At 42.1% G+C, this 144,179-nt stretch overlaps 1 non-coding gene across 1 annotated transcript; it reads left to right on the top strand.

The window, feature by feature from the left end:
* The first annotated feature begins 105,509 nt into the window (after nucleotides 1-105,509).
* On the top strand, nucleotides 105,510-105,584 carry Trnat-ugu. The gene has a single exon. It is a non-coding gene; the product is annotated as a tRNA-Thr (tRNA).
* The last annotated feature ends 38,595 nt before the right edge of the window (nucleotides 105,585-144,179 follow it).

Here is a 144,179-nt window from a genome sequence, read left to right as displayed (position 1 = left end):
CGTCCACAGCAGGAAACTAAACATCAAACACTACAAGAAACAACACGCCAGGCAACAACACAGGAACAGCTGAGTGCAGTCACATCAACCGTCAGTCGGCTATGTAAATGGGAAAGTAAAGTAGAAGACTGTGCGGAAATAGCTTTCAGTAACGTCACACGGTCTGCAAAGCACACATTTAAGGCGAAGAGTGAAGTATTATCAGCCAGAAGGCTGTAAAAACTCAAGAAACGAAATCTTGATACGCGGCACGTCGGAAAAGTACGAACGCTGCTGAAAGAGAATACCAAGACGAAGAGATAGGAGAAATGGAAAGTACACCTCCTGGAAACGAATCCGGACAAGAAAATTAAGTAGAGTAATATGGATGGATATGAAAACTGAAATAGCTTGCAATGGACAATAGAAGGGTGATTACTCAAGATAAATATCTGCGCCATAACATGGGAAAAGATATGAAGATTCTGTGGAATTTCTTAAAAACTAGTGACGTGCTCATTGCCTTCCTTCAGGACGTAGCTTCCGAAGAGATGAACCTGCAGAAACAATACAATGTGTACAACAATGTCGGCACTAGCGGTAGGCGTTGCTGCATTTTAACTAAATTGAGACTGGAAGTAGAGAACTTAGCAAAGCTATCGATGGATTCATTATCAAAGCCAAACTAAATGAAATAACAATATTAAACGTTAACGCCTCATCAGGAACAAATAACAGAACTTATAAAGTTTTTTTAGTGAAACTGTCCTGTGCTTCGTGAGGTACGCAAAGGGTGACATAATAATGGCGTGGAAGGGGGAGACATTTGTGTTGTAAGATCGGCAGTCGCAATAGCATGAACCGTTAAATGCGACCCCTTAAATAACATGATAGGAGGAGGCAACATAGATTGTCTAGTCATCATCTGATCCTACTACACATACGTATCTCCACTGTCGGCTTCGAGACTGCACAGATCCTATACCACAACAGGAATAGATGTACGGGACTATAAAGTACACCTCTTTAGCTTTTCGCGTCACCATGCCCGACCTAACGTAATGGGAAGGAAATTATGGAAGTTAAACTGCAACCTGCTCAATGATGAGTGGGCGAAAACAAAATTCTGCGAATGCTATAGAATATGGTTTCATCGGAAGCGGTTGTTAAGTAGAGTTCTTGATTAGCGCGAAAAACTGATGAAACGTGGAATTTGTAAACTGTTCAGAAACGTAGCGCATAGGATCAGTGGCACTGGAAAGAAAGACATCGAATTCTATTATGTGATTGTTCGAGAACTCCATGAAAAAGTGAATAACGGAGAAGACAGATTTCGCGTATTGAAGAAATTCAAAAAGAAGATCCTAGGGCTACAGGAAAAAGAACTCGAAAGCAAAATAATCACTTGCAATAATAAAGGATACATTCCAGACGAACAATGGAGAACAAAAAGCGGTGCAGACACATTTATCGGAAATTTAACGTCTTCCGACGGGAATGACACCGCTAAAGTGGAAGATAGTACGGACAATTTCCGGGGCTTATCGGAGAATAACCATCAGATCCTACCAAGAGAGCAAGTTTGCCACAACACTACACGACTACTCTCGCCAACGAAAATGTCACTATGTTGATAGAGGCTGTATCTGAAGAAGAAATTGAAGGCATTATAAAGCACTTAATGCGAAATAGGAGTCAGGGGATTAACGGCATATCGTATCAATTTTACAAAGTCTTCTGGTTAGTTATCCAAGTGGAATTCACAGAGCTCATAAAAGAGAAATGAAGAGTGGGTCATATATATTTAGAAAATGAACCAAGAATTATAGTCTTCGAAACCAAGAAGAATAACGGATTATAGGCCAATAGTTTTGTTATACGCCGACTAAAAGATAATGACGCGCATAACAGCCGCAAGACTAAAAGAAACTCTTCCAGGGATAATCGGGTCTGGCCAAATGCTTAGTGTTCGCAGTAGGAAAATCATTGATGAACTTGGCTGTCTGAGAGGCACGATCTTTTTCTCGCGGATATACCAAACGGAACAACAGTCACCCACCAATATCAAAGAAATGTGCTGCAACATCATAACTTCCCACAGGCCACAATAGGTCTCTTACCACCAGACCGGAATCCAATGGTCTCCGAAATGCAAATAAACGGCCACTTCACTGGAGAATTCTAAAGTCAACGCCCGATCCGAAGGAATGCCCCTTCTTCTTGATGTTGTTTGTAATTTCCTTCGAAGCAGTGATCCTCTCAATTACCAACCAGATATCCGGAATAAATGTTGTTGCACAAAGGTTCGCCATTAACGCTAATGCCTACGAAATAATAAATTTACTCAAGCAGCATCAAGACATTTGGAACATATTAGAAATAATGGATTCTTATAAGGAAGCTGCAGGAGCAATAATAAACAACAAAATCCGGCTCCTATGGTTTAACAAAACTTCACTGCTTGCGCCACATCTCTTCACAGAAATGGAAGTGCTCGGCTTTAAAGTGAAGAAGAACATCAACGAAATGGTTAAGAATAATTCTAAATCAATGGTGGAGAAAGTAAGAGGCTTTTTAATGGTGAACAGCACTAGGAACTTAAATCTTATTCAGAGGATACAATACGTTAATACGCTGATTCTTTCAAAAATGTGATATGTAGTTCAAAAAATACCCACAGAGCGACAATATGTTGCTAAAATAAAGAAGTATATAGGATGGTTCATCTGGAAGCTGATGCTACTCCGTGTAGTCAGAGACCTGTTAAAAAAATCGTCAAATGAAGGTGGATTATGGTTAATAAACAGTGAAAAAAAATGAACAGCCGTCATAGTTAAAAATCTTATAAAATCCTTGAAACAACGAGAAAGTCAGTCAGATTTATTGAAGGCAGTATGTGGAATTACCACAAGAAGCAGAACTTAACGACAGACACCCACGTATATTACTCGCACAATTAAAATGACAGCGGGAATTGCAGAAAAACTCCCAAATGAAAAGAATTTCATCACGAAAATGGTTATGGGAGAACTACTGAAAGAAACAGTCCACACACCAGTCGCCAAATAAAACACAAATATCTTAACTGGAAGCTAGTGTGGTCTAACTTTTCAGATGTAGCTATAAGTTCAACGGTGCGCTCGGCCGGTCACATGTTCTTAAACGATCTGTTTCCGACGGCATCACGGCGACACCACCCGAGACTCAAGGGAAACCCTTACTGCGAATATTGTGGCCTGACTGACACAGCGCCGCACCGAACAGTATGCTGTTCACGAATCCTAGGTTTGTGAAAGTGGATTGAATTTTAACGTCTAATGCTATTAACGACAATAACGGCTGAAATTAAGACCAAGAAGATAATATTCCCTGGTTTCAAAATGTTCTCGGCTTCAAAGACGAGAACAGTCATGTAACTTATATATTCCTATATAAAAATCATCAACAATGAAGGGGAATCTGTAACTGAATTCAAACTATACTTCACCATGAAACGAACAAACTGTCATAAACAAATGGAGAAAGGAAAAATTTGTCCCATTCAGACACTTTTTGTAAGAACTAATATGTTTTAAAAGGAAAACCTCAAACAATTGTTTTTCAGACGAAGTCCCGAATTTCTGTAGAAGTGTAGCACATTTCCCTTAGTTTAAATACAATCAGAACATAATTTTAATTCCTCTAAAATTCCAGGAATTGAATATTAACATACGCTTAAGAAGAAGGAGGTTTTGATTTGAAAAGGAAGTTAAAGATTTTAGTTTAATTTGAAGAAGAAATAGTTAATAATTAGAAAAATGTAGCGTAATTGGTAGCGCGCTGGAATTTTACCAAAGTTTCGCATGTTAGATCCTCACTGAAAGCAATTTATTTCTCTTTTCACTCAAGCTTACTTTTTTCGTAATACTGTTATGTAAGATGTTTAAATTCCGTGTTATATTACACTTTAATACCTATTTTCATTTATTAGCTTCATTTCGCATCTGATCGATTTCAGCTGAATCACAAGAATGGTGATAATAAACTGTATTTCATTCGTGATATAGCTCTTATTCTGAAGAATCTGAGAAACCATTCAACTATTTCCGACCATCATTCTTCCCAAACAAGCCGTTGAAGACAACAATTTCCCACTTCTAAAGGTTTCCGTTGAGCCTATTGCAAAGCTGTATAATTTTGGCAGAGGGGAAAAATTGTAGATTGCTTGGAACTTACGAGAAAATGTAATAATATTACGTTAAATTAAAGTTGGTACTGCTTAACCAGTTTTAAATGATGGTGTTTCAGCAGCTGTTAAGTATAGTTTCGCTGCGTCAACTGCATATTTTATAGACATAATTTTCTGGTGGTTTAAATTAATGATCTAGACGAACATAAAACCTGCAATATGTAAGCTGCTGAAGGCAAACACAGTGATGCTATGTAGTTCCCTATGAGTGCTGTTACACTGTCAGAAAATCTGAAAAACAGGTACTTGGAAAACAGTAGTAGTTCTGGCAACATGCACAGTAGTTTACACTGAGAACTGACTTCTGATTTAAAAATGTTTCCACAGTGTTTTACCGTGCAGGCTTTCTCAAGATGCCCTGGAAAAACTTTTCGGTATGGTTCAAGTAAATGATCCCAGTTTCAGATTCTTTCAGTTTTAGGACAATTCTTCGGCATATTGCTGTGACATAGTGTTTTCGTTCCAGTTGCCACAGCAAGTACCCCACGGAAAATGTTTATTCCTCATCGACTACCTAGAAAACAGGCGTAGTTGTGACGAATCACAGAGCAACAACTATGCAGCCATGCCGCTAAGTGCCAGTTTAGACAAAGCGACGTAGATTTCAAACGAGAAAAACAGTTTCCAAATTGTTTAGCTTCTGAGTCATCTAGTCGTGAGAACTGTAAAGCAAGTTAAGCAGAATTACGTATTATTTGATATGTACCACTTACAGCAAGTGAGCAATCTGAGTGAGAAAAAGTTCGTACATTAACCAAACTCAGAATTACACATCCGACGACAGCTTATAATGCGCATGAAAGCAGGGTTGAACATTATTCAAATGGCAGAAAAAGATTTCTGTCTCAGTGGAAAACAAATTTTGGAAACGAAGTTGCCGCTTCAAGTACTCGAGAGAGATGCATGTAAAGCAACCAAAAAACTCACTTATCGTATTCCATCTAGTCACGCCGACACAGAGATAATTGTACAAACATGTTTGACAAAAAAGTATATATTCTTCTGAGGAAATATAGCCGATAGGTAGAGATAAACGCCACAGCAAACTGAAGCAGTACAGTATAGGTATGCCGTGGTTGTAGTAAGTTCCTATGGGACCAAACTGCAGAGTTCGTCGGTCCCTAGGCTTACATGATACTTAATCTACCTTAAACTAACTTACGGTAAGGACAATGCACACAGACATGCTTGAGGGAACACTCGAACCGCCGCAGACGGAGCCGCGCGACCCGTGACAAAGGCGACTTGGTATGAGAAATGCGGTAAGCTTAATTTAAGAGGCAGTCAGCAAGCAGATAATTTTTTCCTGAATTTTTGGTTAATTATATCTAGATGTAAAAAGAGTTGTAATCTGCAAAAATCTCTAACATTAAATATGTTAATATGTAAACAGAAGTGTGTGTTTCAACATGACCTGCAGTTTCCAAATATCCGCTTCAAACAAACAGAAAGGGCATAATATATAATGCTATTACATCTAGAGCACGTATTATTTATCAGAGAAGAAGAGCAAGCAAGTCTTACCCAAATTACAAGGAAAATAAAATGCCATGATTTCTGTGGCAGACTGAATGGGAGTCGCCATTATATTCAGTTAATATTTCCGGTAGAACACAAGAAAGAATTGAAAACTGTAGTTGATTGTTTACTTTACACTGTAGGATATCACATGACATTTAGCCCCGCTTGCTTCCTCATAAAGTAAAATTTAACAGTGCTGTCCCTAGCGCTGCTCTTTTGCCGCTTGGATCCAAAATGGCGACTGCCGTTGAGTTGGCGATACTTTGTTGGTATCATGTTTCGATACCAACCATCCGCCGTCAGAAGCATAGTAGACGAACATTATTGCAAGCAAACATAAAATGTAGGTTGTCTCACATTTTAGAAAGTAATGAAAATGTTTTTATTGAATGTTCTGTTTATACATACATAAATTGAAGTCCTCTGGTCGCGTCTTTTTGTTGTACGGGCTACTCTGAGGGATTACTCTGGAAATTTTCGGTCTTGAGATTCCCAGGATCAATATTTTGCCAATATTGGTATAGATTTGTTCGGAACCCTCAGAGTGCAACGGTTCTGCATCTGTTACCGTACATTTAAATCCACGGCAGTTTTCACTACTAATTACGGTACATTCTGTCGGGCTTGTTGATTAAGGCTACCATATATTACGGGACACCCGCAAAGATACTCCAGCATCACCCTTGGGGACGAAGGCGGCCTGGACATTCACCAAAACTACTTATGGATCAGGTTTAACTGAAACCGAAGCGGGTCAACAAAAGCTATTCGTGACTGGAATACGATGATGATAATGACGACGACGATGATAATGACTTTTATCATCGCTATTCATGTAAAGAAACTGCATTTCAAACATAATGAAACGCCATTATTATTGTTACAAAATAGTACAAAATAGTTAAAAAAGAACGCTATCTCATTTAAAACAATTTAACATTTCTCACTAATCTTTCATGCACAGAACAAACCTCATGTAGTCATTCATGTTTGCTTATTTAAATGTTTTGCACTGGAATGAATATTTTCACAAATCTTTCTGAGACCCAATAACCTGTCATACATTTCAGTGCATGGGAAAGTGAAATTACATTGTAGCACTAAATAAATTGCTCTTTTCATGTAAACAGTACTTACTCATTTTTGAAAAAAATACGTTCTATGGGTGCATTTCAGCCTGGAAGGTAAAGGACCTTAGAATTCCTTAGGGAGCCTTAGGAAGAATTGGTACCCCAATATTTTTCTCCTTGAATACTTTGAAAATTTCCAGCCACCTATTCTCTACTGCTACATTGTTAGTATTCCATTTACATAATTTTTCTGTTATAACTGTTTTAGCCATGCAAAATTTATCTAACAAGAGTGAACAGTCGAGGTTTACATTACCTATGTCTCGTATTGTTGAAATACTGGTCTCCATTTCTGGCCATTTTGATTTTGATTTCAAAGTAGACCAGCGGAAGTCGGTGTCATGTAATTTTTGATTCCACGAAACTAGTCTTATGCAACACTGAAGAAAATTTTTATCAACGAATAAGATCTATCTTGAGCTGGTCAGTCACACTCATACAATTTCAGTAAGAAGGATTTAACTTGGAGACTCAAAAAATTACACTACTGGCCATTAAAATTACTACACCACTAAGATGACGTGCTACAGACGCGAAATTTAATCGACAGGACGAAGATGCTGTGATATGCAAATGATTAGCTTTTCAGAACATTCACACACGGTTGGCGCCGGTGGCGACACCTACAACGTGCTGACATGAGGAAAGTTTCCAACCGATTTCTCATACACAAACAGCAGTTGACCGGCGTTGCCTGCAGAAACGTTGTTGTGATGCCTCGTGTAAGGAGAAATGCGTACCATCACGTTTCCGACTTTGATGAAGGTCGGATTGTAGCCTATTGCGATTGCGGTTTATCATATCGCGCAATTGCTGCTCGCGTTGGTCGAGATCCAATGACTGTTAGCAATATATGGAATCGGTGGGTTCAGGAGGGTAATACGGAACGCCGTGCTGGATCTCAACGGCCTCGTATCACTAGCAGTCGAGATGACAGGCATCTTATCCGCATGGGTGTAACGGATCGTGCATCCACCTCTCGATCCCTGAGTCAACAGATGGGGACGTTTGCAAGACTACAACCATCTGCACGAACAGTTCGACGACATTTGCAACAGCATGAACTATCAGCTCGGAGACCATGGCTGCGGTTACCAATGACGCTGCATCACAGACAGGAGCGCCTGCGATGGAGTACTCAACGACGAACCTGGGTGCACGAATGACAAAACGTCATTTTTTCGAATTAATCCAGGTTCTGTTTACAGCATCATGATGGTCGCATCCGTGTTTGGTGACATCACGGTGAACGCACATTGGAAGCGTGTATTCGTCATCGCCATACTGGCGTATCACCCGGCGTGATGGTATGGGGTGCCATTGGTTACACGTCTCGGTCACCTCTTGTTCGCATTGACGGCACTTTGAACAGTGGATATTACATTTCAGATGTGTTACGACCCGTGGCTCTACCCTTCATTCGAGGCCTGCGAAGCCCTACATTTCAGCAGAATAATGCACGACCGCATGTTGCAGGTCCTGTACAGGCCTTTATGGATACAGAAAATGTTCGACTGCTGCCCTGGCCAGCACATTCTCCAGATCTCTCACCAATTGAAAACGCCTGGTCACTGGTGGCCGAGCAACTGGCACAATACGCCAATCACTACTCTTGATGAACTGTGGTATCGTGTTGGAGCTGCATGGGCAGCTGTACCTGTACACGCCATCCAAGCTCTGTTTGACTCAATGCCCAGGCGTATCCTGGCCGTTATTACGGCCAGATGTGGTTGTTCTGGGTACTGATTCCTCAGGATCTATGCACCCAAATTGCGTGAAAATGTAATCACATGTCAGTTCTAATATAATATATTTGTCCAATGAATACCCATTTATCATCTGCATTTCTTCTTGGTGTAGCAGGTTTAATGGCCAGTAGTGTATCTCTACCTAATGCATCTGAAACATAAAATTCTGCCTTTCAGTTTCTAGAATGCGCACAAACCGTAACCATAATTCTGATTCCTTGTTGCTGAAAAATGAATGCAAAGCAGCAAGGCACCCCAATTCTGACACAAAAAAATGATGTTAAAGTATGATACAATAGCACAATCCTTTCTACTGCAGGCATTAATGTTAACCATCTTGCGCTGCTGTAACCCAATACTTGCTGATATTCAATATTCACGAATTCACAGAATTCCTTTAGTCGTTCCACCGTATCACTGTATGTATGGAACTACTTATAAATTTTATACACAGTGTTTTCTGCTTCGATACGTAACTTGCCTACTGCTGTTTCTACGCTGTTGTGAATTATATGTGCCATGCAACCAACGTGTTAGTGAAATTTTAATATACGGGACGTTTACGCGTCGCGACAAAAATTACGGGGACACAAGACATTTGGGCCAGGAAAGGTGACTGCTTACGAAAACCATTCTGGGCTCATAGAGGTAATTGACGGTCCAGACTATGAGAGGAGTCTGTTCTCGTGTAATACCCGTATCAGAAGATTCTTTTTCTTCACACTTCTAGACGTTTTTGCTTTCTTCCATCGGTCGTTCAAACGCACAGCAATTCACGACAGTATTGTTGGTAAACGCCTTCCTTGGAACTGTGAAATGAAATGCAACTCTAATGTAAGAATAATATCTGCTGCTCACGAAAACCATTCTGGGCTAATAGAGGTTTTAAAAGAGGTAATTGACGACCCAGACTATGAGAGGAGTCTGTAGTTTCAAAAATAGCCTCCTAGACTTTGTTTTACTTTTCTCTGTTCTTCTAAGAATGAAGACTGAACTGCTTTTCAACATTCTTCAGAAAAAAATAATGATGCACAGTTTTGGAACAATGCTGTCTCCGAATGCACAACTTACATAAAAAAAACCTTGAGAAATGAAGATAAATTGGTCGACTTCGTAAATTCCACGAAACGCTCGACTAGTTCGCAACCTGAAGCTTCCCTGAATAGAGCTGAAATTATGAATGAACGCACTGATGTCAGAATACAAACAGGTGCACCTCCAAGTATTGGATAATATTGTAACACAACTGGAAAGAAGATTTGTGCATCGTGATAAATTGCTCTGTCTTAAATTAGGCGACGCTACTCAGTTCGCGAGTTATGCCCAGTGGTTCCCTGTAGACGGAGAGAAGTCATTACGGTACGTTTCTCAGTCGCTCTGTGCTACGTGTAAAACTGGAGACTGTATTTTCTCCCCAGCAGAAACATTTAATTCTGTCAGTTTGGGTGGCATTATCAAAAGAACGATTGAGACTGAAGCGGACCAAATATTTCCAAAAGCTTGGAACTATTTTATCTAATTTCTACTATTCCTGCACCAAGCGTTTCAGTCGAAAGAAGTTTTCCTTGTCTTAAACTCGTAAAAATGTATTTGAGGAACAGTATGGCGCTCTTGCTCGTACCTCAGTTGAAAATCTAGTACTTCGAATACTTAGACACCAAGACACATGGTATGATGATGTCATCGGAAAGTTCGGGAAGAACAAGGATCATGTAATTAACTTGTTTTACGAGTAATAACGCTCAAATGCCCAACCTACCAGTTCGTAAATAAAAGTGAGTGTCATTATTATTATTATTATTATTATTATTATTATTATTATTATTATAGTAGCAGTAGTGGTAGTCGTCGTTAGGAAAGCTAAGTGTGCGTACATTGAAAGGGAAGGAAAGGGGTTTTCCAGTGTGTTTCATTGCCTCCATAAAATTTAGGCCCATGATCCGCCACTACGTTCGTAGTGCAGACGGTCAGAGAAAGAAGTCTCAACCGATGATCTTGTTCAGTGCATGGATTAGGATGATCAAGAAAATCGTCTACGAAGGGGATTTCAGAAAAAGCGAAGAGGAATGTTGTCATCAAGCAATATCCTTCTGCGATGCTCTGGTTTTCCGCCAAAAGAAACTCAAGGACCGCTCTCTACTTGGAAAGCACTTCCATTACAGGCCCCATTTTGATGGCTACGTATGGCACCGCCACCTATCAGGACTTGAAACTAAAGTGGCAGAGGTGGGAATAGTCCACATCGTTCCACAATTTCCGCAGGTTCAACCAAAACTGGCCTAAAAAAAAAGTGTTGCATTACTTATTGAACGATCTCGTGTTTAAAGCGTTCACTAGTTATGTCTTTGGCATTGCCCAATTGACTACTATTCGTATTGTAATCTCACCACCGTCCATAATTGTGTCTGTTCGTTAGCGTTTACGGGAGACACTTAGATTTTACTGACTGCACCACATGCATTGTAAACAGAAAAACTGAGCTGTTGACGTTGGCGGAGCATTTTTATTCTACGTCCAGACCCCGGGAAGGTGTACAGCGTAGGAGATCAAATCATTAATGAATACTCGTACTTCAGCTGGATATGGAGTGCCTAAAGAAACTTGTGGCCTCTGCTCTTTGTCGAATTGAGGCCATGGTCAATATTAGAGGCGTTATTAGCGTGGCGTCTCTTGACGGTTTACACTGTTTTTATTCGGTGTTTCTGTCACCACTGGGTATAGTTCACAGCGAACAGGTGGCACTGGTGTAAAATTTGACTTGCAAAAATACAGTTGCCATTGTTTGTCTTTAAAAAAAGTTCTGCATTATTATCCTCCCTGTTTAACGAAAATGTCTGGATGAAAGTGCAAAACTACACAAAAAGGACAGCGGATTACGTACAGGGCAATTCAGCTGCCCGTAACTATGGGTTTTATGCAACATACAGTGCCTTCAAATACCACATGAAAGATTTTCATATTCTCTCCTTTGCTTTCTGCAAACTGTTAGTCCTACAGAAGAAATGAACATTATCCTTTTGTAGGATATTTAATGTAGTTGTAATTTGTACTGAGATACGTTTTCACTAGAAGCATAGTTTTCGAATTATTCTAGAAAAATGTACAAAAGTGACCTTCAAGCAGGTATTTCTTGAATAATTCGAAAACTGTGACCTCCCACGAATGTATCCCAGTCCAAAATTTAACTACATTAAATTTCCTACCAAAAAGTCATGTTCATTTTTTCTGTAGGACTAATAGTTCGTGTGTAGCGAGCTAGAGAATATCTGAATCATCCCGTACAGCTACAACCGAAAAATCTTGTTTAACAATCGTTCCAAATCTTCGAAGGGCTTGCAGCCTAGAAGAGTCGAAAATAACTCGCCGCATACAAAAAAGAAGAAAATCGTATATCACAACCCGTTAGTAACTCGACAGCAGGGTCACTTTCATGGATTGGACTTGGGAATTATGAGAAACGAGAAAGAAACGCGATGGACTGCAGCTACCGCCACTTCGTCCCCGCTTGCTCTGTCATCGCTAACCGAGGGCGATCCGGAACACCTTCAAAACCACAATACTGTGGAGCGGGAGATGGGAACTTGTTATGCGCCGGGCCCTTCATCAGGCTGTTATTCGCGAGCAGCGGCGCTCCGGAAGCTGAAAGCGTGCCGCGCCCTGCGACACAGACCCTGTGATCAAAGTTGCCTGCGGGTGGCTTTTGCGGCGCCGTTAACACGGCCTCTAAACCTGCCGAGTTGGCTCGCAAGTTCCGGAACTCCGTTACCCTGGCGATATACTGTTTCGCCCTGTTCAGCCGGTACAGAACGAGTTTTTCAATCTAAAGTTTAGTCACAGGGGCCGTCGATGGGAGAAGTAATTTCTGAACGTCTAAGCATTTGCAGAAGTAAGGTAGCAACCACAGAAAACGTAAGTGAAAAATATCAAAATTTCGTATTATACTGGTCCAACGTGAATCTCTTTAAACATCTTGCATATTGTTGCGGTCATCAGCCTGAAGACCAGTCCGATGCAGCTCTCCATGTTACCGTATCTTGTGCATGCTTCCTCATCTGCGGATAACTACTGCAACTTACTTCTTTCTGAATCTGCTTACTGTATTCATTTTTTGGCCTTCCTCTACAATTTTTACCCCACACACTTCTCTCCAATATTAAATTGATGATCATTTGATGTCACAGACACTAATTTATCATTAGTTACGTGATTTACCCATCTAATCTTCAGCACTCTTCTGCAGCACCACATTTCAAAAGCTCCTATTCTCTTCTTGTCTAAACTCTTTATCGTCCATGTTTAATTTCAGTACGTAGCTGTACTCCATACAAATACTTTGAGAAAGAATTTCCTAACACTTGAATCTATATTCGACATTAACAAATTTGTTTTCTTCAGAAACGCTTTTCTTGGCCTTGCGAGTCTACATATTATATCCTCTCTACTTCGGCCACATTAGTTATTTTGCTGCCCAAATAACAAAACTCATCTTCTGCTTTAAGTGTCTCGTTTCCTAATCTAATTCCTTCATCACCTCCTGTTTTAATTCGACCTCATTCAATTATCCTTGTTTTGCTTTCAAGACATCGTCCATTCCGCTCAACTGCTCCCCCAAGTACTTTGCTGTCTCTATCGGTTCTTCTCCCTGAACTTTTAATTTCTACTCCAAAATTGTCTTTGGTTCTCTTTACCGTTTGTTCAATGCACAGATTAAATAACAGCGGGGCCACGATAAAACCTTGTCTCACTCCCTTCTCAGCTACTGCCTCCCTTTCATGCTTCTCTGCTCTATAACTGTCATCTGGTTTCTGTATAAGTTGTAAATAGCCTTTAGCTCCCTGTATTCTACGCCTGCTACCTGCAGAATTTCAAGGACAGTATTCCAGCGGACATTGTCAAAGACTATCTCTAAGACTACAGATTCTATAAACATAGCTCTGTCATTCCTTAACCTATTTTCTAAATACGTCGTAAGGTTAGTATCGCTTCACATGTTTCTACATTTCTCCGGAATCCAAACTGATCATCCCCGAGGTCGGCTTCTACCAATTTTTCCATTCTTCTGTAAAGAATTCGTCTTAGTATTTTGCAAACATGACTTATTAAGCTTGTAGTTCGGCAGTATTCATAACCGCCTGCATCTGATTCCTTTGAAATTGGAATTATTACATTCTTCTAAGTCTGGGGGTATTTGCCTGCCTCACACGTCTTGCACACGACATGGAAGAGTTCTGTCATGGCTGGGTCTCCCGAGGCTATGAGTAGTTCTGGTGGAATATTGTCTACCCCCACGGCCTTATTTTAACTTTGGTCTTTCAGTGATCTGTCAAATTCTTCTCGCAATATTGTATTTTCTCATCTTCGTCTACGTCCTCTCCAATTTCTATAATATTACCTTCATCTCCCTTGAATCGCGCACTGTCCCAACTGATACGGGCGCCGTATGTCGCAGTGTTGCTTGTCTGTTATAACTGACAACACTTGACGAACACTACTCCTCTTGGTCGCAAAGTGAAGGCTGTCGGCCACTGTACTGTCAGTAGTGAGATGTTATGCCTGAAATTTGGTTTTCTCGGCACACTATTGACTCTGTAGTTCTCGGAATACTGAAATTCTTAACGATTTTTGAACAGGAATGGTGCTACACAGTAGTACATAATAGTAAAGAAGTATCGTGAAAATTCCTTGAGGGGGAAGTTGGAATTTTTGTCGCAACTGTAAGGTGCCGAGGAATGTGAATGCACTCTGAAATAAATTATAATGGACATGTCTTGCTCAGAGGGAGTGCGGCAGCCCCAAGGCGACTGAAGCATTCCTGTTACACTAGAGAGGGGTCGATACAGCCGCCCTCCCGAAAAGTGGTTGGGAGGACAGAAGGATCGACACGAGAGGCACATTTTGTCGCAAAGGACATCGTGAACTTGGTGCTGGTATTGTGGGCAGAACGCACACTTGCCTTGCTGAAGATGACTGGGAAACATTGGCATGCATTTGAGCACCAAGGATCTTTGTGAGAGGCGACGTAGGAGTAAAACCGTCCGCTTGAGCACTATCATGTGCCGAGTTACGGAGGAGCACCGAAATTCGATTATGAGGCAAAATATGCCGTAAGCTGGTCTTTGAGGCGGATATATGGTAAGGTACGAAGATCCACACCAGGGCTGAGACGTCGAAGAGCACCATCGTAGGCCAACAGAAAAGCCCACTGGCATGTGTCACTCTCAATTGCGTGGGTCACGAAATGTTGCTCCAACATTGTGACAAAGGTACTCCATGGCTCCGTGTACGCATCGAATTCTTGAAATGGCATGAGAATCGTCCTCATCCAGATCCACGACTGTCGCAAAAGCTTCTGTTGGCACTGGAGTTGTTCGTGAACATGAGATAGGACAGCTTCCAGGTGCAGTGTGCAGAATGGTGTGCTACCCGTACTTAAGTTGCTGCATGGTATGGAGCAGCTGCATCAACCCGTCTTTTCGGCGTTGCCATATGCTCTGTATACCTGGCACTGCGTGGCGAAACCATTGTGGAGTTCGCAAAATGTCTGAAGATGTACGAACGACAATGGAATTGTAAATCATAATCAAGTGGTACCGTCAAAGAATATGGAAGCAAAATTTACTTGGATCAGAGCACACACCTCAGATATTCACTAGAAAAGAAACTCCTATGCCAAGTGATATGTTCAGCTCTATATTTTCTGTCGCTCTCTAAATTCTTCTATACACTGAGGAAACAAAAGTCATGGGAGAATTCGTAATATCGTGTCGGACCTCCTACAGCCTGGCGTAGTGCACCAACACGATTAGACATGGAATCAACTAGTCGTTGGAGGTCCCCTACAGGAATATTGAATCATGCTGCCTCTATAGCCGTCGATATTTGCGAAAGCGTTGCCGGTGCAGTATTTTGCGCACGATTGACCTGTAGATTATGTCCCATAAATGTTGGATAGTATTAATGTCGGATGATATGAATGGCCAAACCATTCACTCTAATTGTCCAGAATGTTCTTGAAATCAATCGCGAACAACTGTGGCGAACAACTGTGGTCCGGTGACATCGTGGATTCTCCTCCATAAAACTTCAACCGTAAATGGCTACAAACGGTCTCCAAGTAGTCGAACATAACCATTTCCAGTCAACAATCGGTCAAGCTGAACCAGAGGACCCAGTTCATCCCATGTAACCACAGCCCATACCATTATGGAGCCATCACCAGCTTTCACAGTACCTTGTTGAAAACTTGGGTCCTGGGTTTGCAGTATACGCCACACTCGAACCTTACCATCAGTTCTTACCAACTGAAATCGGACTCATCTAACCAGCACACAGTTCTCAGCATAGAATCCAACCAATATGGTCATGAACCCAGGAGAGGCGCTGCAGGTAGTATTGTGCTGTTAGCAAAGGCACTCACGTCGGTAGTCTGCTGCCATAACCCAATGACGCCGAATTTCGCGCACTGTCCCAACGGATACGGGCGCCGTATGTTGCACATTGATTTGAGCGGTTACTTAACGCAGTGTTGCTTGTCTGTTATAACTGACAACACTAGACAAACGCTACTCATCTTGGTCGTAAAGTGAAAGCTGTCGGCCACTGTACTGTCGGTAGTGAGATGTTATACTTGAAATTTGGTTTTCTCGCCACACTCTTGACTCTGTAGTTCTCAGAATACTGAAATTCTTAACGATTTTTGAACAGCCACGATCACCTCGGAAACCTTTTCACATGAATAACCTGATTACAAATGACAGGTCTGTCAATTCACTTCCTCTTCATATCTTGTGATACTGCCGCTATCTGTATGGCTTCTTGGGGATGTGGTCCATCTTACCATCTAAGATGTGTGATATGTACCTTAGAAGGGATCAGTCAGAAGAGTTCTGTAACTTCGATTGTGCGCTATTGGCAAAAGCTTCTGGACCAGTCCCTCTTTCGTATCTCCCGGAGAGGACAGCCAAGGGGGAGGTGACCATGAATAACCAAGGAAAGGATAACGTTCTACAAGATGGGCCAAGGAATGTTAGAAGGGAAACTAGAAAAAATGAAACGGGAAATGGCAACAGAAAATGACATAATGGGAGTCAATTCGTTATGATTAGGAAGGTAGGGCAGAAAGTGTGTTATTGAGAAGTATATGGAGATACTGAACAGGTAATTCAGTACGTAATGGTAGATGAAAATCTAAAAGTCATATTGGATTACAGTGTGGTTGCAGAGGGACAAACAGAAAAACGTGTCACGGGAGTATATGGGCATGGTAGTGGGAAAGAGAGAGAAGAGAAAGACTGAGTTCTGCAATAAATGTCAGTAACAGCGGACACTCTGTTCACGAATCACAAGAGGTGGTGGTATGCTTAGAAAAGTCTGAGAGATACAGGAAAATTCCATTGGATTACATCATGGTCAGGCAGAGATTCCGAAACCTAGGAGCAAATATCATATCACGATTTAGTAAAAATGAAGAGTAGGCTGAAGTTTAGGAGACTAATCAGGAGAAATCAATGCGAAAACAAGTGAGGTACGGTAGTACTATCGAATGGGGAGATACGCTTGAAGTTCTCTGAGGCAATAGAAACTGTGATAATGGATTACTCACTAGCCAGTTCCGTTGGAGAGGAATGGATGTCTCTGAAAAGGGCACTCGCAGAAGCGGAAAGGAAGTGCAAGTAATGTAACTGTGAAGAAACCATAGGTAACAGAAGAAATACTTTAGTTGTTCGACGAAAAAAGAAGTAAAAATCTACAGGGAAATTCGGGAATACAGACATACAAGTCACTCAAGAACGAAATAAATAGGAAGCGCAGTGAAGCTAAGGCGAAACGGCTACATGGAAATGTAAAGAAATCGAAAGAGAAATAATTGTCGGAAGGACGGGCTCAGCATATTGAAAAGTCAAAACGAATTCGGTGTAATTAAAAACAAGGGCCGTAACATTAAGAGTGCAATGGGAGAAGTCCAATGTTAAATGCAGAGGAGGGAGCATATAGGTGGAAAGAGTACACTGAAGGCCCGTACGAGGAGGAAGACTTGTCCGATGACGTGACAGAAGAAGAAAAAAAATGGTTCAAATGGCTCTGAGCACTATGGGACTTAACATCTGAGGTCATCAGTCCCCTAGAACTTAGAACTACTTAAACCTAACTAACCCAAGGACATCACACATATCCAAGACCGATACAGGATTCGAACCTGCGACCGTAGCGTTCGCGCGGTTCCAGACTGAAGCGCCTAGGACCGACAGAAGAAGAAACAGGGGTCGACATGGAGGAGATACAATATTAGAACCAGAATATGAAAGTTGTTCGGACGACGTAAGATCAAATAAGGCGCTAGGGACCGATAACATTCCATCGGAATATCGAATATCTAAAATCATTGGGGGGAAGCCGCAACAAAATGACTGTTGACGTTGGTGTGTAGTATGTATGAGACTGGCGATATACCACCAGACTTTCGGGAAAACATCATCCACGCAATTACTAAGATAGCAAGAGCCGACAAGCGCAATAATTATTGCACGACCAGCTTAACAGTCATGATTCAGTTTGCTGTTAGGCAACAAAGGTAAAAGCATTAGAGAGACAGTTCTCGCACTGTCGTTGATAATGGAAGCAAGGCTGAAGAAAAATAAAAACCGTATCACAGGTATTGAAGGCCTGGAAAAATGTTCAACGCTGCAAAAAGGTGCAAAATGATCGAAATTCTGAGAAAAGTAGGGCTGAGCCTTAGTGAAAGACGAGTAACACACAATTTTAACGAAAACCAAGAGGGAACAATAAAATTGGAAGACCAACCACGAGTGCTCGGATTGAAAAGTGTGAAAGACAGAGATGAAATTTTTCACCCCAACTGTTCGAACTATACATCGAAGAAGCAGAAATGACGGAAATAAAGCAGAAACGACGGAAATAAAAGAGAGGTTCAAGAGTGAGATAAAAACTGAGGGTGAAATTTTACCAATGATAAGATGCTCTGTGAAAGTGTAGCAGAGTTATAGGGTCTGTTGAATGGAGTGAACAATCTAATGAGTACAGAATATGGACTGAGAATAAATCGACGAAAGATGAATATAACGAGAAGTAGCAGAAATGACCGTAACGGGAAGCTTAATATAGAAATTGGGGATCACGAAGTAGACGAAGTAAAGGAATTCTACCTAGGCAGCAAAATAACCCATGAGGGACGGGGCAAGGAGGACATAAAAAGCAGACTAACACTGGCAAAAGTAGCATTGCTGGCCATGAAAAATCTGTTAGAATCAAACATAGGTCTTAATTTGAAGAAGAAATTACTGAGAATGTACGTTTGGAGTACAGAATTGTATGGTAGTGAAACATGGACTGTGGCAAATCAGGATGAGAGGAGAATTAAAACAGTTGAGATATGATGTTACAGAAGAATGTTTTAAGTAGCTGGATTGATGAAGCAATGAATGAGGAAGTTCACCGGAGAATCGAAGAGGAAGGAATATATGGAAAAAACTGACAAGATGGAGGGGGGTAGGACGACATCACATCTGCCAAGACATTAGGGAATAACTTCCGTGGTATTAGAGGGAGCTGTAAAGGGCAAAAGCTATAGTGGACGACAGAGATTTGAATACATCCAGCTAATAATTGAGGACGTAGGTTGAAAATGCAACTCTGAGACGAAAAGGTTGGCAGCACAGGAGAGGAAATTGTGGCGGGCCACGTCAAACCTGCCAGAAGACTGATAACCAAAAAATTATAAAAAAATTAGTGGCTTCGATAAAAACTTTTTTCTCGTTGACCCGTTATAGAGTGTTCTCATTTCATACAAGTGCCGTCTATCAGGTGTTCAAAAATTTCCTGTAGCATAATATTACACGTGCTTGTAACCGTTATGTCTTTCCTATTGCACTCGTTTAGGTCACATTCTGAGATGTGCTTCAAAGGTACATTTTCAAGTTCTAAATTGTGATCTGATTGTGTCAGTAGTCAAAACGACACTATAAATAAAGAAATACATTAAGTGATGTAAATTGCTTAATTACGGTATATCCGTAATGATCCTAGATCTATTCAGGAAATTTATGTCCTTTATTAATAACCTTAGGTATCCCTTTTCAGGAATACGTGTTTACACTTTGCATTGATCCACTTTCATGAAAATTACACGGATCCCCAGCATTCCGACTCATAGTTAACAACATAATTTTATGAGATTCGCTGAGAACGTCGTTGTTATCGTCGCCAGAGTTGTAGCAGCAGCAGCTGAATGTGGCAACGTCAAACAGTAACAGTTACGAAGCACGTCTCGTATAGGTTTGCCCCGCAGTTTCTATCCGATGCGAAAGCTGGCGCTGTTTGACGTTCCTCCATGCATACCGGGCCAGCCAGCCAGTCAGCCAGCCCTGTGGAAGCGACTATCGGACGCCTGTCTAGCTTGGTCTGTCGCCGTACTGGTCAGAATGTACTCCCACGTTCCTCTAGTTTCTGCCTCACACGAGCTTCTCCCGCAGTTCAGCGCTATGCCGCGTTTGGTTACTCTGTGCGCAAGCCCACTGTTTGATCAGACACGCTCCTGTTTAATGTTTGCAGTCCCCTTACAAAGATGCCGCAACTTCACTCTGCCGCTCTGAAACTTAGAACAACGTTGACTGATGTTGGAAAGCTCGTCGGTAGTCTACTAGTATCTTCCACTACAAAGTATCGCTCTAACGTTAGTCTAATGAAATTATTGTTGGAACAACGTGGTGATTTTGATAGAATATCCGAAATACTGAGACCAATTTAATTGGAGGTAAAGTCTAACATGTGTCATGATCGTTAAAATTCTTCCAGGTGTTGTATAGCGTCGTTGTAGAAAATACACTGCTGAGAAGATTTAGAGGAACACGCGTATCAACGTTTGGTACGTTATATCTATTTCGATACAGGCGGTGTCTGTGGTCTTAGTGCACGGCTTGAGATCTTCATTCTCAAGGTAGGCAACAATTAAAATCATTCGTCTTCTATTGGCTGTTTATACATAATAGTGTCAGGTGCAGCCTCAGAAGGAAGTGAGTACCAGTGTCAGTGCTTCTAGTGAGGTGCACATAGCGCAGTTCCAATTTGCGGACGTTGAATACAACGTCGTTTCGGCTACTGAGATCATCAGATCGCGATTTAGCACTTGAAAATATACGTTTGAAGCACGGCTCAGAACATGACCAAAACACGTGCCGTAGGAAAGACATGGTGAGTAGAAGCATTTAAAATGTTATGCTAGAAGAAATTGTTAAAGATCTGATAGATGGCTCGAGTAAGAAATACAGTGCAGTGCGACATCTCAATGCTGTGCAAGTTGCAAGGGCGATCTGTTTGGTACTAAAAAGGATAGACTGTCGGTCGCGTTGCTCTTCATGTGTCACTCATACGTTGTGGATCCACAATAGGGAGACAAGTCAATACAGAAGGCGACTTGTACAAGGTCTCCGACTCATTAAAGTCTCACGTGCAGACCGATACCTGGCCATCTTGGCGTTGCGGTGACATACGGATACCGCCAGAGCACTGCAAGACGATCTAAGAAGGCCCATTGGAACCACTGTATCCCGATCAGTTTGTAATGATGATGATTATCTGACGTTGTCAGTTATATTGGAGGTGATCTCAGAATCTGTGCTTTTGATTAGAGAAAATTATTCGCCCATATCGCACAAAAATACACAGCGATCACTAGTTTCAGCGAAAATAAATCGCTATCTTCAGATCACTTGGATAGAAAATATTTTTACTAGGCCAATCCATTTCGTCGACTGCTCACATTAGTTGGACACAAATTATAGAGACGACATTCCATAGTACAGTCTTTCGACATATAATAAGACAATAGCTGTGCTGACACTGCACAGTTACAGATAAAATTCATAAGGCTCGTATAAAACGTTTGTGCGAAACTATTTGATAGCAGTTTTCTATCAGTTGTTAGCAAGAACACAACATGAAAACATTTTGTACACGTCTAGTGTATTTTGTCTGTAAATGTTGTGCACTGTTCGCACAGCTGTTCTCTTATGGTATGATGAGAGATAGTGCTGTGGAATGACGTCTCTATAAATTGTTTTCAGTCAACGGGAACAGTAGACGAAAGGCACTGGCCCTTGAAATTATTTTCAATACAAATGATCTGGAGACGGCGATTTAATTTCGCTGAAACAAGCAATCATGGTGTATTTTTGTACAAACCAGGCGAATAAACTTCTGTAATACGAACAACGCCCATTATAGAGACTTTAACGACATGTTGCGGAAAGGACCTTTCGACCCAGAGGTCCTGTTCGAGCACTCGCTTGACACAACATCATCTTGCAGCTAGTCTTCAGTTCTGCAATTCTGGCAACTCAGTCACTGGCGGAACGTGTTAGTTACAGACGAGTCCAGATATCCTCTCACACAACGTGATGGCCTTGTTCCTGTGCGGAGATCCATGTTGAGCGGTACCTGCGAAATGTTGTCCAGGAAGTCGGCAGATTTCCAAGTTGCTGCGATGTGTGGAGGCTTCAGGGTTGACATGCATTGTCCTTGTCCAAGGTCGATTGCCGCCAGGCAGTACAACGAACAGATCTTGTTGGATCATGTGGTGACTGCTGCATACAGATGTGGCCCTGAATTCCTTCTAATGCCAGGCGGGCATCAGCAGGGATGTCTGGCGAAATTTGGACATTGAAGTAATGGAATGGCCGAAGATGAGTCTCGACCTAAATATTATCGTGCACATATGAGAAATGCTTGACAGGCGTGATCGTGGTCGTTCTGTTCCACAACAGACTCTCCAAGAACTCTCATGGGCTCCTATCGAAGAATGGGGTCGGATGCCACAGTGTGACCCCCGTAGACTTACACGAAGCATGCCACGTAGGTTTCAGTCAGTGATAAACGCTCGCGAGGGGCATACCCTCAAAGTTCAATGAAACGCACCTCGGGTGACGAGATGACGGGATGAATAATTGTTTCCATCTGTTGGACTCTGCAGTAAACGATTGAGGGGGGGCGGGTGTAATGATATTTTGTTGAGTACTTAATCTATGAAAGATAACGGTAATTTGGTAACATACTTACTTCTCAGTTATTGCTCAGTGGTGATGGCAGACGACCGAAGTCATCTTCCCCTAATTCTTTTGAGCAGTGTACATTAATTATGAACTATAAAACAGACGTTTCAAGGGTATTACAACGGGCTTCCTCAGGGCATCGCTGGTTTTGCAGGGGGAAAGATGCCTCCGCCTTTAGCAGACGATCGGTGTCAATTCTCATACCCACATCAAAAAATGTTTGGCATCACCTCGGTTCCGAGAGTTCCGGAACCTGTACAGAAAATTGTAATAGAGATCAACATGAACATCATTTCCGTTCTTTTTATTGCTCATGGAAACCAAACACTGGATGTTGCAACAACATACAGCGAGATCTTCAGAGGTGGTGGTCCAGATTGCTGTACACACTGGTACCTCTAATACCAATAGCACGTTCTCTTAATGCATGCCTTTATTCGTCGTGGCATACTATCCACAAGTTCATCAAAACACTGTTGGTCCAGATTGTCCCACTCCTCAACGGCCATTCGGCGTAGATCCCTTAGCCTTAGATTGGTTGGTGGGTCACGTCGTCCACAAACAGCCCTTTCCAATCTGTCACAGGCATGTTCGATAAGGTTCATGTCTGGAGAACATGCTGGCCACTCTAGTAGAACGACGTCCTTATCCTGAAGGTAAGAAGACAAGCTGTACACGATGGGGGTGCGAATTGTCGTCCAAGAAGACGAATATTGCTTAGTCAATTTGCTGCCGATATGGTTGCATTATCGGTCGGAGGATGGCATTCACGTATAGTACAGCTGTTGCGGCGCCTTCCATGACCACCAGGGGCGTACGTCGGCCCCACATAATGCCACCCCACCACAGCAGGGAACCTCCACCTTGCTGCACTCGCTGGACAGTGTGTCTAAGGCGCTCAGCTTGACCGGGTTGCCTCCAAACACGTCTTCGACGATTGTCTGGTTGAAGGCATACGCGAAACTCATCGGTGAAGAGAACGTGATTCCAATCCTGTGCGGTCCATTCGGCATGTTGTTGGGTCCATCTGTAACGCGCTGCATAGTGTCGTGGTTGCAAAGATGGACTTCGCCATGGACGTCTGGAGTGAAGTTGCGCATCATGCAGCTTATTGCGCACAGTTTGAATCGTAACACGACGTCCTGTGACTGCACGAAATGCATTATTCAACATGGTGATGTTGTTGTCAGGGTTCCTCCGAGCCATAATCCGTAGTACCGGTCATCCACTGCAGTAGTATCCCTTGGGCGACCGGAGCGAGGCATGTCATCGACAGTTTCTGTCTCTCTGCATTTCCTCCATGTCCGAACAAAATCGCTTTGGTTCATTACGAGATGCCTGAACACTTCCTTTGTTGAGAGCCCTTCCTGGCACAACGTAACAACGCGGACGTCATCGAACCGCGGTATTGACCGTCTAGGCATGGTTGAACTATAGACAACGAGCCGTGTACCTCCTTCCTGGTGGAATGACTGGAACTGATCGGCTGCCGGACCCCCTCCGTCTAATAGGCGCTGCTGATGCATGGTTGTTTACATCTTTGGGCCGGTTTAGTGACATCTCTGGCCAGTCAAAGGGACTATATCTGTGATACAACATATAGAGTCAACGCCTATAGCCAGGAGTTCTGCTAACCGCGGTGATGCAAAACATTCTTTGATGTGTGTATTTTGAAACTTTATTGGCCTTAGAAGATAACAGGTTAGTCATAATGAGAAAGAGAGCATAGAAAAGAAGGTATTCGTGAAGTATCCTGCTCGTCAATGATTAGCAACAGATTGCAAATCTGTTCTTGGTTTCTAGCGGACACGCTTTTTTCCTCGTGTGCGCTGAAATACACTGATATTTCCTCTATAGATGTTTATCTAGTTTTTTGAAGTGGGATGCATAGAAGTAATAACTTTCCGTTATATAACGCAATGGAAAGATTGATATATGACTCGCTGCGTTAATGTGATAATGTAGTTTCATAACCAATCTTTGTACAGTAAGTCTAGGATGTCTCCTTATACTGTACCAGTTATTCTGCGACATTGTGAAAATTTGCTTCACATCTTCAGACAGAACTGGCAAACAATATTGATCCGTCTTGTGGGGTTGCATATAACGACATCGATATGGGCAGCTAAACACTCTGTTTATTAATTTTTTCATTGGGTTACACACCGGAAAGTTGTTGCTTCCCTACTTCCCAATTTGATAGCACTTGTTAATTTCGTTGTTTTTGATGGCAACTTTTTATAAGGCAATGCCTCTGAACTATTTACGTAAGATTAAGTGCTATAAACGGAAAAAATGTGCAGAGACATGCAATACTTGTATGGCCACACCGCTGGTCACAGAAAGAAAGATTAGAGACACCTGGATAAGTATACCAGAAGTAAGCTATGTTTTCGTCCAAAAGTATCGTGTAACTGGCCACTCCTCACTTGTATCTTTTAATGTATGATTCCGTTTGCTAACAGCCGCCCATAGCTCTGAGAAGGAACATAATATCGATTACGTGGCTGTCTCGTGTCTGGATACCGTTCCTCATACAGGCGTAGTGTGGATTGCATAAAGCGATAGGGGCAGCTGTAACTGTACCTGTGAGTAATGTGGAACACTGGTAGCGGTATATCGACATTCACATCTAGAAGTCAGGTGTATGTTGAATGGTAATTTTAAATTCATAATGAGAAAGCGGAATTCACACGATTACTCTTTTCAAAGTTGGCAGTGTTCCTTAGAAGTGGTACGAAAATATTCTCTACACGCTATAGTGAATGAATATTCAGAAATAAGAGGACTATTCATACATTTTTAAATATCAGATGGATTTTTTTCTTCCAGTTACATGGCTGAAATTCTGATGCAAATAAAATCCCTGCGATACAGTACAGTGGAATGCCACTAGACAAGCTACAAGCAAATGATGGAGCATGGTATAGCGGTGTATCGCACGGTAATTTCTATACTGCAGTTGAAGGCGACGACCCTGCAACACTCTATTGTGAGTTGATGGAAGTGTACGGCAACAAATGCACCAAATTATGACATAGCGTTCAGGTTGCGCAGCCGTTCCCGGTGTGATCAGAGAAGTCTGAATGGCGGAGAACGAAGTGACGGAAAACTTTGTGCAAAGAACTGGGAAACACCGTACTACGCCCTGATGCTCGAAGACTGGCGTATCATAATAGTGGGAAACGTGAATAGTGCGAATCAGTTTTCAGCATCTCTCACGTCTTTAGAAAGTGTGGAAGGTCGCCGACCGCTACGTTCCGCGAATGCTCACACGATTTCAAAAACTCCACCGTTCCCAGGCAGCGACAGCTATGTTGCAGGTTCATCAGGCGTCTCCAGAAGACAGAGTCACCAAAGCAGAGTTACTAAGCACAGTTCCCAAAATTACTTCACTAAAGAAGACGAAGTAAATATTCCAGTATTCGAATCTAGAATAGCTGCCACCGCGAATAGCTTAAAAGTAGATATCCTCGGTGTAGCGTAGCAGCGAACGTCACTTGGTAAAGGCTACGACTTCGGTCCACACCGGATAACAATCAGGTTCCTTTCAGAGTTTGCTGATACAGTAGCTCCACACTCAGCAATAATATACAATCGCTCGCTCGTCGGAAGATCCATACCTAAAGGCTGGAAAGTTGAGCAAGCCACACCAATACCCAAGAAAGGAAGGAGGAGTAATTCACTAAATTGCGGATCCAGATCTCAAACGTCAATATGCAGTAAGATTTTGGAACAAAAAGTATGTTCGAACATTATGAATTACATCGGCGAAAATGATCTATTGACAAACAGGAAACACCGATTCAGAAAATATTTTTCTTTTAAAACATCAATAGCTATTCTCGCGAAGTAATGAATTCTATCGAAGAGGATCTCAGACTGATTTCATATTTTTAGATTACCAGGAGTCTTTTGACATCGTTGCTAACGAGCGGTTTCTAATCAAATTCCGTGCCTATGAAGTATTGTCACAGTTGTATGACTGGATTCGTGATTTCCTGCCAGAAAGATCACAACTCGTAGTAGTTGATGCAAAGTCATTAAGTAAAACAGAAGTAACATCTGGCATTCACCAAAGGAAATAGGCCCTATGCTCTTCCAGATTTACTTAAATGGTTCAGGAGCCAATCTGAGCAGCCCTCTTAGATTGTCTACAGACGATGCTACTGTTTACCGTCTCATAAAGTCATCAAATGATCAAAACCAATTTCGAATGGTTTAAACAAGATATCAGTACGGTGCGAAAAGTGGGAATTGACTTTAAATAATGAAAAGTGTGAAGTCGTGCACAAGAGTACTCAAAGGAATCGGCTAAATTTCGGTTATACGATTAATCACACAAATCCGAAGGCTGTAAATTCAACTATATTCTTTGAGATTACAATTATGATTAAGTTAAATTGGAACGATCACAAAGATAATCTTGTAGGGAAATTGGCGGAACATGTAGAAAATGCAACAGGTCTACTAAAGAGACCGCTTACACTAGGTTTGTCCGACCTCTTCTGGGGTATTGCTATGTGGTGTGGCATCAGCATCAGACAGGACTGACGGAGGTCCAAAGAACGGCTGCTCGTTTTGTATTATCACCGTATAGGGGAACAAGTGCCACGGATATGATTCGCGAGTTGGGGTGGCAATCATTAAAACATAGGCGTTTTTCGCTGCGGCAGGATCTTCTGCTGAAATTCCAATCACTAATTTTCTCCTCAATGTGTAAAACCATTTTCTTGGCGCCAACCTACATGGGGTCGACCCTTGATTTTTGCGATAGTAAACAAAACTTTATAAACATCCCTCGTACACTTAAGAGATGTACTAAATAATGGCCGCTTCATTTAAGTTTAGCCCCAAACAAGAATAGCAATTTTTTTTTATTTTCACAACAGTGGGGTATGAAACTCTTTAAGAAAATTCTAATTTATTGTTCAGTCTGACATGCACATTTTAAATTAGATTACGTGTTTCGATCACACAGAATCATCTTCTGACCTAGAACAAAACTAAATATGTACCATCTAATACTTTACAGTCAGTAAGACTAAGAATTGTACATAAATGTAGATTTTACCCAAGTAGTTGTGTCAGCAATCCTTCTTGTCTGTTCAGAACCATTTATCAGAGTACTGTGTTTTACATCTGTGATCAGTGGTTTAAGTGGCATATGTTGGAAGTAGGTGAGAGAGGTGGAAGTGAAAAATAGAGTAAGGGTGACTGGGGAGGGGAAAGGAAGTAGGTAGAGATTGGTGAGGATGTTATGAGGCAAACAACAGGGGTCCAGCAAATATTATGGAAGGTACATTTATATAAATATTTATATAAAAAGGTTTCATTATAATAGTAATAGATCAATTTGCATGTAAAACGTAAACGACATGAAATAGTAAAATTGTAGAATGGGGCTACGGGGTCTGAGAGCGGGAAAAGAAGGCAAGGGAGGCGAGAACGACAGATAGTGGCAGGGATGCTATGGGTTTAGCAAGAGAGGACCTTTACTAAAATTGCAAACAGTCAATTATCTAAAATGCTTCTGTTAAAACACCAGAATCTTAGACCAATTGCTGTATGAAACTGTAAAAGGGGATAAAATAGTATATTACAAAAGTGGAAATAAAGTAGCGAGAACGAGTTAGTGTTTGACATCAAAAGTGTGATGCTTTGGAATTATGAAAAAGTGCAAGGACATACTTTGAAAGTATAGAAATAAAATCGTATAAATTATTTTCGTTACAATATTGAAAGTATAGATCTAGGACAATGGATGTATAACTAGTGAAAGACATAAAGGTCGCATATTACGGTTACGAACAAAATTTCAGAAACTGGCGCTTCGTCGCCACCGACAAACTGCAAGTCATTATTTAATGACTCGATGTTGTTGCTGTAATCTTCTACATCTACATACATACTCCGAAATCCACCATACGGTGCGCGGCGGAGGGTACCTCGTACCACATCTAGCGTCTTCTCTCCCTGTTCCACTCCCAAACAGAAAGAGGGGAAAATGACTGCCTATATGCCTCTGTACGAGCCCTAATCTCTCTTATCTTATCTTTGAGGTCTTTCCGCGAAATATAAGTTGACGGCAGTAAAATTGTACTGCAGTCAGCTTCAAATGCTGGTTCTCTAAATTTCCTCAGTAGCGATTCACGAAAAGAACGCCTCCTTTCCTCTAGAGACTCCCACCCGAGTTCATGAAGCATTTCCGTAACACTCGCATGATGATCGAACCTACCAGTAACAAATCTAGCAGCCCGCCCCTGAATTGCTTCTATGTACTCCCTCAATCCGACCTGACAGGGATCCCAAACGCTGGAGCAGTACTCAAGAATAGGTTGTATTAGTGTTTTATAAGCGGTCTCCTTTACAGATGAACCACATCTTACCAAAATTCTACCAATGAACCGAAGACGACTATCCGCCTTCCCCATAACTGCCATTACATGCTTGTCCCACTTCATATCGCTCTGCAATGTTACGCCCAAATATTTAATCGACGTGACTGTGTCAAGCGCTACACTACTAATGGAGTATTCAAACATTAAGGGATTCTTTTTCCTATTCATCTTCATTAATTTACATTTATCTATATTTAGAGTTAGCTGCCATTCTTTACACCAATCACAAATCCTGTCCAAGTCATCTTGTATCCTCCTACAGTCACTCAACGACGACACCTTCCCGTACACCACAGCATCATCAGCAAACAGCCGCACATTGCTATCCACCCTATCCAAAAGATCATTTATGTAGATAGAAAACAACAGCGGACCTACCACACTTTCCTGGGGCACTCCGGATGATACCCTCGTCTCCGATGAACACTCACCATCGAGGACAACGTACTGGGTTCTATTACTTAAGAGGTCTTCGAGCCACTCACATACTTGGGAACAAATCCCATATGCTCGCAACTTAGTTAGGAGTCTGCAGTGCGGCACCGAGTCAAACGCTTTCCGGAAGTCAAGGAATATGGCATCCGTCTGATACCCTTCATCCATGGTTAGCAAGATATCATGTGAAAAAAGGGCGAGTTGCGTTTCGCAGGAGCGATGCTTTCTAAAGCAATGCTGATGCATGGACAGCAACTTCTCTGTCTCAAGGAAGTTCATTATATTCTAACTGAGAATATGTTCGAGAATCCTGCAAAAACCGATGTTAAGGATATTGATCTGTAATTTTGAGGATCCGTCCTTCTACCCTTCTTAAATACAGGCGTCATCCGCGCTCTGGACTTTACGTTGGGCAAGAGATTCGCGATAAATGCAAGCTAAGTAAGGAGCCAATGCAGTAGAGTACTCTCAGTAAAAACGAATTGGAATCCCATCAGGACCTGGCGAGTTATTTATTTTCAACCCATTCAGCTGCTTCACAACCCAAGGGATGTCTATCACTATGTCCTCCATACGGGAATCTGTACTAGACTCAAACGGCGGTATGTTTGTACGATTCTCCTGCGTGAAAGATTTCTCAAATGCTAAATTTAAAATTTCAGCTTTCGTTTTGCTGTCTTTCGTTGCCAGGCCAGACTGATCAGTGAGTGACTGGATGGAAACCTTCGACCCGCTTACCGATTTTACGTAAGACCAGCATTTCCTTGGGTTTTCAGCAAGATCGTTTGCTAAGGTATGACTGTGGTAGTGGTTGCATGTTTCGCGCATCGCTCTTTTTACAGCAGCACGCATCTCTACTAACTTTTGCCTGTCTTCGTTCTCCCGATCTTTCTTGTACCGCGAGTGCAACTGTCTTTGCTTCCTGAGCATTCTCCGAATTGCGCTGTTAATCCACGGTGGGTGTTTTCCGTCTGTTTCACACTTTTCGGCACATACTTCTCCAATGCATGATTTACAATGCGTTTAATATTTGCCCATAATTCTTCCACATCCATCGTACCGGAAGTAAATGAAGTCGATTCATTTACTAAGTGGAATGCTAACAACTGCTTATCTGCTCTTTCTAGTAAGAATACTCTCCTAGCCTTCTTGACCTACTTTTTAACTTTTGTAACCATAGTCGTAATCACATCATGATCACTAACCCCTGTCTCACCACTGACACAGTCGGTAAGGTCTGGTCTGTTCGTGGCTATCAGACCTAAAATATTTCCATTACGCGTTGGCTGTCGATTTAGCTGCTCAAGACAGTTTTCGGATAATGTGTTCAAAAGTAATTCACACGACGGCTTGTCTGTACCACCTGTAATGAATCCATAGACATCCCAGTCTATACTAGGTAGGTTCAAGTCGCCACCGGCTAATATAGCATGATCCGGGTACTTCTGCGATACAGAGTGTAGACTCCCTTTGAATGATTCTAGAACTGTCACGGTGGAATCTGGTGGCCGGTAATAACACCCATTAATTAACTTTATTTCTCCTAGCCCTGTTAAACTTGTCCAGATAACTTCACAATCACACTCTACTTCGACCTCAGTACACACAATATTTTTGTCAACTGCAATGAAGACACCACCTCCTACGGTATCTAATTTGTCTTTCTGATACACGTTCCAACCCTCACTAAATATTTCAGAACTTCCTATCTCAGGGTTCAGCCAGGTCTCAATCCCGAGAATAATTTGGCACCACACGCTTCCTGGAGGGCAGTAAATTCAGGAACTTTATGCCGAACACTCTGAAAATTTACCGCTAATATCTTGATAGCTGAAGTATCTTTACACTGAGCGCGTCCTGATTTCCCTGCCAGCAAGTCGACTGGTAAGTGTTCATCAGGACACCTCGCACTACTGCCTAACCTAAAAAAAAACCCATGTGCACGCCATTAGTACTCTGCTACCCGAGTAGCCGCTTCCTTTGTGTAATGCACCCCTGACCTACCTAGGGGCGCTCTACAATTCCCCACCCAATAGCGCAAGTCTATAAATCTGCAGCCAAGACCGTCACAGAGTCGACGAAGCCTCTGGTTGAGACCCTCCACTCGGCTCCAAACCAAAGGACCCCGATTCACTCTGGGAATGATGCTGCAAATAGAGAGCTCTGCTTGCACCCCGCGTGCGAGGCCAGCGGTCATCACCAAATCCGCCAGCCGCCTGTACGAACTGAGGATCGCCTCAGAACCCAAGCGACAGGCATCATTGGTGCCGACGTGAGCAACTACTTGCAGACGACTGCACCTAGTACGCTCGATAGCCGCAGGCAAGGCCGCCTCCACATCTTGCCCCCGTGTGCCTGCTCGGGCCCTGCTGAAGGAGCAGCCACCTGCCCACTGACAGGATGAACGGGCGAGGCCAGCTGGCCAGCCTCCACATTGACCCTCCACCTCGAGAGACGAACGCGTTGCAGTCCGCCACTCACCCTGAGGTGAGGGCGGCCCCAACGCGCTGGGTACACTAGAAGGTGCCTCGGCGGTTGAGTCAGCGGACGCAGCAAGCGACACCTGGACGCGCCAGACCCCCGCCGTCGCTGCACCTCGAGGCAGCAGCCTGAAGGCGACTGATCGTGGCCAACAGCACGCTCAGCTGCTCGCGAACCGCTGCCAGTTTCTCCTGCGCCCGCACACAGCATGCACACACCCTATCCATCCTACTGCTAATATCTGGACGTATAGAGTTGCGACAAATAAAAACACCAATATGCGACTGCACAGTTGCATCACCAGCGCCAGATTGAGCTGCGATATATAAACAATTACTTACGAACCAAGCAATCAAATGACCACGACTACGCCACTATACAGATATTACAATGCGATCCTACCCCTGTCTTAGTACAAATGACAACCGCCTACGCGATGTTACACTCTACCGTTATTAAAATTTGATACTACCCCTTTCTAATACGCAGAGATCCGAAAAATTTCACCACCCAAGCACACAAACACACAAAGTAATTTGAATTAAACCTGCGGAACTAATACGAAAACTGAATATACGACTAGTTTCTGCTACTGCTGCTCGCACACGTCACTCTGCAAGCAGAGATGAAACTGCACTGTCTGCTGCTAACTGATTCTACGAAATAAACAGAAAGCATTGTCTGTCCAAAACAAACAACTGACTAACGACTCCGCGAATTTATACTTTACAGCTATCAATAAGCAATATTACTCCTTTCAAATACGAGAATACGTAAGGATTTTATGTAATGAAATATGCAAGCGCACAAACACTCGGAAATAAATTAAGAATCAAATTACAAAACAAATGTGAAAATGCGACTCGCTACTGCACTGCTGCTGCACTACCATTCTACGCGAGTGGTCGGTAAATTAATTAATCAAGAGAGTCAAATATCAACAGCACAACGATTGAGATTTCTGTTGAGAGCCAAATTTATTACACTACTGATGGAAAAAAAATGGCAACTCCAAGTAGGAGTCGTGTGATGTAAACGAAAGTTGATAGGCGTGTTTATACATCTGAAAGATGTCTGTTAATATTTCGCGCCAGTCACCTCCAAGTGGCGCTAGTAGCGCCGCTATGAGGATGCAAATCATGTTTGCTTCAAATTCATGCTGTAACGCTCGTGAGCATTAGTGACCTTTGGGATTGGATGTGGTAAGTTGGTGAGTGAAGGAAGCCCTTAAGGCGACAAATACGCCGTTATCGACACCTCAGTGACAAGGAGAGGACACCTACTCGACATCGCAGCATTCGTCCAAATTCACGGTACATGTAGGGCGTGGTAAGGCAAGAAAGTGCCCCAAGTAGAAACTTCAGATGGCCAATAGTTCAGAAAATAAAAGGAATTTTGATACGGATCTATCAGCATGTGCAGCTCATCAATTGTTCCTGCGACAATGTGTTTAGGAAGCAGTGTTTGGCAACGGATTCGTATTCAAACGGACGCGGGTTCGACTCCGCCCAGCAGCTAATATTTTTGTGCTCCTTGGCAACTACGACAAGGACTTTGCTATCGACACCGATCAGACAGGTAAGCCAGACGTTTTATTTGTCTACGTCAATCGACATACTCTTTGCACTGTCACGTATAATAGGTTTACATTTGTATCTTCTCCCTCCAGGCTGCCAGCATCTGTCGACATATGACCGAAACCTAGAACACTAAGGTCAAAAGTGGCGTGCGTGAAACGAAAGGATATGAACAAAGTAACACAATCCTATACAGCACAATATGCTATGAGCCTTTCACGAAAACTATTGCCACGAGTTTACATATGCCTACAGGAAAGTACTGGGTCTTTTGGAGCGAGGGTTAAAAAATTAGTAGATACGTACGCAGCAAAATATACAAATGTTATTAATACTTCTTCAGAATCCGCTAAACTCACAACAGACATGTACAAAAAATATTTAACTGATGTGATGAAGCCCTACGTGCAAGAGAATAAATGTCTTCTGTTGATTGATTCGTGGGCGCGACAAACAAACCCACAAATATACGACGAACTGTTCTAAGATGAAGGCGGATTGCTAACGTGCAGCATCAAAGTAATTCCCCCCACATGTACGCCTCTAGTGCAACCCTGCGATGTATATTTTTATCATCAGGTAAGAAATCTAATTAAAAAATGTCAAAACTGCACTTACCTCATCAAGAAAGAAGAAGAAATCACCTCCCGAGAAGCTTGCATCAAACTGCATTCCATTTTATATCACCAGCAATTCTGGCACTTATTCAGCGACATGCTGCGTTACGAGTGGTTCGCTGCTGTACTGTGCGATGAAAGAAGTTGTTTTCAGAATGTCAATCAAGTTTTTATTTCTATGGACATATTAAAAGAACCATGTCAAATGTCACTGCAGATAGATAACCCAGAATAAAGGAAAAACAGCGAAAGCAGGAATGCTGCTGCAATTGTTACAAATCAACACAGCTTCCCCCTCCAGGCTTTTCAAAGCAGCCATTTGTGCTGTAATCTATGGGCACATTCGTTTCTCTTCAGTATTTCTATATCAGCACATAGACATTCAAGTTTACAGCTTTACAATTACCGTTCGTTAAATCCAGCAATTGCGTTTCAAATTTTATAACATTATTAGAAGAAGAAAAATTTAATTTCGTTGTAGAACCATTAAGTCGTTTCTTAACCCATTTTACTGTTTCTGGATTCTTGGAGCCTGTTGCGAAAAGCTTCCCTCATACTTAAAAGTGTTGTTTTGAAATAACAGATATTAATACGATCGTCTGTTTCACTTACGCTACGGTTGCAAAAGTCATGGGATACCTCCTAATATGGTGTCGGACCTCCTTTTGTTCGACGTGGTGCAGAAACTCTAAGTGGCATGGACCCGACAAGTCGTTGGAAGTCCTTTGAAAAAATATTTGTAAGTAGGCTGTTTAGGGTTTTATGTTGGTAACGCCACGTAGTGCTGTGTATGAAAATCGCTGACTGCGATGTGTGCAGTCGATGGCTGTTTGGACTCATTGTTGGAATATTCGCTAGTGTAGTGTTGGATGTGAAAAGCGCATAGCGTTGGGCAGTTGGAGGTGAGCCGCCAGCAGTGGTGGATGTGGGAAGAGAGATGTTAGAGTTTTGAGACGTTACATGAGCGGACTATCTGGACGTGTGTCCGTCAGAAAAAGGAAATTTGTAAGGCTGGATGTCATGAACTGATATACATATTATGACTTTCGAACACTATGAAGGTAAATGCATTGTTTGTTCTCTATCAAAATCTTTCATTTACTAACTATGCCTATCAGTAGTTAGTGCCTTCAGTAGTGAGAATATTTTATTTAGCTGGCAGTATTAGCGCTCGCTGTATTGCAGTAGTTCGAGTAACGAATATTTTTGCGAGGTAATTGATTCATGAAGTGTATAGGTTATAGTTAGTCAGGGGTATTCTTTTGTAGGTATTATTGAAAGTCAGGTTGCCTTGCGCTAAAATATTATTGTGTCAGTTTAGTGATGAGCAGAATAAGTAAAGAGAGAAATGTCTGAGTACGTTCAGTTTTGCTCAGCTGTTTGAAAATCAAATAACGTAGAGGTTTACCAGCACAGTAATTTCATTAATTTGACAAAGGGGATCTTTCATATGTCGACCTTTAGCCGAGGATACCTCATTGGAATCTACTGATTTTTTCTTGTAGTTTGTGTAATTAGTGTAGGGATTGTTTATTGCTAACGCGTAATTATAGAGAGAATTCCCTTTGTAGTTGTAATAACGTAAGAGTTTTTCCAGCACTGTCATTCTTTACTTTCAAAGGGGAAGTTTCATACTGAGCCATGTTGCCTCTATAGCCGCCCATAATTGCGAAAATGTTACCAGTGTAGGATTTTGTGCATGAACTGACGTCTTGATAATGTCCCATAAATATCACATAGGATTCATGTCGGGTGATCTGGGTGGCCAAATCATTCGCACAAATTGTCCAGATTGTTCTTGAAAGCCGTCGCGAACATTTTGACCCAGTGACATGTTTGGGATCGATGTCCGTGAATGGCTCCAAGTAGCCGAACATAACCATTTCTGGTAAACGATCGGTTCAGTTGCTCCAGAGAACCCTGACCATTCCATGCAAACACAGCCACACCATTATGGAGCCACCACCAGCTCGCACAGTGCCTTGTTGACAACCTGGATCCACGGCTTCGTGAGGACTGCGCTACATTCGAGCCAGCTGGAAGCGGGACTCATCTGACCAGGCCACGGTTTTCCAGTCTTCAAGGGCACAACCGACATGGTCACAAGCCCAGGAGATGCGCTGCAGGGGATTTCGCGCTGTTCACGGAGGCACTCGCTGTCATAGCCAAGTAACGCCCAATTTCTCCACACTGTAGTAACGGATACCTTTGTTGTATGTCGCACATTGATTTCTGCGGTTATTTCACGCAGTGTTGCTTGTCTGTTAGCACTGACTACGGAAACGCCGCTGCCATCGATTGTTACGTGAATGTCGTCGCCCGCTGCGTTGTCCGCGGTGAGATGTAATGACTCAGATTTGGTATTCTCGGCACACTCTTGACACTGTGGATCTCGGGATATTGAATTACCTAACGATTTCCAAAATGAAATGTCGCATGCGTCTAGCTGCATGTAACATTCCACGTTCAAACTCTGTTGATTCCGGTCGTGCGGCGATCATCACATCGGAAACCTTTCCATATGAATCACCCGAGTACAAATGTCAACTCCACTAATGCGCTGGCCTTTTATGCCTAGTATAGGTGATGCTACTGCCATCTGTGTATCGGCACATCACTATCCCATGACTTTCGCCGCCTCAATGTATTTTCGACTCGGAAGTCAAGAATTATTATTACAATGCTTTGCAAATGTTCCCTGGTTCGTTAATTTTTAACGTAATTATCTTCTTGTTTCAGTCTGTGGCATCGTTCTCTCCACACTTAAAGAGAAACAATTCCACATTCTTCAACGGGAAAGATGTTCCTTCCACTGCTTCATTTTGCATGAACTTCAGCGCTTTAAGAGTTATCTTATATTCCTGACTTCGAAACATTATCCATCAGCCACTTTCGAAGACATAGCCACCAGCAGCAGAAGCGAAGCGCTGCAGGTGGCAGGTAGCGCACGTGGTCTATATCCGGAGAGAGAACGGCTATTTCATCTACTGCCCCGTCGAACGCCCCTTTTTCAAACTAGACTCGCTCAGGCCGAAATCCGACTTGTGCGCGTGGGGCACGGAGTTTCAGTCGCACTGCACGAGGGCGCCCACACGTGGTATTTTGCGGAAGAGCTGCACACGAGGGACCAGGCAGCCGCATGTGGCTCGTGAGCCGCGGTTTGCCGACTGTTATCCTACACCATAACTTGGACTTAGAAAAAGCAGAGGATTCGCGACCTCGGCTGTCGGATGCACAATTGGTACGGACAGTCCTCTTTCGACACTGAAAAAACCTCGCAAAATGTTAGTCGGCCTCACAATAGACGAGACTGGCCTGCTAAGGAGCGCTGTAGATTGGTATCAGGCGTCCATGTGACGTGACGTCATGGCAGTGAAGTAGTGTGTATGAGGCAGTCGGTTGTATCGAATCAGCGCAGTATGATGGGTCGAAGTGAAAACATGTCAGCAAGCAGAAACGGGCTATCTGACTGGAAGGTGTGGTTCATCTGTAAAGGAGACCGCATATGGGACGCTAGTGCGACCTATTCTTGAGTACTGTTCGAATGTCTGGGATTCGAGCAAAGCCGGCCGGAGTGGCCGAGCGGTTCTAGGCGCTACAGTCTGAAACCGCGCGACCGCTACGATCGCAGGTTCGAATCCCGCCTCGGGCATGGATGTGTGTGATGCCCTTCGGTTAGTTAGGTTTAAGTAGTTCTACATCTACATCTACATTTATACTCCGCAAACCACCCAACGGTGTGTGGCGGAGGGCACTTTACGTGCCACTGTCACTACCTCCCTTTCCTGTTCCAGTCGCGTATGGTTCGCGGGAAGAATGACTGCCGGAAAGCCTCCGTGCGCGCTCGAATCTCTCTAATTTTACATTAGTGATCTCCTCGGGAGGTATAAGTAGGGGGAAGTAATATATTCGGTACCTCATCCAGAAACGCACCCTCTCGAAACCTGGACAGCAAGCTACACCGCGATGCAGAGCGCCTCTCTTGCAGAGTCTGCCACTTGAGTTTGCTAAACATCTCCGTAACGCTATCACGCTTGCCAAATAACCCTGTGACGAAACGCGTCGCTCTTCTTTGGATCTTCTCTATCTCCTCCGTCAACCCGGCCTAGTATGGATCCCACACTGATGAGCAATCCTCAAGTATAGGTCGAACGAGTGTTTTGTAAGCCACCTCCTTTGTTGGTGGACTACATTTTCTAAGGACTCTCCCAATGAATCTCAACCTGGTACCCGCCTTACCAACAATTAATTTTATATGATCATTCCACTTCAAATCGTTCCGTACACACACTCCCAGATATTTTACAGATGTAACTGCTACCAGTGTTTGTTCCGCTATCATATAATCAGTTCTAGGGGACTGATGACCTCAGAAGTTAAGTCCCATAGTGCTCAGAGCCATTCACGCAAAGGTCGGAAGATACTGAAGCAGTTCGGAGGTAGGCTGCTAAATTTGTTACCGATAGGTTCGAACAGCACGCAAATGTTACGGGAAACCCAAATGGAAATCGCTGGAGGGAAGGCGACGTTCTTTTCGAGGAACATTATTGAGAAAATTCACGGAGCCGGTGTTTGAGGCCGACTGCAGAACGATTCTGCTGGACTCAACATACATTTCGTGAAGGATCACAAGGACAAGATACGAGAAATTAGGATTCATACAGAGGCATACGGACAGTCGTTTTTCCCTCGGTCTGTTTGCAAGTGTAACAGGGAAGGAAATGACTAGTAGTGGTGTAGGGTACCCAACGCTACGCACCATATGTAAGTGTAGATCTACACGCGCCCATAACCATACCGCGAATGAATTTTCCCCGTTTGTTGTTGTATCTGTGTGGACTGTCCAATGCATCTACAAGAAATTATGAATCACTATCAGACATGTAACGTGTTTGAGCCGTGCGTGGCTCATGTTCGCGCCATTTCTTATTTTACATCTTGTTTTTACCCTACTGTCACCTTGTTATGTTAATTTTCAATTACTGGTGCCACTGAGTTGCTGCCTTGCCTGCCCGTGAGTGGCAGCAGCAGCGATTATCGATATAGACCCTGCCGTGTTATCTTTGCTGGAGTGCTATTACTTCCCGGTCGTCGTGTGTTCGGAGTTAGTTCGGACCTGGCAGTGTTTGAGTTGGCACGCGGCGGAGGTTCAGTCGGGGCGCGGCAGTTGTGAGGTCCGCACCGCCATGACGCGCCCGAAGGTTGCCGACACACATGTTTGGAGTGGCAACGACTTTGGTTGGCCGTCGGTCGGTCGACTTGCCGGTCGACGTGTATTTGGCTGGCGATCACTTATAGGTTGGCTGTGTGTGCCGACTCTTGACTCCTCCCTGTTATTGTACAGTCACTGCAGTTAGCATTGCCTTGTTCTTTGTGCAAGTGTTCGTGAAATTGTGTGTAGTTGGTGTGATTTTGACTGACAAGTTATTTTAAATGTTGTCGGTGTACGGGCTCTGAGAAGTCGGTCGGTGGGCGTGGAGCAGCAAGGAATTCTCGGCGGGGCGTAGTTTGTCCGGGGCCAGCTGCGGTCTGTACGCGGTGTCGGAGTGTGTGGCGCTGTTCTCATTGTTACGAGGTCCGTGGCTCACCGACCCTAGACACGAAAGTTGAGTTTTGATTTAACCTACCAGCAAGTCAAGATTGTTCACATTGTGTCGTTTGGAGTTCGTTGTCGGCTGTGGGGATATTCCCGCGAGCAACAACGTGGTTTTCAAGTTGGAAAATTCTAGCCACCCTCCGGTGGAGTTTCACTGTATTTGGTTAACGTTCCGGTTACCTGCCTTGGGCGTTGACGTAAATTTCAGGCAGTGTAGTGTCCTCATCGTGTTGTTACTGTCCAGCACGGTGTGTAGTTTGACAGCTCCGTGTATGATTGGTTGTGGGCGCCAATATCTTCTACGTTGTTCCGTTAAACTCCCTGTTGTGCCCTGGTCGAGTGAAGTGGAAGTTATCTTGTCGGTGGGTTCGCTGACTGTCGGTCGGTTGGGTTGTCGTCGGATCGTGAACGGTTGGCCCGACTGCCTGTCTCACCTAAGAGAGCGTTAGTGTTTGAATTTCAGACTGACCCTCGAACATCTGCGCGTTCTTGTGTGGACTGTCTTTTTTTTATTCGTTCCTGTTGTTGGTACTTGTATGGCTTCTAGCCGGATTTGTGTTTTAAATTAGAAGTGTTTTACTCTTAAGGCCTTCAGCCTAGTTTAAAGTACCGTTTTACATAAGCCCTTTGGCATTTTAAAATTTTTTTCAATTTTTAAGTCTTCGGTCTTCAGCCGATTTGAATTTAACTTGTTTACTTCAACCTATTGAATTTTTAAGTCTTCGGCCTTCAGCCGGTTTGATTTTCAGTTGTTTGTTCCTAAGGCCTTCAGCCTAAATTAAAGAACTGTTTCACGTAGGGACTTTGGTATTTAAAAAAAAAATTCATGTTTTGGAGTTTCAAGTGTTCGGCCTTCAGCCGATTTGAATTTAACTTGTTTACTTCAGCCTAACTAAAGGTTTTAAGATAAGGCTTGCCTTTTAAATTTCTGATTATACTTGCGTTTTAAGTTATTGGACTTAAGCCATTCTTACATTAAAGTGGCTTTCAGCTGGTAATTAAGTCCCAAAGATTAAAGCTGTGTGCTTAAAATCTTTTTTGGGTTCTTGTAATGTTTGATCTAATAATAAAGTTGTATATTCGAGTGTAACTTATTTTGGCCCCTTTCCTCAATTTATTCTATCTGTCCTGTCCTGTGGGTTAAGCAGTACATTTCAGTGTTGCAAAAAGATCCTGAAGGAAAGAGACCGGAGAATAATGTCACGCCTTGTCAAAGTCTACTTCAGTCATTGATGGTTAAAATGTCTGTGTTAACACGGTGTTAGTATCTTCACTATACAGTGTCCTCTCGACACGCATGCACGTCTGAATAGACACTATCACTGACGATTAGTTGTCTTAAACACTGACAAATAGTTTAGCATCCTGGGACTATGCATCGACGTCAGCTGTCTGGGACACACGAAAATTGGTGCCGAACAGGGACACGAACCCGGATTTGCCACTTATCGCGAGCTATCGCTTTAACGAATTTGGCTAACCGATCACGCCTCTAGGACGGGTCCAAACTTCCATATCACACGCAATCAGAACCCTTAAGCTCTCACATTTGGTGATTCCCGCACAGGATGACAAATATTATATACAATTAAAGACAATTCGTAGTTGCAGAACGCGTATCTATTTCGAAATGTTTACCACAGCTGTAAACGCCAGTGATAGTGTTCGTTCCTCTACACATGCATGCATGTCTGACGGACATTGATTGTCAAGATGAACGCACTATATGAAAACATACATTGTGATCATCAATGAGGTACACATGCCTTGACGAGCTGAAATGTGCGGGAACTACGAACTGTGCGAGCATAACAGTTGGGACTACGTGACATAGTCTGGGTTGGTCCTGCAGGCGTGCTCGGATAGCCGAAGGGGTTAAGGTGCTCGCTCGCGATAAGCGGTTAATCCTGGTTTGAAGTCCCCTCTTTACTTTTTGAGAAAAGCTGCAAACGGCAGACGGATGAAGTTTTCTATTGGTTACCCGTTTCATTCGATGTTGTAGTTCTATTTGGCTTGAAACTTCGCTAAAGTGTGACTCTGAATTTTTCAATCTTGTTCAGTGTCTAGTTTTGTTACGAGAAATGATAGCAATAAAAAAAGAAAAAGAAAGTCGGTTACATCAGAAACGTTTTTTTTTTGAGTCGTTTTAATAGTCAGGTTAAACTGGAGACGGAAAAAACCGTTATAACTGAAAATCGGTTGTTTCGGCGACAACCGCCATCCCTAGTGTGAAGTGACACGTGGTTACTGCTTTAACCTCTTAACCATCATGTACGAATGACAGGTGTATCGCTGTGACCCGGAGTCAAGCAAAGCAGACAGATACAGAATATGGATTTACCATCGAAGCAAAAGGCGAAGACTCCACCACTATCAGACAAAGAGGTGCTGAGCAGTTCTGTGTGTGACATGGTGAGGTGCTAACTGGTTACGCTTATAAGCGACAAACCGCCACAAAGCATACCACCGAAATCGCTTCCCGAGACTAGCGGATGCTGCATAAGCATCATGGGAAGCTGTCCAAGGAGATTTGCTCCACGACAACGACCCTGCTCATTTTGTACGGGACACATTCATTCCTGCTGCTGCATTGAGCTGTCAAACTTTTCCCTAGAAGCTTACGCTTCTGGCCTGGTACACCGCAGCTTCTTTCTCTTTCTTCAGACAAAGAAACCTTTGTATTTCAAGAATGACGACGAAGTGATTTTTAGAGGCGAAAAGGCGGAACGTTTCTGGAACAGAAGCAATGGATTTGCAATTGCGAATGCAGTTACACAAAATATTCATAGGTCACCAATAAATTGTTTGGCTGAAGTCTCATCTTATTCGCAGCTGCGGATACATTTCTTGTATTTCATATAGCCAGTCACGGTAAGAATTATTCATACACCATTGTTCACGTAGAATAACTTTATTCGTTAGAATTAAAGATCGTAACTAGAGATGTTACTTGGTAAACCAACAGTACAAGGTGTCTCTCCTAATCTGTGTGTATAAAAGGATTAACTAATCTAGCCTTCTGCGAAAAGTAAATAAAAATTTTGGCCCAGCTGACTTCACAAAGCGGGGAAAAAGTATTCATACGCTCAGACAAAAGTACAGTGTACATAAATATTAAACTTCCTGGCAGATTAAAACTGTGTGCCGGACCGAGACTCGAACTCGGGACCTTTGCCTTTCGCGGGCAAGGTCCCGAGTTCGAGTCTCGGTCCGGCACACAGTTTTAATCTGCCAGGAAGTTTAATATTTATGTACATTGTACTTTTGTCTGAGCGTATGAATGAAAATCTCATTCTGGATACATAAATATTATTACAATGTTAATGCTTTGTAGGCATTCCTCTTCTGTTTATCACTTCCGTTAACCTCTTTGGCATGGAATGAACCAGTTTTTTTAATAGTGTATGAGGTAATATTTGACCATTCTTGTTGTAGACATAGTTTCAGAGCAGTCTTACTTCGTATTTCATGACCATTATTTCAAACGTACTCCAAATATGTTCAACTGGATTAAAGCGTGCTCTTTGTGCTGGAAACTTGAGAACAAGTGGACTATGCTATAACCACCGCAGACGAGCAATGTCCGCTGTATCCTTAGGGTCATTCTCTTGTTGAAAGTAATAATCTATGCCTAAACTTAAGCTATCAAAACTTCTTGTAGATTTTCCTTTAGTATATTTAAATACTGAACTCTACCCATGTTATCTCGAACCTCCACCCCTGTGCTTCAGTGTGTGTTTTGTACGTTTGGGATCCAGCTCAGTATTAGTCACCTCCACACCAAAATTCTGCTATCATTTACAAATAAGTTGAATTTACTTTTATCTCTGGACTTGGGTTGTTGTTTTATATACTCTCGAGCAAATTAAGGCCTCAATTTCTTGCTCTTTATGCTAATGCATGGTTTTCTTCCAGGTACCCTAGCTCGGTAACCAGCGCATAGTGAACAAACAGCCCTTGATGTAATTTCCTTCCCGAACTGATCATTAATACACACAATGCAGAAGCTGTCAATTTAGGATCTTTTTCAAACATTCTTATTAATATACTTCGTTCTCTCTGCGTTAGCTTCTGTGACCGACCTCTCCTTTCGCTATTAGTGAGAATCTGAATCGCGATATTATGGACTGAACAGTTGCCCAACTTCTTCCAATTATATCATCTATTTCCGAATATTATTTTTCCTTTTCATGTTGGAACTATTTTTCTGCCCTCTACAGTTGTTTCCTTCCCTTTGCGGCCCATTTTGCTGTTGCACGGCATTTACTGCGTATCAGAATCAACTTCCATGACGTGCAGCTTGCCATTGAAGCAGTTCATTAGTAGTTTCTACGTTTATATTTCTGGTACTGGATGAATACGATTCTCTCCACAGTGTGATGGCAGCTGGTACAGAATATTTATTTATTGTACACATTAGGAAAGAGACGTCGTACTGTTAGGTTACCAAAAACGTCTCTGGTTATGATCTTTAGTTCTAATAAATAAATTTATTCTGCGTGAACAACGGTCCATGAATACGTTTTTCCACGACTGATTGTGGATTGTAGAAGTGTCTCTTCCTTTCCTGACATGCATGCCTGTCTGAAGAGGATTACACAGCACACCGTAGTACCAGACACTGCAAAGCGGTCTCCGAAACAGCCAAAACGCAGACTTCCACAACCAAGAAATGCGTCTCAAGGCCGGCCGGGGAGGCCGAGCGGTTCTAGGCGCTACAGTCCGAAACCGCGCGACTGCTACGGCCGCAGGTTAGAATCCTGCCTCGCGCATGGATGTGTGTGATGTCCTTAGGTTAGTTAGGTTTAAGTAGTTCTAAGTTCTAGGGGACTGATGACCTCAGAAGTTAAGTTCAAAAATGGTTCAAATGGCTCTGAGCACTATGCGACTTAATTTCTGAGGTCATCAGTCGCCTAGAACATAGAACTAATTAACTAACCTAAGGACATCACACACATCCATGCCCGAGGCAGGATTCGAACCTGCGACCGTAGCGGTCGCTCGGCTCCAGACTGCAGCGCCTAGAACCGCACGGCCACCACGGCCGGCTGAAGTTAAGTCCCATAGTGCTGAGAGCCATTTGAACCATTTGCGTCTCAAGGGTGAAAAAAGTAGAGAAGGACTAACAGCAACAATGAGTTTCGTGGCCGCAGCTTGAGTTTTTCCAGACGATAACTGAATCTTCGCGACTACCCCTCGTATAATTTATTTACCTTTCTGTTTTTAAAGCTGAAGGTTACAAGGATTCTCTACTACTGTAGGCACGCAAGAAACCCGCCGCCGCTGCAGCAGGTAGAGAGCCCTTCGCCAGGCGGGCTGTGATCTGTAAATCCGACAGGACACGTGAATAATTGGGCCTGTCGGAGACGCGCCGTTGGCGGCGCAATTTATGTGCAAATACGTGACTCGACCAGAGCGTTCTGCGTACACGCACAGATATCAGCCGGTATACAACAAGCGCCGCGTTGAATTTTCCAGCCGCTATGAATGTTTTCAAAGAGTGAATTGAAATCAAAGTCAACACATTATCAGTGTAAAAGCATAATCACTGTTTTCATAATCAATGAGTACTACATATGCACAGGTTTTCTGCGAATGAGCTATACTAAAATCCCCCCCCCCCCCTCTCTCTCACTCTCTGTGTGTGTTTTTGTGTGTGAGTGTGTGTGTGTGTGTGTGTGTGTGTGTGTGTGTGTGACTAGGGCACGATATGAAATAAATTCCAGCTGTCAGCAACAGTAGAAGCCTGAATTTCATTTCAAATCGTGATGCGGCCATACTCCGAAAATTTTTAAAAAAATTCTGAAGATAGTCTTTTTATGTCTTTCACTCATCGTCAATAACACGTCGCCTCAGCTCCTTTTATTTGGGGGCGGGGGGAAGGGGGTGGGGTTGGGGGGACTACAAGCAGTATTGAGATGTAACTGCCCAACGAGGATCAAACAAATTATAATCAGTATTCTTCATCATCTGTAGAACAGGAATACACAAAAGAAGCTGGCAGCCAAGTGCTTAACGTCCATTGGATGGCAGGGTCATTGAAAACGGACGATAAGTTCAGAATCGATGAGAACGGGAAAGAACATCAGCTGACGTATTTTCAAAGTAACAATAGGCCTACCCAAATCCGCCTGATTTAGGTAAAGCACGAAAAATCTGCATCTGTGATACAGAGTGGCGATTTAAGCCCCGCTCCTCCTGTACTTCCCCACCTCACTCGATTCTGTAGTTTTTTTATACTTTTATCTGATTTTGTATCTTATGTCTGCACGTTCATCTCTCAGGGTGACCATCACGAGAGCGTAAATGTAATTACTTCTGTAAAAATTTCCTATCTTGTGTCAGGCGACTAGGGCGAATTAATGTTACTCCTGATATCTTGACTCAAAAGTCCGTTAACATTTGAAAATTGAGTATTTCATGGAGCTATCTAGGCAGAGAGGTATACATTGGCACACATGGGGTTTTATAGATATGAAAAAAGAGCATAAAAAGATCAACAGGTGGCTCTGCAAATGATACAAAAGCAATGATTAGCATAACAAATGATTTTTAGCAAAGACGATGTTCTTTATTAACAAACGCCCAACGTATTGCCCGTTATCCATCAACAATATCTGCCGTCGATGGACAGTGTTGTCAACACCACTAGGATCCCAAATGAGGTCGGACGATCGCGGTAGACATGCGACTGTAAACCCACAACCATTGACCACGTAGGTTGAGCTCGGAGCTCCTGGGGGACCAATCATGATGGACGAGAGGCTCAGCATCAGATCCTCCCAAAACGATGTGCGCAAGAGGTCTTTTACACGTGTAGCAATATGTGGTGTAGCGCCATCATTCGTAATATGGCATTACAGACATGTTGCTGCCCACCACCATATGTTTTTGCGCATCTGTAGAACTTTGCCCTTCTTTCCTAATGTTTGTAATCGTCTCTGTCTGTTCGTACTGTTCTTTTGTCGGTCTCTTTATTCAGATCTCTTCTATCTCAACTGGGCCGTAGATATTTGTCAGTATTTTCCACTCTTGTTTTTACATCTCCTAGATTTTCGATATTCCCGTGATTACTGTTGTCTCTAAGGCATACAAGGCCTCAGGTAAGACTGCTGTGATGTACTGTTTTAATTTGGCAATGATGGAAATACGTCTTTTGCTGTAATGGTTCCATGTATGTTTATATGCTTTTTGTGGTTTTGTGATCCTTTTTTCATTAGATGTCGCATTCAGTCCTGTTTTCTGTATTATCTCTCCCAGATATTTGAAACTTTCTGCTTCTGTTATTTTTCTATACTTTGTTATCAGTCGGTGTGTGTCTGTGCATTATGTGTCCGTGTATTGCGTTTTTCATATGAGATTTGTAGTTCCGTTTTGGCTGAGATTTCGTGTAGAGTCTCTAGAGCTTCCTTGGCTTCTTTTCTGTTATCTGTTATGACGGCTTTATAATCATCAGAGGCCGGGCATTTTATGTTGACGGTTCTATCCTTTCTCCTTCCCATCTTTATCTAATTAACTTCCTTGTCCTATGTCCTAATTCTTCTTTCCAAAATCAAGTTAAATAGAATGGATAACAGACCATCTCACTGCCTCACTTCTGTCTTGATTTCGAATGGTTCCGAGATCTCTCCTGTAAACTTCAGTTTGGATGTTGTATTTGTTAATGTTTCTTGGATTAGCTTACTGGTTTTGTTGTCCACCTTCATTTCTTCCAATTTGTTGAAGAGGTGTGGAGTCGTAGCTCTTATAGAAGTCGACGATAGTTATTATGGTGTTCCTTGGCTTTCTTGTTGTTGATATTGTTCTCAAGCACCATACCTGTTCACTACGTGACATTCCCTTTCTGAACCCTCCTTGGTATTCTCCTATCTGTGGTTCTATTTGAGGCTCTACATGATTTAACAGGGCTTTTGACAGAATTTTGTATGTCACAGGCTGTATTAAAATTCCTCTGTTTTATCTCTTTTGGTATGGAGGGGTTATATTATTACTGAATTCGATTTTTCTAGTATATCCTCTCTCCAAGATGTTTTTGATGATTCTGTGTATGTTGGGTGTGATGTGTTCATGGTCTAATTTCCAGATTTCCGCAATCAGTCTATCTTGGCTACGGTCGCAGGTTCGAATCGTGCCTCGGGCATGGGTGTGTGTGACGTCCTTAGGTTAGTTATGTTTAAGTAGTTCTAAGTTCTAGGGGACTGATGACCACAGCAGTTGAGTCCCATAGTGCTCAGAGCCATTTGAACCATCTATCTTATCCTGGCGCTCTCTTATTTTTCAACGATTTTATTATTTTACACGATCTCCTCGTGTGATGGCGGTTTGAAATCGAGTTTGAGTTCTGGCTTCTGGAACTTTGGGACATACATCAGTTTATATCAGTTGGTAGTGTGTCAAGTTCTTTTTCGGGTTTGTTTCCGGCGTTCCGTATTGTCTTTTGGTATGCTGTCAATTTCTCTGAATATTATGCAAAAATTTCGTGTGTTTTTGTAGAAGTGCTTTTCTATCTCTTTCATACTGTTTTCATAACCACATTTTTCTCTACGGTTTATTTTCGGAGTGTTTTAGTGTATCCTGTTCAATTCTTCCCGTTCCTCTGATGTTCTGTGACTTAAATTTTTTCCAGGCCTATATTCTGTTTTTATTGACCTGTCACACGTCATGTTCCACCATCTGTATTTACTTTTTCTCGTGGTTGCCCCAATTTTATCAGGACTTTAGTTTTTTCCGACAGTTCTGTGTAGTCGTTACTGTCGATTTTATTAATTTCTTCTATTATTTCTTTCCTGTTTAATTGTAGATACTCTGGGTCCGCTTCGAAATTTCTGTTGGTTCTCTTGATTTGACTTCTGGGTGTAAATTTCGCTTTAATTTGGAGTAGGTGGTGAGCGGGTTCGAAAAATCCTTTCCTTGTTCTTACAACATAATTTCTCTGGTGTTTTTCATGGATATCGTAATGTGGTCTATCTGAAATACTACTAGGGCGTTGTCGGGGGATTTCCGAGTTCGCAGTTTCTCGTGTTGTTTCTGGAATTGTATAGACATGATTTTGATGTCGAAATTCCTGCAAAAGTTTGTCAGGTTCTCTCCATTCTTGTATATCCGCTTTTGAGCCGTGTGTTTTCCTGTTGTGTCTTTGAAATTTCTTTCTCTGTCAAATTGGGCATTCAAATCTCCTAGTAAAACTTAAACGTGCTTCGTGGGGATTTTGTTGGTGGTTTCTTCCAGACCTTCTCAGAAATCTCCTACCATCTCGTTTTAGTTGTTTGTGGGCATGCGCATTGATTATTGTATAGGCTTTGTTTGCAGGTCGTATCGTTAGTGTTGATATTTTTTCTGATTTTGAAGTGAAATCTATTCCCGACTCCAGTATCGATTTGTACACTACAAATCCTGTTACGAAGAGTTTTAGATTTCTTTATGGAATAATTATAACTGGTTTCCCCGTGCGTATTCTGTAGTTTCCCGAGTCAAAGTTGTGCTCATATGTGAATCGTGTTTTCTGTATTGCCACAATTTTGATACTGAATTTATCCATGGTGTTTGTCAGATGATTCAATTTAACTGGTTTCAATAGAGTGTTCGTGTTGAGTGCTCACGTGTAAAATATTCTCTTTGTTTTGAGGGTTTTGAGAATTTCCGATTCTTCTCATCATGAAATGTCTTGCGTGTTACCCAGTTTACTGACTGCGACCCATGGTAGTGGATCCTTTCTCACTGTTCTGTCATGATTATTGGGTTGTGTTGAGGTTTTGGTGTTGAAATCCCAAAGGATCTGACGTAATTTCGATAGGGCTTTTGAATTCCAGAAGACTCAATCACACCGAGCTCACAGCGCCAACAGACGCTGGACAGGGTATCGGTGGCTACGACACAGACGTGTCTGGATTTTGGGGTTTCACCTGCAACCCCAGGTAGGGTCACTCACAGGGCGCTGTCTTGCAGAAGTCGGTGTTTATAATGAGGTTGTTACTCCTCCCCCTCCACCTTCCTCAAATTCCTGACTGGAAGTGGAGGAGGAAACGTCCCACTAACATGTGTCTGGAAATTCATCAGTGCCACAGTAGATGGCGCTGACGAATGGAAGTTCCCCTGACCACGTGCAATGTGATCCTTGTGTGTTATAGGCTGTGCGGTTGACACAGCGTACTATAAGCAGCAGAATGCTGTGGTATTAATGTCGGGAACAAGCCGAGATGGTATCTGCGTACGGCAGAGTAGATTGAAACGTTCGAGAGGCAGCATGGCTATACTAAACCAAGTACCATCCCAGACGTCAACCAGATCACATAACATTTCTACCACTTCTTTGGGCGTCTGTGTGATAATGTGTTCTTTCAGAAAAAACGAATGTGCAGGGGGGCGGCCGACTGTGCGTACACCGAATTTGGACAACGGGGCTCTGCAGGATATTAAGTCGAACGCAAGTACAAGTTGTGGCGAAACAAGCGCTGTATCATTTGAGAGACACAGAGGCGAGCGTTGCGTGCCGGGACTAACTCCAGTTCACTGCAACTAGCGACACGTCATCATAACGCACCTGTGCGTAGCTTACAAAGAATTGCGCCGTAATCTAAGGATGAAATTATAAATTAGAGTAGATTTTTCCAAACTTTTTCAATATCTGCTCCAGTATATTAATTTTAAAATTGTTAAATCTCAGAATGATCAGACGAATATGTTTCACTAAATACATTGTTCAAAGAAAAAAACAAATGGCGCTAAATAATAAAGCTAGAAAGCCAAAAATGCTTCAGAATGTGAAAATTTATGTCACAGGCAACTGTTACAAGTCTCAACTTGATTGGAGCAAGATTTTGGTCAGAATAGACGTTTTTACGAAAAATTGAAGGCGCTAAATATTAGACTCAGAAATTTGAAAATTCGTATGAAGCTTCAGTTTGATACGAAAATATTAACTATGCGACCCCATTAAGCTACCTCTAATAGTTTTCAAGTAATTTAATAAAAATTAAATTTGGAATAAAATCGTCCTTACTTGTAGTAGGTTAAATATAATTTATATTAGCGGTAGAAAGTTCTGATTACACCACTTGACTACATCCAGTAAATAGTAAAACAGTACCAAGTTTAAGACTTTAAAGTAAATAACAATCTATACAAGGACTCTTAAAGAAGTGGTTCGTGAGTCATCTTCTACTGTCGGTTCACTTATAAAAATTTTAGACTGAAATATTTAAATATCAAACTTTAAGTGCCAAATGTAATTAAAGCCTATTTAACTTCAATCTTATCAAATTTAAGAAGACTGTAAATTGGTTCATGATGGCGATATTAAATAATACGTGTCCGAGAAAGCGGCCATGTAGATGCTACAACCTGGGCATAAAGTGGTTGACAGCAGGCTGCTACCAAATGCATGTTTTTGGTACAAATAGGAAATGAACTCGCGAGGACTGCACACGGTCCTGGATCATTTAGATTTCTCAAGACACATTTTGCACCGAGTTATCACTCTTTCCGCGTCAGTCAAACGCCGGCTTATGCGCTGTCTCGGATGACAACACAGCCAGGCTGCTACTAAACGCATGTGTTCGGTAAGAGTAGGAAGTGAACTCGCGTGGTCTGCACACTGTGCAGAGCATAGGTTTCACGGAAGTAACTGTCTATGTGGCGCACGTAATGTTGACAAAACCGCGTCGCAAGTGCCGAGATTATTTTTCAATTCTGTGGCAAGCATTTAACTTTGATGATGTCCGCCCCCGGTGGCTGAATGGTCAGCGTGAAGGAGTGTCAATCCTCTGTGTTCGGGTTCGTTTCCTGGTTGGGTCGGGGATTTTTCTCCGCCCAGGGACTGGGTGTTGTGCTGTCCTCATCATCATCCTATCATCCTCATCGAGTGCAGGTTGCCGAAGTGGCGTCCAATTGAAAGACCGGCACCCGGCGAACGGCCTGCCCGACGGGGGCCTTAGCCATACGATTAAATAGGAAACTTTGATGATTAGAAGTCAGGGCGAAAGTCCATTCAATTGGAACTTACCGTAGAGATCGCCTCTGAACTGCTCATAGTGCTGCTTATGACAGATATATTATTATTATTATCACGAATATTACTACGTTTGTATGTGTGAACTTTTACTGAGTATATTAATCAGTTAGAACTCGAAACTTTTGTTTATAATCATAGCTCCTGATTCCGCCGAGTAAATAGCTAGTAGGAACATTGTCTTTCAGTGAGCACAAGAAGACTGTGGCACTGCAGACTCGATATTGTGGTCAGTATGTTCTCCACCGCTTTCAGACCGACCGGAAAAATAGTTTTCAGATTCTTGCGAACGACGGCGAATATTCTTATTCTTTATATTTAACCCGCCGCACAAAAAAGTTCCAGGCAAGTGACCTGCCATCATGGTATAACCCATGTAACATAAAAATTTGCTTCACTCCTTCCAAAGAGACGACAATCTTCATTTCTTGCAATCTGGCTTATGTAAGCGCAGATGATTTAAATTCAAAGAAACTGTTAAGTGAATAAATGATAATTAATTGAAACCCTCAGCTGCCGACGGGTGTTGTTGATATACCTCAATGGTGACAGTTGAAAATGTGTGCCCCGACCGGGCAGGAGAACCCGGGTTCGAGTCCCGGTCGGGCACACATTTTCAGCTGTCCCCATCAAGGTATATCGACAACACCTGTCGGCAGCTGAGAGTTTTAATCAGTTATCATTTATTCTAGAGAAGCTGCACGGTCATCAATGGTATCTGTTCTTTCGAGAACAGTTACTATCTTCATATATTGTTAACTGAATCTTCCGTTGGTTCTTGGTAGAACAACATTATACGAACTGTAGAACAAAAGCAAACTAGGCTTCCATTTCTCAAGAAAACAGTATCGACGACAGTTGAGACGTATATATCAAAAAATAATAAGAGTTGGTACTGATTCCCTACGGTACACAAAACATGTCAGAAAACTGTTGCAGAAGCGACGAAAAACAGGCCAAATTTAAAAGAACGCAAAACCCCAAGATTGTAGAAGTTTAACAGAATCTAGAAATTTAGGACGAACATCATTACGAGATGCTTTTGATAGTTTCCATAGCTAAACTCTGTCTCAAAATCTTGTAGAAAACGCGAAGAGGTTCTTGTGTGTTAAGTACGCCAGCAGCAAGACGCAATCAATATCTTCACTGAGTGGTAACAGCGGTGTTGTTAATAATGACAATGTCACTAAAGCACAGCTGGTAAACATAGTTTTCAGAATTTTCTTCACCAAAGAGGACGAAGTAAATATTCCAGGATTTGCATCAGGAACAACTGCAAACATGAGTAAGTTAAAAGTAGATATCCTTGGAGTACCGAAGCAGGTTAAATTACTAAAATAATGAAGGCAAGGCCTCCGGTCCAGTTTGTATACCAGCCATATTCCTTTGAAAGTAAGCTGATACAGTAGCTCCATACTCAGCAATCATATACAGCCACTCGCTCATCGAAAGATCCGTACAGAAAGACTGGGTAAGTGCACAAGTCACACCACTCTTAATCAGAAAGCTCTCAGTTCGTAGTAACTGACGGAAAGTCATTGAGTAATATCCGCCGTTCCCCAATGAAGCGTTTTCGCCCCTCTGCTGTCCGTAATCTATAAAAACTATTTAGGAATCAGTCTGTGAAGCTATCTTAGGTTGTCTGCAAACGATGCTGTCATATTCATCTAGCGACTCGTAAAGTCATCAGGTGATCAAAACCAATTGCAAAATGATTTAGACAAGGTGTGTGTGTGTGGTGCAAAAACTAGCATTTGACTCTAAATAATGAAGTTGTGAAGTCGTCCACATGAGTACTAAAAGGAGTCCACTAAATTTCGGACACACGGTAAATTACATAAATCTAAAGGCTGTAAAACAGCTAAATGCTTGGGAGTACAGTTACCGAAAAACTTAAATTGGAACGATCACATAAATAATGTTGCGGGGAAAGCAAACTAAAGACTGCGATTTATTGACAGAACACTTAAAAATGCAGTGGGATACTAAAGACGCTGCTTACACTACGCTTGTACGTCCTCTTCTGGAGTACTGCTGTGTGGTGTGAGATCCGCTTCAGATAGTATTGACGGAGGACATTCGTTTTCTGTTGTCGGGAAATACGGGAGAGAGTCCCACGGATATGATACGCGAATTGGCGAAGCATTCATTAAATATAAGACGTTTTTCGTTGTGGCAGAATCTTCTCATGAAATTTCAATCACCAACTTCACCTGTGAACAATACATGCCTTTGACAAGACAGCCCAATCTCCCAACCGAAACCGGTTGTAGGGGTTTCGGAACGTGTGTTGCTACACGATGTCGCATCACGTCGCCGAAGAAACGATACTACGTAATTGACTCGGTGTTAACACAAACACACACACACACACACACACACACACACACACACACACACACACCACAGAGTTGTTGATTTTTATCTGAGGAAGGACAGTGTACAAGAAGTAGAACAACAGGTCCAGTATGCCTGTTCCTTCCAAGGTTTTTCGAGAGAGTTTTCTTGGTCATAAGGCGAATGCCTTGTGAATGTTCCATTTGGGGACCCACTGTGCTCCATTCACAGCAAAATGGTATATTTGGCTGAGATACGCAGTGTTCTACAACAGCCCACCGAACTCGCATGAGTAGGGAACGAAATAGTTAAGAAAACACACAAACACAATCATATATACACTTTTCTATTTTTATCTGGAGAAATTATCAACATTGCCCAGAAATAAATTAAAAGTAGTGAAACTAAAAGGAGCAGGGGAGTGGGAGAGCGGAAAGTGTTGACGACTTAACTGGACAAATTTCAGTTCATCGTTTATTAATAAAAGATCGAATTTAAACATTACTCATAATTATAAGAGCGACTTCACTCTGGTTGATCTCAACGGTTTGATCTAAACGTATACTGTACTGCAGTTGGTAGTAAGACGAGAAATAGTAACAACATAGAGTCCTGTCGAAATATACTTAATGAATATTTTGCCTTACAACGGGTAGAAAATATTTGTGGCAGTAATGTCTCAACCAAATTATATAGAAAACAGGCTGTGATGAGGAAAGTGACCACATACTCGTTATGATGACGACTGAACTAAAATTCAAGAACATTAAAAAAAGAAGTACATGTAAATGGGATTTGTCAAACCTGAAAAACGAAAATACACTGAAGCGCTATCAACTAGAAACAGACAAGAAAACAAATACACAGGGCTGCAATGACATCCAAAGCAGCTGAGAAAAAATAAAAACTGGTATTTTAGAAGCAGCAGTAGAAGTAATAGGAAAAGAAAGGACAGAGAAAAGGAAGGAATGGATCACTAATGACCTACTAAATATGATGGAAGAAAGAAGGAAATTAAAAAATTCTGTGAAGAAGGAAGACCAAGATAAGTACAAGAGTCTGAAAAAGAGAATCAACAGAGAGGCAAAACAAGCAAGAGAAAAATACCTTGATGATCTCTGTATTTCAGTTGAGGACAACATGAGCAAGGAAAATATCGACAAGGCCTATAAATGTGTGAGACATTGCTTTGGAGACAGAAGAAACAAGTGTAGGGCTGTGATGGATGAAAAAGGCAATATGTTGGATGACGATGATGAAGCTGCAAGAAGATGGAAACAATATATAGGAAAACTGTACAGCGGACCAGATCTGTCTGAAAACATCATGGAAGAAGAAACAGAAGTAGATGCACACAACATAGGTGAACCTATATTAAAGGAAGAGTTTGAACTAGCTCTGAAAAAATTGAAAAACAGCAAATCGCCTGGTATCGACAATATCCCAGCCGAACTTCTGAAATCTGGAGGAACAAAACTGAATCAGGAGTTGTATAATCTTGTTTTCAACATGTACGAGCAGGGTAAAATTCCTACAGACTTTGAGAAAAACATTATGATCCCCATTCCAAAGAAGGCAAATGCTACAAGATGTGAAAATTATAGGACGCTCAGTCTAGTTACTCACGCCTCTAAAATATTAACCTCAATTATCCTAAAACGCATAGAACAAAAAGTCGAAGCTACACTCTCCGAAGACCAGTTTGGATTCCGGAAAGGTAAAGGAACCAGAGAAGCAATATTTGCTCTAAAACTAATAATAGAGAAACGACTAGATTAGAACCTGAAAACATACATAGCTTTCGTAGATGTAGAGAAAGCCTTTGATAATGTTAAATGGGATAAGATGTTTGAGGTACTCAAAAAAGTAGGAATAGACCATAAAGATAGAAAAATGATATGGAACCTGTACAAAAGCGAGGCAGCAGTTATCCGTGGACGGACAAAACAAGAAGAGGTGCAGATACGGAAAGGCGTCCGAGAAGGTTGCGCACCATCTCCTGTTATCTTTAACGTATACATTGAAGAGGCGCTGAAAAAAGTAAGGGAACATTTACAGACAGGTGTAGTAATTCATGGCCAACGAATAGATATGATAAGATATGCCGATGATATAGCTGTCCTGACTGAAAGTGAAGAAGATCTTGTAGTCCTACTGAATAGAATGGATACAGTTATGGGTGAAGAATATAATATGAGAATTAATAAAGCAAAAACAAAAGTAATGGCATGCGACAAAGATGATCAAGTGAAAGTCCAAGTTCATGTAGGCAATGAACTGCTTGAATAAGTTGATAAATTTACTTATCTGGGCAGTAATACTACCAGGGATGGAAGGAGCAAGGTCACAAACGAAGTGGCTCTGGAAAGAGCAGGTGAGAAGAGAAGCTTCTGGAGTTTCATTGTTAAAAGAAGAGTGCAATTTATAGGCCATCTATTAAGACGTAAAGGACTCCTGAACACAATCATAGAGGGATATGTCGAGGGAAAAAGACCAAGAGGAAGACCACGACTGAGGTACATGGATCAAATCGTGAAAGATGTGGGATGTAACACCTATAAAGAACTGAAGAGAAAAGCTGAAAGACGCACAGAATGGAGACAAGCTGCCATTGTAGCTGTTGCAAACCAATCCTTGGATTGACCACTACAGAAGAAGAAGAAAACATAACAAAACTCTGACATGCATATTAAGCCGCAATGATTCACCAAAGACAATGGAAGAAGTAAGCAGAGATTCAGTATAAAAAAAGTCTGTCGTGGCAAACATTGAAATTTATAGTTACTGCAATTTCGAAACCAGTGATACTGCAAATGAATCATGAAATGTATTTACAAGCGATCAAGCGATCATCAAATTCTTTAAAATTAATGTTTACGTAAAAAAATTACAGAATAAAAGCGTACATAACTCATGAATACCAGTTAGAGATTAACCTTAGCGCAAATGGCACACTCAGCTTTACAGAATCATGTTGTGACGCATTCACAAGCAGACACGAAATTCTGCAAAATAAATGTCCCACACAATACTCTGCAAGAAAGGAATGTACGTGACATGCATACCAATCAGCTTAACGCACACTGAATTTGAGCCGTGCGTGGCTCGCGGTCATGGCGTTTATTACTCATCATCTTGTTTTTGTGGTTCTGTAGCCTCGTTTTTGTTTTAATTTGATTTACTGGCGTCACTAGATTGCTGGTTTGCTTACGCGAGAGTGGCAGTAGCAGCAGCGCTTATCGGTAAGTGCACTGTCGTACTATCTCTGGAATGACGGCTCGTATTTCCGGGTCGTCGTGTGGCTGAGTTCAGTCGGGGAGGGAGCGCCAGTGAGGCGCAGACAGCCTGTACTTGCCGACCGCTGGCCACACACATTAACTGTCCGACGGAAGGAGATTGGAGAGAGAACGACCGTCGGTTCGTCGTCTCACTGGGCGACGTGTATTTGGTCTTTTGACCGTTTCTGGGCTTCGTCAGTTGTTCATCTTGCCGAACGTGGGTCGGTTCCTTCCTCGTGCAAAGATGTCGTCGCCAATGGGCAAGCGTTGCCTCTACATGGTTGGGTCCGAGCCAGTGTCTCCAGGTTTCGAACTGACATCAAGGGAGTCGGGATGGAGCTGCAGTGAGCTCTGGACAGCCATGACTCGCCCGACCGTTGGCGACACACATAACTTGAGTGGGGACGACCTTGGTTGGTCGTTCGGTTGGTCGTCTCATCGGACGACGTGTATTTGGTCGCCAACCGCTTATGGAAACTCTCTGTGTGCGATTTGTCATCTCTCCTTGTTGTTCTACGGTGTCTGGTTTTAGAATTGTCGGAGTTCTTGGTGCAAGTGTCTCGTGGAACTGTGTGTAGCTTCTGTGATTTCCGCTGAGCAGATGAATGCTGTCTGCGTACTCGGGTAGCCAGTCGGTCGGTTGCGATAGAGCAGCGGGGAAGTCTCCGCCGTGTTGATAGTGTCCGGCACGGCGTGTAATTCGAAAGCTTTGGTTTTTCTTTTTTGTCTTTGAGTGGTTATTGTGTCTTGACTGTGTTTAGAAGCCAATTGTCAAGATCCTCGTCCTCGCTTATGTTTTCGGTTGTCATGCCGTTGGTCGGGTCGAAGGGAATTGATTAGGTTGTTGGTTGGTTCGTCGGCCGTCCCTAGGTCATGCTGCCACCCGATTATTTAGTGTTACGCTTGGCTGCCTGTCTCACCTAAACTGTTGCTAGAGTTTCCTCCTCAGGCCGACCCTTGGAACACTTCTGAGCCACCACTGTTCTGTTCTTTGTGACTGTGATTTTCTTTTGTTACAAGTTCTGTGCCAGGTCTTTAGCCGTGTATTAATTTTGTCTGTTCTATGTTCAGTATGTGGCCATCAGCCGGACCTTAAGTGAAGTACTTTAGAATTAGGCCTTCAGCTGTATTTTATTTAAAATTCTTGTTTGGTCTGTACTTAGGCCTTCAGCCGCGTTTGTTTTAAAATTTGTGGAGCCGTAATGTGTAAATTCCTGTCTGTAAGGTTTCTCTTTAATTATCTTGAATTCTTAAAATGACCTTCAGCAGTACTGTGTAAATGCTTTTCTTAAGGTTTGTCTTTAATTATTTTGAATAATGGTTTGGGCCTTCAGCAGTTAGGATATTTCAAGTTTTCTTAAGATGGTTTTCTCTTGTACTGCGTAAATGCCTATCTTTAAAAGTTGCCTTTCATTATGTTGAAATATTATTGGGCTTTCAGCCGAGGAATTAATTTAAATTTTCCTTAATATGGCTTTCAGCCTAAATTGGTAAATGCTTGCCTTTTAAAGAATTGCCTTGTTGATCTGAAATATTATTTGGACCTTTAGCCTAGAAGACATTTTAAGTTTACTTAAATAAGGCCTTCAGCCGTTTGTCTAAATTCTTGTGCCTTAAAAGGAATTATTTAAGGATATTTTAATTTGACTTAAGTAAGGCCTTCAGCCGTTTCTCTAAATCCTTATGTTTTAAAAGGAATTATTTAAACCTTATTGTTGAGAAGTTACTTTGGCCGTCAGCCGTGAATTGATCGTTGTTGTTTTAAAGAGAAAACTGTGCATTGTGTTTTCGAGGAATAAAGTTCTGTGTACCTGTGTAACTAACAGTAACTGATCTTGGCTCCTTTCCACAACCTGGTCCGATCTGTCCCGCGAATCCAGATTGCAGAATTCTTCACATAGCCGTGGCGCAACTAGGGCATTAAATCTTATAAAATCGAAAGGTAGCAACTTGAGATAAATAGGTTCACATATTTAGAACAATCTAATAGACACCCTCGGTGCTACATGAGCAATAAATATTTAGCGGGATTGGTATTTAACCTCTCAATAAAATACGGCTGTCCTTTGCAGCACACAACATACATGGATATAGACACAGGTAGACAAACGACAAGCCAAATTAAATACTAAATTCAATCAACAGGAACAAAGGAGAAGGAAGTTTCACATTCGGAAATAGACCACTCGCTTTTACAAGAGCTCACACGCACTGAGATACACAGGTTAACAAGAATGACAGGCAACACTAACGCAACTCAATGAACTACACAAACATGACATCGAAACACTGGAAAAAACACAACGCTGTACAAACTACAATGTGCGACAGAACAACGTGGCTAACAAATATGATGGACCTCTTGCAGCCGCAGTGGAGTACTTTGCTAATCTGGAACCAGGGCTTTAACTTTCACACCAACAACGAAGTAACAGGAACATCATGTACCTGCACCATAGCCCACACACAGCATGAAGAAAGTGGCTAGACGACAACTTACACGTGCTGCCAATAAGTCTGCAGCATCTATCCGGGCGTCGTATTTGGTACACGACACCAAAGCCTAATTCAATGCCAGTTATACCACAGCATCTATACGAGTGACATACACCGAGAAGTGGCGGTCAAACAGTCCACACTCGGTGATGAGGATCTGGGCTGACCCCATCACTCACGGTCGGGTCCACAATTCCAGTACAAAAACCGGCTGCTTCCCGAGGCACTCCAGGCGACCACGAGTACCATTCCTCGTTCGTATGCCAACTCCAGAGTTAGAGCCCGCACCAGCCAGTGCTGCTATACTTCTCTCTCGGACAAAGTAACGTGGCCCACGACACACTAGTGGCAAGACACTCTTATATCGATACCAAGAAACAAGTTGGCACGGCTGAAGTAGATCGAGTTCCCCGGTTTTGATCAACGTTATTGGGAGGTTTTATTTGGTCACCAGGCGAATGCTGAAACTGCAGATCCTTTGGCAGGAGAAGGTAACGAAAATGTAAAAGTAATGATGTATAAATACAAAAAAGCGCAAACAAACTACAGTGTTATTGATCGTTAAGTAATTTTCCGTGTTGGAAACAAGTCTTCAGCCTGGGCTTCAGTTGATGGAAATGGGTACCATTTCAAAAGACGATCTGTTCACAAAGAATGAAATCGCAACTTACATGAAAGTGGACATTTACTTTGAGAATCGTTTGCACGACTTTCTGCGCTGCGTTTCACTGCAAGTCTTCTGATATTACAGTTAGTTAGGTAGTTAGTTACGTGTTCCATTGATCAATAGCACGGAAAAACCGTTATGATGTGGAACGAGTCAAATGCACAAGAAATGCGCACAGAAAACAAGTCTTTTTTTCTTTTTCTTTTTTTGTTTACATTATAGTGTTATACCTAAATATTTCTATTATCTATCCCAGTCTCTCAAATGGCGCAAAATGCATATATTATATCTATAGATCTACTTACTCATATTCAAGAATTCATATATGGTATAGACGGAGTTGTGAAGGAGGTATGATTTCAATTTGTTTTTGAAACTATTACTACTGTCTGTCAGACATTTTATTTCATCTGGTAATTTATCAAAAAGTTTTATATCAGCATATTTTACCCCTTTCTGTGCCAAAGATAGGTTAAGTAAAGGATAGTGCAGGTCTTTCTTTTTTCTGGTACTGTAATCATGAATGTCGCTGTTGATTTTAAACTCGTCCATGTTGTTGAAAAAAATTTCATTACTGAGTAAATGTACTGTGAAGCAGTTGTAAGAAGTCCTAACCTTTTAAACAGATGTCTACAAGATGTGCGAATATGAACTGCACTCATTATTCTAACTACTTTCTTTTGAGCAGTGACTACCTTTTGCCTAAGTGTTGAGTTGCCCCAGAATATTATTCCATATGACATCAGAGAGTGGAAGTATGCAAAGTATGTCAGCTTACTAATTTCTACATCCTCAAAATTGGCAATTATTCTGATTCAAAAGTTGCTGAACCTAGTTGCTTTAGGAGACCCAAAATACGAATTTTTCAATTAAGATTCTCATCTATATGTACACCCAAAAATTTAGTACGCTCTACCCTGGCTACTGACTTCTTTTGATGTGTTATGTTTATTGAAGTAATTATACTTTTCGCAGCAGAAAATTGGATGTTCTGTGTTTTTTCAAAGTTCAGAGCAAGCCCATTCGCAGAAAACCAATTAATAACTTCTCCAAAGACCTTATTTGTATCATTTTCTATCGGTCTTTCTTTTACTGAATTGATAATTATGCTTGTATCATCAGCAAACAGTGTCATTTCAGCACCTTGTTTCACATAACAAGGGAGGTCATTCACATATATCAAGAACAGGAGGGGACCAATGATCAAACCTTGTGGAACACCTAATGTAATAATTTCAGCCCAGTTAGATGAAGTGGCAAACTCCTTTGAATCACTTGAAGCATATAAAGAGACATCTTGTTTCCAGTTCTGTAGATATGACTTAAACCACTCATATGCTGTTCCATTTACACCATAGAATTGTAATTTCTCTAACATAAGGTCATGGTTCATACAATGAAATGCTTTGGATAAGTCACAGAATATTCCTACTGGTGACATTTTACTATTTAAAGACTCTATTATGTGGACAGTGAAATTGTATATTGCTGTCTCAGTGGAACAGCATTTCTGAAATCCGAACTGTGATTTACTTAGTATCCCATTACTGTTGAGATTGCTAACCACTCTTGAGTACATTACTTTCTCAAAGACTTTTGAAAATGCTGTAAGCAAGGATATTGGCCAGTAATTATTGACATCTATGGTTTCCCCCTTTTTGTAGAGAGGACTGACAATGCCATTTTTTAACCTGTCTGGGAAAATGCCCTGAGTCAGTGATGCATTACATATGTGTCTCAAAACATCAGTTGTAATTGCTCGACATTGTTTTAATAACTTGTTAGAGATGTCATCTACTCCAACAGAACATTTATTTTTCAAAGATTTAATAATTTTCCTTATTTCTCAAGAGGTTGTTAGATGAAACTTAATCTGACTAAAATTTGACTCTTCCATGTACTGCCTGGCTTTTTCTTTTGAACTATTCTCATCAATTTTTTCTTCTAGACTTAAGAAGTGGTTGTAAAATACATTGGCTACCTGTATACTGTTGGTCAAGATGGTCTCATTCTCTTTAAGAGTAATACTACCTACCCCAGTGGTTACTTTTCCTGTCTCCCTTCTAACAACATTCCATATTGATTTGATTTTAATACTGGAGTTGTTAATTTCTTCTCTAACATTCATATTTCTTGATTTACTTACAACTTTTCTCAGTATGTTATAATAATTTTTATAGTGTAAAAACACTTCTTGATCTTTACTAGTTCTTGCTGTCTCATACAGTTTTTTTTCTTTCTGAAGACACTTTAATACCTGTAGTAATCTAAGGTTTCTTTGAAAAGTTTATGGTGTTACATTTAGTAATTTTCTTTGTAAAACAATGTTCAAAAATGGATATAAATTTATCAAGAAATATGCTGCATTTATCATTAGCAGTTGGCTCATCATATACATCATTTCCTACATTTCCTAAACTTTCTCTGAAGTGATCCGTAGATATCGGGTTGAGCACCCTCACACTTTTACTTAATGGTTTCTGAAGTGTACACCCTGTAAGGTTTTGTAAGTTAGCAGTTGTGCATCATGGTCAGATAATCCATTTAACACAGGGAAAGCATGTGTTTGTTCTGCATCCTCTTGCTCTACAAATACATTATCTATTAGAGTACTACTGTCCTGAGTTATACATGTAGGGAAATTGATCACTGATTCTAAGTTATATGTTGTTAACAACACTTCTAGTTCACTTTCCCTATCAGAATTTGTTTAGAAAGTTAACATTGAAATCACCACAGATTAATAAATTCTTCTTTTTGTCTGACAGACAGCATAATAAGGAGTCAAACTTTTTTATGAATAGCTCTCAATCTCCTAATGGAGACCTGTACACTGTTGCTAATATCAACACAACATTATCTAGCTGAAGTTCACATGCACAAACCTCAAAGTGCTGTTCAACACAAAATTTTCTTACTTCAACAGTTCTGTATTTATACCCTTGTTTTATGAAAATGGCAACTCCTCCTTTATCCATACTAGATCTACAAGTGTAAGATGCTAAATTATACCCATTTATACTGACATTTTCCATCCCCACAGTTACATGGGGCTCAGACAGACAAAGTATATCACTCTCATTCTTATTTTTGAGATCATCTAAACACATTATCAGGTCATCTACTTTATTTTTTATTCCCCTGATATTTTGGTGAAGTAAGTTGGTACCACCCTTAGCTTTATCCCTATTTGCTGTGTGTGAAGTTTCTTTTCTTCTATTTTCCGTGGTTGTTGTCTGTCTGGAATTTGGCTTTAACCTAGAAAACCTGTCTGCCCGGTCCCAATAACAGTGGGGATCACCATTTGTGTGACTGTCGTCCCCCTTACAGTATCTGCTAATAGTAAAGCTATATTATCTTTCCCCTTCCTATTAAGGTGCAGGCCATGTGTAGTGTAACCCCACCTACCAATAGCATCAACTGTAACAACAGTCATGTGAGACTTTGCCGGTGTCTGGAGCATCCTATTCAGCGCAGTGTTAACACGCCTTACAGCAGTGTTTACCCAGGGCTGATCATGCCGCTGAAAGACCTCCACAAACCCCACATTCGTGTGCCCAGTTTCTGCTACAGACAATAGCCCAACCCATGAACGGCTTCACGGGGCTTCTGACGCTCCAGTTACTCTTTATTTCATTCTTTTGCTGCTACGCTGAATATATACAGAACTTTCTGCATCCGGGAAAGCTTTGCTGCGGCTCGGTTTGCTTAAATGGAGGAGAAGGAAATGAGGCGGCCTGAGCGAGGCATGACATCGACAGTTCCTGTCTCTCTGTATCTCCTCCATGTCCGAACAACAGTGCTTTGTTCACTCCGAAACGCCTGGACACTTCCCTTGTTGAGAGCCCTTCCTGGCACAAAGGAAGAGGCGGACTCGATCAAACCGCGGTATTGACCTTCTAGGCACGGTTGAACTACAGACAACACGAGCCGTGTACCTCCTTCTTGGTGGAATGACTGGAACTGATCGGCTGTCGGACCCGTCCATCTAATAGGCGCTGCTCATGCATGGTTGTTTACATCTTTGGGCGGGTTTAGTGATATCTCTGAACAGTCAAAGGGACTGTGTCTGTGATACAATATCCACAGGCAACGTCTGTCTTAAGGAGTTCTGGGAAACGGGATGATGCAAAACTTTTTTTTATGTGTATACACACACACACATTCTCTCTCTCTCTCTCTCTCTCTCTCTCTCTCTCTCACACACACACACACACACACACACACACAGACACTTTTATAAAAGATTTGGTATTTCTGATTGCCAATGAATATGTAATGCGTAACGTGTTATTCAAATTTACTGTGTGACATGTTGTTGAGCAGATGGTGTGCTTGATCAGTTTTACTGTAATCCAAAAAAATTAAACAACTAAATCTGGAAAACCAGTATGCAATGCCTGTAATGAATTCAATGCCTCTGAAATTTACCCAGTCTCGTTAGCACTGAGTTCTATGGCCCTGTGCAATAAACTGATAAAATTCCCTACGCGAATAAGCAATGGCATAAACTTTCATTAGCTCTACAGTTGCAACGGATCTAATCTTGGTATTCTGTTCTTTCCACAGTAGGTATAGAAAATATTCAGTCTTGGCACAACGAAGTTCAATGCCAGCCTTAAAATAGCTTCATACAAATAATATCTATAGATTAGTTGATGAATGAATAACCTTGCAAATGTTCAGTGAAAATACTGGATGTTGGCTCAGCGCTGTACAGTGCTGCCCGCATTGAAGCTGTTACATACATTAACACTTTTCTGATTTTGGCACATTAATTTTTTTCTGATTCTGATTGAAAAATGATTTCTTTAAAAAAATATTCATTGGGCTCAGATAAACACGACATGGGAGAGAATGAGGTACTAATAAGGGGATATCCTAAGCCAAATGCTTCATTTTGAAAATGGTATTCAAAATAAAATTTCTCATTCACAAAATGTGATATAAAACATTTTACATTAACTTTAAAATCAGTGATCTCCTCAACTGTTCTACAATTCTCACTTACTGTCGTAATTAAAAACACTTGGATTGTTACATGACAAAAAATCTGACATCATTTGACAAAACAGATTCAAAAAGTTAAGATCTTTGTATCAGGATTACAAAACAAACAAAAATTATAAATCGGGTATACCTAATCAACCTGCACATTAAATCTGATGGAAAATACTTGGTTTCTACATTCAAGGATCAGTACTGTAAAAAGTAGCGAAATCCACATTGCGTTGCTGCATACTTGAAACTAAGTATACAAAATTTTATTACTTAAAAAAATTTGATCCCCCCCATGAACCATGGACCTTGCCGTCGGTGGGGCGGCTTGCGTGCCTCATCGATACAGATGGCCGTACCGTAGGTGCAACCACAACGGAGGGGTATCCGTTGAGAGGCCAGACAAACGTGTGGGCAGCAGCCTTTTCAGTAGTTGCAGGGGCAACAGTCTGGATGATTGACTGATCTGGCCTTGTAACACTAACCAAAACGACCTTGCTGTGCTGGTACTGCGAACGGATGAAAGAAAGCGGAAACTACAGCCGTAATTTTTCCCGAGGGCATGCAGCTTTAGTGTATGGTAAAATGATGATGGCGTCCTCTTGGGTAAAATATTCCAGAAGTAAAATAGTCCCCCATTCGGATCTCCGGGCGGGGACTGCTCAAGAGGACGTCGTTATCAGGAGAAAGAAAACTGGCGTTCTACGGATCGGAAGGTGGAATGTCAAATCCCTTAATCGGGCAGGTAGGTTAGAAAATTTAAGAAGGGAACTGGATAGGTTAAAGTTAGATATAGTGGGAATTAGTGAAGTTCGGTGGCAGGAGGAACAAGACTTCTCGTCAGGTGTATACGGGGTTATAAATACAAAATCAAATAGGGGTAATGCAGGAGTAGGTTTAATAATGAATAAAGGAATAGGAGTGCGAGTAAGCTACTACAAACAGCATAGTGAACACATTATTGTGGCCAAGATAGACGCGAAGCCCATGCCTACTACAGTAGTACAAGTTTATATGCCAACTAGCTCTGCAAATCATGAAGAAATTGATGAAATATATGATGACATAAAAGAAATTATTCAGGTAGTGAAGGGAGACGAAAATTTAATAGTCATGGGTGACTGGAATTCGAGAGTAGGAAAAGGGAGCATAACTAAATCATAGCTAACACTTGGTTCAAGAATCATAAAAGAAGGTTGTAAACATGGAAGAATCATGGAGATACTAGAAGGTATGCGATAGATTATATAATGGTAAGACAGAGATTTAGGAACCAGGTTTAAATTTCCAGGGGCAGATGTGGACTATGACCACAATCTATTAGTTATGATCTGTAGATTAAAACTGAAGAAACTGCAAAAAGGTGGGAATTTAAGGAGATGGGACCTGGAAAAACTGACTAAACCAGAGGCTGTACAGAGTTTCAGGGAGTGCATAAGGGAACAATTGACAGGAATGGGGAAAGAAACAAAGTAGAAGAAGAATGGGTAGCTCTGAGAGATGAAGTAGTGAAGGCAGCAGAGAATCAAATAGGTAAAAAGACGAGGGCTAGTAGAAATCCTTGGGTAACCGAAGAAATATTGAATTTCATTGATGAAAGGAGAAAATATAAAAACGCAGTAAATGAAGCAGGCAAAAAGGAATACAAACGTCTCAAAAGTGAGATCGACAGGAAGTGCAAAATGGCTAAGCAGGGATGGCTAGAGGACAAATGTAAGAATGTAGAGGCTTATCTCGCTAGAGGTAAGATAGAAACTGTGAAATTTAAAATGTTCCTGGCGAACTAAATATTCAAAAAGATTTCGGGCTTGCAGCCGGCCGTCGTTAGCTTCCATCCACGATATTTCGACTGGACAACTGCTAGCCATCCTCAGGTGAGCCATCGAAGACTGACGAAGACGCCCTCCGTTCCGCACTATATAGCGTGCAGCGAGTATTCCGCGCATGCGTCATAATCATATGGACAGACGAACCACACCGCCCGCCAGCAGCGCCCTCGCTGGTGGAACTGCAAAACTCAGCTGTCTTCGGCGTTGTCAATTGCCGCGGCCATCGGAGTACTCTGACGTCTTCGTCTGGAGTAGATCTTAGAGATGACGGGGTTCCACACATTATCTAGCTGGTAGCCATTGTCACGGTTGATAAGATTGTCTGTCATGCGAATTTCCACTGATTCTTTTATGACGGAGTCCCAAAAGGATGTTGCTGTGGCCAAAATTGTTGTCTTGTCATACTCCATTGAGTGTCCAGTGGAAATGCAATGCTCAGCAATTGCAGACTTGCTAGGTTGCAAAAGACGAGTACAGCGTTGATGTTCAGTGCAACGTTCTTCTACTGTTCGCCATATTTGTCCTATATATGACATGCCACACTGACAAGGTATTTTATAAATTCCCGCCTTCCGCAATACCAGATCGTCTTTCACTGATCCCAGCAAGTCGGAAATCTTCGATGGTGGACGGAAAATTAATTTCACTTCGAAACTGTGGAGGATTCTTGCAGTTTTGAAGGAAATGATGCCAACAAGGGGAAGAAAAGCTAAAGATTTAGTAGGCGTGCTCTCTTCTTTCTCCACACCCTGTTTCTTTGGCTTAATTGCAAGTGCCCTGCTAATTTGCCGGGTAGAATATCCATTCTCTTCGGATACCCTCTTCAGATGGGCAAGCTCTTCAGGCAAACTATCTGCATCTGACACTACATGAGCTCTGTGTACAAGTGTTTTAAGTACACTCATTGTTTGCGATGGGTGATGGCAGCTGGACGAATTTAAATACAAATCAGTATCTGTGGGCTTTCGATAAACCGAATGCCCCAGAGAGCCATCACTCTTCCGTATAACTAGCACATCCAAGAAAGGGAGGCAACCATTTTTCTCTAATTCCATGGTAAACCGAATGTTCTCATGAATGGAGTTGAGGTGATCTAAAAACTCTATTAATTTTTTTCTCCATGAGGCCACACTACGAAAGTGTCATCCACGTACCTCCAAACAGCAGTTGGTTTGAGGGCTGTTGATTCAAGTGCTCGCTCCTCAAAATCCTTCATAAAATACCTTGTCAGTATGGCATGTCATATATAGGACAAACATTGCGAACAGTAGAATGTTGCACTGAATATCAACGCTGTACTCGCCTTTTGCAACCTAGCAAGTCTGCAATTGCTGAGCATTGCAATTCCACTGGGCACACAATGGAGTATGACAAGACAACAATTTTGGCCACAGCAACATCCTTTTGGGACTCCGTCATAAAAGAATCAGTAGAAATTCGCATGACAGACAATCTTATCAACTGTGACAATGGCTACCAGCTAGATAATGCGTGGAACCCCGTCATCTCTAGATCTGCTCCAGACGAAGACGTCAGAGTACTCCGATGGCCGCGGCGATTGACAACGCCGAAGACAGCTGAGTTCTGCAGTTCCACCAGCGAGGGCGCTGCTGGCAGGCGGTGTGGTTCGTCTGTCCACATGATTATGACGCATGCGCGGAATACTCGCTGCACGCTATATAGTACGGAACGGAGGGCGTCTTCGTCAGTCTTCGATGGCTCACCTGAGGATGGCTGGCAGTTGTCCAGTCGAAATATTGTGGATGGAAGCTAACTTAAAAAAATAAAGGAGCTTTGCTATTTGGGGAGCAAAATAGCTGATGATGGTCGAAGTAGAGAGGATATAAAATGTAGACTGGCAGTGGCAAGGAAAGCATTTCTGAAGAAGAGAAATTTGTTAACATCGAGTATAGATTTAAGTGTCATGAAGTCGTTTCTGAAAGTATTTGTATGGACTGTAGCCATGTATGGAAGTGAAACATGGACGCTAGATAGTTTGGACAAGAAGATAATAGAAGCTTTTGAAATGTGGTGCTACAGAAGAATCTGAAGATTAGATGGGTAGATCACATAACTAATGAGGAGGTATTGAATAGAACTGAGTAGCAGAGGAGTTTGTAGCACAACTTGACAAGAAGAAGGGACCGGTTGGTAGGACATATTCTGAGGCATCAAGAAATAACAAATTTACCATTGGAGGGTAGCATGGAGGGTAAAAATCGTAGAGGGAGTCCAAGAGATGAATACACTAAGCAGATTCAGAAGGATGTAGGTTGCAGTAAGTACTAGGAGATGAAGAAGTTTGCACAGGATAGAGTAGCAAGGAGAGCTGTATCAATCAATTTCAGGAGTGAAGACCACAACAACAACAACAACAAATTTGATCCAGTTGCTTTACCTTTGAGTTACCGTATCAATTCGTGGTTCTTCTCTAATTGCCATGGACAGTGGTCAGTACTGTTAACGATCAGTATCACTTCAATTCTTGATAATCTTATAGCCTTACAAAATAATGATACACACTTTACACTTTTATAGAAATAAATAAGACCTATCATTTACGGGCTCTGTGTGAGCACAAACAGTACCATTCATCACTTCTTTTTATAATAAGTGTAGTATGTTGCGTTCATTGACCTTCAACTAAATTTTCCCAGCTAGCCACTAGCTTTAAGTCTTACATTCCACCTATGACAGAGTGCAACGACCACAGCTGCTGCGCTCCGCGCGCCCCTACTTACAATCGATTCTGCCGCTTAGGCACCATATTTGGTTCAGTGATGTCAAAAAGACAATCTCTGCTACTTATGACAATCGTTTCAGATCATTTTTCATGAATTTTAGTGCAAAATCCGGCTCCAATATTTTGAGATTTTTGGTAACAATGTTGTCCTTCTATACAGTGAAGCGCTAAAGAAACTGGTATAGGCTTGCGTCTTCAAATACAGAGATATGTAAACACGCAGAATACAGCGCTGCGGTCGGTTACGCCTAGTATAAGACAACAAGTGTCTAGCACAGTTGTTAGATGGGTTACTGCTGCTACAACGGCAGGTTATCAAGATTTAAGTGAGTTTGAACGTGGTGTTATCGTAGGCGTACGAGCGATGGGACACAGCATCTGCGAGGTAGCGATGAAGTTTGGATTTTCTTACCATTTCATGAGTGTACCGAGAATATCAGGAATCTGATAAAACATCAAATGTCCGACATCGTTGCAGCCGAAAAAAGACCTTGGAAGAACGAGACCGATGACTACTGAAGATAATCATTCAGCGTGACAGAAGTACAACCCTGGCGCAAATTGCTGCAGATTTCAGTGCTGAGCCATTAACAAGTGTCAGCGTGCGTGCCATTCAACAAAACATGACTCGTGTATCCTTGATGACTGCACGACACAAAGCTTTACGCTTCGCCTGGGCCCGTCAACACCGACATTGGACTGTTGATAACTGGAAACATGTTGTCTGGTCGGACGAGTCTCGCTTCAAATTGTATCGAGTGGATGGACGTGTACGGGTATGGAGACAACCTCATGAATCCATGGACCATGCATGTCAGCAGGGGATTGTTCAAGCTCTGTAACGGTGTGGGTCGTGTGGAATTGGAGTGATATGGGACCCTGAGACGTCTAGGTGCGACTCTCCAGGTGACACGTACGTAAGCATCCTGTCTGATCACCTGCATTCATTCATGTCCATCGTGCATTCCGACAGACTTGGGCAATTTCAGCAGGACAATGCGATACCCCACACGTCCAGGATTGCTACAGAGTGGCTCCAGGAACGCGCTTCTGAGTTTAAACACTTCCGCAGACATGAGCATTATTAAGTTTATCTGGGACGTCAAGCAACGTACTGTTCGGAATAGATATCCACCCCTTCGTACTCTTGCGGACTTATGGACAGCCCCGCAGAATTCGTGGTGTAAATTCCCTCCAGCACTACTTCAGACGTTAGTCGAGTCTATGCCACGGCGTGTCGCGGTACTTCTGCGTGCTCGCAGGTGCAGGTGTACCTGTTTCTTTGGCCCTTCAGCGTACATTCGCCCTTATTTGATAGAATTCGACATGCAGCAACAGCAGGTCCTGTGAGACGTTAGCTGACCAAAATATGGAAACTCTGAAAGGTCATTCACGCGGTACTGCTTCTTCAACTCTGCTCGATACCGCAGCCGCATTCAGAGCAGCTTTGTAAGAGAACCGGTGGTGCATTTGTGTAAAACTAGTCGCACAAGCGTGCAGTAGATTTTCAAGGTGCTGTAGTTTGACTTGGGCAAAGTATCGCTATGAGGAATCTAAAGTAAAATTCCACTCGAAAGTTAAGCATGAAAATATTAACAGGGGCCGTATAAATAGCATCTGACTGCTTTGAACAATATTTAGCCGCCCGGGGTAGTTAACCATAACCACCAAAGAGTACTAAATGACAAGAAAATAGCAAATAATTGGCACCTTCAGCAGCAATTAAAAAAGAAACAGCGCGCTGCACTAAGCTGCTGGAAGCAAAATGCGAACAACTTCATTTCGCTTCATTTTATAAAGGAAGCGACGGACTGCTGAAAACGAAACAGAATATAAATTTTAGAAATAATTTCCAACTAGTCTTTAAAAAGAAATCAATAATATCAGCAACAACTCTGTCGCAAATATATATCGGCGGGTCCAGAAGACTAATTTCATTATTTTCTTGTTTCTGCGAGTCAATGGCAGATGTGAATTCCGTACCTCATAGTCCACATCACACGTATCAGTTTTCAGGGTACTGCGTTTCCTGGAATTCGAAGCTGGCTGGCGGCTCGGATATTCGTTACCGATTACACTGAAATGTTTCAGTCAGAATCGTTTCATGATCATCGCATTGGCAACGCATCTAGCGTTCTTGTTTTGTTTTCATAATGCAAGTTACGATTGTCGAGTTACTTATAACCTCTGGAGAAGTTATGGACCAGTCTGTTCTTTTATTTTATCATTAAACATCCTTTCTTGTCTGTCCACTCTACATATGTTCATAAGTGAGTGAACATGTTTCCATTGGCAATCACAGTCGGCATAAGTGGCGTGGAGTCATTGCAAGCTTAACCTGGTTTGGTAGTTTATCAAAAATCGGAAGTTTAGAGCATAGCCGGAGGTAAACTCTACGTTTTTACTGTGCTGTAATTCGTCAGAAGCAGCAGATTTATTTCCCCACTACAGTGGTATGAAACTGGAATCTCTTAGCCTGGGCGCCACGCTAGGCATTCTGTAGCTTCAAAGGTAGGGGAACTGTCATCGTCTTGTGGGCTGGCTCGTTCCAGCATGGGTGCGGATGTTTGACTATATTGGTTTAATTTGTATAAGTGTCCCATGTGCTTTGTTTCGATGTTAGTTGTGTTAGAGAGTCGTTGTGACTCTCCATATTATGAGGATTTCAGTGAACTAGCTGACCAGAGCAAATAATATGCACTCTGTCCTGAATGGTCACCGATAGATAAAATAGCATTGAAGAAATAAGTGAATGCAAAAGATATTATATTTTGAATAGTAGTAGTAAACGTAGTTCCTCAGTAAGAAATTTACATCATGATGTACAATATAATTAAATGTAAAACATATGAGAACCAGATTATGTCTTTATCAGATTAATTTTATTTTTAAACTACTTTAGCTTGCAAAACTTCTTTCCTGGTCAACAGGAGTTACTACAAGGACCTATTACTTTTGTTGGTTGCAAGATTCAATTTTCTTGTACTACAACAGTTGTAATCTGATCATCGTTTACTTTTTGGCTGTATGTATCTTTAGCAGAAACATAAATATCACTGAATGTGAGAACTCGTGAAAAAGCCGAAAAGCGAAAAAACTGATTCTGGAAAGTACAGTCCTGCTCTTTGAAGCGTTTGACCTTATGCTCTGTTACTTGTCACTGCGAATGCTACTTTTATTGAGGAATGGTGTCCTATTATTGGGATAAGCGTCGTTGGATGAGAAGATGTGAGGTTAATATGGTGTATGAGCACAGGTTTATGGGAGTCAGTGAATTCAATAGTGATAATGTGCTCACCTGAGTGAGTTACTATTAATCTTACAACATTAATTAATGCCCTATTAAAGATATGGTTTCAAACTAACATAATTATAGCATTTGTCTTTAAAAGCAGTTGATGAGGTGGTAAACTGGATTTAAAGAGCTCAAAACTTTTGCGGGGTACAACTGAACGTTGTTTATTTCACCTAGTTAGACAGAATCAAAACTGAAGTAAATTATTGGCTCTCCAGGTAATGTACTCGAAATAGCATTTTCATTAACTGTTGTACAGTTATCATTTTTCCGACATAGAATCGCAGTTGAACAGAATTGTAAGACATTTTGTTAATTCATTTTTGTGGCATTGAATATGATAGTAACAAAACTATTGTAGTTACAATAAGTGTTTTAGGAATTTTGATGCAGATCAGAGGTGGGAGTGTAACATACCGTTGCAAGGGCTGTAATAGACTGATGACTTAAGTAAATTAACCTATAAATTAAGTTATAAACGCAAACGATACTTACCTGTGATGATGAACGATGATGTAATTAGGTTTATTTCCGCAGTACACAATATTTGCTTAAAGAAAGTAAAATAACTCCATCCGATGTTGTGCATTATAGTAAAATTAAAATGTCAGTAGACGGCACCTCCCAAATTTTTTACATCGACTTGTATGACCGAACGTGCGTAATGACTAAACTTGAGTAAAGAATCCAAACAACTGCAACAACTGTTGTGCGTGTTAGTTAAGCGGATTGTCAGTAGACGGCACCTACCATATTGGCTTTATAAAAAGTCTTCAAAATAAAGTTTCTTAACGAAAACAATAACTTTAAAATAGCTGTGTACTTTTCGTCATTAATAGTGAGCGAAAACTTGAAAATTAATTTGATTACGAAGTACGGTAGATATGGCTTATCGACAAAAAAGGCACCATTGAGAAATATTACAGCCGCGTGAGATTAGCCGAGCGGTCCAGGGCGCTGCAGTAATGGACTGTGCGGCTGACCCCGGAGGAGGTTCGAGTCCTCCCTCGGGCATGGGTGTGTGTGTTTGTCCTTAGGATAATTTAGGTTAAGTAGTGTGTAAGCTTAGGGACTGATGACCTTAGCAGTTAAGTCCTATGAGATTTCACACACATTTGAACACGAAATATTGTGATGATGGTACTGTGAAAAGAACGGTTTAGTAGTACCAAGATTTGTACGAACTTGAACTATCACACTGCGTGTCCAGACCTAAGTGGCTTCAGAAGCGGGAGCTTGATTTCATGTTAAATCTGCCTATTAAAAGATCTCAGTGTCGTATGGAGAATTATCCGTGAAGTTAGTCCCGTTTTGAAACGATAATTTAATTTAATATAGTGGCCGTTGCCTAACCCGTCACCACGTGGTCGTAATCTTTTAGCTTTGGCATAGTGATCTCACGTATCTTATAGCGCGGGGGCTTCTGTACCGGACGAATCCAAATCAGAAGTGAATTACTGCCACTAAGCACTTTTCAAAATTATTAAGGCAATGACGGAAACGGCATGTACTTCCATTAGCGGCCGATACTGATGGCACTGACCACTCCCTTCGTTCTCTGCTTGTTTTAATAGTAACTTGGCCCCCTTCTCCGGTAATCATCACTATAAATTATAAAAACATTCCATTATTCGGTAAGTGACTTGCTATCATTTATTATTGCTCCATTTTGGTTATAAGCAAGAGATATGCAAGTCATACGAGAATCTGAAAAGTTGGAGAAATGAGCATAAAAGCGGTTTGGGGATGATGGAATACAGACAAATATACACTCCTGGAAATGGAAAAAAGAACACATTGACACCGGTGTGTCAGACCCACCATACTTGCTCCGGACACTGCGAGAGGGCTGTACAAGCAATGATCACACGCACGGCACAGCGGACACACCAGGAACCGCGGTCTTGGCCGTCGAATGGCGCTAGCTGCGCAGCATTTGTGCACCGCCGCCGTCAGTGTCAGCCAGTTTGCCGTGGCATACGGAGCTCCATCGCAGTCTTTAACACTGGTAGCATGCCGCGACAGCGTGGACGTGAACCGTATGTGCAGTTGACGGACTTTGAGCGAGGGCGTATAGTGGGCATGCGGGAGGCCGGGTGGACGTACCGCCGAATTGCTCAACACGTGGGGCGTGAGGTCTCCACAGCACATCGATGTTGTCGCCAGTGGTCGGCGGAAGGCGCACGTGCCCGTCGACCTGGGACCGGACCGCAGCGACGCACGAATGCACGCCAAGACCGTAGGATCCTACGCAGTGCCGTAGGGGACCGCACCGCCACTTCCCAGCAAATTAGGGACACTGTTGCTCCTGGGGTATCGGCGAGGACCATTCGCAACCGTCTCCATGAAGCTGGGCTACGGTCCCGCACACCGTTAGGCCGTCTTCCGCTCACGCCCCAACATCGTGCAGCCCGCCTCCAGTGGTGTCGCGACAGGCGTGAATGGAGGGACGAATGGAGACGTGTCGTCTTCAGCGATGAGAGTCGCTTCTGCCTTGGTGCCAATGATGGTCGTATGCGTGTTTGGCGCCGTGCAGGTGAGCGCCACAATCAGGACTGCATACGACCGAGGCACACAGGCCAACACCCGGCATCATGGTGTGGGGAGCGATCTCCTACACTGGCCGTACACCACTGGTGATCGTCGAGGGGACACTGAATAGTGCACGGTACATCCAAACCGTCATCGAACCCATCGTTCTACCATTCCTAGACCGGCAAGGGAACTTGCTGTTCCAACAGGACAATGCACGTCCGCATGTATCCCGTGCCACCCAACGTGCTCTAGAAGGTGTAAGTCCACTACCCTGGCCAGCAAGATCTCCGGATCTGTCCCCCATTGAGCATGTTTGGGACTGGATGAAGCGTCATCTCACGCGGTCTGCACGTCCAACTGAGGCGCCAGGTGGAAATGGCATGGCAAGCCGTTCCACAGGACTACATCCAGCATCTCAACGATCGTCTCCATGGGAGAATAGCAGCCTGCATTGCTGCGAAAGGTGGATATACACTGTACTAGTGCCGACATTGTGCATGCTCTGTTGACTGTGTCTATGTGCCTGTGGTTCTGTCAGTGTGATCATGTGATGTATCTGACCCCAGGAACGTGTCAATAAAGTTTCCCCTTCCTGCGACAATGAATTCACGGTGTTCTTATTTCAATTTCCAGGAGTGTAGCTTCCAGTACGTTGCCTTCCCCGACCGGCTAGCTAGTTTTACACTGTCCGTTGTACTAATTAATTACCCATCTTGTTGGACCATATCCATTGCGTAATCAGTAATCGATCCAAGCACGCTAGGCAGCGATATTAACGGGAATTGGAATCGCACGTATTCACCTGTATTGGTGGTACGCAGTACGCGCGTGAGGCTGTATATGGCAGGAAGGACGGGGCGAGGAGGAAACTGAACAGCATTCGTGTCGTCAACTTCCTCTTTGTTTTAACAGAACGCACAACGTTAGATTTATCCAACACCTATTGGAAAAACAACTCTAGTTACATTGACTACTATGAATCAGAGTAATTTATAATCCTGTAACTACGTAGGCTTTCCCGGCGTAATAAGTCTTGAAAGTCTTTTCGGGTTTGCTGCCGGATCCTAAAATCAACTTGACTCGATATTTCGGCGATCCAACTGTTCGCCATCTTCAGGGAATGCTGCTTCTGCTGATGAGTCCCGCTGAGAACTGACGCAAGATTGCAATTCGACGTCCTATATAGGCCACCGTTCAGTACACGGCGCATGCGCCGCCCATCACGGTTTCTGACTTCCAAAACAGGGAGGTGGCGCCGCCCTTAGTGAAACACTGCTGGCAACGATATATCGTAATCAAGGCCGCACCGAAGAATGTTCTGTTTTAATGCGAGATAATACAGGATTCCACGTTTTACTAAGAGGAAACCCATTGTCCCTGTTGATTAAATTATCAGCCAACCTAATTTCGATCGCCTCTTTATACACGCTATTCCAAAAACCGGAAATGTTGGCAATTACAACAGTTTCCTCAAATTTCATTTTGTGTCTCTCATTCAGACAGTGTTCTGCTAAGGCCGATTTTTCCGGCTGTTGTAGCCTCGTGTGACGGCGATGTTCCACACACCTGTCATTCACTGTGCGAATAGAACGACCAACGTAAGCTTTTCCACACTGACACGGGATTTTGTACACCCCGGGTTTTCTAAGTCCCAAATCATCCTTCACAGAGCCGAGCAGAGCCCTAATCTTAGAGGGTGGACGGAACACACTCTTAATGTTAAAACTCCTTAAAATTCGTCCAATCTTAAACGATAAGCCTCCAGCATAAGGAAGAAAGGCCACAGATCTATGTTCCTCTTCGGACACCTCCGGAGACGGTCCAAATTCCATAGCCCGACGAATCTGACTCTCGGTGTATCCATTTTCCTTAAAAACAGTCATCAAATGCTCAAGTTCTTGGGTTAAGCTGTCTGCGTCGGAAATGGCATATGCTCTCCGTACCAAAGTCCTCAGAACGCCACTACGTTGGTGTGGTGGATGACAACTCTTAGGGTGCAGATACAAATCTGTGTGTGTCGGCTTTCGGTGAACGCTGTGTCCCAAAGTTCCATCTGGTTTTTTATAAACCATTACGTCTAAAAATGGAAGCATCCCATCATTTTCAACCTCCATTGTAAATTTGATACGGGGATGAAGACAGTTGAAGTGGTCCAAAAACCTGTTAAGAGCATCACGTCCATGCGGCCATACGAAGAAGGTATCGTCCACATATCTCAAGAAGCACGTTGGTTGCAAAGCTGAAGTCCTCAGTGCCATAGCCTCGAAGTCCTCCATAAATAAATTGGCGACTATGGGTGACAAAGGACTACCCATAGCCACTCCGTCATTCTGTTCAAAAATGTTACCATTAAATAAAAAATACGTAGAGGTCAGCACATGACGACAAAGCTTCACCCGCTCTTCATCCAGTTTTTCACTGATCAAACTAAGGGACTCTTCCAGAGGAACTTGTGTAAATAGGGATACCACATCGAAACTCACTAACAGATCTGAAGGACTCAACTTCAAAGATCCCAATCGTCGAATAAAATCCACCGAACTGGATATATGGTGTTCACATTTGCCAACAAATGGACTGAGAGCAGATGATAAGTACTTTGCCAGGTTATAGGTCGGTGCACCCAAATTACTAACAATAGGGCGTAGAGGGACCCCTTCCTTATGCAACTTAGGCAAACCGTACAACCTGGGCGGAACGGCAGCACCAGGATGAAGTTTCTTACGTAAATCATCTGACAACGAACTCTTTTTCAGCAGTGAAAGTGTCTTACGTTTGATCCTTTCTGTGGGGTCATTTGATAGTCTTCTGTACGCCGGGTCGTTGAGAAGTAAATCCATTTTTAGGACATAATCATCCCGCGTCATTACAACCGTGGCATTCCCCTTGTCAGCTGGTAAAATTACTACTTCGTCATCATTCTTAAGGGAACGAATGGCTGCCCTCTCTGCGGAAGAGATGTTATCCCGCGGTGGTCGAGCCCGACGTAATGTGTGCGACACTTCTTGCCTTACTTCCTCTGCTTGATCCTCGGGTAGGCTGTGTACTGCTTGTTCTACAGAGCAAATGAACTCTGTGATAGGAAGTCTCTTGGGAGTGGGCGAAAAATTTAAACCTTTCTCCAATATCGACACTGTGGGCCCATCCAACGCCTTGTTAGAGAGATTAATCACAGTACGCCGACGTTTATCCACTTCTGATGCTGTAGAACGAGAAAGAAGCCGTTCAAATTTCGAGGATTGTCTGGTAACGGCGCTCCTATGTGTCCAATCTGATAGCGCCCACGTGGATTCATCAACCCACTGCCAAACATCCCTTGAAAACTGCGATGACAAGTTCAAATGTAAATAAAATAAATCTTTGGAAACAATATCCAGCTGTCTACGAGTAAAACGAATGCGTTCTCTTAAAAGTGCTTGGCTTGCACGTTCCTTAATCCTATTAGCTCTCTTACTGTTAATAAAATGAATAAATCTGGCGAAATTAGGAATAATACCTTCGTCATGGCATCTCAGCAAGAAGGCGAGTGTACTCAACAGCTTTCCTTTCTTCCTCCGAAGTTTATCTAACTTCTGTACAAGCTTCACCATCTCCTCCCCGTAGAGGTACTTGATGTAACTACGTAGGCTTTCCCGGCGTAATAAGTCTTGAAAGTCTTTTCGGGTTTGCTGCCGGATCCTAAAATCAACTTGACTCGATATTTCGGCGATCCAACTGTTCGCCATCTTCAGGGAATGCTGCTTCTGCTGATGAGTCCCGCAATCAACTGACGCAAGATTGCAATTCGACGTCCTATATAGGCCACCGTTCAGTACACGGCGCATGCGCCGCCCATCACGGTTTCTGACTTCCAAAACAGGGAGGTGGCGCCGCCCTTAGTGAAACACTGCTGGCAACGATATATCGTAATCAAGGCCGCACCGAAGAACGTTCTGTTTTAATGCGAGATAATACAGGATTCCACGTTTTACTAAGAGGAAACCCATTGTCCCTGTTGATTAAATTATCAGCCAACCTAATTTCGATCGCCTCTTTATACACGCTATTCCAAAAACCGGAAATGTTGGCAATTACAACAGTTTCCTCAAATTTCATTTTGTGTCTCTCATTCAGACAGTGTTCTGCTACGGCCGATTTTTCCGGCTGTTGTAGCCTCGTGTGACGGCGATGTTCCACACACCTGTCATTCACTGTGCGAATAGAACGACCAACGTAAGCTTTCCCACACTGACACGGGATTTTGTACACCCCGGGTTTTCTAAGTCCCAAATCATCCTTCACAGAGCCGAGCAGAGCCCTAATCTTAGAGGGTGGACGGAACACACTCTTAATGTTAAAACTCCTTAAAATTCGTCCAATCTTAAACGATAAGCCTCCAGCATAAGGAAGAAAGGCCACAGATCTATGTTCCTCTTCGGACACCTCCGGAGACGGTCCAAATTCCATAGCCCGACGAATCTGACTCTCGGTGTATCCATTTTCCTTAAAAACAGTCATCGAATGCTCAAGTTCTTGGGTTAAGCTGTCTGCGTCGGAAATGGCATATGCTCTCCGTACCAAAGTCCTCAGAACGCCACTACGTTGGTGTGGTGGATGACAACTCTTAGGGTGCAGATACAAATCTGTGTGTGTCGGCTTTCGGTGAACGCTGTGTCCCAAAGTTCCATCTGGTTTTTTTTTTTTTTTTTTTTTTTTTTTACAATGGAGGTTGAAAATGATGGGATGCTTCCATTTTTAGACGTAATGGTTTATAAAAAACCAGATGGAACTTTGGGACACAGCGTTCACCGAAAGCCGACACACACAGATTTGTATCTGCACCCTAAGAGTTGTCATCCACCACACCAACGTAGTGGCGTTCTGAGGACTTTGGTACGGAGAGCATATGCCATTTCCGACGCAGACAGCTTAACCCAAGAACTTGAGCATTTGATGACTGTTTTTAAGGAAAATGGATACACCGAGAGTCAGATTCGTCGGGCTATGGAATTTGGACCGTCTCCGGAGGTGTCCGAAGAGGAACATAGATCTGTGGCCTTTCTTCCTTATGCTGGAGGCTTATCGTTTAAGATTGGACGAAATTTAAGGAGTTTTAACATTAAGAGTGTGTTCCGTCCACCCTCTAAGATTAGGGCTCTGCTCGGCTCTGTGAAGGATGATTTGGGACTTAGAAAACCCGGGGTGTACAGAATCCCGTGTCAGTGTGGGAAAGCTTACGTTGGTCGTTCTATTCGCACAGTGAATGACAGGTGTGTGGAACATCGCCGTCACACGAGGCTACAACAGCCGGAAAAATCGGCCGTAGCAGAACACTGTCTGAATGAGAGACACAAAATGAAATTTGAGGAAACTGTTGTAATTGCCAACATTTCCGGTTTTTGGAATAGCGTGTATAAAGAGGCGATCGAAATTAGGTTGGCTGATAATTTAATCAACAGGGACAATGGGTTTCCTCTTAGTAAAACGTGGAATCCTGTATTATCTCGCATTAAAACAGAACGTTCTTCGGTGCGGCCTTGATTACGATATATCGTTGCCAGCAGTGTTTCACTAAGGGCGGCGCCACCTCCCTGTTTTGGAAGTCAGAAACCGTGATGGGCGGCGCATGCGCCGTGTACTGAACGGTGGCCTATATAGGACGTCGAATTGCAATCTTGCGTCAGTTGATTGCGGGACTCATCAGCAGAAGCAGCATTCCCTGAAGATGGCGAACAGTTGGATCGCCGAAATATCGAGTCAAGTTGATTTTAGGATCCGGCAGCAAACCCGAAAAGACTTTCAAGACTTATTACGCCGGGAAAGCCTACGTAGTTACATCAAGTACCTCTACGGGGAGGAGATGGTGAAGCTTGTACAGAAGTTAGATAAACTTCGGAGGAAGAAAGGAAAGCTGTTGAGTACACTCGCCTTCTTGCTGAGATGCCATGACGAAGGTATTATTCCTAATTTCGCCAGATTTATTCATTTTATTAACAGTAAGAGAGCTAATAGGATTAAGGAACGTGCAAGCCAAGCACTTTTAAGAGAACGCATTCGTTTTACTCGTAGACAGCTGGATATTGTTTCCAAAGATTTATTTTATTTACATTTGAACTTGTCATCGCAGTTTTCAAGGGATGTTTGGCAGTGGGTTGATGAATCCACGTGGGCGCTATCAGATTGGACACATAGGAGCGCCGTTACCAGACAATCCTCGAAATTTGAACGGCTTCTTTCTCGTTCTACAGCATCAGAAGTGGATAAACGTCGGCGTACTGTGATTAATCTCTCTAACAAGGCGTTGGATGGGCCCACAGTGTCGATATTGGAGAAAGGTTTAAATTTTTCGCCCACTCCCAAGAGACTTCCTATCACAGAGTTCATTTGCTCTGTAGAACAAGCAGTACACAGCCTACCCGAGGATCAAGCAGAGGAAGTAAGGCAAGAAGTGTCGCACACATTACGTCGGGCTCGACCACCGCGGGATAACATCTCTTCCGCAGAGAGGGCAGCCATTCGTTCCCTTAAGAATGATGACGAAGTAGTAATTTTACCAGCTGACAAGGGGAATGCCACGGTTGTAATGACGCGGGATGATTATGTCCTAAAAATGGATTTACTTCTCAACGACCCGGCGTACAGAAGACTATCAAATGACCCCACAGAAAGGATCAAACGTAAGACACTTTCACTGCTGAAAAAGAGTTCGTTGTCAGATGATTTACGTAAGAAACTTCATCCTGGTGCTGCCGTTCCGCCCAGGTTGTACGGTTTGCCTAAGTTGCATAAGGAAGGGGTCCCTCTACGCCCTATTGTTAGTAATTTGGGTGCACCGACCTATAACCTGGCAAAGTACTTATCATCTGCTCTCAGTCCATTTGTTGGCAAATGTGAACACCATATATCCAGTTCGGTGGATTTTATTCGACGATTGGGATCTTTGAAGTTGAGTCCTTCAGATCTGTTAGTGAGTTTCGATGTGGTATCCCTATTTACACAAGTTCCTCTGGAAGAGTCCCTTAGTTTGATCAGTGAAAAACTGGATGAAGAGCGGGTGAAGCTTTGTCGTCATGTGCTGACCTCTACGTATTTTTTATTTAATGGTAACATTTTTGAACAGAATGACGGAGTGGCTATGGGTAGTCCTTTGTCACCCATAGTCGCCAATTTATTTATGGAGGACTTCGAGGCTATGGCACTGAGGACTTCAGCTTTGCAACCAACGTGCTTCTGGAGATATATGGACGATACCTTCTTCGTATGGCCGCATGGACGTGATGCTCTTAACAGGTTTTTGGACCACTTCAACTGTCTTCATCCCCGTATCAAATTTACAATGGAGGTTGAAAATGATGGGATGCTTCCATTTTTAGACGTAATGGTTTATAAAAAACCAGATGGAACTTTGGGACACAGCGTTCACCGAAAGCCGACACACACAGATTTGTATCTGCACCCTAAGAGTTGTCATCCACCACACCAACGTAGTGGCGTTCTGAGGACTTTGGTACGGAGAGCATATGCCATTTCCGATGCAGACAGCTTAACCCAAGAACTTGAGCATTTGATGACTGTTTTTAAGGAAAATGGATACACCGAGAGTCAGATTCGTCGGGCTATGGAATTTGGACCGTCTCCGGAGGTGTCCGAAGAGGAACATAGATCTGTGGCCTTTCTTCCTTATGCTGGAGGCTTATCGTTTAAGATTGGACGAATTTTAAGGAGTTTTAACATTAAGAGTGTGTTCCGTCCACCCTCTAAGATTAGGGCTCTGCTCGGCTCTGTGAAGGATGATTTGGGACTTAGAAAACCCGGGGTGTACAGAATCCCGTGTCAGTGTGGGAAAGCTTACGTTGGTCGTTCTATTCGCACAGTGAATGACAGGTGTGTGGAACATCGCCGTCACACGAGGCTACAACAGCCGGAAAAATCGGCCGTAGCAGAACACTGTCTGAATGAGAGACACAAAATGAAATTTGAGGAAACTGTTGTAATTGCCAACATTTCCGGTTTTTGGAATAGCGTGTATAAAGAGGCGATCGAAATTAGGTTGGCTGATAATTTAATCAACAGGGACAATGGGTTTCCTCTTAGTAAAACGTGGAATCCTGTATTATCTCGCATTAAAACAGAACGTTCTTCGGTGCGGCCTTGATTACGATATATCGTTGCCAGCAGTGTTTCACTAAGGGCGGCGCCACCTCCCTGTTTTGGAAGTCAGAAACCGTGATGGGCGGCGCATGCGCCGTGTACTGAACGGTGGCCTATATAGGACGTCGAATTGCAATCTTGCGTCAGTTCTCAGCGGGACTCATCAGCAGAAGCAGCATTCCCTGAAGATGGCGAACAGTTGGATCGCCGAAATATCGAGTCAAGTTGATTTTAGGATCCGGCAGCAAACCCGAAAAGACTTTCAATTTATAATCCTAAAACCGTACCAGACTGATTAACAGCAAACGGATGAAATCAATAATGAAAACTGTAGCAGCACAATAAAAGAGATAAAAACTCTTTCTCGAAAGAAACTTTAAGATTTACAGTCCAGAACAGAAGTATACTCTGCGAATAAGCACTGCATAAGAAAGTTAATATACCTTCGGATAGGCACGTAAGAGAAATAACCAGACAAAATTGATGTTAAATATTGTGCCCAGAATTGTACAGTAGTCAGTGAGAACCTTCATGAAACAGATCTTAAATGTCTTAGTGTTTAGCCAGCGAAAAAAAGTGTATACAAGGAGTAAGATTGATAAACATCCAGTTGGCCGAGCCAAACTTGCATAAACGCACTTAACTATATGGTCTAGTAACTACTCAATTGGCAAATTAGCCGGTTAACATTTCAAAAATTTGCATGGGCTACAAATATAAAGAATTAAAAGGTGAGCTGCAGTAGAAGCGCAATGATTAAGACACAAATTATTACATTGACGTGCTATACAACCCTGTCTTGGCAAGGCCTACTGGGCTTGTAAAGACAAATGGTGAAGGACCACCTGCATCCGGCTGGTCGTCCGGACGAACGAGGACTTGTTTCCGCTTTCGGACGCTGTGCCGGTTCTAGCAATCAGGCAGATTTCACTATGTCCCACCAAAAGAAACACAAATGGTAGCCTAATTAACAGAGAAATACAGAATTTAGTACAGGAATTGGGGCCAGGCTACTACTATAGACCAAATACCGCCGCACGACAGTCAAAATTACAGTAACAAGAAAGCAAGGAGTTAATTTTTGAACGAGTTAACCGAGTCAAGTTAATGAAAGTTGTAAGGCGGCCGAACCCTAGACACCGTCCCTAACACAGTTATCGAGTAGGAATTTCGGCTGCCAACTACAAACTCTTCCAAAGTCGTGCCACGTGGGCAAGGGGTAACGAAATAATCGTCATGCGGACCGGAGCACTAAACCAAAACCTAACGCATTGGCTAGCGAACCCCTGACTAACAGCAGATAGAATATAAAATGTTGAATAACATTACAACCTCATATAAGATAGTAGTAACAAATGCAAAATTAAGTCCTCACTGAGACTTAGTAATTAAGGGTTAAGAGGCCTCTCCCTAAAAAAAAAAAAAAAAAAAAGAAAGAAAAGAAAAGAGCACAGTCAAACCTGGTAGTATGAACACCAAATTAGACGACAGATGAAATTGCGCTCTTCGGTAATAGTATATACAGGATGAGGCTCATGAAATAAATCCACTTAATATACAGGGTGATCCATTGATAGTGACTGGGCCAAATATCTCACGAAATAAGCATCAAACTAAAAAACTACAAAGAACGAAACTCGTCTAGCTTGAAGGGGGAAACCAGATGGCGCTATGGTTGGCCCGCTAGATGGCGCTGCCATAGGTCAAACGGACATCAATTGCGTTTTTTAAAATAGGAACCCCCATTTTTTATTACATATTCATGTAGTACGTAAAGAAATACGAATGTTTTACTCATACCACTTCTTTTGCATTGGTAGATGGCCCTGTAATAGTCACAAACGTATAAGTACGTGGTATCACCTAACATTCCGACAGTGCCGACGGTATTTGCTTCGTGATACATTACCCGTGTTAAAATGGACCGTTTACCAATTGCGGAAAAGGTCGATATCGTGTTGATGTATGGCTATTGTTATCAAAATGCCCAACGGGCGTGTCGCGACCGCTACAGTCACAGGTTCGAATCCTGCCTCGGGGGGCATGGATGAGTGTGATGTCCTTAGATTAGTTAGGTTCAAGTAGTTCTAAGTTCTAGGGGACTGATGACCTCAGCACTCAAGTCCCATAGTGCTCAGAGCCATTTGAACCATCTGAGCCAACGGGTGTGTGCTATGTATGCTGCTCGGTATCCTGGACGACATCATGCAAGTCTACGGACCGTTCACCGGATAGTTATGTTATTTAAGGAAACAGGAAATGTCCAGCCACATGTGAAACGTCAACCACGACCTGCAACAAATAATGATGCCCAAGAAGGTGTTTTAGCTGCTGTCGCGGCTAATCCGCACATCAGTAGCAGACAAATTGCGCGAGAAACGGGAATCTCAAAAACGTCGGTGTTGAGAATGCTACAGCAACATCGATTGCATCCGTACCATATTTCTGTGCACCAGGAATTGTATGGCGACGACTTTGAACGTCGTGTACAGTTCTGCCACTGGGCATAAGAGAAATTACGGGACGATGACAGATTGTTTGCAGGCATTCTATTTAGCGAAGAAGCGTTATTCACCAACAGCGGTAACGTAAACCGGCATAATATGCACTACTGGGCAACGGAAAATCCACGATGGCTGTGACAAGTGGAACATCAGCGACCTTGGCGGGTTAATGTATGGTGCGGCATTATGGGAGGAGGATAACTGGCCCCCATTTCATCGATGGCAATCTAAATGGTACAACGTATGCTGATTTCCTGCGCAATGTTCTACCGATGTTACTACAAGATGTTTCACTGCATGACAGAATGGCGATGTGCTTCCAATATGATGGATGTCCGGCACATAGCTCGCGTGCGGTTGAAGTGGTATTGAATAGCATATTTCATGACAGGTGGATTTGTAGTCGAAGCACCGCACGTTCACCGGATCTGACGTCTACGGATTTCTTTCTGTGGGGAAAGGTGAAGGATATTTGCTATTGTGATTCTCCGACAACGCCTGACACATGCGTCAGCGCATTGTCAATGCATGTGCGAACATTACGAAAATCGAAATACTCGCTGTTGAGAGGAATGTCGTTACACGTATTGCCAAATGCATTGAGGTTGACCGACATCATTTTGAGCATTTATTGCATTAATGTGGTATTTACAGGTAATCACGCTGTAACAGCATGCGTTCTCAGAAATGATAAGTTCAAAAAAAAAAAAAAAAAAGAAAAAAATGGTTCAAATGGCTCTGAGCACTATGGGTCTCAACTGCTGTGGTCATAAGTCCCCTAGGACTTAGAACTACTTAAACCTAACTAACCTAAGGACATCACACACATCCATGCCCGAGGCAGGATTCGAACCTGCGACCGTAGCGGTCGTGCGGTTCCAGACTGTAGCGCCTTTAACCGCTCGGCCACTCCGGCCGGCAATGATAAGTTCACAAAGGTACATGTATCACATTGGGACAACCGAAATAAAATGTTCAAACGTACCTACGTTCTGTATTTTAATTTAAAAAACCTACCTGTTACCAACTGTTCGTCTAAAATTGTGAGCCATATGTTTGTGACTATTAGAGCGCCATCTATCACAAAGGGGAAAAATGTGGTCCAACTAAAACATTCATATTTCTTTACGTACTACACGAATATGTAATAAAAATGGGGGTTCCTATTTTTAAAAAAACGCAGTTGATATCCGTTTGACACATCTAGCGGGCCAAGCATAGCGTCATCTGGTTTGCCCCTTCAAGCTAAACAAGTTTCGTTCTTTGTAGCTTTTTCGTTTGACGCTTATTTCGTGAGATATTTGGCCCGATCAAGATCAATGGAGCACCCTGTATACAGGATGTGCCACTTGAATGAGCCCACTTATTATATAAAAGCTCTCCCCCACAAATTATATGCCTTACTGCAATAACACTCAGACTGGAGCATTAAATACATAAGCCAATTCAGTAGTTTCATAGGAATGAACACACAACTTTTCTGCCTAGAAACAGAAGCAGGATCAATAACCAGAAACCTGATATGGAACCGGACATGAACCTCTAGCAAACAACCAGAGAACTATCGAAAGAAATAGTCACGGTACTTCTACAGGAAATGGCAGCTGTAGCTACGGTTACTGCCGATGCTCGGCTCACTCGCATTCGATAAACCAAATTGGAAGCTCACCAGGCATATCCGTACAACGATCGACTAAGGACAGAATGGAGCCGGTACACAACTGCAAAACAATGGCAGTCCGCCGTCTGTCTCTAGGTCCGATGGGTTGCTTGAGAACATAACACGGCTCTCCCCTCGGTGCGCGCCCCATCCGTCCAAAATTTTACTGACGGCTGCAGCCGAGGTACTCTACTGGCCATTAAATTTGCTGCAAAACGAAGATGACGTGCTATAGACGTGAAATTTAACCGACATGAAGAAGATGCTGTGATATGCAAATGATTAGCTTTTCAGAGCATTCACACAAGGTTGGCACCGGTGGCGACACCTACAACGTACTGACACGAGGAAAGTTTCCAAGCGATTTATCATACACAAACAGCTGTTGACCGGCGTTGCCTGGTGAAACGTTGTTGTGATGCCTCGTGTAAGGAGGAGAAATGCGTACCATCACGTTTCCGACTTTGAAGGTCGGATTGTAACCTATCGGGATTGCTTTTTATCGTATCGCGACTTTGCTGATCGCGTTGGTCGAGATCCAATGACTGTTAGCAGAATATGGAATCGATGGGTTCAGGAGGGTAATACGGAACGCCGTGCTGGATCCCAACGGCCTCGTATCACTAGCAGTCGAGATGACAGGCATGTTATCGGCATGGCTGTAACGGATGGTGCAGCCACGTCTCGATCCTTGAGTCAACAGATGGGGACGTTTGCAAGACAACAACCATCTGCACGAACAGTTGGCCGACGTTTGCAGCAGCATGGACTATCAGCTCGGATCCAAACAGTCTGCGTGGTGTCTGTTTGTTCTATATCGTGTCTCCCTATCACTTTCGCGCAACGACGCTCTGAGCGTGTTTTTTAGGGAATTGACTAGTTTGAATCTGGGACCTGTTGCTGGTAAGGAGACGCCAGACCACACATGACATGTAGAATTCAGAAGAGTTCAGTGAGACTAGCGATGATATAACCAAATACTTAATGATTTCAGCGTCAGCTCCACTGCACTCCCTGTAAAAGAATCTTAATACTAACTAAATTTAGAGGAAGGGGTTCAAGGCTTTCCTATTTTTAGTTAGCTGGTAAAATAACGTCGAAAAAGCAGTTAAGTTTACGATTGGAAATTTTATTCTACTCACAAAACATTGTTTATAAATTGCACTATTGATAAAAGGAAATGTTTTAATACTGGATGGTAAAAACGAACTGCGTTCAACAAAAATGTGAACGAATAGTCCCTGAATGGGTTTCCAAGTTCTACAATGAATCGAAGGATGACCTATGCCATTACACATCTATAATCTAGGTTTAAATTAAGTTTCACAAAAGAGAAAACTATCAAAATGGTCTACAGTGACCCTCAATTATCTTTAATTACTTATCTAACTTGTCGTAAATTACAGTGGCTGATGTGGCTTCTCAATAACTATGTAACAGAAAAATCATCGCGTTTCAGATTTTTACTTCAAGTGGCAAATGTGAAAACAATGAGCTTTAATTGACGATCGACACTAGTATTACGCAAAAAGGGGGTGTAACAGATGAGACTTCTGCAGTTCTGAGTGAAGCCTTATGCGCTCATAAATGCGGCATCGCGTGCTTTCATTACCTTGTCGGTGTTCGTCAGGGGCAGCGGCCGGCGCAGCTTCCTCCAGCTGTCCGTCTCGGAAGCAACTCCCTTCTAACTTCTCCTGTGGCTGTGTTTTCTGGCTGTGTTTTCATCTGATCAATCAGGGTCTCAATGTTAACCTTAAGCTCCACCTACAAAAATTCTGTCTGTCCAATGAGAAACGTTATACTTTTCGTGGTGGGGCAATGTTTTTTAAAGTTTGCAACGTAACAGAGACGCGAAAAAGTCTCACGCTAAAACTTGCAGCTGGTGTGGTCCTTTCAGCGTTATCGTAAGATCTATACTTTTCTTCTGGAGGGCTCTAGCTTTTAACATGGGCTGCGGGGTGGTCCTAACGTAACAGAGACGCGAAAAAGTCTCACGCTAAAACTTGCGGGTGGTGTCGTCGTAGCGGTTAGCTGGCGACGTGGGTGTCCGTCCCTTATCGTACGGCCTTCTCGCTTAACACGGTTCTGCTCTCGGCTTCTGTTCTCGTTTCTCCCCTCGGAACAGCATCTGTCTCACGGTGGGAAGGTATGACATGCATTTAGGCATTCTTGTGTTAGTCTGTGGTATTCCATTTGCTCACTCGTTACTCGTATTACTTTGGTTAATTTAATGTCACGATTTATTCGGAGCTATGTGACATACTACTGGATTTGCTTATCATGTCAGGGTTTTCATGGAAGGTGTTGTATTTGCCTGACACCTTACATATCACCACCCTTCGAACTTAATTTTTGCACTGAAGTTAGGCAATGATTGAATCGGTGTCTAAGTCAGTCAAAAATTACTGATTTATCTAAATTTTGTTGCCTACTGTTCAGCCACGTTATTCTGGTTCTATACTAGTTTGTATTACTAATTTATATTTTTATATTCTTCCACATTATTCTTAAAAATGACAAGAGAAGAATTTTTTATGCTATTAGTAATTTCTAATTATTTTCTTTCTTTAAGTGTGAAGTTTGTTTTTTAAGAAGTTTTTTATCGAAAGTGAGGAGTCTTTCACATCGATATTCTTAAAAATATTATTTTTATAAATGTAGTAATTAAGTAAAATCTATTCCTAACACATTTTCTAAATATCATGTACAAGTAAAATGTTTTTGTTTCTAGACACTCATTTCAACGTTGTTACACTAACAAATACGAATTATTTCCAAGAAATGATTTGACAAAGAAATATACATACTCAAGTATTGAGATATTATCCTAACAAATGGTACAAATGTTTAAAAAAAGTGGAAAACATCCAACAATATAATTTTTTATTCTTTGTTTTTTTTTAAGGAGAAAATAAGTAAAATATAGTTATTCTTTTATTTTTATGAGGGGAAAATAAGTGGCATATAGTTTTAGTGTTTATTATGCCTTACTTTTGTTCTTTATATACTGTTCATTTCAGAACTAATGACTTAGTTTTATCGATAGTCTATTTTTTACTTAAGTCCATAGTCAATGACTGTTATTTTGTAGTTTATTAGCTGTTTGGTGTGCTTAACTTATTTAGTTTTTCACATGTTTCTTTTGCACAATTCCTACATCACATAATTTGATTTCACACATTCACACAATCCTATGAATGTTTAAGCAAGAGGTTGGCGAATGTTTTTGCATGGGGGTGATGGACTTGAGCGAGATGGATGTGGGAAAGTATTTGATGTACAGCTTCGTTCATCGTTCCTTGTTGGCTTTGCAAGTGTGTGTTGCTGTTGTGGAGGTCCCATATTGGAACGGAGCTGTGAGTGCAGAATCTCGTGGTTTGCTGGCTTTGTATGCATGAAAGTCATCGTTATGTGTCGCTGAAAGCGGTCGTTTTTCGTTGTAAAACTTCGCAGACGACTAGTTTACAATATGATAGGGATTTGGGATGTTATGTTGTCTATTCTTCACCCATCTTCTTTCTTGGTCTCAATCTTGCAAATCTTCAACTTCTGTTCTTCCTGCTTTTTCTCTGCATCTTACTTGATTCTTGGTTCTTCTTTGGGCAGGATATGGAAATATTTATTGATAACTAGTAGCTTTGAAGTTCTCTTCCTAGTAACAGTTTGATAAATTTTTTGGGCATGTCATTTTTACTTTGTGGACGTTTTCTTCAGTTTCGTGCATCAGTGTGCTGTTTAATAGCGGTAGTGTGACTTTTACACATTTTTTGCCAGTGGTGGCTTGCCCAAGCGGTCTTCTCGTAGGGCCATTTTTTGGTCACTCCGTTCATTCGGGGGGCTCAAAGACACGGTGTTCGGCGTCCTGTCGCATCACTGCAGGGTGTCCTGTCCCAGCAGGGTTCCGCCTAGTGGGCAAATTTATTGCCCACTTCAGTTACAAGGGCCTTCTGTTGGTCTCGCTGTCCTTTCCCTTCTCTCGACGCTTCTGCCTTGTAGGAATCGTGTCTTGCTAATTACGTCCTTTTCTTTCTTGATACTTCTCACGTTGCGACTTTTGGGTCATTGCATCTGGTCTTTGCTGGAGTTTTTACAATGGTTCTTACAAAAAGATTTACTTATATTCATCTAACATATGTCTAGTACCTACATTGTCGGGGACCGATGACCATAGATGTTAAGTCCCATAGTGCTCAGAGCCACCTACATTGTTTTATGCCTTCTTAAAAGCTTTACAAATTTCGGCGCCCTTTCCATGTTACAATTCTAAGATATTTTGAATCTTAAGTTCTACAAAAATCCTCAAATTCGTTTTACTTTTATTTTTTGTGTAGTGTCGTGGTGTATAGCATTTTAGTATTTCATGCTGTTAGACTATCTACGCTTTATCCCCTCACCTTAATTTTTGGTACTATTGGTGTTATTATTGAAACTACTTTCTTTTTCCCACCTTACTCTCTCTTCATTCTTCTTTCTCCTGACGATCTTTTCTGCGACATAATCTTGAAATATTGTGCAGATTATTTACCAGTAATAAAATTAATCTTCAAACTTGTACTGAAAGTGTTTAATACTGCCAGTCTTAGGTAAAAATACCTCTGCTTTATCTCATAAAATACCCTCTAATTCTCTTTTACTGTGTTCCGAAATACCTTGAGCGTCTTACAATTTTTCGTCGATTTCTTTATGGACTTCTGACATGAGTTGAGGCGATTCCCCCTTTTGTGCATACCATTCTAATTCTTCATCCTCTTTATCTCAAGTCATTCTTAATTGTTTGTTTATAACTGGTATTTCTTCTAATTTTAGCTTTTGCTCAATTAGAGAAGTGTGAAATTCCCGAATGTTACGCTACCTTTCCCCATATCTATTATTGCTCGTCTCTCATTTAAAAAATCTGCACCTATAATCAAATCTACAGTTAGTTTAGGTATAATCATGAAGTTGGCTTCGATCTTTTGACCTTGGCACGAAAGAGTTAACCTTGTTTGTCTCATAACTTCCGCAGCATTGTTTCTAATAGGACCTCTTACTTTAATCTTACGTGTTTTCAGAACTGGCAATTCCTCATTGGCATTACACTGCATGAATAAATTTTCTGAGAACGCAGTCAGTTCACTTCCGCTATCAATTACAATATTGACTGGGGTATGCTTTACCATGGCCTTCACAATTGGTTGAATTTGAAAGGATTGGTCCTGTTCTTCTTCTTCTTGCATCAACGAATCCTCCACTGAATCATACATGAGTCTTTTTAGGAATTTCCCTTGTGAATTCGAACTTTCTGTAGGATAAGCTTCGACTGCTACTTCTCTCTCTTTTATTTCCTGTTCTCTATTTCTTCCTTCATTTACGCTTTCTTCAACATCCTCTACTTTTTCCTCATCCTCGTCTATCTTCTCCTTCTTCGTCGCTACTTCCACATAATCGCATCTAAATGCTCTAATTATCGCTTCATAACTTCCTTCATTATATACGTCTATTTGTGTGCCCACTCGTAACTTATTTTCAACTTCTGTCGACTGCCAATTATCCTCATTGAATTCACTTTCCCTGGTTTCCAGCTCAAATAGCTCTGCAATACTCATTACTTCGTTCTTTCTTCCTACATTCGTTGTGCATGCCTCTGGTAATTCATCTTCCTCGTCAGTATTCTCCCAATTAATTTCGTCCCAGCAAGATATTGTTGTTTTCTTGTCTTCGTTTTCATCCGGTCCCTGCGGATTTGTTTCTTCCTTCTTCTCTTCTTGTGATAAGATTTTTACTTCTCTGTTCAAGGTGCTGCAATTGTCCTGGGTCGGTGCGTCATTCTCTTTGGCATGGGCGCTTAGCTGTCAGTTCGAAAGTTTATCGGGGTTTGGTGGTCTTACCTCCACCTCTTCTGTCTTTATTCTCTTTTCTTGTTCAGTTTGTTGACAGTGGTTTCCTTGTTGATAATTTTTCGCTCTATTGGTTCTCCAGTACCCGTTCCGGTTGTCGTTATTCCCCCTGTAATAGTTGTTGCCGTTCCTGGGTGAATTACAGTTATTGCCATACTCTCTTCTAAATCCATAACCGGTTCTTTGTTGAAATCTATTGTCGTTTCTTGGTGCGAAGTTATCACATGGTTCGTAATTATTGTTTCTTCGTACTGTGTCTTGTGGATTCCACTGCTTTTTGCTTTCGTTTTCACGAGGGCTTCGTCTTTTTCTTGCGTCATCTTCCGAAAATATGAACTCTAGTTCCCTTAGAATACCATTAAATGCTTCGACGTCATTGCCTCCGCGACCTACTAATGATTGCTGGTACTTCAATGGTAGCTTCGTCGCGCATAATTTAATCAACTCTCCGTCACTGTATGGTACATCTAAGCATTGATTTTTGTTTGCCATTACTTCGAAAAATTTCACGGGACTCTTCTCTCCTGAATTTTCAAAATATGGGTTCTGTAATAATTCATACTTCACTCTGTTCTATGCTTCGCTGGACCAATATCGTGAGAGCAACTTCTTTCTGAAATCTTCGTACGATCGGCATGTCGCTGCAACATTCTGCATGGTTTCTGCGACTGTTCCTGACTTGTTTGCACATATAATGTCTAATTTGTGTGCTAGCGTCCAGTGTTCTGGTAATCCTACTCGGAATTGATCAATAAAAATTCGTGGATCTAATGAACTTCCTTCTCGAAAGTGTTGAAATTTTCTGATTGTGAGGAAATGATCGTTGTCGTACTTCGTCATAGTTCCATATGAAATTCGCGATTCTTCGCCACTTTTGTTTCTGATCATTTCTCCCGTCGTTCTTTCCGGTTGTGGTAGATCCATTGGATATTGTCCACTATAACTTTCGCCTACCCTTGCGCAGTGTCGTTGGAGTGGTAGGCAATAATTTTCTTCCATCGGTAGTGAACGTGTAGCTGAATGCATTGCACTGTACTCTTCGCGACCTGGCTTTCCATTGTCACGTATGTTACTTTCCGCCTGTGATTGGAATCGCAAATGCATGATATCATCGTTAATTGCTTGTTTTTCCGGTGCTGTTACAGATACGGATGTGGTTGCAGACTCTGTGCTTGTTCGATCCTGTTCACTACGCTCTTCAATGATTTGCAACATCTCTGTTCGCAATTTCTGAAATGGTCGCTTCGTTTGCGCTGCTATTTTGACTATGTGGTTATCATATCTTTTCAGCGCTGCTTTTGTGATACGTTTGTGTAAAACACTGTTTTCAACAATTTCACGCGCTGTACCTGCTGCTTGTCTAGTAATTACGTTTATCTGTTTCTCTAGTTTCTTGGCTTTTCCCTGAGTGTTTTTACTTAATGTTTTGATCTCGTCCTGAGTGTCATTACGCAATGTTTGTACGTCCGCTTGTACCTTGTCAATGTCTGTTCTCAACTGATTGTGACCTGTTATTAAGTTTTCTATCACTTCTCGAGATTCTTTTGCCTCGTCTTCAATATGACTTAGATGTAACTGAATTTTTTTGTTTTGTTCTTTAATCTGACGCATTTGTCTCGTGGTTTCTGCAATTTGAATTTGAATGTGGTTCGCTATGTCCTTATTTTGCCTTGTCATGGTTTCCATAATTTGTTGTAATAATTCTGCCATATAGGTGGGTCCTATTGCGTCTTCTTCCGACGTCCTACGCTCTGTGTTTTCGCCCAAGTGTTGGTTCGCAACCGATTGCATTGAACTGTGCTGTGACACGTTTCTGCTCTCATTCCTTGTACTCTGTGGTGAGGGAGCTCTGATTACTTGTACTATGGGTTCTACGTATTCAAGACGCAAGTTACAATCCTCATCGCCTGTCTCCCTACTTTCCTGCTCCTCTGTCTTATGCTGACCTACGTTTTCTATGCCTTGACGTACATTATCCTCGTTATGGTTCGTTATATGTCCTATTTCTCGCGATACTACATCGTCTGTTGTACTGTCCTCTATTCCCTGTCTATTTTCATGCTGGGTCTCTATCTCAATTCGGTCAAGCTGTCGATCTGCCGTTGCTAATCTTTCCGAATCCCTTATTTTCTGTTTTAAAAGCAATTCACGCGCCCTACTTCGAGTCAACATGCGCTCATACGATCTCACGCGTTTCATAAACTTTTTTTTAACACGACTTGACACTACCAAGACTGACAATCCATTCACTTACTTGTTGGGTCAGAACCAACTTGTCAACGATGTATCAGCCACCTGTGAGCTTGCATTGAGGAGAAAACTTAATTCTAACAATTTTTAAAATTCATAACTTAATTATGCTATTGTTTCTGCCAGACTCACTTTCTATTGAATACTTTTACTATCTATCGCTGCAGCTACTGTTTTCGACTATGTATAACGTTAGAAAAAAAATTTTTTTACTACGAAAATTTTTCAATAGGATATTTTTCTGACCTAGTTAGGCATGTGGTCGACCTTCAGTCATGGTATTTTACCATCCTGGCAGGGTCGCCATTTTCGTGGTGTCTGTTTGTTGTATATCGTGTCTCCCTACCCCTTTTGCACAGCGACGCTCTGTGTTTTTTAGGGAATTGACTAATTTGAACCTGGGACCTGTTGCTGGTAAGGAGACGCCAGACCACACATGACATGTAGAATTCAGAAGAGTTCAGTGAGACTAGCGATGATATAACCAAATACTTAATGATTTCAGCGTCAGCTCCACTGCACTCCCTGTAAAAGAATCTTAATACCAACTAAATTTAGTGGAAGGCGTTCGAGGCTTTCCTATTTTTAGTTAGCTGGTAAAATAACGTCGAAAAAGCAGTTAAGTCTACCATTTGAAATTTTATTCTACTCACAAAACATTGTTTATAAACAGAACTATTGATAAAAGGAAATGTTTTAATACAGGATGGTAAAAACAAACTGCGTTCAACAAAAATGGGAACGAATATTCCCTGAATGGGTTTCCAAGTTCTACGATGGATCGAAGGATGACCTATGCCATATCACATCTATAATCTAGGTTTAAATTAAGTTTCACAAAAGAGAAAACTATCAAAATGGTCTACAGTGAACCTCAATTATCTTTAATTACTTATCTAACTTGTCGTAAATTACAGTGGCTGATGTGGCTTCTCAATAACTATGTAACAGAAAAATCATCGCGTTTCAGATTTTTACTTCAAGTGGCAAATGTGAAAACAATGAGCTTTAATTGACGATCGACACTAGTATTACGCAAAAAGGGGGTGTAACAGATGAGACTTCTGCAGTTCTGAGTGAAGCCTTATGCGCTCAAAAATGCGGCATCGCGTGCGTTCATTACCTTGTTGGTGTTCGTCAGGGGGCGGCGGCTGGCGCAGCTCCGTCTAGCTCGCCCTCTCGGAAGCAACTCCCTTCTAACTTCTCCTTACTACAATTTAACGAAGTTGGTTTAAAAAAACTATCTGGCTGTGTTTTCATCTGACCAATCAGGGTCTCAATGTTAACCTTAAGATCCGCATACAAAAATTCTGTCTATCCAATGAGAAACGTTATACTTTTCGTGGTGGGGCAATGTTTTTTAAAGTTTGCAACGTAACAGAGACGCGAAAAAGTCTCACGCTAAAACTTGCAGCTGGTGTGGTCCTATCAGCGTTATCGTAAGATCTATACTGTTCTTCTGGAGGGCTCTATCTTTTAACATTGGCTGGGGGGGTGGTCCTAACGTAACAGAGACGCGAAAAAGTCTCACGCTAAAACTTGCGGGTGGTGTAGCCCTTTTTGCGTTATCGTAAGATCTATACTGTTCTTCTGGAGGGCTCTAGCTTTTAACATGGGCTGCGGGGTGGTCCTAACGTAACAGAGACGCGAAAAAGTCTCACGCTAAAAACTTGCGGGTGGTATCGTCGTAGCGGTTAGCTGGCGACGTGGGTGTCCGTCCCTTATCATACGGCCTTCTCGCTTAACACGGTTCTGCTCTCGGCTTCTGTTCTCGTTTCTCCCCTCGGAACTGCGTCTGTCTCATGGTGGGAAGGTATGACATGCATTTAGGCATTCTTGTGTTAGTCTGTGGTATTCCATTTGCTCAATCGTTACTCGTATTACTTTGGTTAATGTAATGTCACGATTTATTCGGAGCTATGTGACATACTACTGGATTTGCTTATCATGTCAGGGTTTTCATGGAGGTGTTGGATTTGCCTGACACCTTACACGGAGACCATGGCTTCGGTTACCCTCGACGCTGCATCACAGACAGGAGCGGCTGAGATGGTGTACTCAGCGACGAACCTGGGTGCACGAATGGCAAAACGTCGTTTTTTCAGATGAATCCAGCTTCTGTGTACAGCATCATGATGGTCGCATCCTTGTTTGGCGACATAGCGGTGAACGCACATTGGAAGCGTGTATTCGTCATCGCCATACTGGCGTATCACCCGGCGTGATGATATGGAGTGCCATTGGTTACACGTCTGGCTAACCTCTTGTCCGCATTCACGGCACTTTGAACAGTGGACGTTACATTTCAGATTTGTTACGACCCGTGGCTCTACCCTTCATTCGATCCCTGCGAAACCCTACATTTCAGCAGGATAATGCACGACCGCATGTTGGAGGTCCTGTACGGTCTTTCTGGATACAGAAAATGTTCGACTGCTGCCCTGGCCAGCACATTCTCCAGATCTCTCACCAATTGAAAACGTCTCGTCAATTGTGGCAGAGGAACTGGCTCGTCACAATACGCGTCAATACTCTTGATGAACTGTGGACTCGTGTTGAAGGTGCATGGGCAGCTGTACCTGTACACGCCATCCAAGCTCTGTTTGACTCAATGCCCAGGCGTATCAAGGCTGTTATTACGGCCAGAGGTGGTTGTTCTGGGTACTGAGTTCTCAGGATCTATGCACCCAAATTGAACGAAAATGTAATCACATGTCAGTTCTAGTATAATATATTTGTCCCATGAATACCCGTTCATCATCTGCATTTCTTCTTGGTGTAGCAATTTTAATGGCCAGTAGTGTAATATTGGTCCGCAATCCAGGAACTTGCTGAGTCTCTTCTTGGCATCGCTTCTACGCCCAGGGCCTGTAACTGTTAACTACCGGCACACTACTTGTCCCCTCTGCCAGGTTCCAATTCTGTTGCTTCACCCCGAGTGAAATGTTTTCACCTTCCTGGTCTCACAGTCACTGTCCTCGCGCCTCCGATCTCCACTCGAACCACGCCCTCCTAAGGCGAAGATATTATACTAGAGACCGTGGAGCGACATATCGATCGCGCAACGGTTCAATTGGAAAAAATGTTAGATGTCGGCATTCGAATGCGTAGATTAATTGCTAAGAACTAACAAAACAACTAAACATACTCTCACTTTTCTGTAGTCGCTCTGTTCAGGAAAATTTAACAAATAATTTGTACCACAAATTTTGAAACGCCCCGTTCAGTATGAAACAAATTTTTCTAAGAATCAGTAATGAATGGAAATTTCGCCACTTATCGGCCTCCTACCTTCACTTAGCGACAGTTTGGAATTAGTATTTTCCTTGTCTTATACCTGAACTTAAAATTTGGCAGGGAATAAAAAACAGATGTAACTGGACCATTACAATGTGAACTCTATAATTTGCACACCCCTTTCGTACATCTAAAATCTGTTTTACGTTCTAACATATTTCCTTCGTATCTAATTCTTTTTTGACGATTAATGTACGCTTTGTCTTGAGTTCATGGTTTGTTATCGGTTATCAGTTCAGAGTGATCCTTATTTTTGTGATTTTTTAATTGATTTACGGAAACGAGTGATTGAAGTTCACTCAACAAAACAAGACGCAGCTTTACGACTAATGATGGAACATAACTTTGCAGACTAACAGACAGCAGGCTAATCGACAGGAAGGAATTACTAATGATTACCCCGCACAGTAGCAGCAGCTAATTTTATATGCACTTTACAAGAGACACACTGAACTACTTAATTTGGAGAGAAAGAAACGGACAATACAAGACTAAATCATGGAAAGGATGTCTGAAGATATATAAGAAATATTCTTTTTCTCCTGAGAAGAATTTATGGCTGTGCCCCCGTAAAAGTGAGTGTGTCGCTCAGCCACTTGTAAAATGTAGATGAAAATGCGTAAATATTTTATTTTCCGGCATATCTCTCTCGTAATGTCTGAGTGTAACGAGGTCACTGAAAGGAATTTTCAGCTGCTTTGATATAGCGCTTTTGCTCTAGAGGAAATATCTTTAATGAGCAGACGCATAAAGCAGAGAATGAAAAGGACAGTCACGTTCCTCTTCTTAGGAAAAGGACGAGTGACGTCTTTTATAGAAGACGTAAACCTCTGACCTTAAAGACGAGAGTCGTCACACAACTTGTGCGCTACCTGAAGAATGACCGCTCCAAGTGTCGCAGCTTTCTCTAAAAGCAGGTATTCTCTCCCCACAAAAGTAAAGAAATCATGAGAAGGGTATTTAGGGCGACTCTAGATTCGGTTTCCACAGATCATCATTTATACTACAACGTAAATGTAATTGATCTTGTGGTTACCATTACTTACCTGCCATAGACGTAGCTCGAACTACCCGTGATACCGAGAAGTTTACTATGTATAAAAATGAACAATCATTCCTGTTTTTGGAATGTGTTTTGGTAACAGATGGTGTGTTGTTAAGTGCTTTCTGGGTGTCAAAAATTGGAAAGTTGGCTTGTATATTTTCGTTTCAGTGTATTATTTCTTTATTATATTTCCATGTACTTGAAATAACTTTCGGCAGGTTTATACAATATATTATTATCTGACCAGCCACAGACATGTTTTCATTGCGCATGCATCCTCAATAATGAAACAAGCTAACCGTTTTTCTATAAGAGTTTAATTGTATACATTCTTATGTTTACTGTTCATTCACGACTCGGGATGTCACCTATTCTAAGGGACCTCTTAAGCAATTCATGGAAGCCCTGTGACGCACTTGCTGTGACGTAAAGCAGCCTGCTAGCGAACTCCAATCGCTGCACTCAGCTCAAGTAGTACCACAAACAAATAATAATATAAAATAAACAAATATTTGTACTAATACATAACGTCTTACGTAATAATACACTGCACAGACGGCATGCATATGTGTTTTCTCAAAAAAGAAACGTAACCTTTAACATGATATTAATTATCAACGCCTTTCCTCGTTTACAGACGACCAGGGTACAGGAAACTACGCACCTCTAACTCTTAACGAAAAAAATCCCTGATTTAATTCCACAGAATCTCTGCACCCTCTCAGTGATAGGTTGTTGTGATCTTTACTCTGAAGACTTGTTTAATGCTGCTCTCCAGGCTAGTCTATTCTGTACAAGCCTTTTCTTCTCTGCATAACTATTATAGCCTGCATCCATTTGAGTCTGCTTACTACGTTCTGCCTCTAAAAATTTCAGCCCCACTTTTTCCTTCCTTATGGAAATGAGAATGCCTCAGAAAGCGTCCTGTCATCGTATCACACGTTTGAATGACAGTATCTAAAACGACAATATTCTTCCTTCATACCATGTTTATATAAATCGGAGATTAATTCTTCTTTAGTTTCTCATAACTATGCTAATCGAATACCCTAGCAGCAGAGCCATTCAACGATTCCGGTCAAATTGTCCAGGTTTCATAAAAAGCTTCCGTAGGTTCTTCTGTTTTAAGTAAACACAGTCCCTGTCACCATAATGTAACCGTAACAGAAAAATAGCTATCACCAATCGTGTAACGCGTCTTCACTATAATAATGTTGCTTTATTGGTGTGTAGTAAGTAGAGACAAGATTATATGCATCAGAAAAACCTTAAAATATGCATGAAAATTTGCATGAAAAATCCTTAAAAATGCATGAAAAGTGTCGAAATATGCAAGATCAAATATTAATAATAAAAACACATGGTGGTTACTGTGTGCATTATATCTCATAGTTGAACCTGTGCATATCTTTAATTGTATAAATAAGTTATAAATATACAGTATTTCAAAAATTTGTAATTATTAACTGTATAGATCCAATTTGTCGTAAAAATTTAAATAATGTATGTTTGACGTATGAAAAACCAATAGCTAAAAAGGTTTTCTGTCCAATATCCTGTGTACATTATATGAACAGAAAAGAGATCTATATGGACAAATAAATAAATAAATATCAATTACGAGGAAGTGCGCCGGTACATTTAGAACGCTGATATCGTTTTCCGAATACTTTCTGGTAGAGGTTAGGAAGGGGTCTTTCTGGTATTATTTTCTAAAAATTTGCAAAATGGGGACGCATACCATGTGTCAAGAATTGTTCCTTCTTTGCTATTGTTGTCCGTAACATGCGGATGCGATGCGACTGAGTCGCAGGGAAACACTCGATATGTCCAGGATCAACTTCGAGGTACATCGCACGCAGAGGGACAAGCTCCAAAACTCCGTAATATTTCATTTAAAAAACAACACACGATCATGAATTTTTTAACAGAATTAACTTTTAATTAATACTATTGTACCAAAGCATTTACAACATTTAAAATTAATTTTACATTTTTTACTATTGTAAACATAAACGACCAAGTACTGTTCCAAATGTTCGGTAGTAAGATTGTGTCTTCGATCACTCAAAATATTTTTATAAGCAGGAAAGGACCGTTCTACATCAACTGAAGTAACTGGATAGTATTTTAATTTGGGTGCAATGTTCGCACTTATTGTTTCTGGTAACAGTTCACCTGTCCCATTAACAAAACTATCAATTTGGCACAAGGGTTCAAAGGCTGGGTTATTGTTTAAAATGTTTTCAAACTGTTCTTTACGTTTTCTTGGGAATGCCTCTGGCAATGAGCAGTTCACTAGGCCAATATTATTCATTAACTGACTAGATTCATTCAACGCCAAACTTATTTGAGTTTCAAACTCTTTAATACTTGCGGGTATATGGGAAAAATGAGTGCTGATCACAGCAATGTCCTTTTTAATACCGGAATTATTAAAAGTTTCCTTGCACTGGCAAACTGCCAAAGCGTCTGCACTATCGAAGTCGTTTATTACCCTTCTAACGGCCTCGAAATGTTCATTGTAAAACAACACAGCTTCAACCCATGTACCCCAACGATTTACCACTGGTTCGGGAGGTAAAGCCACATTTGGTACTTCTTTGTGAGTCTAGATGAGAGCAGGAGCCTTTAGAAACACTTACTTTGTGGATGAAATCAGTTCATTTACATTCACAAACGTGGAACGTACTTCTTGAGCAAGGCGATGTATTCCATGAGCAAAGCACATCACATGAATCAAACTGCGATAAAATACTCGGATGGCTTTTCCTGCTTTGATCCTATAGGGAGCAGCATCTGAAATAAACACAAACACTTTTCCATCTGCGGAAGATTCTGGAAATATTTTTCAAATACCCTCTTCACAAATCTGGCTATAGTAGAATGTTTTACTTTTTCAAGTTCTTCGCAGGCCGCTAAATAGAAGAAGAAGGCTCTTCTTTTAAAGCACTAACAATTAAATTTGCAATGTAACGGCTACAAGTTTCTATAGTTTAGTCAAATGAAATTCAGATAATGCTGTACTTGAGTTCATTGCTTATTTCCTCCAGACCATTTACGTAAATTGCCGCTACGTAATTTTTACGCAGTTTTTATTTCACCTGGTATATTTTGATTTAAGCAATATTTGCGCAGGAAGCCCTTGATGATAGGGATTGTAAGCTTGTGAAGAGAAATATTGCTTTCGATGAATGCTTCACATAGATTAATGTTAAATTGACTTGTTTTGGTTACCTTTGGACAAATCCCTGCTACTGCAACTTGCTGTTGTCAGAAGTTGTTGTCGTGGTCCTTTCTTCTGCATTCCTGCGATATGAAGACTTGTCTTGACATGTTGGTCTATTTGAAACTTTTTTTTTTTTTTTTTTTTTTTTTTTTTTTTGCCGAAACCTTTTTCTCGCAAACTCGACAATATAAAACAATTCTGTCATACGTAAATGTTCCAGGATGGTCAGCTATCAATGAAACGACGTTTATTTTTTCGGGCGGCCTGGCGCACTACACGCCGTAAACACGTTCAACTGTGTAAAAGTAAATAGAAAGCTAAACTGAAACACTCGACGTGCGACTAAAAGCTTGCGTAGTTTAATTTAATTGTTGCCGACGCGTACGGTATGACAGCGGAGGCGATTAACCGTGGGCGCGCGCTCGGGAGCAATTGACTCTGCCTGTTCCTGTTCCTCTTCTGCAATGATTTCGCTAGGCAGTGGTCTCTCGGTTAGCGATTACACGCAGTTATACGTCGCAGTCAATCTCTGAGACAAACTAGATCGAGCTAGACACCGCCCGTCTAATTTTTTAAAATATTGTAAACATAGAGCGAAAATATGCATCGTTACTAGCTTTAGTTAAAATACGCAATAACCGGCGAAAAGAAGCCAAATATGCAAATGCGTATGCAACATGCGAATGTATGTAATCCTGTCTCTAGTAATAAGTAACTGGGACAGACGTAGCTCACTACAACTACTTCACAAAGTCAGAGAGTTATTCAGAAAGAGAAAGAAAAGAGTGAGAAAATCTTAACACACGTAGCTATAGAGTTCATTTTAAAGATAGTGTCGCTTCCAGAAAGAAATAGCTAAATTAAAATTCCAGTTAGACAGGAGAGCCATTTAGTCAAACTTGTGTCCTGATTTCATTACCACCTGACTATCCCAGTCTTACAGATGGAACTTTGTATTGTCCGATTGAAGGTGTGTTCGGTTTGTTTTTGATGATGTAAAACCAGCATCCTTGAGTAGTACTAGTAAACATATTTGCTCCGATATTTTTTGGAACTGTACACTATGAATAAGACTTAACTCTCATTTAATTGTCTATGTTAAGCTAAAATACATTTTCGCCAGAGTGTTTTTTCCTTTCAGTTGATTGTCTGATTAGAAGACTTTTTAATTAATGAGATTATTATTTTAAAATCTGTTGCCAGTTGTTTTCTGTAGATAATACTAAATCTGGGGGATTGTTGGTCCTTTACTTACTGCATCGATGACTCTTTTAAACTCGACTGCCAGTTGTTTTCTGCACTACTACTACATCTGGTGGGCGGGTACCCCTTTACTTATTTAACTTATATTCGTCTAAATTCTGCCACTAGTTGCGAACGCACACGATATGCCCGAACTCGTACGGGACTTGGTAGATTAATCTGCCACGAGTAATGAGTATGATGGGCAAACATCTATTAGGCGCACTACGAATGTAGTGGTGTGGCCATGTTGGGAATGTGGATCTCACGGGGAGCGTGCAAAGGATAAGTCCCTGCAGACGCGCTACCCTCTGTGCCCGCGGTGGCTCAGATGGATAGAGCGTCTGCCATGTAAGCAGGAGATCCCGGGTTCGAGTCCCGGTCGGGGCCACATTTTCAACATGTCGCCAATGAAGTACATCAACGCCTGTTTGCAGCTAGGGTGTCCATTTAATTATCATTTCTGCCACTAGTTGTTTTATGTAAATTGCAGTAGTTAATCTGATGGTCAGTCTGTGCTTGATTCATTAGATCATTTTATTAAATTTTGCCGCCAGTTGCTTCTAATAAGTGATAACCCCAATCTTCTTAGCAGTTGGTATTCTAACGTTTTGTTATTTAAATTCTGTCAGCAGTTGCTTTTCTTAAATTAAAATAGAGCGTACTGGCAGTTTTACTTAATATGGAAGTTTTTAAATTGCTGTGTTGAGTTTTCTGTGAATTTTACCTTCTGTATCCCTTGGTAGAATCTTGAAGACGTGTCTTATGTATGTGAGATTTTCTTGTTAACATTTGAATGAACTTATTCTGATTCAGCAGCTTAGCACTCAATACCACATTACTAGCACTGTCAATAGCAGCAGAGCAAGGCTGTAATCGAGTAGCAGGCTTCTGATCCAGTGTAGTTGTAGGGTCAGAAAAAATTGTAGAGTTTACTGTGTTAGATACTTGTATTACAAGTTTCCTAAGGAATGTAAGGTGTATCATGGATCAGCGCACCGGTTTAGGCGTTTCCTATTTGACCAAGGATCACCTCAAACATGAACATTCTACCTGTGGGGAAAACACAGAAGGTAGTGTAGCTGCGTTGGCGCAGAAATGGAGTGATACGGGAGGTAAGTGACTCTTGCTCTGTTTACAGCAGCCTCCTGGATAATGTACAAGCGCATCTTCAGCTGTTAAAGAGTAGCACCTCCACATGCACGCAAGTATTTTGTGTTGAGGAACAGTTCAATCACCTTGTTAACAGTGTTAACAGTCGATTGCTTAATATACTTGTTAATAATTACGTTTATCGTGTCTAGGGACAGGGGGAGAGATTGGATTGATTCACTGAGTAAGTTACTGCTGCATGTCTTAAAATGTCCAAAGTAGAGATTGTGAACAGTATTGCAGAAGGGATGCATCCTGAGGAACGGTGCTGAGTGATCTTTGCAAATGAACCACAGAACTTTTCTAATTTAGATGAGTTATTGGCCGGTATCGAGAGGTTTGGTTTTAATGCTAGGAAGCGTGGTAACAGTAGTGTGGTGGGCGCGGAAACTCCAGATAGGAAACTTCCATCAGGATATTGACCAGCCAGAGGGAGGCATGTTTTTGGTGTAATAAAGAGGGACAAAGAGAGTTTGATTGTCCGATGCCCCAAGAAAAAGGAAATTGAAGCTGACGCCAAACAAGTGAGTGTATGACTGTCCGATGTCCCAAGAAAAAGGTAATCTAAGTTGACTCCAAAGATGTGCAGATTGCTTGGGGGGAGGGAGGGGGCTTAGCTGATTGATAAAAAGAACTAGAAAAGTCTGAGTATGTTCCTAAGCCAATCTGCCCTCTGTCTGCGCTACTATAGATCGTGAACCTATTTGTGCAGTATTAGTTTCGGGAAGCAACCTCTCCTTGATCGACGTATCCTGGTATCACATATTTGCTCGAATTTATAATTTCCCTGTACTTTAAAAATCTCATATTAGAAGTCGGAGTGTCTACAGGTACTCTTATTCCTATTTTTGCGAAGTTGTGCAGCAGTGATCATGGCCAATTGAGTTCACTATGATGCAACGTTTGAGTACTGAGGATCTATTAGAGTGCGATTTTTTAAAAAAGTATCACGTGTCTTTCGAATTATCTGGATTGGAAGACACTATTTAAATATTTTCCTGGGCAGAAATAGCCTCTGCGTCACCATAAACACCACCAAGGAGTACATTCGGTCGTGGTGAAAGGGCCTTCTTTTCAGTTGCCTCACTTGAAGTCGAAAAAGACTAGGACCTTAATACACATTTCGGAACAATATCTTGAAGCTTTAACAGGTAGGCTTGGAGTTACCAATAAACTGGACTATAATATTCATTGACAGATAGCATATCGTTGTGGTCGTCAATTGCTACCATCAATAACGAAAGAACTTAGAAAAATAATCGATCAGCAAATGGCAGATGTCGTAATCCATTCACCCGTGTTACTTTGTGCATCCCCAATATTTTGGTGCTCAAGGCAAGTGGTCAGGGGTATAATCCAGTGGTTGACTACTGTCAGATGAATCATAAATTGAATCTAGAATCAGTCCCACTTAAGGATTTTCATGACTGTTTCACCTGGTTCTCAGCTGCTCAGCACTTTCAGTACTTGATCGAAACCAAGCGTAATATCATGTTCCTCTTGCAGAAGACTCCAAGCCCTTGACCTTTGTGGATTGGAATTTATTTGAGTACAACTGTCCCTATTGGACTGACCATGGGGGTCGCAGCCTTGAACCGACTTTTAGATTCTATTTTGGGTGATTTAAAGTTCAAGAGGACATACAGTTATTTAGAGGACTTTATTTATAGGAAAACGTTTGAAGACCACCTGCTCGATGTAGAGAAGGTAGTATGTCGCTTACAAGAGGCAGGATTAACTATTAATATATCGTAAGTTAATCTGCCGAAGAAGGAAATCTTCCTAGATCATGTTGTTTCAGCCAATGGGATAAGGATGGATCAAGAGTGTACCAGAGACATCAGTCAGTTTCTGGTGCCCAAGAATAAGAAAGAAATTGTAAGGTTTATCAGCATGGCAGTTCTTTTTCGAAAATTCGCGGCGAAAGGGAGAGGTTTTAAATGGGGCGAATCTCAGCAGGACTCTTCTGACGCTCTTAAAGCGGCGTTAGCCAGGGCACCAGAATTATCCGTACCAGACTTTAGCACGGATTTCGTGCTTGGAGCCGGTGCTTCCATCTTAGGAACTGCTGTGGTCCTCGTGAGGAAAAGTGAAGGAGAATGATGAACCATCGCTTATGCATCTAGATCCTTGTCTCCTGCAGAGCAGAAGCATTCATTATAAGAGTTAAAGACACTTGGAGTGTTGTTCTGGATGGAACGTTTTAAATTCTACCTTGAAAATACGTTATTTCATCTCGAGATAGACATTCAAATATTGTCATAGGTTCTAGCTGGAACACGTGAGACCGGACGTTTAGCCAGGTGAACGATAAGGATTTCAGCGTTCCTTTTACAGGTGCATCACATAAAGGGTACCGATAATCAAGTAACAGATATTTATTTATTAGTCGTATGGAATTACATGTTCCAGAGACATATTAAGGCTCATCTTTTCCTATGATAACGAACACAGACCAAAGCAGTGAATTAAAATGTGTATCAAGGCCGGGATTCGAAGCCGAGTCTTCCGTTCACTAGGTAGATGTGCTAATCACTGCAACACCATGGCACTGCAAGTAAGAGAGCTGCACGGATTGCCCTAGTAATCCCCCCCCCCCCCCCCCCAGTACAAACACCAATTCGTGCCTCAGCCCATCTTGACGTTGCCCTTCTTAACTCATATCAGCATTGCAAAGGCTCTCCAACATTGGACTAGCACCTTAGCATTGAACGAAATGGGGATAATCCTGCCTCTATTTCAGGTGTACCTCTTGTATTAATCATACGAAATTATATGGTTCAGAGCCATATTAAATCTCAGCTTTATCCGTAATAATAAATACAGCCGGAAGCAATGAATTGAAATTTGTACCAAGGCCTGCCTTCGAACCCAGTTCTTGTGCTCTCTAGGCAGATGCACTGATCACAGTGTCACCCTGGTCTTTATCAGAATGTGAGTTGATACGAATTTTAACACATTGCTTTGACATGTATTCATTATCAGCGATATTTATTTGTAACGGTCGATTCCTTTTCTAGGTTTGTGTGACTGATTGGAAGTAAGTCAGGAGCGACTGGAACTACAGGTGAACATCTACACTCCTGGAAATGGAAAAAAGAACACATTGACACCGGTGTGTCAGACCCACCATACTTGCTCCGGACACTGCGAGAGGGCTGTACAAGCAATGATCACACGCACGGCACAGCGGACACACCAGGAACCGCGGTGTTGGCCGTCGAATGGCGCTAGCTGCGCAGCATTTGTGCACCGCCGCCGTCAGTGTCAGCCAGTTTGCCGTGGCATACGGAGCTCCATCGCAGTCTTTAACACTGGTAGCATGCCGCGACAGCGTGGACGTGAACCGTATGTGCAGTTGACGGACTTTGAGCGAGTATAGTGGGCATGCGGGAGGCCGGGTGGACGTACCGCCGAACTGCTCAACACGTGGGGCGTGAGATCTCCACAGTACATCGATGTTGTCGCCAGTGGTCGGCGGAAGGTGCACGTGCCCGTCGACCTGGGACCGGACCGCAGCGACGCACGGATGCACGCCAAGACCGTAGGATCCTACGCAGTGCCGTAGGGGACCGCACCGCCACTTCCCAGCAAATTAGGGACACTGTTGCTCCTGGGGTATCGGCGAGGACCATTCGCAACCGTCTCCATGAAGCTGAGCTACGGTCCCGCACACCGTTAGGCCGTCTTCCGCTCACGCCCCAACATCGTGCAGCCCGCCTCCAGTGGTGTCGCGACAGGCGTGAATAGAGGGACGAATGGAGACGTGTCGTCTTCAGCGATGAGAGTCGCTTCTGCCTTGGTGCCAATGATGGTCGTATGCGTGTTTGGCGCCGTGCAGGTGAGCGCCACAATCAGGACTGCATACGACCGAGGCACACAGGGCCAACACCCGCCATCATGGTGTGGGGAGCGATCTCCTACACTGGCCGTACACCACTGGTGATCGTCGAGGGGACACTGAATAGTGCACGGTACATCCAAACCGTCATCGAACCCATCGTTCTACCATTCCTAGACCGGCAAGGGAACTTGCTGTTCCAACAGGACAATGCACGTCCGCTTGTATCCCGTGCCACCCAACGTGCTCTAGAAGGTGTAAGTCAACTACCCTGGCCAGCAAGATCTCCGAATCTGTCCCCCATTGAGCATGTTTGGGACTGGATGAAGCGTCGTCTCACGCGGTCTGCACGTCCAGCACGAACGCTGGTCCAACTGAGGCGCCAGGTGGAAATGGCATGGCAAGCCGTTCCACAGGACTACATCCAGCATCTCTACGATCGTCTCCATGGGAGAATAGCAGCCTGCATTGCTGCGAAAGGTGGATATACACTGTACTAGTGCCGACATTGTGCATGCTCTGTTGCCTGTGTCTATGTGCCTGTGGTTCTGTCAGTGTGATCATGTGATGTATCTGACCCCAGGAATGTGTCAATAAAGTTTCCCCTTCCTGGGACAATGAATTCACGGTGTTCTTATTTCAATTTCCAGGAGTGTAATTCAGATATCCTGTGTTTGGTCCTACCAGAGTAATAGTGAGCGGTAACGCCCTGACGTTTGCCTTAAAGGAATTCAAGAGGTTCTGTTTCAGCAGCGGAATATCCCACATGACCACAACTCCCTACCATCCTCAGCTCTCTTTCGCCGAGCGCATGAACTACAGTTTCAAGTTGGCTCTTACCATCTTCCATTTCCAGGCACAGACAAGTGGTATCAATCGATTGGGTGGTTGAATTTTGCGTTAATCGCCGTCGCTCATGAGGCACTACCTAGATGTTCATGTGAATTCGCCCCTCTCCAACTTATGGGTGATGAATGATTTACTGCCAGATGATAGTAATCCTGAGATAATGAAAAAACTGAGTGGCCGCTAAGAAAAGCATTCAGCTGGCGTATAGAAGAAAGGCCGTTCACTATAATTAAGGGAGGCGTCCTGTCCCACTATGGGTAGGCAGTATGACGTATTTAAAGAATTTCTGAGCGCAAAATTAAGGGACCCAAAGGTTACACCGAAAATTCTTCCTGGATCCGTGAGGCCTTACAGGGTGGTTAAAGCCATCTCCCTGGTCAGCGTCCTGATCCATCTTCCAAAATATGTATGAGGGTCCACGTGAGTTAACTTAATTTTTCCTTGGGTAACCAAGATGACGAAGCGCAGCAGTCATGGACTGTGCGGCTGGTCCCGGCGGAGGTTCGAGTCCTCCCTCGGGCATAGGTGTGCATGTGTTTGTCCTTAGGATAATTAGGTTAAGTAGTGTGTAAGCTTAGGGACTGATGACCTTAGCAGTTAAGTCCCATAAAATGTCACACACATCAGAACATTTTTTGAACAAGATGACGAAGCACTGTCTGGCTATTCACCCACCTCACCTCCACCTGTAGCGCCTCGGTTGACAGCAAAGCTGGTTGCGTTAGTGGAACGACCGGCGGGTCTACCATCAGAGGAAAGGTCGAATGTTATGACGGGGATTTAAGGGCAGCCGCGGTGTTCAGTGCTCTCAGTAAATTACGGACAGGAAGAGCAGTGTGTTCGGAGCCGGCGGGCGCGAAGCTATGAGAGCAGTTATGGGTCAAAACGCGAGTCCGTGCTGCCCTAATGTGCTGGTTGTTGCCGTCTGGGTAGTGAATATTGCCCGATGGAAAACATGTTCTGACGTGGCGGTTGAAATGTCACTTGTGTTTCGAGTTTGGATCTCGGGAGGAACCCTGTGTCAGCTGTGGTGTTAGGTTTCATACCTGTCACTCTAGTTCCGATCGTTGGTCGTAAGGGCTGCCGTGGAATACCCTTCCTAAACGACAGCTGGATGGCGAAAGTATCGGATTGCTAGCAGTATGGGGCTGCTGTTGATTCCCACAACGATCCGCAGGAAGTAAAGTGAGCATTTTACTTTACGATTGTTACTTCGTTTGTTGATCTGTCCCTCTTTGGACTCGTCTTCTTGGTTACCAGTAAACGTGTTAGACCCACACTGAAGTCAGTGAACTAGTTACGTCACTGCAGCTATCATGTGCTTTTATACCGATTGTTTGTTATCAAACTTAGGACTTCAGTGGAGGCACTAGACCGAGTCGGATTGTGTTAAGTGTGGGCACTGGGTAAATGGCTAAACCGCATATAATTTAACTCACGCCTGTGATGTTATCGTTAGGGCCTTACATACTGCTGTAGTTTGTGTGGGCGAGAGGTCTTTTAATCTCAAACTGATCTATTCTGTGCACAGATTGGTACTAATTTTATTTTGATCAGCGTCTCGTATTTTACAGGAAGGAGATCTCGTAATTCCGTCCCTTCATTTTGTGTATTCACTGACACCATAACCGCGGCCAGCTTACAATTAGCTATGCTTCTACTGAAACGGTGGGATCACTTGCCTCTAATACCTTTGTTGTCCATAAGCAGCACAAGGGAGCTAAATTAAGATTCTAGTTAGCCTGGTTAGACGATTAATCTAGAGATCCTAAGTCAAACTTGTGTTCTGGTTTTGGTTCTGTTATCATCTGACTGTGCCAATGTTAAAGACGGAATTTGGTATTGTCTGACTGAAAGTTTGTACGGTTTGCATTTTATTAAGTAAAAAAGGCCGTACTGGGTCGGTATTAGTAAACATTTTTTCCGGTATTTCGGGGAACTGCACACTCTCAATAAGATTTATCGCTTAGTTTAATTGTCTTTTTTAAACTAAATTACATTTTTGCCAGAGTTTTCTTCTTTTTAAATAATTGTTGGTTGACAGTTTTTTTAAATCGTTCGATTATTTTTTTAAAGTCTGCCTCCTGTTGTTTTCTGTTAAATAAAATATTAAATGTTTTGGGCACTTGGTCCTTTACTTTTTGCATTGACTATTCTTTTAAATTCGACCACCAGCTGTTCTCTGTTGTTTGCTATAAATTGTAATAGTTAATCTGGTGGCAAGTTGGTGCTTGATTCATTACATAATTTTGTTAAATTCTGCCGCCAGTAGCCGTAATCTTGTTAGCAGTTATTGTTAAATGTTTTGTTGTTTATAAATTCTGTCACCAGTTGCTTTTCTTTCATTAAAATAGAGCTGGCTGTTAGTGTTAATTAATATGGCAGTTTATAATTTGCTGGATTGAGTTTTCTGTGCATTATGTCTTCTGTATCCCTTGCAAAATAAGTCTATAAATTCTGGAAGCAGGTGTTATGGTTGTAAGCCTTTTTTAATATTAAGTTCTTTGTTTAAATTTGAAGCAACTTATTCTGCTTCAGCACCTTACCACTCAACAACACCTCCCTATCACTTTCACCTTTCCCCAGCACTTCAAGCATTTGAGCATTTTTAACTCCTCATAATACTTTGCATGTGTTTTCTTATTTCCTACTAAACTGAGGAGGCTTTCAGCCGTGGTTTAAGGGTAGCGTTCATGACAAGTAATCAGAGCGTCCTGGGTACCGAGTTAGAACCTGGCCACTGCTTAACACCCAATAAAATTCATCATCAGTGGCGACCAAAAACTTCCGGCATAGCTAGTTACCCTCGACCTGCCAGCGGTATTAGAAAAATGTGTAGGTGTGGACAGAAGTTCAAGGATCTAAAATTGGGGACATATGGGATCTAGTAGCAGAATTTAAAAGTGCTCTGGAAAATTTCAGATCAAATAAGGTAGAAGTTATAGATAATAATCAATCGGAAGCTCTAAAATAGTTGGGGATGTGTCAATCCAACGATTTTTCAAGCTGGTTTGCAGAATGTATAAGACTGGAAACGTATCATCAGAATCATTCGCACATTTCAGAAATATCAAGGGCAGGTAAGTGCGAGAACTATCGCACAATCAGCTTAACAGCTCTTGCATCAAAGCTGCTGACAAGAATAACACACAGAAAAATGGACAGGAAAATTGATGATATTTTAGATGATCAGTTTGGCTTTAGGAAAAATAGTTGCACCAGAGTGGCAGTCCTTGAGTTACGCTTGAAACAATAAATAAAGAAAATTGGGTTTAATGTCCCATCGACATGAAGATCATTGGAGACAGAGCACAAGCTCCGATGATGTCAAGGATGAGGAAGGAAATCAGATGAGTCATTTCGAAGGAACCACCCTCGCACTTTCCTGGAGAGATTTAGGGACATCAGGGGAAACTTAAATCTGGATGGCTGGACTTGGGTTTGAACTGTCGTCCTCCCGAATGTGACTCCAGTATGCTAACCACAGCGCCACCACGCACGATCACGTTGCGCTTCGTAACGGAAGCAAATCTGAAGAAAAGTCGACACACGCTCGTAGTATTTATCGATCTAGAGAAAGCGTAAGACGATGTAACATGAAATTTTGAAAACTATAGAGGAAAATAGAGACTGGAATATATTCAGCAAATAACTGAGAACGTGTGCTGCAAGTGCTAATCTGAGATGAAGAGATTGGTACAGAAGAGGAATTAATGGCGAGCTGTACCAAACCAATCAGAAGACCGATACGGCAAAAAAAGTCTGATCTGCGGGATACATTATGAAAAAGCTCACGCGCGAGAATTGAGCGCAAGGGCACTATGCCGCAGAAAATTACATCATGTGCACTTAACTGGGCCTATACTGTATAAGGTTCTCTTGTGTTCTCTCCTAAACAGCTTCAAATCAGAGAGTGAATTCACTGCCACGAATCGTGCTTTGAGCCTAATTCTCCATTCTAACTGACCAGAGATTTTTACCACCCGAACAGCACGCTGTGATGATGTAACTGCACGCTGACCCTCGACGTTACTCAATGTCATTGGCTCTTCTGACAGCAGTTTTGGAAATTTGTGGTAAGTTCCTATGGGTCCAAACTGCTGAGGTCATCGGTCCCTAGGCTTACACACTACTTAATTTAATTTAAACTAACTTACGCACACACCCAAGCCTGCCGGGGGGTAGCCGCGTAAATCGTAGTAAGGCACCCCAGACCGCGCGGCTACCCCGCGCGGCTCTGACACCAGTGTAATAGCTGGCAGCACTTTTGGCACTTCTGCAGTAGTGTCACGCGGGGCGGATACTGTATTATGTCAGGATGGTTGATTCAGCATGTCATGTAGAATACAGGATGTGTACCACCAATTCCCTGGCAGTCGTAAAAACAGACATGCTTCCAGAGCAATTAAAATCTTCATTAATCAAGACTATCATTCAGCAGCTGATGGCGGCAATCCGACGGTGTGGTCCGGCACAGACCCTACTATCCTCGACACCGGGGAGCATTGTTGCTACGTCTGCAGTATCTGTGCCGCTCAGCAGACCAGAGCAGTGCAGTGGCCGCGTGACGTTGCGTTAGGGGTTGACACTGTACAGGAAGCCGAGGACTGGATGTACTAGACGTTGGTGAAGGTACAGTGGAATGACGGCTGTATCGAACCCGGGAACCCGTCAATGGCTACAGCTTCAGCAGCAGGTAGCTACATGTCTGCGACAGCAGAGCACATGTACACATGACACACGGCGGCTTTGTAATGAGACAGGGGCGAGGTATGCTGGTGCACAATCTTCAAACTGGGGAGACTCCCTGGAGATGCCCAGACGCCAGCTGATGGTGATGTGATATAAACAAGGCTGGGTAACTCACTTCAGGCCAGTGGATGGTTCGTGGTTGGTAGCAGGGAAAGACAACATAGAGCAAGATCCGGACTGCCGCTATTTATGGTTGATCTGCCCAGCATTGTTATGACCGGTTACTTAGAGAGAAAGTGCAGTGTTAGGGCAAGGCGTGAGGTAGTTCAACTCGCTTCTCTGGCAGTCTGCTGAGATCTTGTACCACGAAGCTTCAGCAACCGGTCCGGCTGTGGAGTTTCACAGGCAGCTAGCTGGCCCATGTGACCGTCCGCTGTGAAGCCTGCTCAGAGGCTGTTGGCTCAGTAAGTGGTCACATCTAGTCATCGACCCATCTCACTGCGCTGATTGCATCCGCTTGGCGTATACACGCAATTTCACTTTTACAAGTTACGTCAGCGCTGGAGGGTCACATACCGCTTGTTACCAGTTCTATATTTCGAATGCGCTCCAGAGTGACCAATGTGTTGTTTTAAAGGGGAAACTTTATTTTGTGCAGTGAGAGTATTCCAATTTGTTTCTCATTGTGAACAAAATATTGTCTAAAGTGCATTTTTTTGTGTCCATTGGATCATTATAAAATCGTTCCAGATAATTCTACTGCGATAGTTGGTTGAACTATATGACCATGTGCATTGACAGGGAGAAGAAAACACGAAGAATAACAGTATTCCTGCAGAGACTCAGCTGTGGAGCGGTTCTAGGCGCTTCAGTCCGGAACCGCGCGACTGCTACGGTCGCAGGTTCGAATCCTGCCTTGGGCATGGATGTGTGTGATGTCCTTAGGGTAGTTAGGTTTAAGTAGTTCTAAGTTCTAGGGGACTTATGACCTCAGATGTTAAGTCCCATAGTGCTCAGAGCCATTTGAACCATTTGAACTGAGCTGTGGTACTGCGTGGCGGTATCGGGCTGGCACTCGAGACTGGGCAAGTCGGTTTATAAAGAATTGGTCAACGTATGTTGCTAGCAGATATATCGTTAAGCCGAATGTTGCTGTATACTTTGGGACCACTCTATAGAGACACACAAAATTCCATTAAACTCTTTTGTTTGTAACGGGGGACAAGTAGGAGTTACCGCGTCTACGCCATAAGCTCTCTAAACAATGGAAACGGAATTTCCGGTGGCAAAGTGCGTATGGCTCTGCGAAACGCTTGAGAGCCCAGACCAGAGCCCACCATTATTGATATCAATAGCAAAAAAACCGCACTACTGGCTCCTCACATATTAAGTATTCATAGGTACATATGTATTAGGAAATGAGAGCTGTTTGTGACTTGGCGTAGGAAGTAGAGAAATTGTCGACAACACGTAGAACATATAGGGTCATTCAGGAGCAACGTCACATAATATGTAAGGTGATTCTAAATGCTAAATATACCGAAAAAGTCCCATGAAATTGTGTCTGATGTTCAGTCATTACAGAACTGGAGCTGGTTGAAGACTACACACATCCATGAACGATTACGAAAACAAGTGTGGATATTACTTACCGAAATGCTGCGTCGGCGCTGTAGTGACTGAATAATGATGGAACGGCTGACCGATCCATCCTACAAGAGGTGTACAAAAAGTTTCCCGCCCATCTCAGTGCACTTGTCAACTCGTTCGAGAGTGTTTTGTGATGCACATCGAACATTATTTCGGCGGGTTTTAATGCGGGGAACAGCGTCGGTGATGAGAGCGACAAGTTGTTCAGGTGTATCTACGTTTGCAGTGTACATATACCCCATTACTCAGCTCTGTAAACAGAAGTCTTGTGGGGTTATATTGTATTGCATTAAACTGGGGACCTAAAAACCACGGAGAAGATTCATTACGCCATAGCCTCAGTGGTACACAACCCCACAACAGGCCACAGCAGTCCACCGACCCCACCGCCGCTCCACACCGAACCCATCCCATGGCTATTGTGCGGTTCTGCCACCAGTGGATTCCCCCCCCCCCCCCCCTACCCCCCCACCGGGAACGTCTAATACCAGACGAGTGTAACCTCAAATGTTTGCATGGTAGAGTAATGGCAGTGTGTGTGTACGTGGAAACGGTGTTAGCGCAGCAATTGCCGACACAATGTAACTGAGGTGGAATAAGGGAAACCAGCCCGCATTCGCCGAGGTAGATGGAAAACCGCCTTAAAAACCATCCACAGGCTGGCCGGCACACCGGACCTCGACACTTATTCGCCGAGGGCATTCGTGCCGGGGAGCAGTACGCCTTCCCGCTCGGGAAGCAGCGCGTTAGACCGCGCGGCTGGCCGGGCGGGCTAGTGGGTTAGATCACCTGATCTGACAGGTTAATTAATGGGTCCGCCATGGCCAATCGATCGTTAAAGAAATGTGTTATTCAGTTCCTGGGATATTTGTCTGGTACAGGTACGTTTGCCGTTGTTGCTCTAATGTCACGTCTTCGAAAAGTGCAGGTATGTCTTCTATCAGGAAATGTATTTGTGGCTGTCATGCGATTTGGGAAGAACGCAGGCCCTGTCTCCAAGTTATTAGTCATACCATACAAAACGTACACTGAGAACCTAACTTGCAATTTTGTTTCCCGACTGTCATGTGGGTTCTTCATCGCCCACGTATGAGAATTACGGGTGTTCGTGACACAATTTGTAATCTACCTAAACTGGGATACCTGAATGACAGTAATTTCTTAAACTGGTTGTCTGTCTCTTTCTCATGATTTATAGGAAGTTAAAGTCAAATTAAAATGGCTCTAAGCGCTAAGGGACTTAACATCTGAGGTCATCAACCCCCTAGACTTAGAACTACTTAAACCTAAGTAACCTAATGACATCACAGACATCCATGCCCGAGGTAGGATTCTGACCTGCGACCGTAGCACGCGCTCGGTTCCGGACTGAAGCGCCTAGAACCGCTCGTTCATAGCGGCCGGCTTTAGGAAGATATATCTAACACGATTATACAGCATGTGGTATAGACTTAATGTTATCTCAGCAAATTCAATTTTGTTTTAATGTTCATTTGTTAGAAGTTTTCTTTTATTAATCACTTCTCCTGTTCCGGATGCCCCCATCGCAGGATGTTTTGTGGAGACGCTCAATCCTTTGTGTGAAGGAAAAAGTGTAATGTATCAAAAACTATTTACCAGAGTGTTTATTACAAGGTGGAGTGTGGTTTTATTTTGTAAGAGGAAGAAACTAAGTCTATTAAGATTCCTAATACGAAAATTTTATATCACAAAGCGATGCCTTATTAACATGACACGGTGAGAAGAAATTTATGCATCTAGTAAGCGGAATGACGCAGAAGGAAATTCCGGAGTTGCTGCTTTTAAGAAGAAACAAGGTAAAGCGGACGTTAATGAGAATTTTTTGTGTTATAGGTGAACGGAAAAATAGCAAAAAAAAAAAAAAAAAATGGTTCAAATGGCTCTGAGCACTATGGGACTTAACATCTATGGTCATCAGTCCCCTAAAACTTAGAACTACTTAAACCTAACTAACCTAAGGACATCACACAACACCCAGTCATCACGAGGCAGAGAAAATCCCTGACCCCGCCGGGTATCGAACCCGGGAACCCGGGCGTGGGAAGCGAGAACGCTACCGCACGACCACGAGCTGCGGACAGAAAAATAGCACCTGTTAGGTCCGCCACACTCTCCATACATTTTCGTAGAATTACCATTACTTATACAAATTAAAAAAAGATATAACTAAGTTACACCACCCTGTGACGGTACGTCACATAAATGTTGACATTTTTATCGGTTGTAAATAGTGAACAATATTGTTAAGGGTGAACCAAAAATTATTTGTATTTTATGTATTTTTATTTTATGAACATAATTAGTATAAAAGATACAGTTAATGTTCTTGAAACAATTGATATGCAGCGATAATTTAAAAACAGAATCTTTATTTAAAACATGTCTATGAAAATAAAAAAGGATCGTAAAAAGAGACGCGATTGTACGGTCGAGGAGGAAGGACGTACTTTATGGTACGCACACTGTTTTGTTTCGCGATACGGAAGCCAGCCCTTGAGCGGCTACACATATTTTATGTAAGTTATTTGGTATTCTGCTAAAACAAACTAATTATTGCTATCACAAAATGAATTTCTTTGTGATAGTTGTCACCTCAAATGGTCGCAGCGGCTAATTATTTTTAATAAGCATTTTTTCAGTAATTTGCGCTGCGGGATGCTCATCTTCCGATGCAGCCTCTGGTGGGCCATTACGCGCCGAAGTATTAATTTATTTTTCAAAGTGTTAACAGTAACTGTAAACGCGAGAAATTTCGTTGTAAGAACCTTTTTAAATTGCAACAGGTAATTAGTTTACGTTAAAGTTCATTTTTTAAATTATACAGATTTCATGAGTTTATCTTGGCCTCTCCACGGCAACAATCGAAATTCTCTCGACCCTTGCTTTGCAATCAATAAATAGAAATTAACAAAATTACATTAAATTCAGTTAACGGCAACTACACTCCTGGAAATTGAAATAAGAACACCGTGAATTCATTGTCCCAGGAAGGGGAAACTTTATTGACACATTCCTGGGGTCAGATACATCACATGATCACACTGACAGAACCACAGGCACATAGACACAGGCAACAGAGCATGCACAATGTCGGCACTAGTACAGTGTATATCCACCTTTCGCAGCAATGCAGGCTGCTATTCTCCCATGGAGACGATCGTAGAGACGCTGGATGTAGTCCTGTGGAACGGCTTGCCATGCCATTTCCACCTGGCGCCTCAGTTGGACCAGCGTTCGTGCTGGACGTGCAGACCGCGTGAGACGACGCTTCATCCAGTCCCAAACCTGCTCAATGGGGGACAGATCCGGAGATCTTGCTGGCCAGGGTAGTTGACTTACACCTTCTAGAGCACGTTGGGTGGCACGGGATACAAGCGGACGTGCATTGTCCTGTTGGAACAGCAAGTTCCCTTGCCGGTCTAGGAATGGTAGAAGGATGGGTTCGATGACGGTTTGGATGTACCGTGCACTATTCAGTGTCCCCTCGACGATCACCAGTGGTGTACGGCCAGTGTAGGAGATCGCTCCCCACACCATGATGCCGGGTGTTGGCCCTGTGTGCCTCGGTCGTATGCAGTCCTGATTGTGGCGCTCACCTGCACGGCGCCAAACACGCATACGACCATCATTGGCACCAAGGCAGAAGCGACTCTCATCGCTGAAGACGACACGTCTCCATTCGTCCCTCCATTCACGCCTTTCGCGACACCACTGGAGGCGGGCTGCACGATGTTGGGGCGTGAGCGGAAGACGGCCTAACGGTGTGCGGGACCGTAGCCCAGCTTCATGGAGACGGTTGCGAATGGTCCTCGCCGATACCCCAGGAGCAACAGTGTCCCTAATTTGCTGGGAAGTGGCGGTGTGGTCCCCTACGGCACTGCGTAGGATCCTACGGTCTTGGCGTGCATCCGTGCGTCGCTGCGGTCCGGTCCCAGGTCGACGGGCACGTGCACCTTCCGCCGACCACTGGCGAAAACATCGATGTACTGTGGAGACCTCACGCCCCACGTGTTGAGCAATTCGGCGGTATGTCCACCCGGCCTCCCGCATGCCCACTATACGCCCTCGCTCAAAGTCCGTCAACTGCACATACGGTTCACGTCCACGCTGTCGCGGCATGCTACCAGTGTTAAAGACTGCGATGGAGCTACGTATGCCACGGCGAACTGGCTGACACTGACGGCGGCGGTGCACAAATGCTGCGCAGCTAGCGCCATTCGACGGCCAACACCGCGGTTCCTGGTGTGTCCGCTGTGCCGTGCGTGTGATCATTGCTTGTACAGGCCTCTCGCAGTGTCCGGAGCAAGTATGGTGGGTCTGACACACCGGTGTCAATGTGTTCTTTTTTCCATTTCCAGGAGTGTATATTTTAGTCATCACGTTCAAAATCTAAAGTTTGTACATGAATAACAGCGGCCCTTCAAGAATCCGTTTCATATTTACTTATGCACGTAAGTAAAAGTGATGAGAAAAGATAATATCCCTGATAGAAAGAATCATGCTCTAACAAAAGAAAAATTCATGCTAATAAATTAAAACAAATGGCGACGTAACAGCCCCCACATTAAATTGTCCGTAAATTTAGCCTCATCTGTAAATACAGTTTATTGCACGATGTCTCTGTATATAGCCAACCATTCACAAAATTGTTGTCTGCTTACTGAGTCACCTGGATGTAGATGTTGCACGGGCTGCACATAGAATGGGTAAAAGCCCTCGTAGTGTGACGTACGCCACGCTCACGGTTGTGGAATATCGGGGTGATGGCTAGTGCGCTGTGTATTGGTGGGAGGACTCCGTTGTACCATTGCAGTAATGTCGTCCCTTTCATGAGTGACTGGACGGCCTCAGGTTCTGACGTTAAATGTACACTGGGTAACGTTCCGGATTCACGCAGTGTTTGAAAAACCCTGGAAAATACTCTGGTACAGAATGTTCGTCGATCAGGGAAACGTCTCTGGCATTCTGTCACAGCTGCACGGGCACTGCCATTAGAGACCCATACACAAACAACGTGTCCACATACTGTGCGTGGGTGAACATCCGCGGGATGTTGATGTTCACAGACACGATGGACTTGGTCAATTAGACAACAGTCAAGCACGAGACGCATCTGGCAATCCATGATCGCACACCTGGCACACTTGCAGCTGTTGCCTCGGTGCGACTTCACAGTGCTGCATCTGTTGGAGGACCCGATCACCTCTTGTAGGATGGAACTGTCACCCGTCCCACCACTATTCTGTCCACCACCATCTGTCACACCATTATTCTGCCCACCGCAGCGTCTACACAGCATTTCGGCAAGTAATATTCAAACTTCTCTTCATATCCATTCATGGATGTGTGTAGTCTTCAACCTGCTCCAGTTCCGTAACGATCAAAAATCGGACACACGTTCATAGGATTTTTTCGGTTTATTTTCAAGTGTAGAATCACCTCATAAATTATATGACATTCCTCCAGAATCACCCTGTACAATAGAAATACGGCTCAGACTTCCTAAGAAGCACTCTGATTGTAGAAACAAGAGGAAATGCTAAGTCCAGTGATGCTGAACATGAAATAGATTATGAATTCAAACGGGCAATAGTAACGAGTGTCAGCGAACATACGTCAGCAATGGGATGTTTCTAAGGGCCACCAGACCAGAAAAGTCGCTCATATGCTCATTCAAAGACAGCGCTAACAAGCATTCTGGGAACAAAAACATTGATCACACGATAACTGTAGGAGTGATCTTAATTTGTTTAGTATCGAGTGGAAAGAATGCGTAATTTACCGTTGGCAAGGACAGCCTGGAGAAGTCAAACGAATATATAACGATGTAGCACATAGTAATGGTACTGATGGTGAATATAAGGCTTTTTGAAAGTCAAGAAATGCTACATGATGCGTTATGTGTCCATGATATGTCATATGGCAAAAGCACGCGTTGGGTTTTGCATGACTGATGTTTTCGGAATCCTTACTGTTTGGCACGAAGGAGGCTATTTTGATCTGTATATGAGGGGCAGTCGAATGAAAACCGAATACCCACTACAATGGGGCCATATAATGGTTCCGTTCAAAGGCAAATACCAGACGCATTAAGATACGTATCTCGCTGGGAGACGAAACGATCAGTTCCTGTTTCGTAGAACGCTGTTGGCCGCTGACGAATCCAAAACCGCTCCCGATCTTGCACTTCTTCATCCGATTGAAACTGACGCCGAAATATGTTCTTCTGTAGGTCACCAAAGAAGTGAAAACCACACGCTGAAAGATCTGGGCTCTAAGGACGATGTTGCAGTGTTTCCCAGCGAAATCACGTAAACCTAGCCTTCGTCCGATTGGCAGTGTGCGAGCGGGCATTATCGTGCTACAGGACGAAATCGCCTGCCTCGACATGCATGTTCGAAGGGTCATTGCATCGTTCTTCTGAAGCGACTTTCAGATTAGATTAGATTAGATTAAATTTACTTTCATTCGAATTGATCTGTAGTGAGGAGGTCCTCAAGGATGTAGAACATGTCAGAAAAACAATAATACATGACAAATATTTACAACTCAAACAAATAAGCTAACGTACCATTCCACAGGTCTCAAGTGGAATGATCGTCATTTTTTTAATGAACACTGTATGAAAGAACCAATTTACAAACACTAATGCACTGAATTTAAAATAAAAAAGGTTTTTAATTATTTATTACGTAATAAACGTCTAATAAAACTGCTATAATACTCATTTACAATGAACACATTGCTGCACTGAAATGGTGCAGAAGTTAGACTGTACTTACACGCACACACACACACACACACACACACACACACACACACACACACACACACACACACACTTATTTACAATGAACATATTACTGCACTGAAATTGTGCAGAAGCTATACTGTGCAAATCAGTTGGTTCTACTGAGAAATTCATCAACGGAGTAGAAGGAGTTGGCCACCAATAAATCCTTTAGGCTTCTCTTAAACTGAATTTCATTGGTTATTACGCTTTTTATGGCTGCTGATACCTTATTGAAAAAGTGTGGTCCTGAATAATGCACACCTTTTTGTACAACACTGTTGTTGTTGTTGTTGTTGTTGTTGGCTTCAGTCCTGAGACTGGTTTGATGCAGCTCTCAATGTTACTCTATCCTGTGCAAGCTTCTTCATCTCCCAGTACCTACTGCAACCTACATCCTTCTGAATCTGCTTGGTGTATTCATCTCTTGGTCTCCCTCTACGATTTTTACCCTCCACGCTGCCCTCCAATACTAAACTGGTGATCCCTTGATGCCTCAGAACATGTCCTACCAACCGATCACTTCTTCTAGTCAAGTTGTGCCACAAACTTCTCTTCTCCCCAATCCTATTCAATACTTCCTCATTAGTTATGTGATCTACCCATCTAATCTTCAGCATTATTCTGTAGCACTACATTTCGAAAGTTTCTATTCTCTTCTTGTCCAAACTATTTATCGTCTACGTTTCACTTCCATACATTTCTACATTCCATACAAATACTTCCAGAAACGACTTCCTGACGCTTAAACCTATACTCGATGTTAACAAATTTCTCTTCTTCAGAAATGCTTTCCTTGCCATTGCCAGTCTACATTTTATATCCTCTCTACTTCGACTAAGTGACTTTAAATCATTGTGAAGATTATTCTTGTTTCTAGTATTGATTCCATGAATTGAGCTGTTGGTTTGATAAAGTGATGTATTTTAATTAAAATGTCTCCCCTGTACCGGAAAATACATAATGTATGTACGAGTACAGCTCGTAGACACATGGCTGACGACATATGTAAGGATGGATCTGGCCGTGAGTCGTACTGGGATAGCCAAATGTTGCCAGCGGGGTAGCTCAGCGTTTCGGTCAGAGAGCTGGAAATATTCAAAGGTCAATTGGAGCAGATGTCATGTGATATCCGCCCACACCAAATGTCAAGAACAACAAAGATCAAAATGAAGACAAAAATAATAATAGGTAATAAAAAGAATGGTAAGGCAACATCTCGCGAGAAGCGGGAAAGCCGAGTTCGAGTCCCCGTCGGGCCCAAATCTTGATGTCGTCATTCCATTTTACAGCTGAAGGTTGTACATATTCGTAGCTGTGAATACATTTATTGTATTTCATAACAGCTTTCGTCGCAGCAGTGTCTGTCACTTCGAACATGCAAGCATGTCTGAAGGAACATTGCGTCGTACTTTTGAACAACATAGCCGCTGCGATATCGCACGATATGAAAGAGTTCACTGAACCACGACGTAACTGGTTCTCCTCACCCTAAGGGGCCGGATTGTATAAGTAAATAGATCACTTGAAAATGTTGTGTCTTACGGACAACTGTTTCAAGCAGATGGATGGAAGGTGTAACGGCGTGTTTAACTTGCTCGTGGCACACGTAGAGAAATGGTTTTCTGCACGTGCCTTCTTTGTCTCTAAAAATTAAAAAGTAAAGTTTCGCTTCAGACGAAAGTACTATTATCAACATAGTCGCATACTGTCATTATAAGAGGCGCAAAATTTGGTTTGAGATTTAATCAAGATATTAGGATAAGAATCTCTACGTTGCTGCCTTACCTGTTTATGGCACAACTTTGAAATAGAGAAAGGGCTTGATCGCATACTGAATATTTCTACGGTACATGTACATTACGTTGTGATTAAATTTACGAAAGTTGAATGTTTGCATTTAGCTACCATATCAAAGAGCTCATTTTGTTATACATAGTTCTACATTTCCATACTGTTATACACGTTCACACTGCATTCCGTACAACTACGTGTCCAAACGGAATCCATTTACTCCGAAATAACATGACCAATATTTCAGCATTACGATTGCCTAGGCATCAGTTTTTGTCAACTAATCATCCTAATTCTACATCCTCAACAACAACACGCTACGACGATTTTTGGATGTCCTCACGTACCTTCTTCAAGTTGAGACGTCACACATCGGTTTTTTAATATAAATAAGGATAAAAATTAAAAATTGTGATATAAGTTTCTATTTTACTTCAAACTGTCGATAGTCATCTAGGCGTACCTAAATGATTGTATTGTGTGCAATCCATTATTTGTACGACTACTGTAATATGACTACAACTGGACATACTCATGTAACATTTCATTTTGTGATGGTTGTGAACTGATGACAGCAAAACTGTTACGGTCTATACTAAGTCATTAAAACCACAAAAATCCCTTTTGTTGCATAATAGTTCCATATTATTTCAAGTTGTTGCCACTAATATAGGCTCACCTAAATAATTCTCCTGTATGTAATTTATTATATGTTCTTCTGTTATAATATGACTACATGTGGCGATGTTAACTTGGTAGAACAACGTTTAGCGATACTTAAGTAATATTTTATTTAGTGATGGGCGTGAACGTATTCTTTCACAGCTTATATTTTATTCCTTATCTACATCGGTTTTATGTTTATATTTTACCATACCAGTTATTGTTTGCAAATATGTCTTCTGTTTTGATTATTGACTAACGACTATCTCTGTAACGTTATTCATGATGCTACCTAACGACGCACATTTCATGATGTCAGTGTATAAATTTCTCACTCCACAGAAGTAGATTAAATGTATCTTTGTCAAGGTGTTCAAGAGGTTTTGACATGTAGTTAATCGCAATGGTGCTAGCGCCACCTACTTACTAGCTTTCGTTTACTTCTTTGATAGCTTAATCGCAAACACTCAATTTGTCACTGGTTCTCATCGACCAGACAACCTCACTGTCAAATACGCCTATATGAGATGAGATCTGTGATATATTCAGTCTATGTGCTCAATTAACGTGAGTTTTGTTCCAAAGATTGATTTAAATATACGTGCAATACTAACGGAACTATCTGTATATGGAATACTAAGATGCATACTTTTGTTATTATGTGCATATTTGCCATCGTTAATTACCTTGTGCACTTAATTCCACAGCTTCAGTCTGATGATGATGAGATTTTGAAACGTGTAGCGCTTAATAAAAATGGTCCAATGAAGACTTTTGTATATTTCTAAGTTGTGGCAAATCTGAATAATCACCTGCCTCTACCATGGATATATTTCTCCATCAAGTAATGCTACCGGGTTTTGCAAGTCGCTAAAACTACTGGCACTTTCTAACTCCACAAAGATTCTGAAAGTCTACCTCCAGATTGAATACTACAATACATTTGCTAGTAATTAGCTATCATTATACAAGTACAAAAACAATGTTGACAATACTTTCTATTGTGTGATGTCACTTTCATGTGACCTCAGTTCATTACAGTGATGTTGGAACAAATGTGCGAATAGCTCCTCAACAGTCCCATGTTTCCTCGAATTCTACCATTTAAGCGACGTGTATGATTGCCCTTGTGTTGTAACCGACAAGAGTTAATTGAACTGTCCGTCACAAGAAGCGAATTACATGGACTATGGGTTTCCATTGCAGTCTGTTGCTTTCGAAACCGTCGTTTAATAAACTATTTGCTCTTCATCCTAGTACAACTTCGAATGAAAATAGTTTTCTTTTTCTACTGCAGCTACTGCGTTAAATACATTATTGCCATAATTTTTATTGTGACCGTGCTCCTCAGCAAAGTTTTTTGAACAACGTGGAAGTTGCTGCAAACCCGAAATCTTTTTGACCAGTTAATTCGCCGGGAAATTTTCAAATTTTACAACGTGGAAGTTATGTTATATTTAGGTATTACGTATTTTAATTTTGGAAATAGTCACACAACATTTGAACCGTGGACGTGGAAATAAAAGCTGAGGGGATTGAAATAACAGGCCGGCCGGAGTGGGCGAGCGGTTCTAGGCACTACGTCAGACAAACTTATCCCTCATAGAAGCATTCAGTGTACTCTTTCCACCTATCCGCTCTCTCCTCTGTATTTAACATAGGAATTTCCGATGCATTCTTAATGTTACCACCCTTGCCTTTAATTTCACTGAAGGTTGTTTTCACTCTCCTATTTCCTGAGTCAGTCCTTCCTAAATCCATTTCTTTTTCGATTAGTCCACGTTTTTCATGGAGCCATTTCGTCTTAGCTTCTCTGCACCTCCTATTTATTTCATTTCTCAGAGACTTGTATTTCTGTATTCCTGCCGGCTGCGGTGGACGAGCGGTTCTAGGCGCTACAGTTTGGAACCGCGCGACCACCACGGGAATGGATGTATGTGATGTCCTTAGGTTAATTAAGTTTAAGTAGTTCAAGTTCGAGGGGACTGATGACCTCAGAAGTTAAGTCCCATAGTGCTCAGAGCCATTTGAACTATCTGATTGAAATAACAGTTGCACAATGTAAAGCCGGAATGTGCTCAGAATGATGGTTGCCCTATCAGGACTTGATAAAATGAAATTGCTCTACTATTTCTTTTAACTGAAAAAGCTTCTGGGTTATTGGCACAAAAAGTTCATCCATTGAAAATCAATATTTCATTTGATAATTTTCTGGACATGCATCAGCATTTGGCCCAATCGGAGGCACTTTCCCTGCGTTTCACTTTCTTATGTTGGTAGAAATGATAGTCCAGTGCAGTTGGTAACCGCAACGATCTTGAGTCTGAGACATGTTTTTTCTTGATTTGTTCGAGTAAAACTAAGAGAGTAAAGTATAGCGGCGAAGCTTTGAGTGGCATACGGTAATCGCTAATCAACTTAATGCGGTATCAAAGCGGCTTTAAATTTCACTTTTACGTATTTCTCAATCCATTTTGAGTATCCACTTACAGGGAACGCACATGGAATACGTTATAACTCGGTAGTCTGTTACTACTTGTCTTCAACTAACCACATCAGTTTTCTGTTTACTCTCTAACAGCGACAGCAATACATTTTTGCAACTAGTCGTTCTTTATGCATTAGTTTAACATAGACTTTTATTTCTTTCTATATTGTGGTGACCTCCGGAAAGACCTAATATAGATTCCACTGTCCATAATCGTTTTCACATCTCTTAGTATTTGTAAAATGGCTTTTCTGGACCCCACAGAACACTTTTCGGGACATCGCAGAACTGCACATGAAGTCACTTAATATGTCCCTGACCTATCTGTTGATTGCAAAGTCTACATGTCACGCATTGCTGTTAGTTCTGTTCTACAAGATTTCAGTTCACATCTTGTTGCAACAGTGACGCTCCGGAATTTTCATTGCCGAGTAGAAGACACTATCACACACCTTCAAACTCCACTTCGGAGACTTTGTGAAAATACACGGGATGTGGTCGGCTAACCCATTAGTCAACAGAGCTAAATATCAACAGTACAACGACTGAAATTTGTCTTTAGAGACAAATTTTGTAAGCTTAGACTATGCAGGTAGGTGCATACTAACATAATTAGGGTAATTTGTTAAAAATATGTCCTCAATCTGACTGATGTCTCCAATCCACTCAGAGCTTGTAAAATACGCATTTATGCCGCTACGCATGTATAGCGCAACTTATTACCAGTTGAGTTCCGCCTGTGTTGTCGAGTGACCGGTCTTCCTAGCGCTGTTTTGTTCTTGTTTCATTTTTTATGATGGAAAGCTTAAGTGAACAATGTGCAGCTGTGAAATTTTGTTTTCTACTCGGTAAAAATACCGCGGAAATTGTTTTAGTGCTGAAAACAGCTCACCAAAATGACGCTATGGGAAAAACTTAAGTGTACGAGTGGTTTCCTCAATTTAAAAATGGCAACATGTCGATTGATGACAAACCTCGTTCTGGATATCCATCAACTGCCCGAATAGACCAAAATTTTGAAAAAATTCGAGAACTTGTGCTCACTGATCGTCTACAGACAACTGATCAAGTGTCAGCTCGGTTCAGCGAATTTTAACCGAGGATTTCGGAATGAAAAGCGTAGCTGCGAAGTTTTTTCTTCGGGTTCTGACTGACAATCAAAAAGGAAAGTGCTTTGAAACAACAGTTTCAGATTTTCTGTCAAAGGTAATTACTGGTGATGAGTCATGGTGCTATGGTTATGGCTCAGAAAAAAGGTCTTCATGTCAACTCAAAACATCAAAAAAATACTGATTTGCTTTTTTTTTGCCAAGTGCGTGGTTCATTAAGAGTTTCTTCCACCCCCCCCCCCCCCCCCCACGTTGGACGGTCAATCAAACCTTTTATTTCGAAGTTTTCAGAAGATTGGATGGACAACGGTATTCGGCAAAGAAGACCCTACTTGTGGCAGACAGGAGACTGGTTCTTTCACCACGACAACGGACCTGCACATACAACCATCTCTGTTAGCCAGTTTATGGCTACTTATGGCATGGTTCCGCTGCCCCATGCGACCTATTCAATTGACCTGGCTCCGTGCGACTTTCTCTTACTTTCGCGCATGGAAAGTGGTATAAAACCACACCGATATGACAACATTGAAGAAGTCAGAAAAAAAAGAGAGAGGAACTGTCAGCCATTTCTAAAGGCGACTACAAAATCGTTTCAAACAGTGGGGGCAGCAGTGGGGCAAATGTCTTAGTTGTAATTGAGAGTAATTTGAAGGGCTGACTATATAGCTGTTGAAAAATAATCCATTTTTTATATCCCCTCTACTTCCTCCAACTTCTTTCGTTTAGCCCTTCTGTATATACAAAAAATACTGCCTTATCATAGCTTTGTTAGTATTCGACACTACATCTTCTTTCACCATACAACGTACTTTAAAATTAACTTAATAAATTTTAAGTAAAGTTTTAAGTCTTACTTAAAGTACAGGTACGTTGAATAAAATTTGATATACTATCTAGCGAACCCAGAAATGCTTCGTAATTATTAAATAAGTATAGTAATTGTATACATCTTTAATCACCTCCTCCCACTCTCTCTGTCAATCTCCCCTGCCCCTCTCTTTTTCCATCTCCTTCTCTCGCCCTCCCTACCCCAAACCGTCACCATCTACTCCTCATCCATCTCTGTCTCTGTTGATATCCTCCACCGCTTCTCTGTCCATTTTTTCTCCGCTCCCCCTCTCTATTCATTTCTTCCTCCCTTCGGTCTGTCAGTTTGAGCCTTGTTTAATGTTGCCTTGTTTAATGTTATTGTAAACGAGACTTCGATTTGGAAAGAAAATCACCTAAGTGAATGTGTAAGTCTGCTGGGATCACTAATATAATTGGTACAGGAGAGACCTTTCCAGCTGCTGGATCTGTAAGGGCAGTAGCTTCAATGACATTATTTATCAAATTTTTAATCTGTGAGTGGGCAGGACTGCAAAGCCGTGATTCAGATTCCGCAATGGTATTCTAATCACACCAAACATTCTAAACCACAAATACAATTTTCATCTTTCCTCTTACAAATGGTTCTTACAAAGAAAAGAAGACAGCACACTGTTGTGCATACAATTTTTGCTTAAAATTATATATATATGAGCAAAGAATATATGTGGAAGAAACAGTCTGCCTGATGGTTCAAGGGACTTGTTATGTAGAAAGAAAACGAAACCGTACGTTATCACAGCACAGTGTTTTCTTTCTCGCAGTCAATTTTAACGGAACAACCGTACGTCGCAGTATAAAAAATAGATAGCCCATGTCTCACTACTTGTTACTAGACTATCGTATAATTATCTGAAGTAAGACGATCAAGAACTTTTCGAAATTTTTGTTAACAACTTACTCCCTTTTATATCAAATATTTGTTTACATGTATATATTTAAAAATAAACAGCCAATGTCTATCGATTAGAGCATAGTGCGAAAATCTGAAATAAACTGGTTACGGACATTTCGTGATTTTTGTTAACAACGTTTCCCATTTACATATATATTTATTTACCATATATATTAAAAAGGTATGTAGCCTATGTTGGTCTGTACGTTTATTAGAATATCAAGTAAGGGTAGGAAATTAATTGGTCAGGCACGTTTCGAGATTTTTTACCAACAATGTGTAGCCTATGTCCGTCCGAAAGCTTATTAGTTTATCACACAAAAAACTGAAGCAAATTCGACAAGATCTGTTCGATATTTTTCTTAACAACCTTTTGCCATCTACATACTGTATATGTTCTTTCATAACATATGTACAAAAATATGTAGCCTTCGTCCGTCCAAACGTTTGTTAGAATGTTGTCTAAAATATGAAATAACTCGGTCAAGCACTTTTCGAAATTTTTGGTAACGACGTTAAATTACAACTTGTCGATACATACTAGTGTAGATAATTGTATTATTTGTTGATAAAATTAAGTTGTAAGGTATGCATAAAATTAAATCATGTCAGTGACTGACAAACACTGTAGAGAACAATGGCCTTCCATCTCCTTCGAATGCTTAGGTACGTTAAGTTTATATGTTGTTTTTAATTTTAGGCACCATTTCACGTTCTCACCAATGTTGTTGATGAGGTTACGTGCGTGAAAAATATAGTTCACATGAGTATGTAGACCCGAATAAGGAACGAAAGGCGAACACAATTATTTCAGCTGAATTCTATTCCGTGTTTAAACGTTCAACATATCTTTCTTCTCTAGGCCTTTTGAAGTGCACCATTCTGCTGTGAACTGATATTCGTTTTCCTCCAACATTTATACATCAGCACAATGACGTTCAAATTTCTGACTCTATAGTTCTTTGTTTTAGAATCGAGCAATTACATTCCAAAGTTCCTTATGTCAATACTAAAGAGGAAAATTATCAGTTCTGTTACAGCACCATTTAGAATTTTTTTTAATAAAACGTAACGTCGTTTTGCACTTTCTGAATTCCGGAAATCTATAGAGAAATGCTTTACTCGTATTTAAAAGCGTTGTTTTGCAATCACAAATGCCAATATCAGTGCTATTTTCTTGGTGATGTTTCAGCAGTCTTCACAAGTAAGTCAATGTTTCTCTTTCAAGATCTAGTGCGAAAGGAGACTTTTGTTTTTGAATAAAATAACTTCTTCTAAAACCAAAAAGTTGTTTCCTTACTAATTTAGTTTATTATTAAGCTAATTTCGATAAGACGTAAAGTTTACCTTGAGATAAAATTTTTGTGTCCACTCATTCGTAGGTTCCGGAAAGTAAAAACCCTCTGAAGAGAAATGCTTCAGTTGTTGTTAGTAAGGAAGTGAAACATTTCAAAACGTTTCCTCATGACACCCAACGTATCTTGTCGTGCAGCAGAATGTCTACATACTCACCCTACATTTCAACGAAAAATTCTTTAAATTGTCCATGATTTGTTGTTGACGATACTGCTTCATTCAAGACGGGATTGCAATATTCATTCGGTGAACACTAGACGGAAAAGCAATGCATTCTTTGATAACATTTCCTTAATCGTTGACAGAACGATGAACACTGCTCAACAGATTTCATATTCAATATACTTCCAATACTACTGAAAAAAAGGTTGATAAATTGCAAGTATTCAAATTGAAGATAAAGGATTACCTTGTGACACATTACTTTTATTCTGTACAGGATTTCCTCACAGTAGTTGATTACTTTTGTCTGTAATGTGTTATTTATTCGTGTACCTCTGATTTTCGTGCTTCATTAATTATGAAATTTCTTCCTTTACAAATTTTCTAATCAACATTCTGTAAACTATGGATTGAATCGTTGTGTAATCTAAATAGCTTTAGCTAGCATGGTCCCACGAAACATTTTAAAGAAATACATAGTTTTCTTCACCTTACATGAAAATAAAAAAAGCGTTGTTACCACTTCCACTTTTACAGTATTCCTTCGTCGCTGAAGCAAAATCTCATCCACCTCAGGCGGTTACGTCTAACTGAATGTAAGTATCTCCATAAAAGACGTTAAGGAAGGTGGTGGAGACTCGAAGCAGCTTGGTCTTGCTTCCAATATTGCGAAAATACTGCTTGAAAATCGAGAAAAAGAAAGATTTTCTTTTGTTGGTTGAATTCAATATTACACACATCCTACCACATCTTGAACTACATGGACAATATTAATATTAACATCAATTTCTCCATCCAAAATAACCTATCCAGTCAAAATAACCTACAAGCCGATATCAAAAGAGAACACAGCTAGCGTGCTCATAAGACACTGCGCTGCCTACCAAGTCCGGATAACGATCGATATAACTACTGATACAACGACTGTCCCTTAAACATGTCACCAAACTCGAGGCGTAGTTCACCTCGCGATCAGCTGATGACCGCTATTTCCTCCCCACATAGTACTGGTTCAGATGGCTCTGAGCACTATGAGACTTAACTTCTGAGGTCATCAGTCCTCTAGAACTTAGAACTACTTAAACCTAACTAACCTAAGGACATCACACACATCCATGCCCGAAGCGGGATTCGAACCTGCGACCGTAACGGTCGCGCGGTTCGAGACTGCAGCGCCTAGAACCGCTCGGCCACCCCGGATGGCCACAGTATTCCATTACCAATATTAAATATTACTGTTATAAGTAATGGCTTCTCCTCTGCTCTCCCAAACTTACAGAAATAAAAAAACCGAAGACGAGATTAACCGGAACTTATACACCAAATACTGCAAGACTTATCCAGTTATACTCCAGAGAACGTTCTTCTCCGTTGCTAATTATATAACCACACTTCGCTGACCAACACACCCAGTTAAATCCAAGTCAAAAACTCAATTGTCCTAAAAATCGTTCTTATACTGAGAGAGAACTACAAAACAACAAAGGAACAGTCTAACACTTATCTGTACGTAATGCGGTGCGAAGCATTTTCATTATTTTGGTCCGTCACACATGCATCTAATTACAGTGCACTTAAATCTGTAAGTCATTTGCCGTCAAATGTTTCCTATGTGGTAATTGTTCATCAAGGGAGAGCAACAGGGATCTATTTGCTTATCTGGTGCTGCAGTTCAAACCCAAGTATTTCGTTGAATGATTGTTTTTGTCAGCGTTTCATTCAAGATTTTTTTTTTCACCTTTCACCGTGATCATCTCCAATACAAAAAAAAGATATGTAAAACGCAACATGGGCTTCTAAAAGTCTAAGCTATGTAGCTAAACACTAGAGAGGATGTCATGAAAACCCGTGGCCTGCAATCCGCAGGGGATAAGTATTATGATTCACCCGCCTCATAGCTTTGTTGCAATGTGTGACTGTTAAAATGCAGTACGTCATCGCTAGGTGAATTTTCAGTGTTCCAGTGTGATATCGTTTGTTCGAGTGTGGTTTTAGTCTTCCGTGCGGCGGTGCATTGGTGTATGGCCAGCGGTGAAGAAACCAGGAATAACGTAAATTTTGTGCAAGTTCATAAGCTGCCTGCAAAAGCGTGTGGTATTTCCAAGTCGACAGCAGGCCGTATTAGTGGACCAGTAACATCAGCAGAATCTTCCTTTGGGAAATCGTATTTTGGTTCTCCAGGAAAGGGGTACAAACAAGGGCAGAAATCTACAGGATTTGACTATGTCATCGAAGAGCTTTCGTGTAGGACTGTACGTCGTTATCACGGTAGAGGGAAGTATCCAAAGGCTAAAAAAATATAGGGTGATCTCCGTGACAAAATTAATTAATCTGGCTCAGAGATCGTCGCTCTTTCTCACTCACTTCGTTTTTGAGTCAGAAAGTCTAATGATGGATGAAAATTTATAATGAAATACAGAGACATTGCATCAGCAAGGACGAAGATTTGTATACAGTGCACTTATTGTGCACTGATGACAATAGACCTGTAGTATACTTAGATAAAATTTGGGTTTCACAAAATCGTACGCAGAAATATATTTTACTCCTCTTCGACGGAAATATTGCCCTGAAAGTTCCTACAGTTACTTTCGTATAGCTTACGCCGATGATTTTGGTGACGGCTGCAATGACTAAGGGTCAGTGAGAGGTACAAACAACAATTTTTAGGAGGTAGGGAATATTCTCAGTCGTATTAAGGCAAGCCGTCGGCACTAAAATCCTGGCGGCGGCACAGAGATACTCGCTGCGCTGTCGCGCACGGAGTCTCTTGTAAACCCAATGCTTTCATAGGTGACACGAGACAGTAATGATGTATCAGATGTTACCAAGATTAATTTTATAATTTTCTCAACAACTTTCTCGCTGGAAGTTTCTACAAGGTCCAACAGAACGCAAATTCGTCAGCAACGACATTTTGCATTACACAGGCGGAACAGTTTCACACCTCTTCCAGCTTTTAAATTTTTTATCTCGGAATACTTTTATGTTTTCATTATAAAATATTATGTCAAATTCATCTATAAAATTTGAGAACGTTCATATATTTTTTCAGTCAAAATACGTCACTGGTTCTGTTTTTAGATAAATTGGGTAAATAATTATTTTTCTGCAAAATTTCTTGTAACGTGTTTTTGCTCGTAGCAGCTGCCAAGAATTTCCTTTTAAAAAGTATTCTGTCTTATTCTAGACAAAAAATAGAAATGTCTAACTCTCTTTCGGAATTTTCACTAACGTTTGGAATTGTCACTACCTGGAAATGGTGTAAGACGGTGTGACGACTTTGAGGTGCCTACGTATTTTCGTGACGACAGCTATAGGCGCAACTGACATTGAAGATCTAAGGAGTCTAGGCTGTATAGTTAAATACTAGGTACAACGAACATTGTTTGAATTTCGAAGGAATCTAAGCAATGTAGTTGTACACTAGTTACAATAATACACTGGCTGAAGACACGTGGAGTGAATACATCGCAAATCACTTCTGGTAGATTTATAATATGAATCAGCATTACTACGGTTCCTAAATGATGACTACAAACAGTTTCTCATAATGTAAGCTATTTGGATGTTTTGAGTTCTTCTGTCTAGAAATTATTTAAAAAGATAACAAAAGAAGATAGCACTTCATAGCGATTGATCCACGACGGATCAAAATGGACAATTTCCATTTGAACACTCAAACTTCGCAACTTTGCGTCCTTTATACCGGAATTTAGTTTCTGTTATTTTAAAAGTACTGTTTGAATTTATTAATAATTCACTGCGAGTGGCCGTTGGTTTTAAAGATTGATTTACATTGCACCTAAGCTCATAAAGGAAACGATATTTCGTACCAGTTGCCATTCAGAAGGCACATTATTGTTACCAATGTTGAAAGTATTCTTTTTATAATTTCTTTTTACAGGAACGAAAAATAATGACGAGTCGAGAAAAAATCTTAAGAGAGAAGAAGAACAGAAAAAAATAATGATCTTCTAATTGTGATCATCAGCGTTATCACACCGAGTTTACGAGTTCAGCACGAAACTGTGAGACAGCTTTTCTTTGAGTACTGTCTGCAGCACCTACGCTGGTATCACACAGGATCAGTATTAATGTTGCAAGGCAATACTGTGTCACAATACTACTGCATATAGAAACGTTACGGTTTGGCGCCAACGATCGTTTAAAAGATAATTGGAGTGACAACTGCCGCAGTCGATGTTTGGAGATAGTAATGGTATAAAAATTTACTTCGATACTGTTTTATGGTGTTTCTGTGAGGTAACTCTATACATCCTTCTGCAAATAAAAGCATCCATGTGGTTACAAGTTGACTAGGTTTCGAGGTATAAATTCTGTTACAGCTATTTCTCAATTTCATTAGAGAGTCTGATGAATAACAGAAAGTTGTTCTTGTATAGGATGCGAACATATTACTGTATTACCTGTTCATTTTACAATTGCCAACGGCAGAACGCGGGACTAAGCTTTGTGTACATACTGACGGGGCCGAAGATGTCTGACAATAATCGAGAGTACAAGAATGACGCACGTGGCCCGGCACTGTACAGAGTCGTTATTATTATAGCGCATTACTGCTGCTGTGTATTCCTAGCGTCTGCTAAAATGGGCAGTGATCGAACAAATATTCGTGTTAAGAAAGCCCGATGGTGTGGTCAGAAAATTGACAGCATGGAAGGACAGACTGAGTGAGGAAACGAAGTGTCTCGGCCATTTCGATGAATGTTTACTGAAAAGAAAGATCTTGAAATATTGCGACGTTAAAAGAGAAATACCCACGCTTCTAAAGCTTTACCATTGAGTCAAGGAGGCCACAGACTAGAGATGGGCAAACTCGTTCATCCTTGGGTACTAATGAATTGGTGATCGCTCTTTTTAGGGAACCGTTTATTTTTACTCGTTCAGTGTTCATCTGTGCTTAGTATATGGTTCTTATGAAAAATTGAAAATTATTAACAGAGGTGACTGAGATGGAAGGCGACAAGAGGGGGCACTTGCCTCCGCCTTGGAGAGTTTTTATTCATAACAGAAATCTCACACACTTGTAATTTTCGTGATTCTGCAAAAATTCTCGTTTAGCCAACTGTAGCGTCATGTGGCTGATGCGGCGCAATAAAAACCGGCCCCGAGTACAGACTGCTCGCCAATTACGCAATTGTTTACCGCTACGAGCAGAATAGATAAACATGTAATAATTAGGCAGGGAAGAAATAACAAAAAAGCTAATGCAAACAACAACTTCGAAACAGTAGATGACGATTGGTAGGCGACAATGGAGCAGTCCAGTCCTCGGGGCCGATATTTCGTGCGCCACCCTGTACCACTTAAATAATATTGAAGAAGTTATCGTATTATATTTACAAAATGTGACACCAGACACTTGATTATGGAGCGCGGACTTCATTCGGTTGTAAGTCGGTCTGCCTTCCATAACAATGAACATGCTCTTTTACCTCGGATCGAAAAAAGACGGAAAATGGCCACTCGTGTGTGCCTTGCCGACTTCCTTTGCATGTGTAATAACAAAAAACTCTTGCCTTTTTACAAGTATTTCTTCTGCTGTTTATCGAAATAGTGAAGTAATCTGATATGCCGTTTTGTTACCTGAAAAGGTTTATGTATTAGATACCACGTAATTTTTATGTAATTTACTTAATTATAAAGTACATTTTAATTACCGGTCATGGACGCTGAATAGAATACCACAAAAGAACCAGAAGTTCAGAGTTCAAAAAAGATTTCACACAGATCTAGTACAGGCGCGCAGCGAACGGAACGAACAACAACTCGATACTGAACTATGAGCAGTCGGCAGTGGAACTGCGACCAGTGGCCATGCGAAGAAGGACGAGTCCGGCCGAGCGAGACCGAGACCGAGACAGATGGGAACGGGACCGAGGCTGCAACGAGACCGGCCGACGTGCTGTTGCGGAAACGAGACCGATCGTTTCCCGTTGCCGGGAACTATAAGTAGAAAGCCGCGACCGAAGTGAACTATGAAAGACCGTTCCTTAGAATTCGTTCCTCGCTCGTTCCGTTCAACTTGATGATCCATTCCTTTGGACCCATCTCTAATACAGACATTAATTTCACGGGTAAACGAACCATTTTCTGGTAAATTTTTAAAGCTATGGGGTTTCGTTTTAAAAAATGTGAAGATAGACGAAAATTTCTGGTTGAGACGCAGGACATTGTAGAATGGCGTGCACGCTTTCTTAGAACTCTGAGAGAAAATGAGAAATGTGCGAAGAATCCCGAAGTGTGTACTTATGAAACATGGATGCCTACACGCTATAACGTCAGAAAATGTTGGCAGCATAGTCACCTGCTAGGTTTTCCAAAAAAGTGAAAGTTCTGGACAAAGAGCAATAGTGCCTCATGCGGGACGAGAAGTGGGGGTCATAGAGGGTGCAGAGCTCATCTATGATTCGACATCAACATCGGAAGATTATCACAAGTAAATGAACCGTGAAAATTATACAAAATGGTTACAAGAGCGCTTAATAGCAAATATTCCGACTGGAAGTATTGTGGTGAAATGCACCCGTCCATTGTGTTCACGAAAATTAATCGCCTAACGTAACTTCTCGTAAAGCAGATATACAGTCATGGCAGACTATCGATACAATTCCATTTGGTGTTGCGTTAACAAGTACCGACCTCTGGGATGACGTGAAACAATATAAACCCAAGCCAGAATATACAGTAGATATAGTAGTTCCACCTTACAAATGTGATCTGAACCCCATCGAACATAACTGGAATTTAATGAAACAGAAAGTTTCATCGAATAACGTCAGCAGCGTTACTCTCTTACAATTTAAACAAATGACTATGGCTACAATAGAGAGCATTACGAAAAACGACTGGAAGAAGGCGTGCCGGCCGTTGTGGCTGAGCGGTTCGAGGCGCTTCAGTCCGGAACCGCGCGACTGGTACGGTCACAGGTTCGAATCCTGCCTGGGGCATGGATGTGTGTGATGTTCTTAGGTTAGTTAGATTTAAGTAGTTCTAAGTTCTGGGGGACTGATGCCCTCAGATATTAAGTCCCATAGTACTCAGAGCCATTTGAACCATTTGAAGAAGGCGTGCGATAAAGTGGAAACTACACTGAAGAGCCAAAGAAACTGATATAGGCATACGTATTCAAATACAGAGATATGTAAACAGGCAGAATAGGACGCTGCGATCGGCAACGCCTACATAAGACCAAATGTCTCTGGCGCAGTTGTTAGATCGGTTACTGCTGTTACAGTGGCAGGTTATCAAGATAAAAATGTCTGAACGTGGTGTTATAGTCGGCGCAAGAGCGGTGGGACACAACATCTGCGAGGTAGCGATGAAGTGGCGATTTTCCCATACGACCATTTGACGAGTGTACCGTGAATATCAGGAATTCGGTAAAACAACAAATCTCCGACATCGTTGCGGCCGGATAAAGATCTTGCAAGAACTGGACCAACGGCAACTCAAGAGAATCGTCCAGCAGAAGTGCAACCCTTCCACAAATTGTTGCAGATTTCAAGGCTGGGCCATCAACAAGTGTCAGCGGGCGAACCATTCAACGAAACATCATCGATATGGGCTTTCGGAGCCGAAGGCCCACTCGTGTACCCTTGATGACTGTACGACACAAAGCTTTACGCCTCACCTGGGCCCGTCAACACCGACATTATGGTTGTTGACTGTCAGACGAGTTTCGTTTCAAATTCCATCGAACGGATGGGCTTCTACGGCTATGGAGGAAACCTCATGAATCCATGGACCCTGCATATCAACAGGGGACTGTTCAAGCTGGTGTAGGCTCTGTAATGATGTGGGGCGTGTTCATTTGAAGTGATATGGGACTCCTGATACGTCTAGATACGACTCTGATAAGTGAAACGTACGAGAGCTTTCTGTCTAATGACTTGCATCCATTCATGTCCATTGTGGTTTCCGACAGACTTGGGCAATTCCAGCAGGACAATGCGACACCTCACGCGTCCAGAATTGCTACAGAGTTCCTCCAGGAAACTCTTCTGAATTTAAACACTTCTGCTGGCCACCAAACACTCCAGACATGAACATTGTTGAGCATATCTGGGATGCCTTTCAACGTCGTGTTCAGAAGAGATTTCTACCTCCTCGTACTCTTACGGATTTATGGTCAGCCCTCCAGCACTACTTCCACGTCGTTCTGCGGCACCTCTCTCGCGGGGGCCTTACGGCATATTAGGAAGGTGTGCCAGTTTCTTTGGCTCTTAAGTGTGTTATGGATGAATACTGGCACAGAGATGTAGAGGGGACGAAGCTATTGAGAGAGTAATTATTCAACATCAACCAGACAGTGACAGCGAAATTTCTTCGCGTGGTTCTGAATATGTATCGGACAAGGCAGATTCAGACACGACACAGACAGCTGCCTCGGATATCAGATTAGGCAGAATTGTGTGGAGAAGAGCTAGATGTTCAGTCATTACATATGGATTAAAGGTTGTTGAGAACATCGTATTAACTTTTGTCACTAGGATACATTCAGCGTTTCAAAATGCTGATGTATTCATTAAGATACAAAAGTAGAATAATCTGTTTCGTGGCATAGATTGTCCCCTGAAATTCAGAAACTTTTTTTTGTCTATTCCTTGCAAACGAAGGCCCACTAGGGTGAATTGCTCCAGGATGTGATACCTGAGTCCCTAAACTACAGCACCGTATATATAGTTTCAAAAGTGGATCAACCGCCAGTGGGGACCTGTCTTTGTTAGTTATTAGATCGTACACCAAAATTTCTATTTCATTTTCCTTTCTTATGCTTTCCTGCAGAATGATGTATTAAGAGCGAATGTATTTTTATCTGTTCCACGCCCAACTGTAGTAATTAGATCCAAAAAAGACAGTTTTAATTTCGCACGATTTCTGTTGCCACTGTTGGGGCGTGCACCTAGAATTTTTGTTGTTGTTCTGGTATTCAGTCCAGAGACTGGTTTGATGCAGCTCTCCATGCTACTCTATCCTGTGCAAGCTTCTTCATCTCCCAGTACCTACTGCAACCTACATCCTTCTGAATCTCCTTAGTGTGTTCATCTCTTGGTCTCCCTCTAAGATTTTTACCTTCCACGCTGCTCTCCAATACTAAATTGGTGATTCCTTGATGCCTCAGAACATGTCCTACCAACCGATCCCTTTTTCTGGTCAAGTTGTGCCACAAATTCTTCTTTTCCCCAACTCTATTCAATTCCTCCTCATTAGTTACGTGGTCTACCCATCTAATCTTCAGCATTCTTCTGTAGCACCACATTTCGAAAGCTTCTATTCTCTTCTTGTCTAAACTACTTATCGTCCACGTTTCACTTCCATATCTGGCTACACTCCATACAAATACTTTCAGAAACGACTTCCTGACACTTAAACCTGTACTCGATGTTAACAAATTTCTCTTCTTCAGAAACGCTTTCCTTTCCATTGCCAGTCTACATTTTATATCCTCTCTATTTCAACCATCATCAGTTGTAGGTCCCCAAACAGCAAAACGCATTTACTACTTTAAGTGTCTCATTTCGTAATCTAATTCCCTCAGCATCACCTGATTCAATTTGAATACATTCCATTATCCTGGTTTTGCTTTTGTTGATGTTCATCTTATATCCTCTTTTCAATACACTGTCCATTACGTTCAACTGATCTTCCAGGTCCTTTGCTATCTCTGACAGAATTAAAATGTCATCGGCGAACCCCAAAGTTTTTATTTCTTCACCATGGATTTTAATACCTACCCCGAACTTTTCTTTTGTTTCCTTTATTGATTGCTCAATATACAGATTGAATAACATCGGAAGTAGGCTACAACTCTGTCTCACTCCCTTCTCAACCTCTGCTTCCCTTTCATGCCCCTCGACTAACATAACTGCCTTCTGGTTACTGTACAAATTGTAAATAGCCTTTCGCTCCCTGTATTTTACCCCTGCCAACTTAAGAATTTGAAAGAGAGTATTCCAGTCAATATTGTCAAAAGCTTTGTCTAAGTCTACAGATGCTAGAAACGTAGGTTTACCTTTCCTTAATCTGTCTTCTAAGGTAAGTCGTAGTGTCAGTATTGCCTCACGTGTTCCAACATTTCTACGGAATCCAAACTGATCTTCCCCGAGGTCAGCTTCTACCAGTTTTTCCATTTGACTGTAAACAATTCGTGTTAGTATTTTGCAGCCGCGACTTATTAAACTGCGGTAATTTTCACATCTGTCAACCCCTGCTTTCTTTGGGATTGGAATTATTATATTCTTCTTGAAGTCTGAGGTTATTTCACCTGTCTCATACATCTTGCTCACCAGATGGTAGAGTTTTGTCAGGGCTGGCTCTCTCAAGGCTATCAGAAGTTCTAATGGAATGTTGTCTACTCCCGGGGCTTTGTTTCGACTTAGGTCTTTCAGTGCTCAGTCAAACCCTTCACGCAGTATCATATCTTCCATTTCACCTTCATCTATATCCTCTTCCATTTCCGTAATATTGTCCTTCAGTACATCGCCCTTGTTTAGACCTTCTATATACTCCTTCCACCTTTCTGCTTTCCCTTCCTTGCTTAGAACAGGGTTTCCAACTGAGCTCTTGATATTCATACAAATGGTTCTCTTTTCTCCAAAGGTCTCTTTAAAATTCCTGTAGGCAGTA

Source organism: Schistocerca piceifrons, chromosome 1 (assembly GCF_021461385.2).
Source record: "Schistocerca piceifrons isolate TAMUIC-IGC-003096 chromosome 1, iqSchPice1.1, whole genome shotgun sequence".
Taxonomy (NCBI): Eukaryota; Metazoa; Arthropoda; class Insecta; order Orthoptera; family Acrididae; genus Schistocerca; species Schistocerca piceifrons.
Note: the sequence above shows the minus strand (reverse complement) of the source record. Positions and strands in the feature narration are given on the sequence as shown.